This window comes from Pan troglodytes, chromosome 2 (assembly GCF_028858775.2).
Source record: "Pan troglodytes isolate AG18354 chromosome 2, NHGRI_mPanTro3-v2.0_pri, whole genome shotgun sequence".
Lineage (NCBI taxonomy): Eukaryota > Metazoa > Chordata > Mammalia > Primates > Hominidae > Pan > Pan troglodytes.
The window spans coordinates 132,373,234-132,495,450 of NC_086015.1; the positions used below are offsets into that span (position 1 = coordinate 132,373,234).

General features: G+C 45.0%; 2 protein-coding genes across 6 annotated transcripts; both read right to left on the reverse strand.

Moving 5' to 3' along the window:
* Positions 1 to 214: 214 nt before the first annotated feature.
* On the reverse strand, positions 215 to 33,058 carry ISY1 (ISY1 splicing factor homolog). Of its 2 annotated transcripts, none has more exons than XM_516736.9 (11): positions 32,015 to 33,058; positions 30,206 to 30,228; positions 29,562 to 29,613; positions 27,910 to 27,975; positions 27,686 to 27,728; positions 16,816 to 16,928; positions 11,434 to 11,551; positions 5,887 to 6,009; positions 5,129 to 5,250; positions 1,604 to 1,690; positions 215 to 1,242 (listed from the first exon to the last, which is right to left on the reverse strand). In XM_516736.9, the coding sequence occupies exons 1-11, from the start codon at positions 32,015 to 32,017 to the stop codon at positions 1,135 to 1,137; spliced, it is 858 nt and encodes a 285-aa protein (XP_516736.3). In that variant the 5' UTR covers positions 32,018 to 33,058; the 3' UTR covers positions 215 to 1,134. The 2 variants fall into 2 exon arrangements, with proteins under 2 accessions (XP_516736.3, XP_009444696.1); XM_009446421.5 differs by having other exon boundaries at positions 5,883 to 6,009; positions 32,015 to 32,395.
* A 7,464-nt stretch (positions 33,059 to 40,522) lies between these two features.
* Positions 40,523 to 55,471, reverse strand: CNBP (CCHC-type zinc finger nucleic acid binding protein). 4 transcript variants are annotated; one of them, XM_009446391.4, is made up of 5 exons: positions 55,320 to 55,471; positions 42,674 to 42,811; positions 42,486 to 42,578; positions 42,119 to 42,317; positions 40,523 to 41,609 (listed from the first exon to the last, which is right to left on the reverse strand). In XM_009446391.4, exons 2-5 carry the CDS (start codon positions 42,795 to 42,797, stop codon positions 41,492 to 41,494), a joined length of 534 nt encoding a protein of 177 aa, XP_009444666.1. In that variant the 5' UTR covers positions 42,798 to 42,811; positions 55,320 to 55,471; the 3' UTR covers positions 40,523 to 41,491.
* Between the last annotated feature and the right edge of the window lie 66,746 nt (positions 55,472 to 122,217).

Genomic DNA, 122,217 nt, shown 5'->3' on the forward strand with positions numbered 1-122,217 from the left:
GGAGCCCTGTCTACAGCTGTGGCCACGGACGCCATGGTGGGTCGGCTCACTCCCACCTAGACTCCTGGGATCTGGTCCTGTCTTTGCCACACTTGGGGCTGGGGCTTCAGGGACTCCCCTGCAGGAAGGCAGTGCCCCTCAGTGACTGGTCACATCCTAATGCCACTGTCACCTCAGAGCTGTCGGCCCAGGGAACAAGCTGAAGACATGGAGGTTTCCCTTTCTTATAAAAATCTTTAATAAAAATAGGTTTCTGCAGAACAGGTTATAAAACAGGAATAGCAAACTCAAATTCCTGCCACCCAGGCAGGAGCGAGTGGAGCAGGTGGAGGGGGGCTAACGGAGAGCCCAGAGCAGCAACCAACACAGAGGGACCTGGTCATTGACTTGTGGGTTGCGTGCTCAGGGCTGACATACCATCTTTTTTTTTTTTTTTTTTTTGGGGGGGGACAGAGTCTCACTCTGTCACCAGGCTGGAGTGCAATGGCACGATCTTGGCTCACTTCAACCTCCACCTCTCGGGTTCAAGTGATTCTCCTGCCTCAGCCTCCCAAGCAGCTGGGACTACAGGTGCATGCCAGTACGCCCAGCTAATTTTTTTGTATTTTTAGTAGACATGGGGTTTCACCATGTTGACCAGGATGGTCTCCATCTCTTGACCTCGTGACCCGCCCGCCTCGGCCTCCCAAAGTGCTGGGGTTACAGGCGTGAGCCACTGCGCCTGGCCACATCATCTCATTTTTCAAGAGATGTGTCTTTTAGAAAATTTGCATTTTTTAAAATTATACTTTGGTCTGCAAAAAATTGCATTTTTAAATGTTTGCCACTAATTGATTCTTCTCCCCTCAAAGTCGCAGTGCAAGTCAAAATAAGACACAGGCAGCCAGTTCGCAACCTGTTGTATACACTCCACAATAAAAATAAATGGATCCACACAGTAGCAAAATATGTGTACAAAACCTACCAGGAAGACCAGCGACAGACCCCTACCCTCCGGTCAACATGAGACAAGGAGAGGGAAGGAAGGCTGAGAATGGGGCAGGAGCCCTTGCAGCATCAGCCTGTGTCTGCAGCCCTGGGTCCTGAGGTACCACTGGGGGATGGAAGAACTCCAAGGAGAGCCCCAGCTGGGTCCTAATACCCCAGGAGCCTTCTGGCTTCTTCACTTTGGGCCTGCAGGGTCTCGCTTGCATACTTCTGGAGGAGTTCCATTTTCTTCCTTCGCACCAGTGCCTCCTCAATCTGTGGAAATTAAGAGTGCAGGGCTCACTCCTCAGCAAAGCCCCTCAACACCTGCCAGACCCAGCCAGGAGGAAGTCCCCGCGGGAGAAGTCCATCAAGGAGTCTGATTTAAATACGCAGAATAGTCTCCAAGAGTCCTAACTCCCTCCCATTGGAAACATTTGAACGATAGAATGGCCTAGAGCAGAGGGTCCTGCCCTTTTTGGACCCCACACCCTGAACACAATGACAGGTGTCATGTGGTCAGGACCCTGAGCTGCCCTGATGGGTAGGAAGGACAACGAAAACCCACTACAGTGCTCTGTGCAGTCTGCTTTAGAGAAGCCCCTGGCGCCCAGGCAGCTCTTAGCTGTGGTCCTACCTCTTGCTGCGAGGGAACAGGGACGTGAGCAATGAACTTCTGCTGGCTGTCGTCCCCTCCTTTCTCCTGGCTGCCTTCCTCGTCCGACTACAAACAGAACAAGCGAAAGTCCATCAGTAGGCGCCCAGCTAGATAAATGCTGGCAACTCTATAAAACACACTACTCTGCAACTATTTAAAAGAAAAAAAAACTAAGAAAGTTCTATACTTATAGAAAGACACTTGACCCACAAGATTAAGTAAAAAAAGCCATAGAACACGGTGTATATTATGCTACCTTTTGTCTAAGGAGGAAATAAGAATAGAAATTACTGACGGCAGTGAGACCAAGGTAGATGAGGGACAGGGTGAGGAAAGAGAATCTTTGTGGAATATCTTTATATTCTTTTTCACTTTTGAACCTTGTGAATGTATCACTATTTTAAAAAATGTAAATGTAAAAGAATGTACCATGCATAGAAAAATAATCAACTCAGAGGTTGCCTATGAGTCAATACAAATTTCTAATAACAAAGAAAACACCATGGACTTGGAAAGAGAGAAGGGGTCTTGTGGCGAGTCAGGAGTCCACTGTTTGCTGGGCTCTGCCAGACACCGTGCACGACCCATTCCCTGACTGGCTCCCAGTGGGGATGGCTTCAAAAGCCTCTTGAGGAACCTCTCATCCACTGCTGGCACTTGGAGAAACTGGTTGTATCTAACACTAAACACATACCTACCCTGATCTGGTGGTTCCACTCCTCAGCATGTACTCAAGAGAAACACTGCACGGGAACAAGAAAACTCCCAGCAACCCTATCTGCCAAAACCCCAAGCTGGACACAACACAAATACCCACAAACATTAGACACAAAAGAGTACACACGACTCACATATGTAAAGTTCAGACACAAGTGAAATATATGGGTCACGAGAGGTCAGGAGGGTGACCCCTGAGGCAGTAGTGAGCTTCTGGCGCTGTGGTCCTGTTCTGTTTCTTCACTGGTATTTGCATGTGTGTGTGTGTTCACCCTGTGAAAATCCAGTGACCTACACATTTAGCAGGTGTGTACTTTTCTGTATATGGAACAACACTCAGCAGTGAAAAGGAATGAACTATTGAACTCAACAACCAGAGGGATGGCAAGGGCATCATGTTGAGTGTCAAGGCCATCGTGAAAGGTGACTCACAGCATGATCCCATTTATAAAACATTCTGAAATGACAAAATCAGAGATGGAGAACAGGTTAGGGTTCAGCTAGGAGAAGAGATGGTGAGGACAGGGAGGTGTGAACTGTGTAGGGGTGGCACCAGGGATCTTTGTAGTAAGGGGACAGTTCCCAGGCTGGAGTGCAGTGGTGCAATCACAGCTCACTGTAATCTGAACCCCCTGAGCTCAAGCAATTCTCACACCTCAGCCTCCTGAGTAGCTGGGACTATAGGCATGTCCAACCACACCTAGCTAATTGTTTTTATTTTTGGTAGAAACAGGGCCTCATTGTGTTGCCAGACTGGTCTTGAACTCCTGAGTTCAAGCAATCCTCCCACCTCAGCCTCCCAAAGTATTAGGATTACAGGTGTGACCACCACCCCCGGCCAGTTCTGTATCTGGATTGTCATGATGGCCACATGGATCTCCACACATGGAGACAAATGACACAGAACTCCACACACTCATTATGCCAATGTCAACCTCCCAGTTTTACTACTGTGCTAGAACTACATGAGATACAACCACTGGGGGGAACTGGGTGAAGCATATACAAGATCTCTCTGTACTCTTTGCAACTTCCTGTATCTCTATAATTATTTGAAAAGAAAAAAAAATTCTGCTGTGGGTTTCCACTGCTCTTCCCCACAACGCCAGCTCCCCATCAGCCTCCACTCACACCCAGCACCCACTCTCTGCACTCCAGCACACGGGGCTGTCCTTTGTCTCTCACACTCATCACAGGATCTCTCAGCACATGATGCGCCCCTGCTGGGAGCCCTCTCTCCTCATCTCCTCCTTCCTTGGTTAAGTTCGCTGGATCATCCTAATCTCAGCTGAGGGGTTAGCTTCCCAGCAGAGCGTCTGCAGGCTGTCCCTGCACCAGGCTCTATTGAGGGACTGTTGCTCACTGTCTCTCTTACTGGACTGCCTCCCCCTGGACTATGAGCTACACTCCAAGCCTCTGTACCACCATGCCCCTGCACCTGGAATGGGGCTGGCTCACAGGAGCCATGAATTAAACACCTGCTGAGAGAGCAAATGAATATTTGTACCTAGAGGAAATCCTCCTAAGGCATGTTGCCATCCTGCTTCAGACCTGCACTGAACCCCAGTGCTGGCCCAGCTGGACATGAGCAGGAACCTCAGGCCTGTTATATCCCATGTGACATTAAGTCACTAAACCTGAGCCTGCTTCTTCACCAGTGATGTCTCAGCAAGCTCCTCATGTGGAACCTGAGCCATCATCCATGTGTGGGTGATCCCCTCCCTTCTCTCAGTCCAGCAAATCAGATCCACCTAGACCTGTGCAGGCAGCAAGGACTCCAAATATAGGGCCCCGCAGAAGAGCTCTGCCTGGGAGGCAGAGATTTCAAATGTTGAGTTTTCCTTGTTTCAGAATACCTCCTTTAATGGAGTAAAGTTTTGGTAATGTTTCATAGAAAAAATAAAAGGTGTAGCACAGACAGATATGTCAAGATTACTTACATGGTGGCTATAATAAAAAGTAATAACTAAGATATATAATGAGTATTTCCTATAAATCAGAAAATATGCAAAAGATCAGAAAATATGCAAAAGGTCTGAAAATATGCAAAGATTCCCCAACCATGGCCTCTAAGAAAGTTTCTTCTCTGCTCTGCGTTTCTTTCCATGTGTAAGACGGGGGTGTTAGGGCTGGGAGCAATGGTTCACGCCTGTCATCCCAGCACTTTGGGAGGCCAAGGCAGGTGGATCACGAGGTCAGGAGTTCGAGACCAGCCTGGCCAATATGGTGAAACCCCGTCTCTACTAAAAATACAAAAATTAGCCAGGCGTGGTGGCACTCGCCTGCAGTCCCAGCTACTTGGGAGGTTGAGGCAGAAGAATTGCTTGAACCCGGGAGGCAGAGGTTGCAGTGAGCCAAGATTGTGCCACTGCACTCCAGCCTGGGCAACAGAGCCAGATTCCGTCTCAAAAAAAATAAAAAAGATGGGGGTGTTAGACTACAGAAGAGCAACTGCCACTGACACGTGAACAGAAGTGATGAGGTCATGGGCTAAAGCTCATGGCTTCCTCTGTGTTTATCAGTCTAATTCTAGTGTATGCAGAAGGGCCTGTCTTTAAGAAGGAAAGAAGGAAGCCCTGGTGTAAAGCACGGCCAGCAGGGCACTCTCATGGCTGCTGCCTCCTGAAACCCTCCTGTAATCTCGCAAGTGTTTTCACAGCCATCCTGCAGGTGAGCAAGCTGGGCTGTGAACCCTGACTCTGTATTTGGGAGCCAAGCTTCCTCCCTGCCACACTTCATGGCTTGGAGCAGATGGCAGTGAGTGCCAGAGGGGGCCAACCCCAATACCTCCTCCTCGGTGACTGCATAGATGTTGATCTCTTCCTCCTCTTCCTCCTCCTCTTCCTTTTCTCCTCTTGCCAGCCGAGCCTCTCTCTCTGCTTTCCACTTTTCCACTAACTCGACTCTGACTGAACACAAGAGAGGGTAGGTGCTATTTATTTGTCTCTAAATGAGCTTTCAACACTATGCAGGGAAAGGCCAACACTATGCAGGGAAAGTCTAGACATCCCCTCTAGAAAGGGACACCCTTCATTCTGCCCCCGTGGGTGGAAATGGATGTGAGGCATGGTAGTCCTACAATAACTCTGGCCTTCAGTCACTACAAAGCAGCTTTTTATGGAACATTCCCAAATCCTCCCCACTTCCACAACCTGAGTGGATTCCCAACATGTCCACATGAAAACAGAGAAGGCAGGGGCAGAGCATGCTAGAAAGCAGCTCCAGCTCCAGACCACTTGCTTCCAAAGTCCTGGCCTGATGTGTCACATGGGCACTGGTATTAGCACGAATCCACATGGTGACCTCCTAGCAGACAGGGACCAGTCAGACGTGGCTCTCATGGCTTCCCCAACCTGTTACCTCTGGCCCACACAGCTTTGACTGCCTCACAGGGGTCAGGGAATTAGCAGACCATCACGCCTGAAGATCATTAGCAACAAAGAAAACCCCCTTCTGGCATAAAGCACTATTGAAAATCCTGTTTTCAAAGTAGACAACAGAAAACAGATGCCATCTATTATGAAATAAAATGCCCAGAGACCTACGTTTCTTTTCATATTCCTGTTCCAAAGGCACAATAACACCATCATCTTCATCTAGGTAACCATAGTACTCAAAATCGATTGCCTTCATGAGCTCAGCACGTGTCTTTCTGGGAGGAGGAAGAGCTATAAGAAACAGAAATGGAGCTGAGTTTCCAAGTCATAATCACACTCCAGCGAAGCTGTCTCCTGATGCAACGCTATACACACACGTGGCACGTATGTTCATGAAAATACCAGGTGGGCGCAGTGGCTCATGCCTGTAATCCTAGCGCTTTGGGAGGCCCAGACAGGTGGCTCACGAGGTCAGGAGTTCGAGACCAGCCTGACCAACATGGTGAAACCTCGTCTCTACTAAAAATACAAAAATTAGCTGGGCGTGGTGGTGCGCACCTGTAATCCCAGCTACTCAGGCTGTGGCAGGAGAATCGCTTGAACCTAGGAGGCAGAGTTTGCAGTGAGCCGAGATCACGCCACTGCACTCCAGCCTGGGCGACAAAACAAGACTCCATCACACAGAAAAAGAAAATACCATGGATAGACACTTTTCTATACTATTCATGGAATTATTTAAGTGGTAGAGCCCTTTTTAAAATCAGTACTTGGACCCATTAGTCCGTTTAAAAGCAATCTACCTAAGTAAAAAACAAAACCAGGCCGGGTGTGGTGACTCATGCCTGTAATCCCAGCACTTTGGGAGGCCGAGGCGAGAGAATCACGAGGTCAGCAGTTCAAGACCAGCGTGGCCAACATAGTGAAACCCCATCTCTACTAAAAATACAAAAATTAGCCAGGCATGGTGGTGGGGGCCCCTGTAATCCCAGCTACTCCAGAGGCTGAGGCAGGAGAATCGCCTGAACCCAGGGGACAGAGGTTGCAGTGAGCCAAGACTGCACCACTGCACTCCAGCCTGGGCGACAGAGCGAGACTCCATCTCAAAAAAAAAAAACAAAAACCAAACACGAGATAGCAAAAAGCTTCATGTACAGAAATATGCATCACAGTATTATTTATATAATAGAGAAAACTTGGGAATAACCTAGGATTGTAAATTGCAGAATATGTATGGGATGGGATATCCTGCAGCCCCTGTAATGCTATTTCACAAAGTATTTTAATAACACAGGAACTGTCATAATGTTTAATGAAAAAGCATCACAGGAAACATACGTAAATAAAAAAGACAAAAGAAACTAGAAACAAACAAAAAAGATACATGAGAAAGCCCTAAAGAAGATATTTTCAGACTAGGACTACAATCCAGAATATTTAAGTAATTCTTTTTTTTTTTTTTGAGATGGAATTTCGCTCTTGTCCAGGCTGGAGTGCAATGGCATGATCTTGGCTCACTGCAACCTCTGCATCCTGGGTTCAAGCGATTCTCCTGCCTCAGCCTCCCGAGTAGCTGGGATTACAAGCACCCGCCACCACACCCAGCTAATTTTTGTATTTTTAGTAGAGATGGGGTTTCACCATGTTGGCCAGGCAAGTCTCGAACTCCTGACCTCAGGTGATCCACCCGCTTAGGCTTCCCAAAGTGCTAAGATTATAGGTGTGAGCCACTGCACCCGGCTAAGTAATTATTAAAAATGAAAAACAAAATGACAACCAACCAGATTGGTCAAAGAATAAAAGCTGGCCAGGCGCAGTGACTCATGCCTGTAATCCCAGCATGTTTTTTTTTTTTTTTTTTTTTTTGAGACGGAGTCTCGCTCTTGTTGCTCAGGCTGGAGTGCAATGGCGCAATCTCAGCTCACCGCAACCTCCGCCTCCTGGGTTCAAGCAATTCTCCTGCCTCAGCCTCCTGAGTAGCTGGGATTACAGGCACGCACCACCACGCCCGGCTAATTTTGTATTTTCTTCTTCTTCTTTTTTTTTTTTTTTTAAAGACAGAGCCTCGCTCTGTCACCCAGGCTGGAGTGCAATGGCGTGATCTCAGCTCACTGCAAGCTCCACCTCCTGGGTTCACGCCATTCTCCTGCCTTAGTCTCCCGAGTAGCTGGGATTATAGGCACCTGCCACCATGCCCAGCTAATTTTGTATTTTCTTCTTTTTTTTTTATTTTTTATTTTTTAATTTTATTTTTTTAGACAGAGCCTCGCTCTGTTGCCCAGGCTGGAGTGCAATGGCGCAATCTCAGTTCACTGCAAGCTCCGCCTCCTGGGTTCATGCCATTCTCCTGCCTCAGCCTCCCAAGTAGCTGGGATTACAGGTGCCCGCCACCATGCCCAGCTAATTTTTTGTATTTTTTTTAGCAGAGACGGGGTTTCACCATGTTAGCCAGGATGGTCTTGATCTCCTGACCTTGTGATCCGCCCGCCTCAGCCTCCCAAAGTGCTGGGATTACAGGCATGAGCCAACGCACCTGGCCTAAAAAAATAAAAAAATTTTTAAGGCCGGAAAGGAACATACCAAACAGATAATAATGGTTATCAGTTACCTCTAGGAGGGGCACTGGGATGAGTGTAGAGGTAAGAGGACTTTAACTCTATCTGTGCTATTTGAATTATAACCAGTAAAATTCACTTATGCATTTTCTTTCTAAAACAAAAATCTTTTCAATAGATGACAAAAAAGGAAAAATAAAATTAAAAACCCAAAAATCTATCACTGGAATAAGCAAAAATGTATTTAGAAAAATGTAAATGCAAAAAACCTAACATATAGAGCATAATCACAATATAGGAGCCACCCCAATACAACCCTTTAGAAACTGGAAGGAACAGCCAGGCGAGGTGGCTCACTCCTGTAATCCTAGCGCTTTGGGAGGCCGAGGTGGGCAGATCATGACATCAAGCGTTTTAGACCGGCCGGGAGCAGTGGGGTGTTATCCCAGCATTTTGGGAGGCCGAGGCGGGCGGATCACGAGGTCAGGAGATAGAGACCATCCTGGCTAACACGGTGAAACCCCGTCTCTACTAAAAAAATACAAAAACTTTGCTGGGCGTGGTGGCGGGCGCCTATAGTCCCAGCTACTCGGGAGGCTGAGGCAGGAGAATGGCGTAAACCCGGGAGGCAGAGCTTACAGCAGTGTGCCGAAATCGCATCACTGCACTCCAGCCTGGGCAACACAGCAAGACTCCGCGTCAAAAAAAAAAAAAAAAAAAAAAAGCTCGAGACCACCCTGGCCAACATAGGGAAACCCTGTCTCCACTAAAAATACAAATTAGTACTGGGCACAGTGGCTCACGCCTGTAATCCCAGCATTTTGGGAGACCAAGGCGGGCGAATCACAAGGTCAGGAGATTGAGACCATCCTGGTTAACATGGTGAAACCCCGTCTCTACTAAAAAAAACACAAAAACTTTGCCGGGCATGGTGGCGGGCGCCTATAGTACCAGCTACTCAGGAGCCTGAGGCAGGAGAATGGCGTGAACCTGGGAGGCAGAGCTTGCAGCAGTAAGCCGAGATTGCGTCACTGTACTCCAGCCTGGGCAACAGAGCAAAACTCCATCTCAAAAAAAAAGAGCTCGAGACCACCCTGGCACCAACACAGTGAAACCCTGTCTCTACTAAAAATACAAATTAGTACTGGTCACGGTGGCTCAAGCCTGTAATCCCAGCACTTTGGGAAGCTGAGGCAGGTGGATCACGAGGTCAGGAGATCGAGACCATCCTGGCTAACACGGTGAAATCCCGTCTCTACTAAAAATACAAAAAAAAAAAAAATTAGCTGGGCATGGTGGCAGATGCCTGTAGTCCCAGCTACTCAGGAGGCTGAGGCAGGAGAATGGTGTGAACCCGGGAGGTGGAGCTTGCAGTGAGCCAAGATTGGGCCACTGTACTCCAGCCTTGGTGACACAGCGAGACTCCATCTCAAAAAAAAAAAAAAGATACAAATTAGCTGGGCATGGTGGCATGCGCCTGTAGTCCCAGCTACTTGGGAGGCTGAGGCAGGAGAATTACTTGAACCCGGGAGGCAGAGGTTGCAGTGAGCCGAGATTGCACAACTACACTCCAGCCTGCGCAACAGAGCAAGACTCCATCTCAAAAAAAAAAAAGAAAGAAAGAAAGAAAGAAACTGGAGGGAACAATGCCCTAATGTATTAACAATCATCACATATGAGGTGTGAAAATGTGAGTGGTTTTTTTCTGATTTTCTGTATTTTATAACTTCTTTTTTTTTGTTTGAGATGGAGTCCTGCTCTGCTGCCCAGGCTGGAGCGCAGTGGGACGATCTCGGCTCACTGCAACCTCTGCCTCCCAGGTTCAAGTGATTCTCCTGCCTCAGCCTCCTGAGTAGCTGGGATTACAGGTGCCTGCCATATGCCCAGCTAATTTTTTTTGTATTTTTAGTAGAGAGACGGTTTCACCATGTTGGCCAGGCTGGTCTCGAACTCCTGACCTTGTGATTCTCCCGCCTCAGGCTCCCAAAGTGCTGGGATTACAGGCATGAGCCACTGCGCCTGGCTATAACTCCTCTGTAGTAAAAAATATATTCCTTCATAATTAATGGCACAATATTTAAACTCTGAATTATTTTTAAGGGATGGTAGTGGCCTATGCAAAACTAGTTGTGGAATAATGAATTTTAAAATAAGCAGCGTTTAATAAAAATAGAACTATATTTTTTTAAAAATAGAAAAGCCAACTAGAAGGAGATATAACAAAATGCTAATAATGGTGAAAATACTGGCATCATTCTTCTCTGCCTCTCATACTTTTTCCTATGAAGTGTTGACTACCTTTCTAAAACACAAAATCAAAACCGACTAAAACTCCAGACTAACAGTTTCAAATTATATTCAGGAGGTTTGGCTGAAAGGAGGAGGAAAGGTGGGTGTGCCCTATTTGGATTCACACAAAGTAGCTCCACTTTTCTCCTTTTTTTTTTTTTGAGATGGAGTTTCGCTCTTGCTGTCCAGGCTGGAGTGCAATGGCATGATCTCGGCTCACTGCAACCTCCACCCCTCAGATTCAAGCAATTCTCCTGTCTCAGTCTCCTGAGTAGCTGGGAGTACAGGCATGCACCACCATGCCCAGCTAATTCTGTATGTTTAGTGGAGACGGGGTTTCTCCATATTGGTCAAGCTGGTCTCTAACTCCCTATCTCAGGTGATCCGCCCACCTCAGCCTCCCAAAGTGCTGGGATTACAGGCATGAGCCACAGTGCTGGGCCTCACTTTTCTCCATTTTTACATGTTAGGGTTTGGCCCAAGATTGTATTTGTTCTTTGGTTATCATTTGTTCAACTAATAAGTAACTGAAACATGACCTGATTCAATGAACTTCAGAGCCTGCCCCAATCATTCTGGGAAACTTCAAATAGGGAAACTCCTTGTCCAGACTGACAGATTAGCACCTGCCAAAGGCAGAATCCTGCACCAGCCAATCCTGGGCACACTTTCCAGCCCCAATTGTATGGCATGGGCCTATGATTCTATCCCAGTTCTTAAGAATTCTCAGTTAAAATCTGGGAACAATAATTCCTACACTATAAGGCTGTTATGCAACTAAGAAAAAAAAGTAAGAGCAGTTAGCATATAGCATATCTACTCTTATGATTATTACCAATGAAAGGCTAAAACTGTCACAAACTTAGTTACTTACGTTCTTTTTCAAACAGCTCTCTAACACCAGGCAAATCTTTTGCTGCTCCAAAGTACTTGTAACCTCGGTTTCCTGGGACTTCTTTTCCTTCATGATCCAGCATTTTAGGGCCAACTTTCTTATTGGGAAGAAAAAAAGAGAAAATGGATCTGTTAGTTAGTTAGTTAGTTATTATTTATTTATTTATTTGAGGCGGAGTCTCGCTCTGTTGCCCATTTATTTATTTGAGGTGGAGTCTCGCTCTGTTGCCCAGGCTGGAGTGCAGTAGCACAATCTCACTGCAACCTCCACCTCCTGGGTTCAAGTGATTCTCCTGCCTCAGCCTCCTGAGTAGCTGGGATTACAGGTGCGTGCCACCACACCTGGCTAATTTTTGTATTTTTAGTAGAGACGGGGTTTCACCATGTTGGTCAGGATGGTCTTGAACTCCTGACCTCATGATCCGCCCACCTCGGCCTCCCAAAGTGCTGGGATTACAGGCGTGAGCCACTGCGCCTGGCAGATCTGATCTTTAAACCCACTATTTCCATGTTTGCAAATATATTTTAAGATAATAGCTGGATGCAGTGGCTCACACCTGTAATCCTAGCACTTTGGGAGGCCAAGGTAGGCGATCACTTCAGCTTAGGAGTTCAAGACCAGCCTGGGCAACATGGCAAAACCCTGTCTCTACTAAATATACAAAAATTAGCTGGGTGTGGTGAGACACGCCTGTAATCCCAGCTACTCAGGAGACTGGGGCAGGAAGAATTGCTTGAACCTGGGAGGTGGAGATTGCAGCAAGCCAAGATCGTGCCACTGTACTCCAGCCAGGGCTGGAGTAAATTAAATAAATAAATAAATAAATAAATAAAAAACACTTATGGGCTGGGCACGGTGGCTCACACCTGTAATCCCAGCACTCTGGGACACCAAGGTGGGAAGATCACTTGAGGCCAGGAGTTCACGACCAGCATGGGCAACATGGCAAAACCCTGTCTCTACAAAAAAATGCAAAAATTAGCCAGGCATGGTAACACACACCTATCGTGACACTGCATTCCAGCCTGGGTGACAGAGCAAGACCCTGTCTCAAAAAAAATAAATAAAACTAGGCCGGGCGCAGTGGCTCACGCCTGTAATCTCAGCACTTTGGGAGGCCGAGGCGGGCGGATCACGAGGTCAGGAGATCGAGACCATCCTGGCTAACATGGTGAAACCCCGTCTCTACTATAAATACAAAAAATTAGCTAGGCATGGTGGTGGGCGCCCGTAGTCCCAGCTACTCAGGAGGCTAAGGCAGGAGAACGGCATGAACCTGGGAGGCGGAGCTTGCAGTGAGCTGAGATCACACCACTGCACTCCAGCCTGGGTGAAAGAGCAAGACTCCGTCTCAAAAAAATAAAATAAAATAATTAAAAAATAAATAAATAAATAAATAAATAAAGATAAAAAACACGATGCTAAGTGACAAAACCTTTAAAAAGATTACAAACAACCTATATGACAATTAGTGGAAAACAAATGAAATATATCCAGAAGGTACAACTATATCTATTAAAACTGATGATTTGCTGGGTGCGGTGGCTCACATCTGTAATCCCAGCACTTTGGGAGACCAAGGCGGGAAGATCACCTGAGGTTAGGAGTTCAAGACCAGCCCGGCCAACATGGTAAAATCCCATCTCTACTAAAAATACAAAAATTAGCAGGGTACAGTGGCACACATCTGTAATTCCAGCTACTTGGGAGGCTGGAGCACAAGAATCACTTGAACCTGGGAGGCGGAGGTTAGGGTGAGCTGAGATCGCACGCCACTGCACTCCAGCCTGGACGACAGAGCGAGACTCTGTCTCGAAAAAAAAAAAAAAGACGATTTGACAACTACATGTAGTATGTGACCCCAGATCAGGTCCTGTACTGCAGGGGAAATGCTACCAAGGACATTATTGGGAAAACTGATGAAATGCCACATGGATTCAATTATTGTAGCCAAGTTAAATTTCTTAAACTTGATAGCTCTACCATGGTTACATAAGAGAATATTCTTCTTAGGAAATACACATATATTAAAGGGTAAAGAAGCATGATGTATTGTAACCTACCTTTCAAGTGGTTCACAAAAAATAAATCTCAAGGTACACAAAGAAAGCAAATACGAGCAAAATGTTAAATACTGGTAAATCTGTATAAAGGGTATATAAAAGTTCTCTGTGTATTTTTGCAATGCTCTTTGAGTTAAAAAACATTTTTTTAAATCATACAATTTGGCTGAGCACAGCGGCTCATGTCTGTAATCCCAGTACTTTGGGAGGCTGAGGCAGGATGACTGATTGACTCCAGGAGCTCAAGACCAGCCTGGGCAACATAATGGGGCACCATTTCTACAAAAAATTTAAAATTTAGCTGGGGATGGCCAGGCACGGTAGCTCACGCCTATAATCCCAGCACTTTGGGGAGCCAAGGCAGGTGGATCACCTGAGGTAGGGAGTTCGAGACCAGCCTGGCCAACATGGTGAAACCCTGTCTCTACTAAAAATACAAAAATTAGCTGGGCATGGTGGTGGGCACCTGTAATCCCAGCTATTCTGGAGGCTGAGGCATGAGAATCGCTTGAACCCAGGAGGGGGAGGTTGCAGTGAGTCGAAATCACACTCCTGCACTCCAGCCTGTGTGACAGAGCGAGACTCCGTCGCAAAAAAAAAAAATTAGCTGAGCATGGTGGCACACACCTGTCATCTCAGCTGCTCAGGAGGCTGAGGTAAAAGGATTACTTGCACCTGGAGTCAAGGCTGCAGTGAGCCATGATCGTGCCACTGCACTCCAGCCTGGGGTGACAGAGTAAGATCTTGTCTCAAAAACTAAGAGGCTGGGTGCAGTGGCTCACATCTGTAATTCCAGCAGTTTGGGAGACCAAGGCGGACAGATCACCAGAGGTCAGGAGTTCGAGACCAGCCTGGCCAACATGGTCAAACCCCAACTCTACTAAAATATAAAAATTAGCCAGGTGTGGTGGCGCACACCTATAATCTCAGCTGCTCTGGAGGCTGGGGCACAAGAATTGCTTGAACCCAGGAGGCAGAGGTTGCAGTGAGCCAAGATCGCACCACTGCACTCCAGCCTGGGTGATGAAGCGAGACTCTGTCTCAAAAAAAAAAAAAAAACTAAACTAGAATAAAATAAAACAATATACATATCTATCATGATTATTTATTGACATGAAACTGTATTCCTTATACAGTTTAGAGAATAAAGCACATAGAATATTAATGAATTTCTATAATGTATATACTAATATGTATTTTTTATATCTTATAATTTTTATATTTATATTTTTTCTCTGCACAAAAATATGTACTGTTTATATAATGAAAGCTACCATTTTGAAAAGAAAAACAAAATCCAGAACCAAAATTGTACATACAGTGAGTATGGTTTCAATTATGACATTCATACAAAAACAACAGAAGGAGAAAAAAGATAAAGAGCATATTCAAGTGGCTGCACTTATGTAATGGGATTGTGACTGAGTGTTGTTCTGCTTCTTTGTACTTTTCTGAACTTAGTGGTAATATATTACTTTTATATGTAGAAAATAAAAATAAAATTATTAAGCATTAAAAATCTCTGGAAAAAAATATATAAAAATATTAATAGTGTTGAATTTGGGTGGTGGAACTTAACATTTCACATACGAATTTTTTCATACCTGAGACCACTTTTCTAGGTGGATTAATGAGCTGCTTTTAAGCTGCCTCACAGGAAAAATAAAATCTCCACCACACAACTGCTGAAGAGATCAGGCAAGGGCTCACTCTGGCAGCACATATACTAAAATCGGAATGATACAGAGAAGATTGGCATATAAAAATAAAAAACAACAAAAATAAAATAAATGAAAAGAAAAAAAGAAGTTAGGCAAGACACCCAAGAGAAGTCTCCTAGTGCAGTGCCCGGACACAAAAGGTGCTTCAGAAGTGGGAGTGCCTTTCCTCTTCTGCAGTGGGAAGGCTGAATACTCCATTTGTATGTACTAGGGTAAGAATTATGGTTATGTGTTAGACTTTCACAAGGTGAAAAGATCAACACGTAGAAAAACTGCATGTGTTTCTTATATAACACATTACAGTCCATTGATTACATACTGTTTCCAGTGATCTGAGGTAGGTCTCATCACAAAAGTGTGAACGAATTAGGCTCTGGGGCAGGAGTTTTCAAAACCAAGACCCATTAGTACGTCAAGAAATCAGTTAAGCAGGTCACAAACATCAAATTTTTAAAAACCAAAATAGAACAGAATAAAAAATATACCATACTTATTGTTTTTTTCAGCACCTTTGTGTGCTGGCTTGTGATTGTGTGTGTGTGTGTCTGTGTGTGTTTTACAATGAGCCATGTTCTTAAAAGTTTGAAAGCTATGGTTCTAGAGTATTGCATTTATAGAAGTCCAAAAAAAGGACAGAATGTAGTGTCTCTATGGCTCTCAGATAACAAAGCCAACAAATAGCTGTCTCCAGTTCCTAAGGCACTCAAAGAATGTGAGGAACCATGCTCATTTTATCTTTTTTTTTGAGACAGCATCTTGCTCTGGCACCCAGGCTGAGGTGCAATGGCATGATGACAGCTCACTGCAGCCTCCACCTCCCAGGCTCAAGCCATCCTCCCACCTCATCCTTCTGAGCAGCTGGGACTATAAGCATGTGCTACTATGCCTAGCTGATTTTTAAATATTTTGTAGATTCAGGGTCCCACAACACTGCCCAGGCTGGTCTCAAACTTCTGTGCTCAAGGGCTCATCCTGTCTCAGTCTCCCAAAGTGCTAGGATTACAGGTGTGCGCCACTGCACCCAGTGAAGGACCATAGTCATTTTTTTTTTTTTTTTTGAAGACAGAATCTTACTTTGTCGCCCAGGCTGGAGTGCAGTGGCGATCTTGGCTCACTGCAACCTCCATCTTCCAGGTTCGAGTGATTCTCCTGCCTCAGCCTCCCAAGTAGCTGGGATTACAGGCGTGCACCACCACACACAGCTAATTTTTGTATTTTTAGAAAAGATGGGCTTTTGCCATACTGGCCAGGCTTGACTTGAACTCCTGACCTTAAGTGATCTGCCCGCCTCAGCCTCCCAAAGTGCTGGGATTATAGGAGTGAGCTACCATGCCCGGGCTCATGGTCATTTTAAACACGAGGCTGAGAGATGAAGCAGCTTCCACAAGGCCTTCTGGCTGGTACATACAGATGCCCTGTCTGCTGTGATGCATGTGCTGTGAGGTCTTCCAGCATCATCCTACCCATCCTGTTCATAGCTTTCCTGTATCGAGGGACTACTATGGCAAGAATGGGCTGGGAACTGCTGTGGGTGGAAAACTAGACAAGACCCGCCACTGGGGCTGCCATGTACTCACTCCATAATCAGGACCTCCCAGCTCCTTTATCCGGACCTCCCAGTGTCCTTTCTCCCTTAGCAGCTTGTTAATTTCATCATTCAGGTCACGAATTCGAAATTCACCTAAACCAGCTAGAAAACAAAAAGGTCAACTATCATTCCATAAAAATGAATGTCAACACCTCTAACACGTACACTTAGTATCATATCCTTAAAATGAATGTCAACACCTACAAAGGTATACTACATAAAAATACTCATCTAAATTGATAAGAAAAACCACCCAAATAAATGAAAGGACAAGAATTATAAACAGAGTTCCCACTAGCGTAAGAAAAAAAAAATCCTTGAAAATAACTTCATTCTCATTAGCAACCAAAAAAATATAAACAACCCTGAAACAACCCAGCAGTTCCATTTATAAAACTACTGAAATAACAAGCTCTTAAGAGAGATGGGAAAACAGCAACTAAGGCCAGCAAAGACACAATGAGGCTGGGATACGCACCCAGGGATGGCAGCATTCTATGATGGTTTAGCGTTTTCAGGAAAGCAATGTATTGCTATATGGGAAAAATTTTTGGCAAGGACTATAGGGCTAAGAATTATGCCTAAGGGATTAATTGAAAGGGATGTGCACAACAAATTTCACTGTGGTGCAGCTGGGGCATCACACCACAGCGAAGGTAGGAAAATGGTTAATGAACCCTAATATGTTGAAATGAAACATCATATAACTTTTGAAAGGGACAATTTGCACACAGTGGAGACACAGCAAGGCCTTCATGAGGTAATGCTGGATGACAACAGCAAGTCCAGAAGGGCTCTTACACCTGGGTTACAGCTAAGACTGATGCTCTAGAAGATGGGCATGAGAGGACTTCTAGGGGTGATGGATACTGCTTGTGGAGGTGGTGGCTTTCACGGGTATAAAAATCTGCTGCAACTCATCCAACTCTGCATTAAAAACGGGGGAATTTTATTACATGTAATTCTTGCCTGGATAAAGTCTATTTTTTTAAAAAAGTCAAACAGGCCAGGTGCAGTAGCTCACGCCTGTAATCCCAGCACTCTGGGAAGCAGAAGTGGGTGGACTGCTTGAGCTCAGGAGTTCAAGACTAGCCTGGGCAACATAGTGAAATCCCATCTCCACCAAAAATATGAAAAATTAACTGGGTGTGGTGGCACATGCCTGTGGTTCCAGCTACTTGGGAGACTTAGGTGGGAGAATCGCTTGAGCCCTGGAGGTGGAGACTGCAGTGAGCTGTAATAGCACCACTGCACTCCAGCCTGGGTGACAGAGTGAGACCGCCATTCAAAAAAAAAAAAGTCAAGTAAGAATATATTGTAACTGGGTGCGGTGGCTCACACCTGTAATCCCAGCCTTTAGGGAGGCAGAGGAGGGCAGATCACTTGAGGTCAGGAGTTCGAGACCAGCCTTGGCCAACATGGGGGAGTCCTTGTCTCTACTAAAAATACAAAAATCAGCCAGGAGTGATGGTGCACGCTTGTAATCCCAGCTACTCAGGAAGCTGAGGTAGCAGAATAGCTTGAGCCTGTGAGGCAGAGGTTGCACTGAGCCAAGATCACGCCACTGCACTCCAGCCTGGGTGACAGGGCAAGACTGTCTCACAAAAAATAAAAAAATAAAAAAAAATACATTTTAGAACCTCCCACTCCCACGTTCTGTTCTATTAAGAAAGAAAAAAGACCTGCCACCACCATGGTGAGACTTTCCAGTGCTAAAGACACAGAGAACTCAAGGCAGCCCAATCCTCTGAGGGCCTCAACCAAAGCAAAGGGAGAGGATTCCAGAAGCCTCTCCCAAAGCAAAGCCAAGGCATCTTGGAGAAAACAAGAATCACAAGTTTTATTTTTTTTATTGACTTTCCAAAATCTACATATAAAAACATTACTTTTTGGTACACAATTATGTGAGTTTTCACAAATGCATATAATCATGTAATCATCACCACAATTAAGACACAGAAAAGTTCCATCGCCCCAAAACATTCCCTTATGCATCACTATAGTCAACCCCTCCCCCTACCCAACTTTTGGCCACCAGTAAACACAATTTATTCTGTTCCTATAATTTTGCTTTTCCAGAACATCATATAAATGGGATCATAAATTATGCAGTATTTTGAGTTTTGTTTCTTTCACTCAGCATTAGGCTGAGTTGAAATGTTTTATTTATTTTTGTTTTATTTTTATTCATCCATATGTTTTAATTTTATTTATTTACTTTAATTATTATTTACAGAGATGAGGCCTTACTATGTTGCCCAAGCTGGTCTCCAACTCCTGGACTCAAAGCGATCCTCCCACCTTGGTCTCCCAAAGTGCTGGGGATTACAGGCATAAGCCACAGTGCCTAGCCTATATGTTTGTTTTTACTACTGAGTATTATTTTATTTTATAGACACACCTCAGTTTGTTTATCCATTCACCAGAAGGACCTTTGGGTTGCTTCCAGTTTGGGGGCTACTATAAACATTATGTATGAGTTTTTGTGTAACAGAAAAGTATTACATTTCTCTTGGAGAAATACCTAGGAGTGGAATTGATGGATCATAGGTTAAGTGTATGTTTAACTTTATAAGAAACCACCAAACCCCATTCTAAAGTAATTGTTCCATTTTGCCTCCTCACTAGCAGTGCATGAGAGTTCATTACTTCACATATTCACCAGCACTTGGCATGGTCACTATTTGTGTAAGTCATTCTATTAAGTGTGTAGTATCCCACTGTTGTTTTAATCTGCATTTCCTTTATGACTATTATGTTAAACACATGAAAAGATGCTCATTTGCATCTACATTTTATTTTATTTTATGTTTTGAGACAGAGTCTCGCTCTGTTGCCCAGGCTGGAGTGCAGTGGTACAATCTCAGCTCACTGTGACCTCTGCCTCTCAGGTTCAAGCTATCCTCATGCCTCAGCCTCCCAAGTAGTTGGGATTACAGGCGTGAGCCACCACACCCAGCTAATTTCTGTATTTTTAGTAGAGATGGGATTTTGCCATGTTGGCCAGGCTGGTCTCAAACTCCTGGCCTCAAGTGATCCACCCATCTCGGCCTCCCAAACTGCTAGGATTACAGGTGTGAGCCACCATGCCCACCCTACATATTTTCTTTGGTAAAGTATCTGTTCAAAATTTTACCCACTTCTTAAAACAAATTATATTTTCTAATCGATGAATTTTTAAGAGTTGTCATCCCTTTCTCCATTGAATTGTTTTCATAACTTTGTCAAAAGTCAACTGACCAAACCAGACATAGTGGCTTATGCCTGTAATCCCAATACTTTGGGAGACACAGACAGGAAGACTGCTCAAGTCCAGCCTGGGCAACATAACAAGAGCCCATCTTTACCAAAAACTTAAAAATTAGCCAGGCAGGGCTGGGCACAGTGGCTCACACCTGTAATCCCAGCACTTTGGGAGGCCGAGGCAGGCAGATCACTTGAGGTTGGGAGTTCGAGACCAGTTTGACAAACAAGGGTAAACCCTATCTCTACTAAAAATACAATTAGCTGGGTATGGTGACACATGCATGTAATCCCAGCTACTTGGGAGGCTGAGGCAGGAGAATCACTTGTACCCGGGAGGTGGAGGTGTGGTGAGCTGAGATCACGCCACTGCACTCCAGCCTGGTGACAAGAACAAAACTCCATCTCAAAAAAAAAAAAAAAAAAAAAATTAGCCAGGCATGCTGGGCACAGCAGCTCACGCCTGTAGTCCCAGCACTTTGGGAGGCCAAGATGTGTGGATCAGGAGGTCAAGAGATGGAGACCATCCTGGCTAACACAGTGAAACCCCGTCTCTACTAAAAAAAAAAAAAAAAAAAAAAAAAATATATATATATATATATATATATATATATATATATATATATATATATACAAAAAATCAGCTATGCATGGTGGCACACACTTGTAGTCCCAGCTACTTGGGAGGCTGAGGCAGGCGAATCGCTTAAACCCTGGAGGCAGTGAGCCGAGATCGTACCACTGCACTCCAGCCTGGGCGAAAGAGCAAGACTCCATCTCAAAAAAAAAAAAAAAAGAAAGAAAGAAAGAAAAAAATTAGCCAGGCATGGTGGCATGCGTCTGCAGTCTCAGCTACATGAGAGTTTGAGGCAAAAGGATCACTTGAGCCCAAGAGGTGGACGCTGCAGTGAGCTATGACTGCACCACTGTACTCCAGGCTGGGTGACAGAGAAATGCTCTATCTCCAAAAAAAAAAAAAAGAAAAAGAAAAAGTCAACTGACCATTTATGTGTGGCTCTATTTCTGGACTTCTAATTCTGTTTCTTTGGTCTATGTGCCCTGTCCTTTCACCAATACCACATTATCTGGAAGCTGGAGCTTTCTATTACATCTTGAAATCAGGTGGAATGAATGCTCCAATTTTGTTCCTTTTCAAAATTGTTTTGGCTATTCTAGTTCCTTTGCCTTTCCAATTAAATTTCAGACATAGAATGTCAATGTAAACAAAAAATCCTGTTAGAATTTTGATTGTGATATATTGGAAGAGAGAAAGAATTAACATCTGTACTGTGTTAAGTCTTCCCATACAACAGCACAGTGTATCTCCCCATTCATTCGGGTCTTCTTTGGTTTCTTTAGTCATCGCATCCTAGTTTTCAGCATACAGATCCTGACTGTATTTTGTTAGATTTATACCTAAGTATGGCCAGGCGCGGTGGCTCATGCCTGTAATCCCAGCACTTTGGGAGGCCAAGGCGGGTAGATCACGAGGTCAGGAGATCGAGACCACCCTGGCTAACATGGTGAAACCTCGTCTCTACTAAAAATACAAAAAAAATTAGCCAGACGTGGTGGTGGGCGCCTGTAGCTACTCGGGAGGCTCAGGCAGGAGAATGGCATGAACCCAGGGGGCGGAGCTTGCAGTGAGCTGCACTCCAGCCTGGACGACAGAGCAAGACTCCATCTCAAAAAAATAAATAAAATTAAAATTAAAAAGATTTATACCTAAGTTATTTCTTGTGTTTTGGTGCTTTTGTAAATAGCACTTTAAAAAAATGTTGTATTTCCAGCTGTTCAATGTTAGTATATAAAAATATAATTTTGAAGCTGAGCATGGTGGCTCACACCTGTAATCCCAGCCTTTGGGAGGCTTAAGCAGGCAGATATCACTTGAGCCCAGAAGTTCCAGACCAGCCTCGCCAACATGGTGAAACTCTGTCTCTACTAAAAATACAAAAATCAGCCAGGTGTGGTGGTGGATGCCTGTAGTCCCAGCTACTCGAGAGGCTGAGGCAGAATAGCTTGAACCTGGGAGGCAGAGGGTGCAGTGAGCCGAGACTGGACCACTGCACTCCAGCGTGGGTGACAGAGAAAGACTCTGTCTCAAAAAAAATATATATATATATAAATATATATAAATATATAAAAATATATAAATATAAATATATATATGAATATATATATGGGGGTGTGTGTATATATATAATTCTGTATACTGAACTTCTTTTCTGTGATCTTGATAAATTCACTTATCCATTTTAGAAGTCTTTCTGTAGGTTCCTTGGGATTTTCTACATAGAAAATTATGTAGCATTTTAGGTGGGCGTGGTGGCTCATGCCTGTAATCCCAGCATTTTGGGAGGCAGAGGCGGGTGGATCACCTGAGGTTGGGAGTTCAAGACCAGGCTGGCCAACATGGCAAAACTCTGTCTCTACTAAAAATACAAAAATTGGCCGGGCATGGTGGCACATGCCTGTAGTCCCAGCTACTCAGGAGGCTGAGGCAGGAGAATCGCTTGAACCCAGGGGACAGAGGTTGCAGTGAGCCGAGACTGCACCACTGCACTTCAGCCTGGGTGACAGAGCGAGACTCCATCTCAAAAGAAAGAAAATTATATAGGATTTTCTATGTTACAATAAAAGACAGTTTTACTTATTATTTTCTAATCTTTATGCCTTTTATTTCCTTTTTTTACTTTACCGCACTGGCTAGGATTTCCAGCATCACGCTGAATATAGTGGTGAGAATGGATGTCTTTGCCTCGTTCCTGATCTTAAGAGGAAAGCATTCAATCCTTCACCATTAAATAGTTTATTGGCTACGGGTTTCTTATAAGTACTTTATCAGGGCCAGGTGTGGTGGCTCATGCCTGTAATCCCATCTCTTAGGGAGGCCAAGGTGGGTGGATCACCTGAGGTTGGGAATTCGAGACCAGCCTTGCCAACATAGTAAAACCCTGTCTCTACTGAAAATACAAAAATTAGCTAGGCGTGGTGGCTGGCACCTGTAATCCCAGCTACTCGGGAGGCTGAGGCAGGAGAATCACTTGAACCTGAGAGGCGGAGGTTGCATTGAGCTGAAATTGCACCACGGCACTCCACATGGGTGACAAGAGCAAAACTCCGTCTCAGAAAAAAAAAAGTGCTTTATCAGGGTAAAAGGTTCCCTTTTATTCCCAGTTTGCTGAGTTCTTATCATGAATAAACGTCTAATTTTGTCAAATACTTTTTCTGCATCTACTTAGATCATACAGTTTTTCTTCTTTAGAATGACACAGTGAATTAACTTATTTTTGAATGCTGAATCTACTATGGTTTTCCAGAATAAATCCTCCTTAGTTGTGATGTATTATCCTTTTTATACATTGCTAGGTTTTGTTTTTTTTTTTTGAGACGGAGTCTCGCTCTGTTGCCCAGGCTGGAGTGCAGTGGTGCAATCTCGGCTCACTGCAAGCTCTGCCTCCCGGGTTCCAGCGATTCGCCTGCCTCAGCCTCCCAGGAAGCTGGGACTACAGGCACCTGCCACCACGCCCGGCTAATTTTTTTGTATTTTTAGTAGAGACGGGGTTTCACCGTGTGTTAGCCAGGATGGTTTCGATCTCCTGATCTCACGATCCACCCACCTCGGCCTCCCAAAGTGCTGGAATTACAGGCGTGAGCCACCGCGCCCGGCCATACATTGCTAGGTTTGATATGCTAATGTTTCATTAAAGATTTTTGTCTATATTCATAGGAAATATTGTCAGTAGTTATTTCTCATAATATCTTTTTCTGATTTTAGCATCAGGGTAATGCTGATACTAAAATTCACAAAATGAGTTACAAAGTGTTCCCTCTTCTTCCATTTTCTTGAGGAAACTATGTGGAGTTGGTATTATTTCTTCCTTAAATATTTAGTAGAACTGACCAGTGAAGCCATCTGGGTCTGGAATTTTCTTTTAGAAAGGTATTTAGAAATGAATTCAATTTCTTTCCATCTTTTTTTTTTTTTTTTTGAGATGGACTGTCGCTCTGTCACCCAGGCTGGAGTGCAGTGGCCCAATCTTGGCTCACTGCAACCTCTGCCTCCTGGGTTAAAGTGATTCTCCTGCCTCAGCCTCCCAAGTAGCTAGGATTACACGCATGCGTCACCATGCCTGGCTAATTTTTGTATTTTTCATAGAGACAGGGTTTCACCATGTTGGCCAGCCTGGTCTTGAACTCCTAACCTCAGGTGATCCACCCACCTCCGCTTCCCAAAGTGCTGCAGTTACAGGCGTGAGCCACGGTGCACAGCCCCAATTTCTTTAACAGATATAGGACTACTCAGGTTTACCATTTCTTTTTGAACTGTGTCTCTAAACAGTAGAATTATTGACACTGTAGTTTATTTAGGATAATTATTTGTAGGAGGCTTAGCACATCCCTGGCCTCTACCCACTATGTGCCAGTAGCACCCTTCCAGTTGTAACAATCAAAAATTTCTTCAGGGCTGGGCGCAGTGGCTCACGCCTGTAATCCCAGCACTACGGGAGGGTGAGGTGGGCAGGTCATGAGGTCAGGAGATCGAGACCATCCTGGCTAACATGGTGAAACCCCGTCTCTACTAAAAATACAAAAAAAAATTAGCTGGGCATGGTGGTGGGCGCCTGTAGGCCCAGCTACTCAGGAGGCTGAGGCAGGAGATTCGCTTGAACCTGGGAGGCAGAGGCTGCGGTGAGCCAAGATCATGCCACTGCACTCCAGTCTGGGCAACAGAGCGAGACTCTGTCTCAAAACAAAACAAAACAAAACAAAACAAAACAAAATGAACTATTTCTCGGCCAGGCACTGTGGCTTACACCTGTAATCCTAGCACTTTGGAAGGCCGAGGAGGGTGGATCACCTGAGGTCAGGAATTGAAGACCAGCCTGTTCAACATGGTGAAACCCTGTCTCTACTAAAAAATTACAAAAATTACAAAAATTTGGCCGGGCGCCATGGCTCACGCCTGTAATCCCAGCACTTTGGGAGGCCGAGGCGGGCGGATCACGAGGTCAGGAGATCGAGACCATCCTGGCTAACACAGTGAAACCCCGTCTCTACTAAAAATACAAAAGATTAGCCAGGCGAGGGGGTGGGCACCTGTAGTCCCAGCTACGCGGGAGGCTGAGGCAGGAGAATGGCGTGAACCCCGGGGGGCGGAGCCTGCAGTGAGCTGAGATGGCGCCACTGCACTCCAGCCTGGGTGACAGAGCGAGACTCCGTCTCAAAAAGAAAAAAAAAAAAAAAAAAATTAGCCAGCTATGATGGAAGGTGCCTGTAATCCCAGCTACTCGGGAGGCTGAGGCAGGAGAAATTGCTTGAACCCAGGGAGGTGAACCCAGGGAGAAATTGCTTGAACCCAGTGCAGTGAGCCGAGAACTCGCCACTGCACTCTAGCCTGGGTGACAGAGTGAGACTCCATCTCAAAAAAAAAAAAAAAAAAAAAAAGGACCACTTCTCTTAAGTGAGCTTTGGCAGTTTGTGTCTTGTAAGGAATTGACCTATTTCATCTAAGTTGTCAAATTTATGGGCATAACATTGTCTGTAATATTTCCTTATTATCCTTTTAATGTATATAGATTCTATAGTAATATTCCCAATTTGGTTCCTAATATTCTTAATTTGTGTATATTTTTTCTTGGTCAGTCTGACTAGAAGTTTATCAATTTTATTGATCTTTTTTTTTTTTTTGAGACGGAGTCTCGCTCTGTCTCCCAGGCTGGAGTGCAGTGGCGCGATCTCGGCTCACTGCAAGCTCCACCTCTCGGGTTCACGCCATTCTCCTGCCTCAGCCTCCCAAGTAGCTGGGATTACAGGCGCCTGCCACCACATCCAGCTAATTTTTTGTATTTTTAGTAAAGACGGGGTTTCACCGTGTTAGCCAGGATGGTCTTGATCTCCTGACCTCGTCATCCGCCCGCCTCGGCCTCCCCAAGTGCTGGGATTACAGGCGTGAGCCACCACGCCCGGCAATTTTATTGATCTTTTCAAAGAACCAGCTGTTGGTCTGTTTTCTCTATTCATCTTGTTTTCAATGCTATTGATTTCTTATCTTTACTATTTCCTTCCTTCTGCTTGCTTTGGGTTTAATTTGCTCTTCTTTTCTAATTTCACAGGGTAGAAGCTTAGATCACTGATTTGGAAACTTTCATAATTTTCTATTATTTCAGTGCTATATATGTATTTTTTGTTTGTTTGTTTCTTTGTTTTGAGATGGAGTCCTGGAGTACAGTGGCACGATCTTGGCTCACTACAACCTCCGCCTCCTGGGTTCAAGCGATTCTCCTGCTTCAGCCTCCTGAGTAGCTGGGATTACAGGTGCACGACACCACACCCAGCTAATATTTGTATTTTTAGTAGAGACAGGGTTTCACCATGTTGGCCAGGATAGTCTCTTATCTCCTAACCTCGTGATCCACCCGCCTCGGCCTCCCAAAGTGCTGGGATTACAGGTGTGAGCCACCACACCAGGCCAGTGCTATACATTTTTATCTAAGCACTATATCCCATAAATTTTTTCATCCCCTAAATTTTGACATTACGTTTTCACTCTAATTAAATTCAAAATATCTTCTAATTTCTTTGCTGTTTCCTCTCAGACACATGAATTATTTACAAATATGTTGTTTAATTTCCAAATATTTAGGAATTTTTCAGATATGAATCTGTTGTTATAATCAGAGAAAATACTCTGTGTAATTTCAATTTTTTTTTTTTTTTTGAGATAGAGTTTCACTCTTGTTGCTGAAGCTGGAATGCAATAGTGTGATCTCGGCTCACTGTAACCTCCGCCCATCAGGTTCAAGCAATTCTCCTGCCTCAGCCTCCCAAGTAGCTGGGATTACAAGCATGCGCTACCACGTCCAGCCAATTTTGTATTTTCAGTAGAGATGGGGTTTCTCCATGTTGGTCAGGCTGGTCTCAAACCCCAGACCTTAGGTGATCCTCCCTCCTCGGCCTCCCAAAGTGCTGGGATTACAGGCGTGAGCTACTGCGCCCGGCCTCAAATATTTTAAATTTGCTAACATTTGTTCTGCAGCCCAGAATATGTTTTATTTTGGTGAATGTTCCATGTGCTCTTAAAAAAGACCATGTATTAGGCCGGGCATAGTGGCTCATACCTATAATCCCAGCACTTTGGGAGGCTGAGGCGGGCGAATTGCAAGGTCAGATCAAGACCATCCTGGCTAACATGGTGAAACCCTGTCTCTACTGAAAGTACAAAAAAATTAGCCAGGCGTGGTGGTGGGCACCTGTAGTCCCAGCTATTCGGGAGGCTGAGGCAGCAGAATGGCGTGAACCCAGGAGGCTGAGCTTGCAGTGAGCCGAGATCGCACCACTGCACTCCAGCCTGGGTGACAGAGTGAGACTCTGTCTCAAAAAAAAAAAAAAAAAAAAATGACGTATTCTTTATTGTTAGGTAGTGTTGTGAGATAGAGTATTCTACAACTTTCAACTACATCAAACTGACTGATCGTATTGATTGGCTCTTCTATGTCCTTACTGATTTACTATCTACTTGCTCTATTGATTATTTTGAAAGGAGTATTGAAGTCCTCAAGTCTAATTGTGGATTTGAGAATCAAGTACTTTAAAGGAACAAGTTTGCTTACCATTCTGAATCTGAGCCACTTTTTTAGAGATCTCTCCAATGATCTATTAAAAAAAAAAGTAATACATTTTAATAATTTTTGAATATGTTAGAAAGCACAGAAAAACTATAATTCAAAATTAGTATTTAAAAATACTTAGACTTTTGGTTTAACAGTCATTTAGATAATAAGAAGAAATGAGAGACTTGTTACTTCTACTGAAATCAGATTTACCCAGAACATACCTGTCGTCTCCACTTCTCAGCTTTAGGCAGTTCAGTACATTCTGAGGCCAGAAAGGGTCTTCGTTCCTAAGGAGAAAAAAATAACACATTTCCATTATACTATTTACAAGTTTCAAACAACATTCAGAACTGATTCAGGCCTTAAGCCTAAATCATCTAATGGCCTAAAAACATTTGAAGTTTTCATTCCAGATGATCCTTATCAAGCCTTAAACCTCATTCTACAATCTCTCCTTAGGAAAAACATTGATTGCATTGTATTTAATATTGGAAAGAACTTAACTGTCCTGCAATAGAGAGACAGCCAAACTAGGTTATAGCTATTTCATGGCATATTTATAGTACCTTAAGAAACAATGTCTATCAGTGTTTAAAACAAACATACATAAATATGGGTGTATTCATATACATGTGTGTATATAAAATTTAAAAAAAAATCCAAAGAATGGTATATATTATCTCTAATTTGGGTGAGTCTCTAAGAAATGAAATAATTTACCGGTTTCAGCTTACAGCTGTTCTCCACATCATACTCCAGTCCCTATTCAATATTAGAGCTGGAGTAATAAAGGACCCAGTCATCAGGCTGGGCACGGCGGTTCATCCCTGTAATTCCCACTTTGGGAGGTCAAGGCAGGCAGATTGCCTGAGGCCTGGAGTTTGAGACCAGTCTGGCCAACATGGTGAAACCCCATCTCTACTAAAAATACAAAAAAATTAGCTGGGTGTGGTGATATGTGCCTGTAATTCCAGCTACTCAGGACACTGAGGCAGGGGAATTGCTTGAACCAGGGAGTTGGAGGTTGCAGTGAGCCAAGATCATGCCACTGCACTCCAGCCTGAGCGACAGAGCGTCCATCTCAAAAAAAAAAAAAAAAAAAAGGGCCGGGCCCAGTCATCATAATACAGAAGAAACTGAAAAACAAGCAGCCAGATCCATCACCCTGCCTCAGCTATGGGGAGGTATTGGAATTCAAGCGTACAGACTCTCAAGAGCGTCAGCAGGTACAGATAAGAAATAGGAAATTCTGAAGTTTGAAGTCTGTTGACCTGGAGTGCAGCAGCGCGCTCTCGGTGCACTGCAACCTCTGTCTCCAGGGCTCAAGTGATTCTTCTGCCTCAGCCTCAAGTAGCTGGGATTACAGGTGCCTGCCACCATGCCCAGCTAATTTTTGTATTTTTAGTAGAGATGGGGTTTCACCATGTTAGCCAGGCTGGCCTCAAACTCCTGTCCTCAAGTGATCCACCCCCCTCAGCCTCTCAAAGTGCTGGGATTACAGGCGTGAGTCACTGCACCCTACTTTTTTTTTTTTTTTTTGACAGGTTCTCACTGTGTCACCCAGGCTGGAGTGCAGTGGCATGATCATGGCTCCCTGCAGTGTAAGACTCCTGCATTCAAGTGATTCTCCTGCCTCAGCCTCCCCAGTAGCTGGGACTACAGGCAGGCGCCACCATGCCTGGCTAGGCTAATCTTTGTATTTTTTGTAAAGAAGGGATTTTGCCATGTTGCCCAGACTGGTCTCAAACTCCTAGACTCAAGTGATCCACCCACCTCAGCCTCCCGAAGTATTGGGATTACAGGCATGAGCCACTGCGCCCAGCCTGCATTTATTCTTGATACTTTACAATTCATGAGGAAGATTTACACCAACCTTCACTTTTCCCTCTTCCAGCTGAGCCTGGCGAAATCTTGCTAAGGCCGTCCTACCAGCGATATAAAAGATAAAAGACTCCATTAGATCCTGCTCATACAGACTTCTCATTACCCATGTTCCTGTATGGGGTAGATCTGCTTATGACCATATTTAATGTCATTCATATATATATATTGTAATTAAGAAACCACAGAATAGTTAGGGATTTCCATGTTCTCAGGAGTAGGAATTATGAGGCAATTTGTATTCCTGAACACCCAAGAATCTATTTTACTTACACTACACATAAGGACTGTGAGAAACTCTACTTATCAGACCACTGTGATAAGCAATACATCCAGGTGTTAAAAGACTAACATCATGGTGTTCCCTGGCTGTCACTCTCACAACCCCTGCACCAACCACAGGTGAACAAATGTTCATCCAGTGTTTAAGTTCTGGAAACTGTGAGAAAACACATAAATGGAGAAAACAAATGGGCAAAAACAGGAATGTTTTTGCATATGTAAGAACATAACATATGTAAAGAAAGAAACAGCTTCTCAAAAGGCTCAGATACCAAAAAGAGGAAATACACAAAGAGTTACATGGTGGTTTTTAAGTTACAAAAAATTTACAGCCAAAAACAAGTTGATACTTACATGGCCTTTTCTGCATTTCGGGCCTGGAAAGAGAGAAAAGAGAAGAAAAATGCCCATGTTTAAAATATATTTTTTTCTTGCCATTTACTTTTTAGTGAAAAGTTTTACAAGAATACAATCACAAGCAAACCACTTGAAGTACTATATGAACAACAATAAACAAAAATCAAAAGATGTCCAAATCCTGTGACCAAGGCTGCTCCTCCCTCTACTTAAAATCTTTACTCCTCCACTGACCCTAACACCTTGTATCTGGCTAACTTGCATTATTCTTCCTTCAAATTTTACTTGTGTCATGACCACCCAGAACATTATTCTGTGACCCCTTCTTCCCAGTTAGGCTGGTGTCCTCTATCAAGGATTATACTTACCATGGCATTTAACACCCAGCATCACAATTGCCTGTTCCCTGCCAGTGGTATTTGGGGAAAATAAGTCTGAAGACTGCCTTTCGTAAAGTTTTATGTAAGTTCTGTCACACTAAATGTCAACTCAATTATCCCTGAAACACAGTGTCCAACAGAGAACGAGTTTTCTGGGTTGTAGTCTAGGTAGAAAGAGTCCTGGCTAAGTCAGGGACTTACATTCCCAGTTCTTCCACTTACTATCTGTGAGAAGTAGTCTCTCTATCACTCAGTTTCCCCATCTTTACAATAGAGATCATACCTCATCTTACAGAGCTGTCACGATATCTTCATGAGACAAATACACCAGGCATGCAATTTATAGACACTCAGCAAAATCGAGTTCAATTTAAATCTCTTTTGAGATTCTCCCCTTCAACTGACACAGAAACAAACTTGGCAAATGCTTGGTAAATAGGCAAACACCGCAGTAATTTGGGATATACCTTCTCACAGAAACGGCTACTACTTTTTTTTTTTTTCTTTTGAGACGGAGTCTCGCTCTGTCGCCCAGGCTGGAGTGCAGTGGCGCGATCTCGGCTCACTGCAAACTCCGCCTCCCGGGTTCACGCCACTCTCCTGCCTCAGCCTCCCGCGAAACGGCTACTTCTATTCCACTGGTTTCTCTCTTTTTCTTGGGAGCTTGTGCTCATCAATCTACAATGGCTTCCAATATATCTCTTATAACCTAACCATGACGCCCAGTGTTTCTTATAGGGGCTTCACTTAATGAAAATAATACAGTAGCCAATATTACGTAGTGCCGGTACCAATCATCTTTGTACCGGCACTACGTGTATTCTTAAATTTACACGTCGTAAATGCTTCTTGAAGAAATGAAGAAACCAACAAATGACGCCAGACCACAGAGAGCACACCCTCATAGAACACTTTCTGTCTATGCCATTCATTTATTCAATAGTTATTGGACATCTGCAACGACTCTGTGTCAGACAATAAGGAAAAGACCCTACCCTCGTGATATTTGTATATTATGGAGCAGACTGAGAACGGACATAAATGAAATAATCCCAGAAACATATAGTCACAACTGCTCTTAATCTTCTCTGTGGTATTTAGGGACAAACAGCCGGCCCACACTATGCACCGTAACTCGGAGCGGGACCTAGTGCTTCTCTGTGTCTTAATTTCCCTCAGGTTAACCTAAAGAGCTTCATCGGGATTAAGACACTGTCCAGGACGGTAACGCGGCTCCCGAGTTTCCAGTTTTCCAATTTGTGACAGCTAATGGAGGCAGGAAGAGAATCCCCTCGTTACACCAAGGAACTTGAAGCCCTCAGCACTGCACGTCTGAGCCTCTACCGAATGAGCGCCCCAGGTGGACTGGGCGCCCCCCCGCCCGCCCACCCATCCACTCGCTCCCTCACCCGCCCACCCTACTCACCATGGTGTCGCTAAGGGCGCCGTCCTGGAGCCCTGCGGCCCCTGTCCAAGAAACTCCACAGGCCCAGAAGACGCCGACGCTCACAGGACCTGAAGATTCTAACCACCCACAGACATTGATGTTTTGTCGGAAACGTAGAAGAAAGGGATCGGAGGTGAACGGGAGTACCGGAAGTGCCCAGACGAAGCCGACGCTCACAGGAACTGAAGATTCCAACTACCCACAGACACTGATGTTTTGCCGGAAACGTAAGACAAGGACCGGAACTGAATGGGAGTACCGGAAGTGCCCAGACGAAGCGGACGCTCGCAGGAACTGAGGATTCTAACTGCCCACAGAGCCTTATGTTTTGTCGGAAACGTAAAAGAAAAGGACCGGAAATGAAAGGGAGGACCGGAAGTGAAAGGGAGATCCGGCCGGAGATTGGGAGAGAAAATTCTGCCGCTCCGTCAGGCGGTCTTCCGGTAGCGCCCGCACGCGGCATCATCACACGCAGACGTGTGATCGGGCTTTCGCAGAGGGACTGGCGGTTTTCGGACTCAGCCCTGGCGGCGGGTCTTAGCTCTGGAAACAGGAGTACTAAATGTCTTGCGTTCACTATCGGTACTGCGGGAGCAGGCGGCGCTGGGCGCGGTTATGTGGAAGGCTGAGTGATTGCCGCTACTCTAATCCCACCGGCTTCCTTGGTTCTTCTGTGAGCAAATATCCCCTTTTGGAAATTACTCGACCTCATCTCTGCGACGAGGGATCTACGGCCCCGACAGCTCCCCTAGTGGGAGCTGGAGTGTGCGTCCTGCAGGAGTTGGAGCTGGCCGGGCTTCGTAAACTCCTTCACTTTTCCTTGTCACTTCTTAGGGCCATTTCTAGTTTTTCTGAGCTGGTCTGTTGGAATCGCGGGGCCTTTCTGAGCTGGACGATGCTTGAGGTCATCCTCTTTTAAAATAAAAATTTAAGTTCCAGGCAAAAAGTGCCACTTAGGGGAGGAGGGTGGTTGGAGAAGTGCGGTCACTGTCCTGAGCACATCGCTGGGACCAGAAGATCGTTAGACAAGGACCAGGAAGACAGGAGAGGTCCCTGGTAGGAGACGTTCTGATGGTTACTCCCGCATGGTGTCAGCAATGAGGGGAACTGTGGTGGGGAATTCAGGTAAGGGCCCGCAGCAAATTCGGTTACAGCCGCTTTCCCCTTTCAAGCATGGTGCCTCAGCTGCAGGGACTCCCTCCACCACGGGACCTAACTAGTGATGGGCACCCTAGCAGCAGCCAGGAGGCACAAGCTAAAGAGAGAAGCAGCTGACATGTGGTTGAGGATCAGACAGGACAGGAAAAGTACTTAGAATAGTCACCAGAATCTCATACCTGAAATGTGACAAGTTTTAAGTGGGCATATGGCCACCCACTACAGACCCCATCCTCCCACCTGTCTGGTTTATGATTATGGCCAATGAGAATCGAGTCAAAGGAATGTGTGTCACTTAGATGAAGCCATGACAAAAATATACATCCCTTGCCCTTTTCCTTTCTCTGCTGACTGAGAGGTGTCCATGGGATCAGCCAACCTGAATTCAGAAATGGAAGTATTGTGAAGATGCCAGAGTTCCCCCCTCCCAGCTCTGGAAAACTGAGCTCTGCAAAATGAGAAAAATAAAAACATGTCTTGTTAAGGCCTCTGCATTTGGGGGTCTTTTGTTCAAGCAGCTTCACTTTTACCTTAAATAGCTGATCTGAAACAAGCAGGGTCATTCCTCACTCAGATGAGGCCTTCTCAACATGTCCATACCACCTTTATCCATTACGTCCCTGACTCTAGGATGCAGAGATCACATATTAGCAGGATTCAAGAGGTGTTAGCTATGTTGTCCTAGCATCTGCTCCCCCTACCCACTTATCTCAGTTCCATTTGGGGAGCCCTCTGGTTGTGGGGAAGGGAACTGCATCCCCAGCTTTAAGTATGGATCAAGCGCTAGATTAAGCTAATCCATCCATCCAATCTCCCTAGGCATAGTGATTGGTGGGTTTAAGACCCAAGCTGACCTGGTCAGAATGCGTCTTGAGATCTGCTTGCAATGCTGGAGAAAATAGATCCTGCTGGATGTCAGACAAAAGGCAATACCAACTGTCAGCCACTTTAGAGCTCAGGAGACAAGATTTAGTGTTTGGTGACATCATTGGGTGGATGAGAATAAGGCCTTGCCTCCGGCCCACTTAAATCTTTAGTTATGTGAAGATTTATGTAAAATTGTTTAGGGTTGCAACCAATAAGAGTCAGACCTATCTTGCCAGTCTGCTAAATGGCCTTCCTTTCTCTGCTCACACTGATCTTGCCTTTCTTCATGATGCTCCTTTTGCCTGCAGCACCCCGTCCTTTATCCCCCCTGCCACTTGACTAATCTGACTGGTTGATGCTTACTTACCATTTGAGACAGTTTAAACATCCGGGATTCCAATCCCAACTATGATCTGTCATTGGATCACATCACTAATCCTAAAGCAGCAGTTGTAAACTGGCCAGCAGGCTGGATTTGGCCAACAAAGCTGCTATGATTTACATCGGGTTACAAAAATTAGAAAATCTCACATACAGATGCTAAAGTGAGACAACATTGAGCCTACATTCCTGAACAGCAACCACACAGGTGAAAAAAATCTGGTTTTATTAGTTCATGTATTTTTAGTGGGATAGAATAACACATCAAATTGGGTGAAAGAAACTAATATTAAAAAGGTACTTTCTGGCTTCAGGCAGCACTTTTGCCTAACATTCACATGTATGTCCCCTAGCATCCATGTAAGTGCCTCAAATGTTGTCCTCCACTAAACATGGATTCACTGGAGAGCAGGTATTGCAGGCAGAAAAACAGCCCCCCAAAATGTCCACATCCTAATCTCTGAAACCTGTTGGTACGTTACCTTACATGGCAAAAGGGATTTAGCAGGTGCAGTTAAGAAGCTTGAGATAGGGCCGGGTGCGGTGGTTCATGCCTGTAATCCCAGCACTTTGGGAAGCCAAGGTGGGTGGATCACCTGAGGTCAGGAGTTCAAGACCAGCCTGGCCAACACGGTGAAACCCTGCCTCCACTGAAAATACAAAAATTAGCTGGGCGTGGTGGTGCACACCTGTTAATCCCAGCTACTTGGGAGGCTAAGGTGGGAGAATCACTTGAACGCGGGAGGCGGAGGTTGCAGTGAGCCGAGATAGCACCACTACACTCCACCCTGGGCAACTGAGTGAGATTCCACCTCAAAAAAAAAAAAAAAAAAAAAAAAAAATTAGCCAGGCTTGGTGGTGGGCACCTGTAATCCCAGCTACTAGGGGGGTTGAGGCAGGAGGATTGCATGAACCTGGGAGGCAGAGGTTGCAGTGAACAGAGATTGTGCCACTGCACTCCAGCCTGAGAAACAGGGCAAGACTCTGTCAAAAAAAAAAAAAAAAATGAAGGGAGGGAGGGACGGACAGGCAGACGGACGGAAGGAAAAAAGAAAAGAATGAGCACACGTTAATTCCTGGGAGTCTTGCATTTTAAATGATTTAGAATTCTTCCATTAATTGTTCCTTATAACTGAAGTCTTCCAGGATATCTATCATCCATGGCTCTCAAACCGTAAAAACCACTTAGTACTAGATTAATGGGGAACTTCAAGATGAATGGACAAAACTGAAATCACCGAACCAACTGATTATGATCACCAAAACTAAAACCTGAGATTTTGCACCTCTTGATGATGCAACAGGAAGCACACTGCATCTCCTATGATATATTCTTGTCTAAAAGAAAGAAAAAGAGGTTGGGTGCAGTGGCTCACGCCTGTAATCCCAGCACTCTGGGAGGCCAAAGCAGGCGGATCATTTGAAGTCCGGGGTTCGAGACCAGCCTGGCCAACATGGGGAAACCCTACCTCTACTAAAAATACAAAAGTTAGGTATATTGCTTGAACCTGCGAGGTGGAGGTTGCAGTGAGCCAAGATCACGCTCCCACAGCACTCCAGCCTTGGCGACAGAGCAAGACTCCAACACAAAGGAAAAAAAAAACCAGGCTGCCATGGTGGCAAGGCACCTATAATCCCAGCTACTTGGGAGGCTGAGGCAGGAGAATCACCTGGGAATCAGAGGTTGTAATGAGCCGAGATAGTGCCACTGCACTCCAACCTGGGCAACAGGGCAAGACTCTGTCTCAAAAAAGAAAGAAAAAAAAAAACAGAACCTATGTATATAGGTTTATATATATGTAAAATCAACCTTCTGAATCTACCATTTTACAAAAACCACGGGGGTTAAAAATCATGTGAAACAATATCACAATGATACCAATCAGCCAAATATAGGTCATAGGATCAACCTCAGGTTTTCTTCAGTAAAGACAGGAAACTATTAGAGACTTAGACACTTAAGAGACATTACGAAACACATGTATAGAGAGCATTTGGATCTTGATTCAAAAAACAAATTAGAAAAAATATTTTCATCAAGTGAAGAAAAAAAATTTTTTTTTGAGACGGAGTCTTGTTCTGTGGCCCAGGCTGGAGTGCAGTGGCAGGACCTCGGCTCACTGCAAGCTCCACCTCCCGGGTTCACGCGATTCTCCTGCCTTAGCCTCCCCAGTAGCTGGGACTACAGGTGCCCACCACCACACCCGGCTAATTTTAAATGAAGAAAATTAAACACAGAGTTATGCATGCCACTAAAGAATTACTAGGCTGGACACAGTGGCTCTTGCGTATAATTCCTGCGCTTTAGGAGGCCAAGGCAGGAGGATCACTTCAGGCCAGTAGTTTGAGAGCAGCCCAGGCAACGCAGCAAGACCTCATTTTTTTGGAGGCAGTCTCGTGCTATCCCCCAAGCTAGAGTGCAGTGACACCATCTTGGCTCACTGCAACCTCCACCTCCTGGGTTCAAGTGATTCTTCTGCCTCAGCCTCCTGAGTAGCTGGGATTACAGGCAACTGCCACCATACCCCACTAATTTTTGTATTTTTGGTAGAGATGGGGTTTCGCCATGTTGGCCAGGCTGGTGTTGAACTCCTGACCTCAGGTGATCCGTCCGCCTCAGCCTCCCAGTGCTGGGATTACAAGCGTGAGCCACGGTGCCTGGCTGCAAGACCTCATCTCTACAAAAAATTAAAAAATTAGCCGGGCTTGGTGGCACACGCCCGTAGTCCCAGCTACTATGGAGGCTGAAAGTGGGAGGATCCCTTGAGCCCAGGAGTTGAAGGCTACAGGGAGCTATGGTTGAGCTACTGCACTCCAGCCTGGGTGCCCATAGCAAGACTCTATCAAAAAAAAAAAAAAAAAAAAAAAGGCAAAAACTTTTAAGCTGAACCTAATAATTTAGTCTCCAGACCAGGAAACACAGAGATATAGAAAAACAAGTTAAACGGTACCATAAGAAAACCAGTAAATAGAGGACATTCAAAAAAACTGTTGTAGCCTCCTAACAGTTAAGTTAGGAGAGTAAGACAAACTAAAGAAACCAATTAACCTGGCCGGGCACAGTGGCTCACGCCTGTAATCCCAGCACTTTGGGGGGCTGAGGTGGGCGGATCACTTGAGGTCAGGAGTTAGAGACCAACCTGGCCAACAGTGTGAAACCCTGTCTCTACTAAAAAAAATTAGCTGGGCTTGGTGGCAGGCACCTGTAATCTCAGCTACTCAGGAGGCTGAGGCACGAGAATTGCTTGAACCCAGGAGGCGGACGTTGCAGTGGGCCAAGATCATGCCACTGAGCTCCAGAGCAAGACTCCTTCTCAAAATAAGAAAAAGAAACACATTAACCTAATGCAACTCATAAATGCTGACTGGATCCTGGTTTAGAAAACATAGCTACATAACACTTCTTAGACACAATTATGCTATTTGAATATAGTATTAGATATCAGATACTAAGGAATGTTTAGATACATTAAGTATGATAATGGTACTGTGGTAATGAGAACATCTTATAAGATGCATGATAAAGTGATGTCACGTCTATAACTTACTTTCAAACTATTGTTAACTCTAGATCGAGAACACATGGGGGGTTCATTGTACTCTTTTTTTTTTTTTGAGACGGAGTCTGTCTGTTCCCCAGAATGGAGTGCAATGGCGCCAATCTTGGCTCACTGCAACCTCTGCCTCCTGGTTCGAGGTATTCTCCTGCCTCAGCCTCCTGAGTAGCTGAGAATCAAGGCATGTGACACCACACCTGGCTAATTTTTGCATTTTCAGTAGAGACAGGGTTTCCCCATGGTCAGCCAGGCTGGTCTCGAACTCCTGACCTCATGATCCACCCGTCTTGGCTTCCCAAAGTGCTGGGATCACAGGAATAAGCCACCACGCCCAGTGTGACTCCTTTTAGTTAGCCGGATTTCTCTGTAAAATGCACATTTTCATGTTGCATTTGCTTTCCAGTCATCAAGGTCAATGCAAATAAATTTTATCTTATAAAGGAACACTTTGTAGTCTCCTGTGAATAGGTCCTTAATTATGCTGTTTCAAAAGGTCTCAAAAGGAAACTAAAGTACTACAAATTCAGCACAAGGAATGGGTGCATGAAGCAAAGGAGTTCTAAATTTTAACCAACCCACTTTTTTTCCCTTCCCAACACACAAAGCTGTGATTAACGCAGGAGAAAGTATTATTAATGAGAACTAAGCTGACCTGAAGAGCCATAACAACATATCCCATTTGCTATGTTTTAGGTTTTCCTACATGAGGCCCAGAATTTGGGGGGAAATAACTCCATGTGCACACCAGCCCCCAAACCTCATTTAACAGTGATGCCTTCAAAAATAAATCTTTCCCCCAACCTAACAGTGATGCCTTCGAAAAAAAGTCTTTCCTTATGCTGTTTCATACATATGGTAGAAAATAAAATTGTCAAGATATTTATTGTGTTAACATGTGAGACATACAATTTGCTCAGTAAAAATAGAACATGAAAAAATATTATAAGCTTATATTCATAAAGAAATGGGTATGTTATTACCTCTTTTTCTTGCTTGCTCAGGACTATTAATTTGACAAGGTTGGAATGTGCACAGCACAGCTGAGACACCACCATTTTAACACTGAATCACTATACCATGAACTGACAGAACCCTGCATGAAGGATGAAAAACTCATACCCAAAGTCAAGAATCACACAGCAGCATGGAGGGGGAAAATGAACTATATGATGCTAACTGCATTTAATTTCGAAGTGGGGGGAAACAGGGCATGGGGAGTGAATAATGGTTGAAGTTCCAGGCTCTCACTGTACATCCTTAAGTAAATTAAGTTTAACTCATCTATTAAAAAGTGAGTTAAAACAGATGAGTTTTAAGGTCCATCTCAACTCTAAATGAGATACTAGCAAAAACAAGGAATCCACCACTTCAGATCCTTATGAAACCCAGGAAAAGGTGGGGCACAGTGGCTCACCTGAGGGCAACAGTTGGAGACCAGCCTGACCAACACAGTGAAACCCCATCTCTACTAAAAATAACAAAAATTAGCTGGGTGTGGTGGCGGACACCTGTAATCCCAGCTATTTGGGAGGCTGAGGCAGGAGAATTACTTGAACGGGGTGTGGGGGTGGGGGGTGGAGGTTGCAGTGAGCTGAGATTGCACCATTGCACTCTAGCCTGGGCAACAGAGCGAGACTGTCTCAAAAAAAAAAAAAAAAAAGGCTCAGGAAAAACACAAAACACTAAAACAGCAATGGTATTAAAACTGTTCAGAATCGGCCGGACACGGTGGCTCGCACCTGTAACACTAGCACTTTGGGGGGCGGGGCAGGTGGATCACCTGAGGTCAGGAGTTGGAGACCAGCCCGACCAACATGATGAAACCCAGTCTCTACTAAAAATACAAAAAATAGGCCAGGCGCGGTGGCTCACGCCTGTAATCCCAGCACTTTGGGAGGCCAAGGCGGGCGGATCACGAGGTCAGGAGATTGAGACCATCCTGGCTAACACCGTGAAACCCCGTCTCTACTAAAAATACAAAAAAAAAAAATTAGCCGGGCGCGGTGGCGGGTACCTGTAGCCCCAGCTACTCAGGAGGCTGAGGCAGGAGAATTGTGCGAACCCAGGAGGCAGAGCTTGCAGTGAGCCGAGATCGCACCACTACACTCCAGCCTGGGCGACAGAGCGACACTCCGTCTCAAAAAAAAAAAAAATAAATAAAATAAAAATACAAAAAATTAGCGGGGGGTGGTGGCGGGTGCCTGTAATCCCAGCTACTCAGGAGGCTGAGGCAGGAGAATTGCTTGAACCCGGGAGGTGGAGGTTGCAGTGAGCCAAGATAACGTCACTGCACTCCAGCCTGGGCGACAAGAGTGAGACTCCGTCTCCAAAACAAAACAAAACCACCACCACCAAAAAACCTGTTCAGACTGAACACAGAACTCAAGGGCATTATTATAATAGATTACAAAGTGAATTTTCTATAGCTTTGCAAACGTATCTAAATCCCATACATCCTTTTAACAGCAATTTTCATTATTGAAGACATGACTTAAGTACAAAAAGAAAAGTCCAAACTGTCAGCTTTCAGTCCTCCACATTCCCCTCTTTAATATGGTATTTTGCACTATATACATTAATGAAAATTTGAAACAAACAAAAAGAACTTTAGTCAAACTCCCCTTCCTCCTCCAGCTTTATTGGAATAGTTTAAAATTACATTTCTATTTTCTAGGACTTCAGTTGCTCTTTCCATCTGACTTTTAAAAACTGATTACAGCAAATGAAACACAGTTGTCTAAGTGATATAGTATACAAAAATAACATCTTGATTTCTGTGAAAATGCATTTCTCTGCAATTCCTGAATAGCTCCAAATTATGCTAACTCTGAGCATTGATGTTTACTCTGGGTTTTAGATTTAGTCTTTGAAAATAATGTGTTCTAAACCTTTGCCATCACTATCTATGTGTCCAACATCAACACTGTGATGAAGTTGTTCCTGTTTAGGCTTTTATTCCGATTTCTCTCGAACAGCCATTAACACGCATGTTTATCTTTTTGTTTACTCCCACTCAACTGTATGTTCTATGTAGGGCCTGATACAGATGTTACTTGATGTTATTTAATAGCTACTGAGGTCAGACAATCCAAGACCATCATTATACTAAAATTAAAGTTATTTATGGAAGTTCATAGACACTTCCAGAATTGGTTTTACCTCCTACATGGGAACATGTTCAAGGAACCCAGGACGGGCTTACTGGTCTGACTCAACTCTTCCCATTCATCAATCCCTATTCACCAGTGGCACGGAAAGGGGGTTCTTTAACAAAGCATTATACATAACACCTCTACCAAACTAAACATAAACTTTTTTTGTAGTTAAATGCAGAAAGTCGGTTTTTTTCCACCCCTTTCCTCCTTTTACACGGCAAGTAAAGCTCACTGGCCTGGGAGTTGCCTCTATCTGCCAACCTTTGGCCAGTGAAGAGGATTCAGAGAAAATAATACAACCATCAATCAGAAAAAGGAGGGGCGACAAAGGAAAATAATTAGGCTGTAGCCTCAATTGTGCATTCCCGTGCAAGGTGCCCTGACTCGCCACAGCGGTAACAGTTGACTTCACTTGTCTTGCTGCAGTTGATGGCTACATGACCAGTTTCACCACACCTAAAAAAGAAATTAAAAGTTTTCACAATGGGCCTCAGAAAAAAACTGTCTACCAAAGCAACAGTCACCATGCAGAACAAAACGCCTGATCTTTGTTTTCATGCAATTAACCCCTAAGGTTTCACAGATATGTACACAACAACATTTATCAAATTATACACTTACATGTCACAAACAGGCAAAGATTTCTGGTTACATGATAAAAGATTTATGTATATTACAGAGCTTTCTATGAAAGTCTCTGGAAGTTTCAAATTATAACACTCTTACTTTTATATATTAAAAAAGTCCAGTTGTGAAAACTGCCCAGGTACCATAAGCCACAGGATATCAGGGCAGAATACAGAATTATATACAGATAGACTGCCAGTTACATATGCTGAAAATTCGTCTTATCTGGTCACAACTAAGTTTCACTGAATTTACTAAGGCCCTTCCATTTATAGCTAATTCATCTCTGGAAGAATCTCTGCAATGAGTTTTCTTCTAACAACATTCTGACACCTTACCTATAGCACTTCACTTTGGTGCAGTCTTTTTGAATGTGTCCGAATTCTCCACAAGAATAGCACTTCTGCTCATCTGCATGGTCGCAGTCACGAGCCAGATGGCCTGGTTTGCCACAGTTGTAGCAGCATTGCTCTCGCTCTCTCTTGGGCTCCTTGCAGTCCTTGGCAATGTGGCCACCTCTACCGCAGTTATAGCAGGCTTCAACAATAAGGAAAAGAAACAGGCCAAGACTATAAAACCTTTACAAAGTGTTACGTTTTAAATTATACAATACAAAACCTCAAAGGTGGAAATGCTATACACAGTTGCATGTGCTCACCTCTCCAGGCTCTAGAGGGGTATGAAAAGGAAGTGTTAAATACTTACCATCTTCCTGAAGATCACAATCCTTGGCAAGATGACCAGACTCACCACAGCGATAACAGATGTCTGGAAGAGATGAGGAAACAAACTGGAAACCTGTTTTGAGCAAAAACAAAGAATTCGGCTAGTCAGACCAGTCTTGATACTAACAAATACTGAAGTACTTCAAATTTTTCTATTCGACAAAATACCTCTATCCGAGGTAAAACCACCTCTGCCACGGCTTCTCATTCCACGACCACGGCCTCCACCAGTAGGACATTCCCGGGCCCAGTGGCCAGATCGTCCACACTTGAAGCACTCATTGCTGCTCATGGCTGCAGTCAGATCTTTGAAATATTAAAAGTAACAGCATTAAACCACTGAAAGTTCTTTTAACTTTTATTCTCTATTAAATGTATTTTTGGAAAATTATTCTGGGGAAAAAAGCTAGCTAATATATTGGTTAAAAAAATAGCTGGGCATGGTGGCTCACGCCAGTAATCCCAGCACTTTGGGAGGCCGAGGTGGGTGGATCATGAGATCGAGACCATCTTGGCTAACATGGTGAAACCCCGTCTCTACGAAAAATACAAAAAATTAGCCAGGTGAAGTGGTGGGCGCCTGTAATCCCAGCTACTTGGGAGGCTGAGGCAGGAGAATGGTGTGAACCCAGGAGGCGGAGCTTACAGTGAGCTGAGATGGTGCCACTGTACTCCAGCCTGGGCAACATTGAGACTCTGTCTCAAAAAAATAAAATAATCACACAACTACATGCTTGGGTATTATAGACTTATTATAATATACACCTTGATAGAAGTGATGGAATTTACAGGGTTAGGGTCAATGAAAATCCATTACGAGAAATAATTGGTAGTGGCTGGGCACGGTGGCTCATGCCTGTAATCCTAGCACTTTGGGAGGCTGAAGCGGGTGGACCATCTGAGGTCAGGAGTTTGAGACCAGTCTGGCCAACATGGCGAAACCCCGTCTCTACTAAAAATACAAAAAACAGCCGGGCATGGCGGCATGCGCCTGTAATCCCAGCTACTCAGGAGGCTGAGGCAGAAGAATCGCTTGAACCCGGGGGGTGGAGGTTGCAGTGAGCCGAGATCATACCACTGCACTCCAGCCTAGGGGACAAAGTGAGACAGACAGGCAGGCAGGCAGGCAGGCAGGCAGGCAGGCAGACACACACAAACACACACACACACACACACACACACACACACACACACACACACACACACTGGCAGTAATACTCATTCACTCATTCCAGGTCCAACTTAATGGACACATTTGCATGGTTATAAGGCCTATATAAGCTTTATTTTGGGCAAATAGAAGTCATTTATTTACTCACATCAAAAAATTGGAATAACCCAAACCAATGAGCTGTAAAATGGATTCTCGGAGTGAGGAGTCAGTGAAGGAAAATACTCTCTTAAACTTAGCACCTGACGTAGTACCTAGTTATACCGCAGCACTTGCCTGGTGACTGAGATATTCCTTAGAACAGATATGTTAAAACAAATGCAAGATACAAATCTTATCTCTAGATGGTACAAGTACAGTAGGCCCTCTATATCCATGGGTTCTGCATCCATGGCTTCAACCAACCTTGGAATAAAAATATTCAGTGGAAAAAAGTTGCATCTGTATTGAACATGCAGACTTTTCTTGCCATTATTCCCTAAACAATACAATGTTAACAACTACTTATTCAGCATTTACATTGTGTTAGGTATTATAAGTAATCTAAAGATGATTTTAAAGTATATGGGAAGATGTGCAAAGGTTGTAATGCAAGTAACTACACTATTTTATATTGGGAACTTGAGCATAGGAGGATTTTGGTATTTGAGGGAGTTCGTGGAACCACTTCACAGATACCAAGAGATGACTGTATAATAAAAATAGTAGGAAAACGACCATGAGTTACACCAAAGCGCTAATAATAGCACCTACAGCACTGGCAACATTTGTGTTTTGTTTTCTTTTATTCTCCCCTTTCCAAATGTTTCTGTAATGTAATTTTACATTTTAAACAATGCTACTTAGAATTTCATAATAAACTCCTTTAATTGGTTATCATTTTAAAATAAAAATAAAACTCCCACTAAAGCAAATGGATTTTGTACTTATGTAACAATCTAAAAATAAATTGAGGCTATTCTTAAAATAGAATGAAATGGAATGGAACAGAATGAAAACAATGCAACTATATTTTCACACTTCCATATCTAAATATTTTTACCCTTAATTCCATTGTCAAACAATGGCACACAAAGTCGTATTTTAAATATCCTCTCAAACCTAAGCACAGGCACCATCATCTAGAAAAACATATTTCCAACTGAGTAAAACTTGAGTGGATAATCGAATTAGCTAACCTAACCACAGTGCCAAAGACCCAAAACGCAGTCCGAAAAATGGCAAGGTTCTCCACTTTCAGTAACTGTTTAATCATTAACTTGTGGACAAATTTAGTGACTTAAAATTACGCTGAAGTTGAGTTTCAAAAAGTTCCCATTGTCAAATATACAAAAGAAAATAACACAATACTCACTTACCCCAACTCTGTGTAATCTGATTTAGGATAAATTCTTAGAGAAGTCTTTCTACTAACTCTTGCCACTTGCCTATGAACATATTACCAAAAAAATTATTTGGCTATGAGTTACTGGTGCTTTCAGATGTACAAAACATTTCTAGTCAGAAGAAACAGCCAGTGAAGGATATTAAAAACAGATTTTTACAGAATTTGAAATAGTATCTGCTTTGTAATCATTCTTTTAACTGTACTAGTATTAGCATCCTAAATTATGTGAAGTATTTGCTGGTTTCCACCACAGAAGAGTCAGAATTAAAAAAAAAAAAAAAAAAAAACGAATGGCGGGCAGGGCACGGTGGCTCACACCTGTAATCCCAGCACTTTGGGAGGCCGAGGAGGATGGTTCACCTGAGGTTGGGAGTTCGAGACCAGCCTCACCAACAAGGAGAAACCCCGTCTCTACTAAAAATGCAAAATTAGCCAGGCTTGGTGGCTCATGCCTATAATCCCAGCTACTCAGGAGGCAGAGGCAGGATAATCTCTTGAACCCGGGAGGTGGAGGTTGTTGCAAGCCAAGCAATTGCACTCCAACCTGGGTTACAAGAGTGAAACTCCATCTCAAAAAAAAAAAAAAAAAGGCATATAAAATGGTCAAAGAAAAAAAGCTGCTTATGGCACCACTTCCTCCCCATCTTCATTTTGTATCTTCTCCAGTTTAGTCAGATCAGCTTGAGCTCATTTAACTATTGATCTCAAGGAATTATTTGCACATAAATGATTACTTTTACAGTGTAATCCAGACAATCTGCAAGGCCTGAATATCTTATAATTTAATATTTAAACAAGATACATCTCTTTTAGAAAATACAAAACAAGGATGGGCACAGTGGCTCACACCTGTAATCCCAGCACTTTGGGACGCCAAGGCAGGAGGATCACCTGAGGTCAGGAGTTGGACATCAGCCTGACCAACACAGTGAAACTCCATCTCTACTAAAAACACAAAATTAGGGCAGGCGTGGTGGCTCACGCCTGTAATCTCAGCACTTTGGGAGGCAGGTAGATCATGAGGTCAGGAAATCAAGACCATCCTGGCCAACATAGTGAAACCCCAAATCTACTAAAATGAAAAAATTACCCAGGCGTGGTGGTAACGCGCCTGTAGTCCTAGCTACTCGAGAGGCTGAGGCAGGAGAATCGCTTGAACCTGGGAGGTGGACGTTGCAGTGAGCTGAGACTGGGCCACCACACTCCAGCCTGGGTGACAGAGCAAGACTCCGTCTTCAAAGAAAGAAAGAAAGAAAAAAAACTATTCTGTAAAACAGATATGCATCTCAGTGGCAAAGGCAGAACTTTACACACTAGAATATAACAGAAGTTTTAGATGTTTTGCTTTTTTTTTTTTTGAGACAGTCTCGCTCTGTCACCAGGCTGGAGTGCGGTGGCGCCATCTTGGCTCACTGCAACCTTCACCTCCTGGGTTCAAGCGATTCCCCTGCCTCAGCCTCCCACATAGCTGGGACTACAGGCGTGCACCACCACGCCCAGGTAATTTTTTGTATTTTAGTAGAGACGGGGTTTCACCATGTTGGCCAGGATGGTCTCGATCTCCTGACCTAGTGATCCACCCGCCTTGGCCTCCCAAAGTGTTGGGATTACAGGCGTGAGCCACTGCACCCAGCCTGTTTTGCCATTTTTAGTCACACATAATTTTGTTTACTAGAGTAAATTAATGCTACTAAAGAAAAGAAAACACTAAGTCTTAAAAGGGAAGAAAAACATTAATAGCCTTCAAATGTCATCAACATGACACGTGATTTTAAAAGAGGTCTTTGAGTGGCCTTAGGTACTGTGTATGCAATCTGCCCTCTCCTCCCTTTGGCTAACCCTATCGCAGTGAATCAGGTGGTCTACAGTTTCACTGGTAACTGGTCCCTTGTGATAGACTTGTCTCTTTAATAACATTATTAAACTAACCACTTTCCACAATGTTTTAGACTCACACTACTTATATTAGGCAGCAGGTCCCCATCCTAGCACTCATCTCATATGAACATTATTTAGTTTAAAGGTCTTTACAGAATTCCATGATACTCCTTAGGAAATCTAAGGTAAGGTAAGACAGCTGAGAATCATGGCTCCATGAGTCTGTCTCATTGCCTATGACTGCTCCTGGCTGGAATTTCACTGCACTGTCCTGGTCTCCCCTGCTCCTTTTCCACCTGTCACAACTTTTTCCAACCTTCACGGGCCAACTCAAATGCCAACTCTATAAAAGAATCTGACTACATCTCCCAGCCTGGAACTACCCTTCCTATTAAGTCCCAAGACACTTTGTTAATATCTGTCTAATGGCAGTACCATATTGCCTTGTATCATATTCCTTGAAGGTAGAGACCAAGTAATTCACCTTTGAATCATCGAACACCCCATATAGTTATCCTTTTAGTAGCCATTATGTAACTCGGTATTTTAATTCTAGGGGGGCAGGTGTCTTTAGCAATTTGGTGAAACTAACTGACCCAATCCAATCTAATCAAGTACGAACAACAAAGCACCTAAATTATTGCTATCAGTCACAAGAGTTACTGCACCATTAATTTAAAGTAATGATGTATTCTCAATTTTGTACTCACTAAGGACTGACTACAGTCACTCTCTGAAACTCTCAGCTTTCTGAAATCATAGGTAAGATTCTGCCCAGATGAATTCAGGATCCACAACTTTCAGCTTCTGACAGGGATTAGGGCCAACCACTCAAAGGACATTCCCAATGTAATTTTTTTTTAAATCCAGTAACAGAAGTATCTTCTACTTGTAAATGTTATTTTGAGGATTCCAATCTATAATAAAGCAAATACTAGAAAATATCAAAGGAAGAAAGCTGCTGAATCATAAAACCATGAAAATTAGATTTTTTTCAGATTATCTAACACAATCCCCACGTGTGGCTGAGAAATTTACACCCAAGACAACTAAAAAAGCCAGCAACCAGGCCAGAACCTCTAATTTGTCATCCAGGTTCTATTAGTCCAAGAATTCATAATCAATTGGATTTCAGTACTATTTTATGCAAGCTACAAGACATACATGCTAACTTCAATAAAAACCAAAATACTGTTTTTCACTTTTGTCAGGCAGCAGGAAAACACTTAAGTTTCTTCCTTTTGCTAAAAACCACTAATATAAGGCACCACTTACTGAAGGTTCCTTGGGTTTGTGTTTTCTCTGGAAAAAATTTTTCGTGAAACCTGCTGTATGTATACTGCACTGATGTAGCCTGCCTGACACTGTAAGAGATTTTGGAACCATACTCAACCTGGGTTAATCACTTAACCCAGTTTAACTACTTGCTGTGTTACCTCAAAAACATCTGACTATCCATCTCTGTCTTATTTGTAAAAGGGAAATAATAAAACTGATGTGTGGTAAGAATTGTTACCTTGTGCTTAATAGATATTCAATTTAAAAACCAAAGTTTTGGTCTTCTGAGTACATATTCCTTCCACTTTCGCCAATTACCTTGGATTGCTTACAGAGAGTAGACAGAACTCAGTCCAATGTCTATTACATAGCAGGTTTAGAGTGAGGCTAACTGCTTATACTTGTTTCCCACCTTACAGTCTATTTCCTGAATGGAATGGAGAAGAGATTAAGAGGAGAAACACCGGTGATTTCCAAATCAGTTCACATTTTCAACCACCAGACATCAAGATATTTGTCCTAAGTTTCAATTTTTGTGTATCAAATGTTTATGACACAAACCACTTTAAAGGGTGGTAGGAGCACACGGCATGTCAGGCAAGAGAAGAAATGACTAAGACAGTCAAGATGAGGTCTGGGCCGGGCGGGGTGGCCCACACCTCTAATCCCAGCATTTTGGGAGGCCGAGGCAGATGGATCACCTGAGGTCAGGAGTTTGAGACCAGCTGGCCAACATGGTGAAACCCTGTCTCTACTAAAAATACAAAAATTAGCTGGACATGGTGGTGCATGCCTGTAATCCCAGCTACTCAGGAGGCTGAGGCACAAGAATTGCTTGAACCCAGGAGGCAGAGGTTGCAGTGAGCCAAGATCGCACCACTGCACTCCAGCCTGGGCAACAGAGCAAGACTCTGTCTCAAAAAAAAAAAAAAAAAAAAAAGATAAGGTCTGACAAGACTTAAGATTCACTGTGAGGAGCCATGTATGCTAAACTAAGAGGTGTAACTATTTTACACATTTTGAACTTATCTTGGAATTAAAGAAACCACAAATGGTTAGTATATTAATTTGTCTTCCTTAATGTCAGTACTTGTACCATACTATTGATACTAAAAACAAATATAGTAAACTACTAAAATCTAACAGTATGTGGTCAAGACTAACAACTAGGGTTCTAATAAATAGAATGTTCATAACTCTGTCCTAGAAAATACATTTAAAATAAAGTAGCAACAGGCAAGTTGGAGATAAAAATGACACTAGCAAAGTAGGGTATGATTCTGGCTATCTTTATTACTTTATATGGTTTTCTAACACAGCTGTACACATTCACATTTGTATATATGCTTACTTTTCGCAAGCTCAGGGTTATCCCTGACTCATTCATGTTGTTCACTTAACTGCATTTAGACCATACTGGAGCTTTTGCCCTCTGAATGTATATAAGTATGCACATTATTATGCTCCGTTAAGTCAGTTTACTGTCCCAACATGGTACTGAAACACTTCAGATTTTTTTTTTTTTTTTGAGACGGAGTCTTGCTGTCGCCCAGGCTGGAGTGCAGTGGCACGATCTCGGCTCACTGCAAGCTCCACCTCCTTCTAACACAGCTGTGTTAGAAAACCATATAAAGTAATAAAGATAGCCAGAATCATACCCTACTTTGCTAGTGTCATTTTTATCTCCAACTTGCCTGTTGCTACTTTATTTTAAAAGTATTTTCTAGGACAGAGTTATGAACATTCTATTTATTAGAACCCTAGTTGTTAGTCTTGACCACATAGGTTCACCCCATTCTCCTGCCTCAACCTCTCGAGTAGCTGGGACTGCAGGTGCCCACCACGACGCCTGGCTACTTTTTTTTTGTATTTTTAGTAGAGACGGGGGTTTCACCATGTTAGCCAGGATGGCCCAGATTCTTTTAATAAAAACGAACTATGGGGGCCGGGTGTGCTGGCTCACACCTGTAATCCCAGCACTTTGGGAGGCAGAGGTGGGTGGATCACCGGAGGTCGGGAGCTCAGGACCAGCCTGACCAACATGGAGAAATCCCGTCTCTACTAAAAACACAAAATTGGCCGGGTGTGGTGGCGCGTGCCTGTAGTTCCAAATACTCAGGAGGCTGAGGCCGGAGAATCGCTTGAACCCGGGAGGCAGAGGTTGCGGTGAGCCGAGATCACGCCATCGCACTCCAGCCTGGGCAACAAGAGCGAAACTCCACCTCAAAGGAAAAAAAAAAGAAAAAAAAAGCAATGAAAGGAAGCAATATACTTTCTGTATTACCTGCATTCCAGCCAGAATAATGGAAAACAGAGTACTTACTCGGGAGCAATTCTGTATTTTTATCCTGGTTCCTGAACTTACTGCTTGACCTTGGTTAATTACATCCATTTCCGCCTGCCCTGATTACTTCTTGAAGAGTTTTAACAGCTGGATATCTATGAGTCAGTCATTAGTAAACATATCTATAATCTTACAACCTCACGAGTTATGTATTCTTGCTCCATTTTAATGACAAACTAAACATCTGACACTGGCCAGGGGCAATGGCTCATGCCTGTAATCCCAGCACTTTGGGAGGCCAAGGCGGGCGGATCACAAGGTCAGGAGATCAAGACCATCCTGGCTAACACGGTGAAACCCCATCTCTACTAAAAATATAAAAAATTAGCCGGGCATGGTGGCAGGCGCCTGTAGTCCCAGCTACTCGGGAGGCTGAGGCAGGAGAATGGCATGAACCTCGGAGGTGGAGGTTGCCTGGGCGACAGTGTGAGACTCCGTCTCAAAAAAATAAATTAAAAAATCTGACACCAAGTGACCTACCCAAAGCCACACAGCTAGAAAGTACTACAATCAGAATTTCAAGAGTCTGGCTCTCAATCCTCTGCAAAGGCTTTTGTTAAGAATTGAGGCCGGGCACAGTGGCTCATGCCTGTAATCCCAGCACTTTGGGAGGCTGAGGAGGGAAGATCACTTGAGGTCGGCAGCATGGCCAACATAGTGACACCCCATCTCTACTAAATATACAAAAATTAACTGGGCGTGGTGGTGCATGCCTATAATCTCAGCTATTCAGGAAACTGAGGCAAGAGAATCGCTTGAACCCAGGAGGTGGAGGCTGCAGTGAGCCGAGATCATGCCATTTGCACTCCAGTGTGGGTGACAAAGCGAGACTCTCCAAAAAAAACTAAAAAAACAAAAATTAGCCGGGTGTGGTGGCACACGTCTATAGTCCCAGCTACTCAGGAGGCTGAGGCAGGAGAATGGCTTAAACCCAGGAGGCAGAGGTTGCAGTGAGCTGAGATCCTGCCATTGCACTCCCACCTGGGTGACAGAGCAAGACTTTGTCTCCAAAAAAAAAAAGAAAAGGAAAAAAAAAGTTAAGTGGTAAAGTACACAAAAATGCTATCGTAATATATGACAAAAATGCTATTGTGTAATATTTTTAAGGTAGGGAATTATACCAATTCAATCTCTACTTCAAAATATTACATAAAGGTATTACTACTATATATCTAGTAACTAAGAAAAAAAAGCCACACACATTTGAATTGTAATGCTGTAAGTATTCATTCTGTATTTCTCTTTAGATAAAAATCAAAGTAAAACTAATACTGATAGCTTTTTAAAAGATCTACAGTCATAATAATTTTGAATTCATTCACACAGCTTTCTTGAATCTTAAAAGATATTTTCTTTAACTTCATGGCAGAACTTAGGAGTCTCACCAAACACAACACTGGCAACTTGCTTCACTAGTTAACACCTCATTTGTATTTATGGAGCCATTCCAGGTGATCACTGTAGCACTCTCATATTCCTAATTAACAAAATCCTTCTAATTACAACTTAAAATTTGGTGGCCTCAAGTTCTCACTTTATTATCTCAGTAGTTTTAAACATGAAATGCTGCATAGCTTACTGCAATCACTCAATGGCATTCCCTTGCTTGCTGCAGCATCTGACACTGCCAGAACAGGAGTTCTATTAAGTGAGACAGTAAGGAAAGAGCGTTCTCCACATAGCAGGCCAGGATGCCTTGGCATCATTCTTCTGGCTCTCTACTTAGGAGGCTAGGAAGAGAAAAAGGAACCAATCTTTTTTTTTTTTTTAATTTTTCATCCCTTCAAGCAAAAAAAAGCAGAATCTCTCTGTGGTCAAATCTTCAGCCAATAGACAAATCATTCCAATTAGTCCAATGGTGGTTTCACTGCTTTTAGGCACCAGTTTGGTACTATCCCATATACATGCCACATATTTTTATTGAACTTTAAAAGACAAGTAGAATTGTTGGCAAGGCACGGTGGCTCAGGCCTGCAATCCCACCACTTTGGGAGGCTGAGGCGGGTGAATTACCTGAGGTCAGGAGATCAAGACCAGCCTGGCCAACATGGTGAAACCCCGTCTCTACAAAAAATACAAAAATTAGCCGGGCGTGGTGGCACATGCCTGTAATCCCAGCTACTTGGGAGGCTGAGGCAGGAGAATTGCTTGAGCCCGGGAGATGGAGGCTGCAGTGAGCCGAGACTGTGCCACTGCATTCCAGCCTGGCCGACAGAGAAAGACTCTGTCTCAAAAAAAAAAAAAAAAAAAAAAAAAAAAAAGACAAGTAGAATTGTCATAAATCATGTAACAAAACACATTTATACTTTAAAAAAGACATCTCCCTGCCTGTTCCAGATGTTCAAATGCCAGTTTAAGAAAAACCTGGCCAGGCGCGGTGGCTCCTGCCTGTAATCCTAGCACTTTGAGAGGCCGAGGGAGTCGGATCACAAGGGCAGGAGTTCAAGACCAGCCTGGCCAACATGGTGAAACCCCGTCTGTGCTAAAATACAAAAACTAGCTGGGTGTGGCGGCGGGCGCCTGTAATCCCAGCTACTTCGGAGGCTGAGGCAGGAGAATCGCTTAATCCGGGAGGCGGAGGTCGCAGTGAGCCGAGATCGCGCCAGTGCACTCCAGCTTGGGCGACAGAGTGAGACTCCGTCTCAAAAAAAAAAAAGAAAAGAAAAAGAAAAACCCCTGGTCTTTCAAAATATTTTACAGACTGCACCATCTGAAATACATTACCTCTCCTGTTACCAATATGAAAAAAAAGAGGACCTTTGGTTCCTCAGAAAAACACAAACTGTTATTTTTTTAAAGAAAAACTTATCAAGAGATGAAATCGGAAAAACTTAAGTCTTTAATTCTGCCCTTGGGAATGTAATAAATTATTCCTTTTATATTCCAATACACAAAGAACTCTTGTAGACAAGAATCAGGCTCAACAAACTAAAAACAGCATGTACCTAGGATCCTGGCAGTTTACAGGTGTTTGATTATCCTTAACCAGAGTAACTCATTAGAAGCATTTAAAACTATTTAGGAGGGGGGAGGGGGAAGCCCAGGAGATAAGGACTACATCTCTTATCTTTTTGAAACCCTCAAAGCTCTACACTCCAGTTATACTGCTTGAGCAAACAAATAACATAAAATTGCTAATTTAAATTGGAATGGAAATAGTAACTGGTTACGTTTCACTCCAAAATTGGGTCAAACAATAGGAAAGGGGGAAAAATCTACTTTTAAAAATGTAACTTAAAAGCAAGATGGGGATATTCATTAGACCTCCTTCACTTTGAAAAAGACAAAAAACAAATTCAGTTTTGGCTTATCTTACCTCTTCTGAGTCCTTCTGAATAATGCCTGAAACACACTAGCTAAAATCACAGACGATTACTGAGCAATGTTCTCTTTTTACAAGACCCCCCAAGACCAGAAACAGTCACTTCCTTTGGAAGTGCCCTGTGGCTGAGGCCATGTGGTTAACATGTGGGAACAAGCACAAGCCTTACCCATAATAAAATCAACACCTAAACCCAAATGTGGACCATTATGCCATTCTAAAACAGGTTCTCACGATATGGAAAAATCTAGATGGAGGGGAGCTAGTTGAATTTCGTGTCTCGTTTGTAATTACATCTGTTTCATTAATTCAAGAAATGATGCAGACTACCGCCCGCTGCTGTGGTTTTGGAGGTTTGACAAATTCGTGTTTTTTCTGGTAATGGCGCTTTTAAAGGATCCCAGCAACTTAAATAGTGTTGACTCAGGGAATGTGAGCCCCATCAGCCCCTTTTGGAATGGTAATGTAACACAAGCAACTTAGTATTTAAATGACGATAAAAATTCAAGAATCGGAAAACTATCAAGGATAGGGAGTATAAACTCTAAAGGCTCCCAAGTCTTCCAGCAGAGTCTCGCCACTCCAAACACAAAGGCTTCTTCAGGAACCCTTTGTTGTTGTTGTTGTTTTAAGACGGAGTCTCTCTCTCTTGCCCATGCTGGAGTGTAGTGGCGCGATCTCGGCTCACCACAACCTCGGCCTCCCGGGTTCACGCGATTCTCCTGTCCAGCCTCCCGAGCTGCTGGGACTACATGCGCCCGCCACCATGCCCGGCTAATTTTTTTTTTAGTACAGACAAGGTTTCACCATATTGGTCAGGCTGGTCTCGAACTCCTGACCTCGTGATCCGCCCGCCTGGGACTCTGAAAGTGCTGGGATTACAGGCGTGAGCCACCGCGCCCGGCCTAAGAACCCTTTTCTAAGGCCCCCAAAACCCTTGGCACATGGCCCGCCAGGCGCACGACCCCAGCACATGGCCCGCACGACTATAGCCACCCCATCCCCCCTTCATCCGCAGCCGGGAGCCTTTCCCCACCACACGGACTCCTTCCAGTGAGTTCCCGCCAAATCCACCCTCGGTCCCTCATTCCGCGACCCTCGAAGCGTCAGGGCCTCGGCCCCAAGGGCGCACGGGCGGGCCTCCTCTGCCCTAAGCCTGCGGCCTGGGGTGCGGCCGTGGCGCCGAAAGACCCGCATGCTTGGCGACCCAGCTTTCCAGGACGAAGAAAGGACAGAAGTGTCGTCCGACAGCGGTGCGCCAGAAACCCGGGTCCGAGGCGGCGGCAGCAGCCGAGCTTCCCGCCTGACGCAGCAGCGGCGCAGGCCAAAGTGCGGCCGCCATCGCCACCTCGCCGCTCCCTACCCTCTCTGTCCGCCACAGACCCGACCCGCACTGCGGCTCCGTCAGCGCCGGGCCCCTCCCCCAGCCCTCACCTTCCGCGTCGCAGCGGGCCCGCAGCGGCGGAGACTCGGACGCAGGCCTGGGGAAGACGGCTCGCAAGGTAGAGGCTGTTTATTTTGAGGGTCCTTGCCTGCGCCACACGCGGGTCTGCACACGGCCCCACATACGCCGCTGCGCACGGCTCTCCTCCGCCTCGCCCACGCGGCCAATCAGCGCGCGGGGTTCGGCAGTCCAATCAGAGCCGCCCGCGGGAGGGCCGCCCACTAGAGCGCGGCGCGGAGCGGGTGTTTCTGCGCGCAGCGTCTTTTCCCGCCGTGCCCTGCGCGCGGCCTTTCACGCCGGGATCCGGGTCCCGGTGCTTCTCGGTCCATTCCCAGCTGGGCCCGGGCCCGGCCAGACTGGGTGGAAATCTGGCTGACCTTGGTGGTCTGTCTTGGCCAGCTGGAGCAAAGGGATGCCAGGGGACGGGTCTCGGTGCAGTGACTGCCATTAGCTTGGGGCCGCAGAAAGTTTCTCCCCTTTCTCGGGCTCCTGCCAGGCCCTTGGCTTTCAGAGACAGGCCCGATTTCTAGATAACATTTAAGTTTGCAGAAAAGGGGATGCCAGGTCACGGTGGTCACGGCTGTGGGATGCAGCCTCTGAGATTTGTATTAATTTTTGTGAGCCGGGGAAAGGCCTTGCTGCTTTCTCCGCCAGGACTGATGTGTCTTCCCAAAATGAAAGTGCCTGGTAAGGGCGAGGGGCCTCCCTGGGAAGGTCATGAGCATGTAAGGTAATGGGTCCTAGACTGTGACTTTTAGCACGTTTATGAGTGACATCCCCCGGGAGGGCCAGGATAACCATTTGACCTGGTCTGTCATATTCAGGAATAGACTTCAGTTTAGTTGTGGTATTTTCTCCAAAAGAGATTTGTGTATATAGCCCTAGATAGTCTTGTCAAGATTAAACCCAGTTTAAACTGTTAACTATAAAATATTTTAGAATTTTGTCTCATTCTAGAATGGCTTTATTCGAAACAAAAAAAAAAAAAAAAAGGAAGAGTCCCAAGTTTCGTCTCAGTGAAACCTCCCAGTTCAATACTATGATTTATTTTTCTTTTTTTCTTTTCTTTTCTTTTTTTTTTTTTTTTTTAAGAGTAGGGTCTTGCTCTGTCGCTGGGTTTACAGGCATGAGCCACCAATTTTTGAAATCATGTTCGTGAGAAGGCAGAGCACATGTGTTGAGAGTCAGACTTTAAACCTGGGTTCAAATCATTAGTGCTTAATCATTGTAAAGCAGTTAGGAGGTTGCGTTCAACATAGCAATTATCAAAGAATGAATGTATAACTTTAAGGACCAATGATATTTTAAACTTTTTTTTTTTTTTTTTTTTTTTTTGAGAACGGAGTCTCACTCCGTTGCCCAGGCTGGAGTGCAATGGCACGATCTCAGCTCACTGCAACCTCCGCCTCCTGGATTCAAGTGATTCTCCTGCCTCAGCCTCCCCAGTAGCTGGGATTACAGGCATGCGCCACCACGCCCGGCTAATTTTGTATTTTTAGTAGAGGTGGGGTTTCTCCATGTTGGTCAGGCTGGTCTCAAACTCCCGACCTCAGGTGATCCGCCCACCCAAAGTGGTGATCGGCCTCCCAAAGCACTGGGATTACAGGCATGAGCCACCGCGCCTGGCCGAACTTTTTAAATTTATTTATTACTATTTTTTGAGACAGGGTCTCCCTCTGTTGCCCAGGCTGGAGTGCTGTCTCAGCTCACTGCAACCTCCGCCTCCCATGTTTGACCAATTCTGCCTCAGCCTCCTGAGTAGCTGGGACTGCAGGCGCCCACAACCACGCCTGGCTAATTTTTGTATTTTTAGTAGAGATGGGGTTTCATCATGTTGGCCAGGCTGGTCTTGAACTCCTGGCCTCAAGCGGTGCTAGGCCAAAGTGCTAGGATTACAGGTGTGAGCCACTGCACCCAGTGCTCCCAAAGTGCTAGGATTACAGGTGTGAGCCACTGCACTCAGCCTTAAACATTTTTTTAGTTAAAGCAACCTAAGGTAAAATTTTTTAACCAAATTTAACCGATTCCCAATCAGATTGAATAAATGCCTAGCAGCTTATGTGTTGTGCTAAAACACGATATATTATCTGCCAATAAAAAACAGTATTTTGTATTTATATAGTTTTATTACCAAGAAGCTTACTCAGCTTTATAGATTTCCCCTCTGTAATCTGATTAACCTTCATAGTATCTTGAAGTAATGTATAGTGTAGCAATCAGACACTTAGGTAGTGACTTCGTGAGCTCTGACAATGAGTCAATATAATGCAAGAGGCTATGTATGAAGTCCAACCTGGGTGCGTCCACACCACACCAAGAGGACAAGTTAAAATTACCATACGGCCAAAAATTAATATTTTCTGACTTATTTTTGTTTACCATTCCAACCATAGTACTGTATAAAATGTTTGCTATTCATTATAGACCCAGGAATGGAATATTCCTAATATTAAAACAAAAATTTTAACAGCTATAGAAAATGAAAGTGAGTGTGAGATAGAGATACTGGACATAATGTTCTATAGGTTTTAAAAGACTTCAGTAGAAGAAATGGAAACAATGTCTTTACTTCTTGGCAGTGGAGTAGTAACAGCTAATGGCTCTTTCTACCTGGCATGCAGCTTCCTGTAATGACTATTATTAATAGAGCCAGGCTGATCGTGAGGCACCAGAAAAGGTGTATGGTGGAATTTAACTACAATGGCTTGTATTGCCTGGATATACCCTTTGGTATGCCTATTTTACTAGAGATGTTTGAAAATAGGAAAAAGCTCACTCAAAAGATAAGCTGCCAGTGAGACTTGAAGAGGCTCCCATTACATTCCTCTTCCCTGGAGATGTTTTATTCCCCTCCTCTCCTCCAGTGTTCAGTCTCATGCTCAGCATTGCAAGGGTTACAAAGGTGACTACTTAAGACACAGAGTTTGCCCTTGAAGAACTTGCAGGATAACAAGGGCCATAAGAGTATTAAGTGTCGGCCGGGTTCGGTGGCTCACGCCTGTAATCTAGCACTTTGGGAGGCCGAGGCGGGCAGATCACGAGGTCAGCTGATCAAGACCATCCTGGCTAACACGGTGAAATCCTGTCTGTACTAAAAATACAAAAAATTAGCTGGTCGTTGTGGCGGGGACCTGTAGTCCAAGCTACTCGAGAGGTTGAGGCAGGAGAATCGTTTGAACCTGAGAGGCAGAGCTTGCAGTGAGCCGAGATCACGCCACTGCACTCCAGCCTGGGTGACGGAGCAAGACTCAGTCTCAAAAAAAGAAAAGAAAAAAAAACAACTTCCCAGCACTTGGGAGGCCAAGGTAGGTGGATCACCTGAGGTCAGGAGTTTGAGAGCAGCCTGGGCAACATAGTGAAAACTTGTCTCTACTAATAACACAAAAATTAGCCGAGTGTGGTGGTGGGCACCTGTAATCCCAGCTACTCGGGAAGCTGAGGCAGGAGAATCGCTTGCACCTGGGAGCAAGAGATTGGGCCACTGCACTCCAGCCTGCACAACAGAGGGAGACTCTGTCTCAAAAAAAAAAAAAAGTCCGGGCACGGTGGATCACGCCTATAATCCCAGCACTTTGGGGGGCTGAGGCAGATGGGTCATGAGGTCAGGAGATCGAGACCATCCTGGCTAACAAGGTGAAATCCCGTCTCTACTAAAAATACAAAAAATTAGCATTAAGTATCCTGAGAGAAGACCAGATAAAATGCTATGATTCAGCATTATTCCTAAAATGGGTACCAGTTGAGCAATACCTGCCAACTCTTAATTTCTGCTTAAATGCCCAACTGCATAGTACATGCTATTAAATTGAGGGGATAGGTGATATCATGTAAACCCATGTCTTGTCCCTGCCAGCAAGGAAATTGTGCTCTGTGACTTGACTTGGAAAGTATGTAACTAAGACTGAGGAGAATAAATTGATGTTTTCACCTCTCGTATTTGCTTCTGAAGCAGAAAGTTTACTAAGCTAAATCCTGAACTAGGAATTAGTAATACTAGTAATAGCTAATTGTTAATATATATACAGCTCTTATAACAGTTTCTGGCATAATTACTATACAAATATTATTTCTTATTCTTATTGGGTGCTTACTGTATGCCAGGCAATGTTTTTAACCTCTTTATGAGTTTTCACAAACCCCCTAGAAGTACTTGTATTATCCCCATGAAGAAACAGGTCGAGAGAGTTTAAGTAATCTGCTCAAGGTCAGAAAGTGAACAAATGACAGGTCAGGCTTCAAACACAGACAGCCCATGTGCTTGAACAGTGCTACTGGCCTCCCAGTACTTACTGAGGCCTACTCCTGTAAAATTCTATTGACTCCCTAAAGTGATGGTGTAGGGAATGCTAACTGATGGTAAAGAAAATATGAAACACTGACAAATCATTTAGTGAGCATTTCATTAGTTAGTTGGCTTCCTCTTCTGTGACCTTGAATTGAAACTCTACTGCAAACTAACTGGTTAGAGAAAAATTTTATTTGCAAATAGTTTTAAAAGTTTGAAGGTAGGCCGGGCGCAGTGGCTCACGCCTGTAATCCCAGCACTTTGGGAGGCTGAGGCGGGCGGATCACAAGGTCAGGAGATCGAGACCATCCTGGCTAACAAGGTGAAACCCCGTCTCTACTAAAAATACAAAAAATTACCCGCGTGGTGGCAGGTGCCTGTAGTCCCAGCTACTCGGGAGGCTGAGGCAGGAGAACGGCGTGAACCTGGGAGGTGGAGCTTGCAGCGAGCTGAGGCTGTGCAGCTGCACTCCAGCCTGGGCGACAGAGTGAGACTCCGTCTCAAAAAAAAGTTTGAAAGTAAAACCACCCATTTTTTTTCTTTTTCTTTGTATAAAGTAAAGGAATAAAGAAGGGCTACTCCATAAGCAGAGCAGCCTCTTTTTTTCCTTAAAAGAAAAATAGCTGGCCAGGTGCAGTGGCTCATGCCTGTAATTCCAACTCTTTGAGAGGCTGCGGCAGGTGGATTGCCTGAGCTCGGGAGTTTCAGACCAGCCTCGGCAACATAGTGAAACCCTGTCTCTACCAAAAATACAGAAAATTAGCCAGACGTAGTGGCACCTGCCTGCAGTCCCAGCTACTCGGGAAGCTGAGGTGGGAGAATCACCTGAGCCCAGGATGGAGGTTACAGTGAGCCCAGATAGCACCACTGAACTCCAAACTGGGTGACAGAGTGAGAGTCCATCTCAAAAAAAAAAAAAAAAGAAGCTGCATTAATTTTTTTAAAAAGTAATTTTATATTAAGTTTCTACATAATTTAATTAAACTTGGAACTAAACAATGGATATCAAAATAATGAGGTTTTTTTTGGTATGGTTTATTTATTTATTTTATTGAGATGTAGTCTTGCTCTGTTACCCAGGCTGGAGTGCACTGGTGCAACCTCGGCTCACTGCAACCTCTGCTGCCTGCTAAAGTGATTCTCCTGCCTTAGCCTCCTGAGTAGCTGGGATTACAGGCGCCCACCACCACACCTGGCTAACTTTTTGTTTTTTTGAGACAAGGTCTCGCATTGTTGCCCAGGCTGGAGTGCAATGACACGATCTTGGCTCACTGCAACCTCCACCTCCCGGGTTCAAGCGATTCTCCTGCCTCAGCCTCCCGAGTATCTGGGATTACAGGCATGCGCCACCACCCCCATATAATTTTTTTCTTTTTCTATTTCTTTTTTTTTTTTTTTTTTTTTTTGAGAAGGAGTCTCACTCACTCTCTTGCCTGGCTGGAGTGCAGTGGCGCCATCTCGACTCCCTGCAACCTCCGACTCCCTGATTCAAGCAGTTGTCCTGCCTCAGCCTCCCTCCAAGTAGCTGGGATTACAGGCACGTGCCATCACGCCCACCTAATTTTTGTATTTTTAGTAGAGATGGGGTTTCACCATGTAGGTTTTTGTATTTTAGTAGAGACAGGGTTTCACTATGTTGGCCAGGCTGGTCTCAAACTCCTGATCTCAGGTGATCTGCCCACCCCGGCCTCCCAAAGTGCTGGGATTACAGGCGTAAGACACCGCATCCGGCCATAATTTTTGTATTTTTAGTAAAGACAGGGTTTCACCATGTTGGCCAGGCTGGTCTTAAACTCCTGACCTCAGGTGATCCATCCTCCTCCACCTTCCAAAGTGCTGGGATTATAGGCGTAAGACACCGCGCCCAGCCTCATTTAACTCCTAACAAAAGCCTCTGTGGTCTGGCGCTGATGACTCACACACACAAAAAAAGGAAATCCTGATTCTAGTACTTTCTAGCCATTTGTCTAGAGTTGGAGACCAGCCTGGCCAACATGGGGAAACCCCGTCTCTATTAAAAATACAAAAATTAGCCGGGTGTGGCTGGCACCTGTAATCCCAGCTACTCAGGAGGCTGAGGCAGGAGAATCAGAGCAGGAGGTTGCAGTGAGCTGAGATCGCTCCATTGCACTCCAGCCTGGGAGACAAGAGTGAGACTCCATCTCAAAAATAGTAATAATAATAATAATAACAAATTTGTAAAGATTAAGTTGAAAAAGAACTACTATATAATTGAGTGAATTAGAAGCTAAGATCCAGAAAAGTATTTAGTCTAATCTCAGATATTTAGCCTAATCCATTCATTTTAAATGAAAAAGGAGACTTACAGAGTTGCAAAGAGTTCCTACAAATCCCAAAAAGAGCAAATGTTTTGAACGTGATCTAAACTAGGGTGCCAGCCACATCTCATAAGGGGCTTAATGCCTGATTAATGCAATTAATTGCAGTGATGATAAGAAAAGGAGAGCCTAGGTTTTAATACTACCCATTTGTTCATTGAGTCTCTAGCCCCTTTCTTTAAAAATTAACACAAATGGCCATTCTAGTTTATAAATTAGTCACTCGTGAGTTTGGCAAGGATGAATCAATAAATATGTCAGTAGTTTTCAATCTTGAGAAATGTGCTCAGACCTCAATTTATGAAATATTAACTTAGACTCTAAATTTTTATACTATAAAAATATCTTTCATGGCCGGGCACGGTGGCTCACGCCTGTAATCCCAGCACTTTAGGAGGCCGAGGTGGGCGGATCACGAGGTCAGGAGATTCAGACCATCCTGGCTAACACGGTGAAACCCTGTCTCTACTAAAAATACAAAAAATTAGCCGGGCGTGGTGGCGGGCGCCTGTAGTCCCAGCTACTCAGGAGGCTGAGGCAGGAGAATGGCGTGAACCCAGGAGGCGGAGTTTGCAGTGAGCCGAGATCGTGCCATTGCACTCCAGCCTGGGCGACAGAGTGAGACTCCATCTAAATATATATATATATATATCTTTCAATTATTAATTGTAACTACAAAAGAAAACATTTGCGTTTATACTTGGCCAAAGAATGGCTTTTAGATAATTAAAATATTGCAGATATAGTTAACGTTCCCTTCAACCACCCTCACCCCAAGTCCTACTTATTTTCCTTCCTCCCAATAGCATAAAAATGGTATAAACTGGGCACAGGTATGTGCCTGTAGTCCCAGCTACTCAGAAGGCTGAGGTGGAAGGACCCTTGAACTCAGGAGTTTAAGAGCAGCTTGGGCAACATAGCAAGACCCTGTCTCAAAAAAATTAAGTATATCGTTCTAGTCCATTTTAAAATATTATTTTTAAGATTTTATTTATTTATTTATTTATTTTGAGATGGAGTCCTGCTCTGTTGCCCAGGCTGGAGTGCAATGGTGCCATCTTGGCTCAATGCAACCTCTGCCTTCTGGGTTCAAGTGATTCTCCTGCCTCAGCCTCCCAAGTAGCTGGGATTACAGGTGCACACCACCACGCCCAGCTAATTTTTGTAGTTTTAGTAGAGATGGGGTTTCACCTTGTTGGTCAGGCTGGGCTTGAACTCCTGACCTCAGGTGATCCACCTGCCTTGGCCTCCCAAAGTGCTGTCATTACAGGCCTGACCCACCATGCCCAGCCTTAAATATTATTTTTTAAAAAGTATGGCTTCCCTAGGCGCACTGCTTTTAGAGTACCCCTGCTCCACAAGGAGCAGTTAAAAAATGTGTGTATACATTAACATATGTATGTGTATGTGTATACATGTGATATATATTCCAAACCATACATGCACCCTTAACATTTTTACATAAATAATATTGTGTCTATTTGCTTGTGTTCCTGTACAAGAATGTAAGATATGTGAAGCAGAGACTTTATCTTGCTTTGTCTGTTTTCTGCTGTACTGCTAGCTCCTAGAACAGCTCCTGACACATGGTAAGCACCCAAGTATTTGTTGAATAAGTAAATAACAATCCGTAACTTGCTTTTTAAATTTGATATTGTGTCTCTAAGATCTATCTGCGTGTGTGTGTGTATATATATATATATGTTCATTCTCATCTAGTTCATTACTTTATGCTGCTTTATATTATAAATAAACTATGTTCTATTTGTTCATTCACCTATTAGAGGATATTTACATTATTTTCACTCCTTTGCTATCATAAACCCTTACATGCAAATTTGCAAATTTTTTCAGGCCCATGCAGAATCATTTCTCTAGAGTATATATGCCCCAGAAGGTGAATGTTGAGCAATGAAGGGTGATATTTTAAATTTCACTGGTTGCTTGTCATATTACTCTCAAAAGTGGCCATAGCTAATTATACTCTCAGTAGCAGTGGATGAAGGCTTCATGTTTCTTACACCCTTGCCAGAACTTTATACTGTGAGATTTTAAAATTTGTTTGCCAATCTCATGGGTGAAACATGGTGTCTCTTTTTATTTAAATTTTTATTCAGGCTGGGCGCAGTGGCTCATGCCTGTAATCCCACCACTTTGGGAGGCCAAAGCGAGTGGATCACGAGGTCAGGAGATTGAGACCATCCTGGCCAACGTGGCGAAACCCCATCTCTACTAAAAATACAAAAAATTAGCTGGGCATGGTGGGGAGCACCTGTAGTCCCAGCTACTCAGGAGGCTGAGGCAGGAGAATCGCTTGAACCTGGGAGCGGAGGTTGCAGTGAGCCAAGATTGTGCCACTGCACTCCACCCTGAGCGAGACTCTGTCTCAAAAAAAAAAAAAAAAGATTTTATTCAGATAACTGTAGATTTCATATGTAGTCGAAAGAAATACTACGGAGAACTTGCATACCGTTAACCCAGATCCTACTAATGATAATACTTTGCAAAAGTATAGTCACAACCAGAATATCAAAATTGGCACAGTCCACCAATTTTGTACAAGTTTCCCTAGTTTTACTCAGACTCATTTTATGTGTGTGTGAATGCATTTAATTATATATAATTTTATGTCATATGTAGGTCCATGTATCCACCTCCACACTCAAGATACAGAACAGTTAAAACACAAGGATCTTCCTGTCGTGCAAAATCTCAGCTCACTGCAACCTCCACCTCCTGGGTTCAAGCGATTCTTGTGCCTCAGCCTCCCAAGTAGCTGTGACTACAGGGATGCATCACCACACCTGGCTAATTTTTGTATTTTTAGTAAAGACGGGGTTTTACCATGTTGGCCAGGCTGGTCTGGAACTCCTGGCCTCAAGTGATCAGCCTGCCTCGACCTCCCAAAGTACTGGGATTACTGGTGTGAGCCACTGCACCTGGCCTCCCCCTTCTTTTTAACCTCTGTTCTTCATTTGCAAGATTTTATCCTTTCAGGCTGGGCAAGGTGGCTCATGCCTGTAATCCTGGCACTTTGGGAGGCTAAGGCAGGCAGATCACTTGAGGTCAGGAGTTCGAAACCAGCCTGGCCAACATGGTGAAACCGCGTCTCTACTAAAAAAAAAAGAAAAAAAAAGAAATACAAAAAATTAGACCAGGCGCGGTGGCTCACGCCTGTAATCCCAGCACTTTGGGAGGCCAAGGCAGGCAGATCACGAGGTCAGGAGTTCGAGACCAGCCTGGCCAATGTGGTGAAACCCCGTCTCAACTAAAAATACAAAAATTAGCCAGGTGCAGTGGCGCGTGCCTGTAGTCCCAGATACTAGGGAGGCTGAGGCAGGAGAATTGCTTGAACCCAGGAGGTGGAGGTTACAGTGAGCCGAGATTGCACCACTGCACTCCAGCCTGGATGACAGGGAGAGACTCCATCTAAAAAAAATTAGCCAGGCGTGGTGGTGGGCACCTGTAATCCCAGCTACTTGGGATGCTGAGGCAGGAGAATCGCTTGAACCCAGGAGGCAGAGGTTTCAGTGAGCTGATATCGCACCACTGCACCCCTGCCTGGGTGATAGAGCAAGACTTCATCTCAAAAAAAAAAAAGATTTTATCCTTTCAAAAATGTTGTATTCAATATTGTGTGTGGAAACTTAAAAAGAAAAAAAAATTAAACAAAATGTTGTATAAAAGGAACCATGTAGTATGTAACCGTTAGAGATTGGCTTTTTTCACTCAGCATATTCAGCATCTAAGTTGTTGCATGTATCAGTAATCCAAGGCCGGGCACAGTGGCTCACACCTTTAATCCTAGCACTTTGGGAGGCCGAGGCAGGCGGATCACTGAGGCCAGGAGTTTGAGACTAGCCTGGACAACATGGTGAAACCCTGTCTCTACTAAAAATACAAGAAGTAGGCCGGGCGCGGTGGCTCACGCCTATAATCCCAGCACTTTGGGAGGCAGAGGTGGGTGGATTACGGGGTCAGGAGTTCAAGACCAGGCTGGCCAAGATGGTGAAACCGCCGTCTCTACTAAAAATATAAAAATTAGCTGGGCGTGGTGGCACACGCCTATAATCCCAGCTACTTGGGAAGCTAAGGCAAAGAACTGCTTAAACCTGGGAGGCGGAGGTTTCAGTGAGCTGAGATTGCACTACTGCACTCCAGCCTGGGTGACAGAGCGAGACTCCATCTCAAAAAATATATATATACAAAAATTAGCTGGACATGATGGTGCATGCCTATAGTCCCAGCTACTTGGAAGGCTGAGGCAGGCGCATTGCTTGAACCTAGGAGGCAGAGGTTGCAGTGAGCCAAGACTGCACCAGTGCACTCTAGCCTGGGTGATAGAGCGAGACTCCATCTCAAAAAATATATATATACAAAAATTAGCTGGACATGATGGTGCATGCCTATAGTCCCAGCTACTTGGAAGGCTGAGGCAGGCGCATTGCTTGAACCTAGGAGGCAGAGGTTGCAGTGAGCCAAGACTGCACCAGTGCACTGTAGCCTGGGTGATAGAGCGAGACTCCATCTCAAAAAAAAAACCAAGAAAAACAAAAAAAAATCCCTTTTATTGTTGGTATTCTATGGTATGGATGGACCACAGTCTGTTCAACCATCACTCATTGAAGGACGTATGTTTATTTCCAAGTTTAGGCTATTACAAATAAAGCTGCTGTTAACATTTATGTATAGGTTTTTTGTGCGAACATTAATTTCCATTTGGTGTCTCATTTTTTTCAATTAGCGTTTCCCAGATTACCAGTGGGGTTAAATATCTCTTCATATATTTGTAGACTATTCAGGTTTCTTCTTTGCTATTTTGCTTATTTCTTCTGTAGGGTTGTCTTTTTCTTACTACTTTGTAAGAGTTCTTTTTTTTTTTAAGACGGAGTTTTGTGCAATCTCGGCTCACTGCAGCCTCCGCCTCCCAGGTTCAAGCGATTCTCCTGCCTCAGCCTCCTGAGTATCTGGGATTACAGGCATGCACTACCATGCCCGGCTAATTTTGTATTTTTAGTGGAGACGGGGTTTCTCCATGTTGGTCAGGCTGGTCTTGAACTCCTGACCTCAGGTGATCCACCTGCCTCAGCCTCCCAAAGTGTTGGGATTACAGGCGTGAGCCACCGTGCCCAGCCTAAAAGTTCTTTATATGTTCTGCATAGCAATCTTTTGTCAGTTACATGAAATTATTTGTGTTGACATTTTGGTGGTCATTGTTTCTCAACGTGCTGTAAAATTTAGGAATAGATGAATGATTTCTGAAACTTGAATTTGGATCACTGATGAAGTGACCAAGGGGTTTCATTTGGGGCTGCCCACCTTGTGGAGCTTTGGGCCGGCTGCACCTTACATGTAGCAGTGTTTTCTTTGCATCCTTGCATGCCAGCGATACACTTTAATTGGTGGCACGTTAGGTTCTAGGCGCACCATATCAAAACATCTACCTGCTTGAGGGCAGATGTCACGAGCACAGATCCTTTGCGTCGTTTTTTTGGAACATTCAGATACGTTTATTGCATTGTAAAACCAGCCGTGTTTTCTGGCATTTTGACCAGCCCTCGGAAACTGCTGACATCATGATGTACTCCTTGCCTGGTGTTTCCATTTTCCCCAGCACTGCAGCTAGAATTTAGAATCCTGACTCACCCTTCAGCCAGCCACAGAGAATGCTGATTATTCTGGTACAGTCAGTGCTCACGAAGTGACTTTGCAAGGGGAAATAGCTTTTGGACATGTCAAAGCCAGTGCAATTTCAGATAATAGCCCAGCTTTTCTTTTCTAACTTTCTCATCTGCTCAGATGCTGCTGCTTTCTCCCCTGATGGGAAGTGGAAGCCATGATTCTGCAGTCCTGGCCATAAAGCTGTGAATTGTACTAGCTGGCACAGCCAGTACTGCCCTACTGAGTTCAGTGAACTGTCCTTCTGATCTACACTGAGAGAGCCTGGCTGTGGTGCAATGCTCACAGTGAAGCCGTCTGCATAGCTGAGCTAACAATTCAAACTTCAGCTCTCATTTCAATAAATTACCTTATAAAACACTCACTGACCAAGATTACCTTGAGTAGCTTATTTATATGAATTTTGCAGTTACCCCAAATTAGCCATGGAGAAACTGATATACAATGTTTCTTATAATTTCCCCTCAAACCATAGCAAAAACATGAAGGGAAGTACTAGGATTTCTGGGAATATGGAATTTATATCTATGCCCCACAAACAATGTTAAAGAAAACGGGCTTTGGATATTTTCAAAGGCCTGTGGTGAGGATTAAATAAGGCATAATATATGAAAATGTTTTGTGAATTCCAAAATGTTTTACCAAGATAAAAGATTTTTAAAATCAGTTTCTGTCAGTTTCATACATCCAATCATGAAATCAAGTCTACACTGATTTATTACATATAAGGAAATATTTTTGACATGTGAATAGGCAATCATAGAATTTCTATTGTATTCGAATAATGATTGAAAGTAATTTTCTTTTTGAGATTTTGACTTCCCCATTTGAGGTAATATTCTCAAGGGACTAAATGTTACTGATGTTGAAGATTTATCCCAAATGAGGTTTGCTTTGGGTGACAGAATTCAAAGCTAGCTCTGAACAAAACTGAAATGGTGGCTAATACGATCCTTTCTGTGCCTCCCTTTTCTTTCCTTTTGGATACTTGAAATACACAGCTAGTTTCCTTGGGACATCCTAGGGCAGTCAGGGTCATTTCCTTCTCTCTCCAAGACTGACCTGCCACAATCCATCAGGGACTATGATTTTGTTGTAAATATTTAGAAAGATGGTGCACAACAATAGATTTGGCAAAAACTGAGCTGATGGCATGCAAGTGTAGCCAAGTGTGGGAATCCATACTTGGAATAATCTAAAGGAATGTTTAACGGTGGTAAAAGAGAAGTGCAGGAGGTGAGGCAGCATTTTCAGGGCCTCTCCCCTAATGAAATATTGGCATCTTACAGGCTTGAGGGTCACTTGTCGGATGATTTGTGTGCTAATTCTGTTGGAAGAGAAGATTCTCAAGAAATACACTATTGCCATTAAAAGTAAAACACAAGATTGTTTCCTCCCTTGAATATAGCAAGAACTCTGTAGAGTAATCAATGCTTTGGCTAGATATCCTTGAGAATTAATGTTTTTTAGAATGCAGGGAGAAGAAAAGAGGACAGAAACAAGTTTCTGCTTCATATTCCTTCTGTGTGGTGTTAGAGCAGAAGAACCCTAGGGAGTGCAGGGCTGGGGCCTGGGACATGTGAACGTCTGCACATTGGCAGTTCAGCAAGCTTTTCCTGTTGGCCTGCTATTCCCAGGAGACTGTCTATAGGGCTGCTTGGCAGCAGGTGAGGAAGGTGTGTATGTCTGAAAAATTCAGGATAGACACAGGCAACATCCCAAGTTTTGAACAACAATCCAACTGTGTGTGTGTGTGTGTGTATGCACCCGCACGTTCACAGCTGCACACAGCACCTTGCACTTGCTTTATTAATAGAAAACTGGAAGAATGATGCAGCAGGATTAAGCCCCAGGGTATTGACTGGGACTCGGGGAGACCTAAGGCACAACTAAAGGGTGGAATTTTTCTTTAATTTCTGTCTCTTTTTTCACATCTCCCTTTCCCCTTCCTTCCTGTTACCTTTCCAGTACTCATAGGTTGTGGTCTCAGCTGAATAAGAACCAGTAAATAACTTCCCATTGAGAAGTTAGGGGACATTGGCCAAGGTCTTAGCATTTCCAGGGTTTCTTCCAAGGGTCTTTCTTGAAGGCCACATTAAATCTCTTGTGGTAGATTTCCTAGAGAAGCCAAGGAGCAGTCTCCTTGAGTTTCCTCACATCAGACCTATAGACCCTTACTCACTTTCTCCTAATACCTACTTTGATATATTTCTTTTTTTCTTTTTTCTTTTTGAGACAGGGTCTCACTTTATCACCCAGGCTGGAGTGGTGCAGTGGCACGATCTTGACTCACTGCAACCTCTACCTCCTGGGTTTAAGTAATTCTCCTGCCTCAGCCTCCCAAGTAGCTGGAATTACAGGCACCCACAACCATGCCCAGCTAATTTTGTTGTTGTTGTTGTTTTGAGACAGAGTTTCGCTCTGTCGCCCAAGCTGGAATGCAGTGGCGTGATCACAGCTCACTGCAACCTCTGCCTCCCAGGTTCAAGTGATTCTTCTGCCTCAGCCTCCTGAGTAGCTGGGACTACAGGTGCCCGCCACCACGCCTGGCTAATTTTTGTACTTTTAGTAGAGGCAGGGTTTCACCATGTTGGCCAGGCTGGTCTCGAACTCCTGACCTCAAGTGATCCGCCCGCCTCGGCCTCCCAAAGTGCTGGGATTACGGGAGTGAGCCCCTGTGCCAAGCAATATATTTCTATGTGAAGGAGAATACACTGGGTTGTTACACAAGGGCATAAAAGGTGAAATTATATCTTAGGATTCACAGTAGAGAGGAAAAAAAGCTAACTCTGCCAACTAAAATCATAGAAGGTCTTGAAAACAAATCTCATCATTTCATGAAAACAAATCTCATCATTTCATTATATGTTTCTAAATTGCAGGCTGGGTGCAGTGGCTCACGCCTGTAATCCCAGCACTTTGGGAGGCTGAGGTAAGATCACTTGAGGCCAGGAGTTTTGAGACTAGACTGGGCAACAAAGTGAGACCCCTGTCTCTACAAAAAAATTAAAAAATAAAAATTAGCCGAGTGTGGTGGCACATACCTAGAGTAATCTAGCCTGGGTGACAGAGCAAGACTCTGTCCCTAAAATAAAATAAATTAAGAGCAGACTCTACAGGCCCAGAGTAGACAAGGTCCTGGTATCTAATAGCGTACTTGGCACATGGGCCTTCAATGAACTATTTTTTTTTTTTTTTTAGATGGAGTCTTGCTCTGTTGCCCAGGCTGGAGCACAGTAGCGCGATCTCGGCTCACTAGAAGCTCCGCCTCCCGGGTTCACGCCATTCTCCTGCCTCAGCCTCCCGAGTAGCTGGGACTACAGGCACCCGCCACCACACCTGGCTAATTTTTTTTTTCAGTGGAGACGGCATTTCACCGTGTTAGCCAGGATTGTTTCGATCTCCTGACCTCGTGATCCACCCACCTTGGCCTCCCAAAGTGCTGGATTACAGACGTGAGCCACCGCGCCCAGCCAATGAACTATTATTGAATGAATACCTCATTTTCCCTCTTGGCATCACACCTGAGATTGCCTGATTTGAACGTTGTCCTCAGAGCCAGCATTTATTACATTGCATTTGAGAGTCACTAAGACAAGGCATTTTCCACAGGCTTTTCCTGTTTTTTAAGTACCTTCCAACCTTGATTTGCTGATAACAGCAGTTGGCTTGTATTTTATGCTGGCCTTTGCAATGATACAGCAAATGGAATCTGGAATCTCCGGAATCGATGTCAATATGAATAGTTTCTAAATGGAACTGCCATACAATGAGGAAGTTATCACTTACACATAAGAGGTCTGTGACTTTGGAATCACGTATATATAAGAAGTACTTTTTACACTGTAATGTGCTACTCGAATGTTTTGTTGTTATTATTATATCAGAAAACAACCCACAGGACCTTGTAAATAATAATGATTCCAGTCACCTTCATCCTATGTGACAAAGCAATGGTTCTCAACATTTTTGGTCAGTTAATCACTTTGGCAAAATATCTCAAAACTTCATATCTCAATTACCCATACTACTCAGTCCAAGAGTTTTGCCAGAATAAATAGGAAGAGTAGAGCTACTTTTAATTTCTGGTTTCCATTAGCCTTCTGCTGGGAAAGAGAAAAGAGATAGAGTAGAAAAGAGTTTCAAGTACAAGGGTCTATGACCTCCAAAGTCAACAATGTTGAGATTCTTGATGGTGAAGCAACAAGACAAGAAGCCAGGCTAAACATTGGCGACCCAGAAAAGGAGATAGAAAGGCCAGAGAATGCAAGACCTGCCACCCCGTGCCTGCTTTCACCTCCTCATCTGTACTTGCTGGTGTTTCTTTTTTTTTTTTTTTTTTTTTTGAGACGGAGTCTCGCACTGTCGCCCAGGCTGAAGTGCACTGGTGTGATCTCGGCTCACTGCAAGCTCCGCCTCCCGGGTTCACGCCATTCTCCTGCCTCAGGCTCCCGAGTAGCTGGGACTACAGGCATGAGTCACCACGCCTGGCTAATTTTTGTACTTTTAATAGAGGCAGGGTTTCACCATGTTGGCCAGGCTGGTCTCGAACTCCTGACCTCAAGTGATCCGCCCGCCTCGGCCTCCCAAAGTGCTGGGATTACAGGCATGAGCCACTGTGCCCGGCCACTTGCTGGTGATTCTGAAGGATCTGTCCTTTGCGGTGTCCCTCCTTGCTCTCCGGAATCTTCGTTTCACCTCCCATATAAGATGAAAGGAGCCAACTAAGCTCACTTCAGGGCAGCTGGTCATTGCCTTTAGGGAACATGAGATTAGCGTTGCCAGATATCTGACTTTTTGGCAGAAGTTAAAATTCTTGATATTTTTGAGAATCTTCTAATTTTCAACTGTTGGCAACTTATTTAAAAGATTGTTCTGGCCAAATGAAACCCATTAGCAGGATGGATTTTGCCCACAGACCGCTGGTGACTGATGACACATTTTCAAGCTTTACCCCTCACGTCTTTCTCTCTCGCTCTTTTTTTTTTTTTTTTTTTTTTTTTGAGATGGAGTTTCACTCTTGTTGCTCAGGCTGGAGTGCAATGGCACAATCTCGGGTCACTGCAACCTCCGCCTCCCAGGATCAAGCAATTCTCCTGCCTCAGCCTCCCAAATAGCTGGGATTACAGGCATGTGCCACTACGCCCAGCTAATTTTGTATTTTTTTTTTTTAGTAGAGATGGGGTTTCACCATGTTGGCCAGGCTGGTTTCTAACTCCTGACCTCAGATAATCCACCCACTTTGGCCTCCCAAAGTGCTGGGATTACAGGTGTGAGCCACCACACCCAGCCCTCACCTCCTTTTTCAATTTGGGACTTGTATCTTTACTTAAAATTTGGATAGATTAAACCGGGCATTTCCACACACTGTTCAAATACAACTCATTTAAACTACAATGTACTTTACCAAACATACAAACAAGCAAACAAAACCAGCTTATCATTTTAAAGTCTGTGTCAGCCACCACTCATCTGTTAGTCCAGATTAGAAGCCTTGGAGTCATCTGTGGTCCTTCTCTCTACTTTGTCTCTCACCTGCAATTCCTTCCTTAAGCACCAAATGCCAGGTATTATGCTAAACACTGAGGATACAAAGCTTAGCTGGTGGTGGTGGTGGGTGCTTGTACTCCCAGCTTACTTAGGAGGCCAAGGCAGGAGGATTGCTTGAGCCCAACAGGTCAAGTCTGCAGTGACCCATGATCGTGCCACTGCACTCCAGCCTGGACAACAGAGTGAAACCCTGTCTCTAAAAAGTAAAATATAAAAATAAAACTAAAGTTGAAAAGACAGCCCAGGCCAGGCTCTGCAGGTGTTAATGTCTATGGGTAGAAGGCAACAAGTATTTACAAAACAATATTTACCAAGTATTATAACAGACATATACAAAATGCCACATGATCTTGTTTAATCCACACAATAATCTTGTGAAATAGTGTCTTTTTAATAACAGCTTTATTGAGATATAATTGACATAGCATAAAAGCCACCCTTTTAAAATGTACAATTCAGTAGGTTTTAGTACATTCATAGTGCCATGACATCAAATTAGTTGTTATCACTAATTCCAGAACATTGGGTTTTTAAAAAATTTTGATAGAGATAAAGTTTCACTGTGTTGCTCAGGCTGGTCTCAAACTCCTGAGTAAAGTGATGCAAAGTGCCTTGGACTCCCAAAGTGCTGAGATTACAGGTGTGAGCCATGGTACCCAGCCCAGAACATTGTTTTGAGCAGTTTTAAGTTCATAACAAAATTGAGCAGAAAGTACAGAGTTCCCATTCATTCCCTGCCCCCACACATGCATAAACAAGGATCAGCATCCCCACTAGAGTGATAGATTTGTTACAATCAATGAACTTTCACTGATTCATCATTACCCCCCAAAGTTCATAATTTACATTAGGGTTCACTCTTGGTGCCATACATTATATGGGTTTGGACAAAAGTATAACGATACGTATCCACCTTTGTAGTATCATACAGAGTAGTTGTCACTGCCCCCAAAATCTCTGTGCTCTGCCTATTCATCACTCTCTCCTAATCCTTGGCAACCTGAACTTCTCCGTATTTTGCCTTTCCAGACTGTTATGTACAGTATTTGGAATCACACAGTATGTAGCCTTTTCAGATTGGCATCTTTCACTTAGTGATATGCATTTATGGGTCCTCCATGTCTTTTCATGGCTTGATAGTTCATTTTTTAGTGCTGAATGCTATTCCATTGTCTGAATGTACTACAGTTTATCCATTCACCTGCTGAAGGACATCTTGGTGGCTTCCAAGTTTTGACAATCATGAATAAAGCTGGTATAAGCATCTGTGTGCAGGTTTTTTGTGGACATATTTTCCGTTCATTTGGTTAAATAACCACAAAGCAAATTGCTGGTTCATATGGTAGGAGTATATTTAATTTTTGTAAGAAACTGCCAAATTGTCTTCCAAAGTGTCTGTACCATTTGCCCTTCCCCTGAGCAATGAATGAGAGTTCCTGTTGCTCAACATCCTTGTCAGCATTTGATATTGTCAGTGTTTTAGATTTTGGCCATTCTAATAGATGTGTAATACTATCTCATTTTTGTTTTAATTTGCAATTCCCTAAGGGCATACGATATATAGTTTGGATATTTGTCGCCACTCAAATCTCATGTTGAAATGTAATCCCTAATGTTGGAGGTGGGGCCTGGTGGAGGGGTTTGGGTCATGGGGCAGATCCCTCATGGCTTGGTGCTGTCCTTGCAATGGTGAGTGAGTTATCATGAGATTGGTTGTTTAAGCGTATGGCACCTTCCCCCCTACACTGTCTTGCTCCTGCCTTCACCATGTGATGATGTGCCTGCTCCTGCTTCACCTTCCATCATGAGTGAAAGCTCCCCGAGGCCTCCCCAGAAGCAGATAAGATAGATGCTGGTGCTATGCTTGTACAGCCTACAGAACTGTGAGAAATTAAACCTCTTTTCTCAATAAAATACCCAGTCTCAGGTATTTCTTTTCTTTTTTTTTTTTTTTGAGATGGAGTCTCACTCTGTCGTCCAGGCTGGAGTGTGGTGGCGCAACGTTGGCTCACTGCAACCTCCACCTCCCAGGGTCAAGTGATTCTCCTGCCTCAGCCTCCCAAGTAGCTGGGATTACAGGTGCATGCCACCATGCCCAGCTAATTTTTGTATTATTAATAAAGACGGGGTTTCACCATGTTGGCCAGGCTGGTTTTGAACTTCTGGCCTCAAGTGATCCTCCTATGTTGACCTCCCAAACTGCTGGGATTATAGGTGTGAGCCACCATGCCCAGCCTGGCTACTTTTAAGTTTCCATTTCTCTCCAGCAATAACTAATCTTTTAATTCATTATGTCTGTTGTAACCTTTAACATATTGATAATAGTTGCTTTATATTTAAATTTTTGTTAATTTATTTAGAGATGGGATCTTGCTCTGTTGCCCAGGCTGGAATGCAGTGGTACAATCATGGCTCACTACAGCCTTAAACTCCAGGAGTCAGGTAATCTTCCTGCCTCAGCCTCCTGAGTAGTTGGGACTACAGGCAGGAGCCACTGTGCCCAGAGTGTCCTCATACCTTAAATACACAATTTCTGTTGCTTACAGTCCAATAACCATTACTGAGTGCTATAGAAATACCAAAAAAGCATACATTTTGAAAACAGTCAGAACAGGGTTTGAATCAGGACTTTATCTTGGAGCAAGTCCTTCAACCTCTGTGAGCTCAGTTTTCTTGTCTCCAAAACATAGATCATCTTCACATGACTTTGTGAGGCTTAAATGAAATGAGATTGCATATGTAAAAGTGCCCAGCTCGAGCCTAGTATTTACTGGCCACTGAATAATTATTAGTTTCATTCCCCCTGTACCTATATTATACAAAAAACAAAAGAGGCATTAAAATAGACATCATATTTCTTCATGTGAAAAGCTGTTTTATACGGTTTTATACACAGTTTGAATAGGTAGGAATAATATACAAATTCTGATCAAAATCATAAAATAAAGCTAGGAAATTTTAATTAGTTGAAACTTTAGAAAAACTAATTAAATAAACTAAATAACTGAATAAATTTAAAATTAAAAAGTAGATATTACCTGAATTTTGGTATGTAAATGAACGTAAAAAACATATAGCCCAAATCACATTAGCAAAAATTCTGTTTCTGCATCAGCCCTGAACCTGCATTTGCTTATAAGTAACATGGTAATTTAACAGGATTCATTTAATTCTTGGCTCCTACTAAAGAGACACTGTCCCTGCCCACAGGCTACACTCCAATAGAGAAGAATACGGAACCAAATGCAGTAGAACTCTGGCAAATGATGCAATAATTCATTCTTCAGTTAATAGGGTTGCAAAAAAAAAGTACACTCAGCAAACATTTATTGAGAACCTACTGTGTGACAGGCATGTTCCAGGCACTGCAGATGACACAGAGGATCATCTGGCTTATGGAGTTGTTGTTGTTGTTGTTGTTGTTTTTGACACAGGGTCTCTCTCTGTTGCCCAGACTGGAGTGCAGTGTCATGATCTCGGCTCACTGCAACCTCTGCCTCCCAAGCTCAAATGATCCTCCCACCTCAGCCTCCCCAGTAGCTGGGACCACAGGTGTGAGTCCCAGCTAATTTCTGTATTTTTTGTAAAGATAGGGTCTCCCTATGTTGCCCAGGCTGGTCTCGAACTCCTGGCTTCAAGCAATCCACCCACCTTGGCCTCCCAAAATGCTGAGATGATAGGTGTGAGCCACTGTGCCCAGCCTTATGGAGTTTACTTTACCAGGGCTGTGTTTAGAGAGAGCTTTGCCAAAACATAAATACACAAACACTGCCAACGGGAGAATGCCACGTAGTGAGGTAAGCAAACAATAGCAACAACAAAGTTCTCCCGCTCTCAGCCAAGAAAAGCCCAACTCTATGCCTTAGCAGAATGACCAAGTAACACTGTCCTGGGCCTTCAGGGTCACCAGAGAACAGGCCAAACTACGACTGCTTCAGCCTACAAATGACAAGATCCTACCATACAAGCAGAGTATTCTATGACGCCAGGACACGCTAAAGCCATGTGGGCCTCTGTGGTCTAGGTTTGCCTCTCCCCGCAGCCACACGGGCTGTGGAGAGTTTTCGGGAGTTTCCTGCCTTCATGCCCTGCACATACTCTGCCTGGACCACTCTTGTGCTTGCCCTTCCTGCCAACTCCCAGGTGAACCACGCATCCTTGGGTCGCAGTCTTTGCAGGCAGTGACCCACACACCCTCAGGAGGAGATGCCCTGGCAGAGCCCCGCCCCCACTCCATCAGGTATGCTATGTACTGGGCTGAAAGGTTCTACAGAAACACATGGGGGCTTCCCCACCAGGATGGCTGCTCCTAGGACAGGACGGGGTCACAAGTATTTTCTGTCTCCCCAGTGCTGGCCTAGAGTAGGTGCTTACAGCCATTTGTTAAATTGAAAGGGACAAGTGTACAAAGGCAGGCTGAGCCCGTCATCAGCCTGGCTACATTGTGTACGTGGCAGAATGATGGCCCTGGATACTGACCCCCTGTGCCCACTGCATCTGACACCGAGTCTGACTTAGAACTTTAATCTGGAAGGATTTTTTTTTTAAATTTCTAAGTCTCCACCTCACCACTTTTTTTTTTTTTTGAGACCAAGTCTCACTTTGTTGCCCAGGCTGGAGTGCAGTGGCATGATCTCAGCTCACTGCAACCTCCACCTCCTGGGTTCAAGCAATTCTCCTGCCTCAGCCTCCTGAGTAGCTGGGACTACAGGCATGTACCACCATGCCCAACTAATTTTTGTGTTTTTGTAAAGAAAGGGTTTCACCATGTTGGCCAGGCTTGTCTTAAACTCCTGACCTCAAGTGATCCCCCAGCCTGAGCCTCCCTAAGTGCTAGGATTACAGACGTGAGCCACTGTGCCCTGCCCACCTCACTACATTTTAAGTTGATTTTTTTAAAAGGGTCAGTGTTCATTAAAGGAAGACTAAACAGATTTCTGGTTGTTTTTGTTGTTGTTGTTTTAGAGACAGGGTCTCCCTCTGTTGCCCAGGCTGGAGTGCAGTGGCACAATCCTAGCTCACTGAAACCTTGAACTCTTGGGTTCAAGCGATTCTCCCATCTCAGCTTCCCAAGTGGCTAGGACTACAGGTATATACCACCATGCTTGGCTAGCAGATTTCTGTTTTACAAGCCAAGGCCTTCTGCAGCTTTGGAGTGGATTCTCTATTTGAATGTTTTATTGTGGTAAAATATACATAATGGCCGGGCGCGGTGGCTCACGCTTGTAATCCCAGCACTTTAGGAGGCTGAGGTGGGCGGATCACGAGGTCAGGAGATCGAGACCAAGGTGAAACCCCGTCTCTACTGAAAATACAAAAAAATTAGCCGGGCGTGGTGGCAGGCACCTGTAGTCCCAGCTACTCGGAGAGGCTGAGGCAGGAGAATGGTGTGAACCCGTGAGGCGGAGCTTGCAGTAAGCAGAGATGGCGCCAATGCACTCCAGCCTGGGCGACAGAGTGAGACTCCATCTCAAAAAAAAAAAAAATATATATATATCTATACACACACACATACATATACATGTATATACGTATATATATGTGTGTGTGTGTGTATATACATATACACATAACATAAAATTTACCACTTTAAGTGAAGAGTCCAGTGGCACTAAGTACATTCACATTGTTGGGCAACCATCACCACCATCCATCTCAGAACTTTTTTGTCTTCCTCAACTGAAACTCTGTCCCCATGAAACACTAACTCCCCATTTTCCCTTCCCCCACCCCCTAGCAACTGTCATTCTGCCTTCTGTCTTTATGAATTTGACTACTCTAGGGCCCTCATGTAAGTAGAACCATACAGTATTTTCCTTTTGTGACTGGCTTATTCACTTAGCATGATGTCCTCAAGGTTCACCCATGTTGTAGCTCATGCTCAGAATTTATTTCCCTTTTAAGTCTCTAGTTGAATTCTTATCCCTTCATTTCGCTTCAAATTAAAACAACACAAGTCAGCCCTGATTTTGCAAACAAATGTGCCAAAGTGACATAAAGGCACGATGCAGCCTGAGAGGCCTGTCCACGCTGGCTGCCAGCCACTGTCTCCAGAGGCTGCCTTTGCAAGGATGGTCACTTGGATAAGGGGCTTGAAGCTCTCCCTATTGATGGTGGCTGAGAAGTAGCAGAACGTTAAGTTTTCTTTGCCAAAACAGAATCTAAATTGTGCTGAATCAGAGCAACTATAAACATTCTTTGCTTTTAAATATTTTACTTTATCCAGCAGGCTTTCAGATAATCAGCTTGTGTTCTGGAACTGTCTTTCTGAGAAATAAACACAAATGAGTTGGCAGAGTCCACGTACAAAATATCTCAGGCTGTCCCAGCCTAGGACAAGCCAAGTAAATATAAATCATGGATTTTATAGCATTATATAAATCTTTATAAAAGGAATGCATTAATTGATTCAAGAACATTTGTAGTCTATATGAAACTAGCAATACATAAAATATTTTATGTTTTTTTCTTATACTTTAATATTCTACTATATATATATATATATATATTTTTTTTTTTTTTTTTTTTTTTTTTGAGATGGAGTCTCTCTCTGTTGCCCAGGCTGGATGGAGTGCAGTGGCGTGATCTCGGCTCACTGCAACCTCCGCCTTCTGGGTTCAGGCAATTATCCTGCCTCAGCCTCCCAAGTAGTTGGGACTGCAGGCGTCTGTCACCACGCTTAGCTTTTTTTTTTTTTTTTTTTGAGACGGAGTCTCCCTCTGTCACCCAGGCTGGAGTGCAGTGGTGCGACCTCGGCTCACTGCAACCTCCACCTCCCGGGTCCAAACGATTCTCCTGCCTCAGCCTCCCGAGTAGCTGGGACTACAGGCGCATGCCACCACGCCTGGCCAATTTTTGTATTTTTGGTAGAGACAGGGTTCCTCCATGTTGGCCAGGCTGGTCTCAAACTCCTGACCTCAGGTGATCTGCCCGCCTTGGCCTCCCAAAGTGTTGGGATTACAGGTGTGAGCCACCGTGCCTGGCCAGCTAATTTTTGTTTTTATTTTTATTTTATTTTATTTTATTTATTTATTTTTTTGAGACGGAGTCTCACTCTGTTGCCAGACTGGAGTGCAGTGGCACGATCTCGGCTCACTGCAACCTCTGCCTCCCGGTTCAAGCAATTCTCCTGCCTCAGCCTCCCAAGTAGGTGGGACTACAGGCGCACGCCACCATGCCTGGCTAATTTTATTTTTTTATTTTTTTATTTTAGTAGAAACAGGGTTTCACCATGTTGCCCAGGCTGGTCTCGAACTCCTGAGATCAGGCAATCTGCCCGCCTCGGCCTCCCAAAATGTTAGGATTACAGGTGTAAGCCACTGTGCCCAGCCTATTTTATTTTCTTTGAGATGGAATTTCGCTCTTGTCACCCAGCCTGGAGTGCATTGGCGCGATCTCTGCTCACCGCAACCTCTGCCTCCCGGGTTCAGGCAATTCTCCTGCCTCAGCCTCCCAAATAGCTGGTACTACAGGCATCCGCCACCATGCCTAGCTAAGCTTCGTTTTTATTTTTATTTTATTTTATTTTATTTTGAGACAGAATTTCACTCTTGTCACCCAGGCTAGAGTGCAATGGCACGATCTCCGTTCACTGCAACCTCCACTTCCTGGGTTCAAGCTATTCTCTTGCCTCAGCCTCCTGAGTAGCTGGGATTACAGGCACCCGTCATCACGTCTGGCTAATTTTTGTATTTTTAGTAGAGACTTGAATTCCTGACCTCAAGTAATTGCCCACCTCAGCCTCCCAAAGTGCTGGGATTACAGGTGTGAACCACCGCACCCAGCCCTCCTATATAGATATATTTCATATAATATTTTCTAAGTACAGTAATTTTATCACCTCTTCTAGTCGTCAGTTAATCAAACCGAAGTCAAAGAAATAACTGCTGGTGTCTCTAGAAAACAATCCAACCAGGCCAGGTGCAGTGGCTAATGCCTGTAATCCCAACACTTTGGGAGGCCGAGGCAGGTGGATCACTTGAGGTCAGGAGTTTGAGACCAGCCTGGCCAATATGGTGAAACCCCGTCTCTACTAAATTTACAAAAGTTAGCTGGGCGTGGTGGTGGGTGCCTGTAATCCCAGCTACTCGAGAGGCTGAAGCAGGAGAATCGCTTGAACCTGGGAGGCAGAGGTTGCAGTGAGCCGAGATCATACCACTGCCCTCCAGCCTGGGCGACAGAGCGAGACTCTGTCTCAAAAACAAAACAGAACAAAACAAAAAGTTAAACATAGACTTACCATATGACCCAGCAATTCTACTCCTAGGTGTATACCCCAAAGAATTAAACACAGGGACACAAACACCAATGGTCATTGAAGCATTAGCATTGTTCACAACAGCCAAAAGGCAGAAACAACTCATGTTCATCAATAGATGAACAGGTACACAAAACACGGTATATACTCTTCAATGGAAGATTACTTGGCCTTAAAATGGAATGAAAATAGGAAATAACAAGTGGTGGCAAGAATGTGGACGAATTGGAACCCTCATGCATTGCTGGTGGGTCTCTCTGGAAAACAGTTTGATGAGTCCTTAAAAATTTAAACCAAACCGCCATATGATCCAGCAATTTCATTTCTATGTATATATTGCAAGGAATCAAAAGCAAGGATTTTAACGGTTTTGTGTATACCAGTCATCATACCAGCATCATTTACAATAGCTGAAAGGCAGAAGTAACCCAAACATCCAACAATGGATTAATGGATAAACAAAATGCAGAACGGAGTATTATTGCACACACAATGAGATATTATCCAGCCTTGAAAAGGAATGAGATTCTGACACATGCTGCAACAGGGGTAAACTTTGAGAAATGAATGCTAAGTGAAATAAACCAACTACATATGGACAAATGAGATTTCACTTATATGAGGTATGCGGAATAGTCTAATTCCTTGAGACAGAAAGTACTGGTTGCCAGTGGCTGGGGTGAGAAAGAATGGGGAGTTAGTGTTTAATGAGTACAGAGTATCAGTTTGGGAAGATGAAAAATTCCGGAAATGGAGAGTTGTGATGGCTGACAACAATGTGAATGCACTTAATGCCACTGAATTTTACATATAAAAATGGTTAAAATGATAAATTCTAAGTTATGTATGTTTTACCACAATAAAAACAAACAAAAGCATGATATTGGCTGGCTGTGGTGGCTCACACTTGTAATCCCAGCACTTTGGAAGGCCGAGGTGGGCGGATCAGAGGTCAGGAGACCGAGACCATCCTGGCCAACATGGTGAAACCCCATCTCTACTAAAAATACAAAAATTAGCCGAGCGTGGTGGTGGGCGTCTGTAGTCCCAGCTACTCAGGAGGCTGAGGCAGGAGAATCACTTGGACCCAGGAGGCAGAGGCTGCAGTGAGCCAAGATTGCGCCACTGCACTCCAGCCTGGGCGACAGAGCTAGACTCTGTCTCAAAAAAAAAAAAAAAAAAAAAAGCATGATATATTCAGCCCCACCAAAAACCAAAAGGAATGAAATTCTGATACATGGTAGGTACAACACGGATGAATCTTTTTTCTTTTTTTTTTTTTTGGCTGGAGTGCAGTAGCACGATCTCGGCTCACTGCACGCTCCGCCTCCCGGGTTCACGCCATTCTCCTGCCTCAGCCTCCCGAGTAGCTGGGACTACAGGCGCCCACCACGCCTGGCTACTTTTTTTGTATTTTTAGTAGAGACAGGGTTTCACCGTGTTAGCCGGGATGGTCTCGATCTCCTGAGCTTGTGATCCGCCCGCCTCGGCCTCCCAAAGTGCTGGGATTACAGGCGTGAGCCACCGCGCCCAGCCAACATGGATGAATCTTAAAAACATTTCTAGGTTAAATGTGCCAGGCACAAAAGGACAAATATTATATGATTCCAGTTATAAGAAACATCTGTAATAGGCAAAATCCAGGGAATTTGAGGCTGCAGTGAACTATGATGGCACCACTGCATTCCAGCCTGGGTAGTCGACTAAGCAAGACCCTGTCTTAAAAAAATAAATAAAAGGGGACAAATTCATAGAGACAGAAAGTGGGAGTTATTGCTTAATGGGTACAGAGTTTCTGTTTGTGGTGATGGAGAAGTTTTGGAAATAGTTATCAGTGATAGTTGCACAATAATATAATTAATGTCACTGAATTTCTGCCTAAAAATGATTAAAATGGCAAATTTTGTTATATACATTTGGCCACCAAAATAAGAAAGAAAACAAACCAACCAGCCCTTCAGTGGCTCTGTAGCTTTGCAGAATGAAAACTCCACAGCCCCATGACTGGCAGGGAGGCCCCATGCTGGCTCCGCTCAGCCTCTGCAGCCCTCTCTTCCCACCAGTTGCCTCCTCGGATCCTTCCGGTGCAGCTTCTAGGCTGCTCTTGGCCTGAGTCCAAAGCCGACTGGCCCTGCTCCATGAAGTCTTCCCAGGTTCCCGTTCTAAGAGCCTTTCTCCCTCTTGTGAGTAACCAGGCACTCCTGCACCACCCACTACCCCACCCTGACCCTCCTAACCCTCAGCTCTGAGTCACCTGGGCTTGCCCAGGGCTTTCTGCTCAGTCATCATAAGGACCAGGAGAGGAAGCCAAGCAGGTGGAGGCAGGGCTGGCCATGGCCAGGCCTTAGGACTAGAGTTGCATTAGTCAGGAAGGTGGCAGAACTTAGCGTCTCTGCCTCCAGTTCATTGGTGGCCCTGGAAGAGTCCCTGTCTCCCTCTGAGTCTGCTTTCTCTTCTGCAAAATGAGAGACTGGACTGGGATTGCAAGGGTGTTTTTCACTCCAGGTTTTTTATTTGTTTGTTTGTTTTTGAGACAGATTCTCTCTCTGTTGCCCAGGCTGGAGTGCAGTGGCGTGATCTTGGCTCACTGCAACCTCCATCTCCCTGGTTCAAACAATTCCCCTGCCTCAGCCTCCTGAGTAGCTGGGATTACAGGCACATGCCACCACCCCCGGCTAATTTTTTTGTATTTTTGGTAGAGACGAGATTTCACCATGTTGGCCAAACTGGTCTCGAACTCCTGACCTCAGGCAATCCGCCCTCCTTGGCTCCCAAAGTGCTGGGATTACAGGTGTGAGCCACTGCGCCTGGCCCATTCCAGGGTTTTGTGACTAAAATTGGGTAGCAAAGAACTGCAGGGTAGAGGTAACCTTCTTCAGAGGAGAAAGCCTTCCTGAAATGTTCAGTTGACAATTTTATTCTTATTGGGGCAGTCTTTAAAGTTTCTTGAGAGAAAAATAGAAACAAAATCTTTTTTTTTTTTTTTTTGAGACAGTCTCTTTGAGTCACCCAGGCTGGAGTGCAAATGGCATGATCATGGCTCATTGCTGCCTCAACCTCCCAGGAAGACCAGATCTTCCAGCTTCAGCTACCTGAGTAGCTGGGACCACAGGTGTGCACCACCACGCCTGGGTAATTTTTTTTTTTTCTTTTTGATAGGGGGCAGTCTCACTATGTTGCCCAGGCTAGTCTGAACTCCTGGATTCAAGAAATCCTCCTGCCTTGGCTTCCCAAAGTGCTGGGATTATAGACGTGAGCCACTGCATTCAGCTGAAAAAAATCTTCAACTCACCGAAATTAAGAGTTTCGATATTGACTTAGTCAAGAATTTTAGTGTTTGTTACGTTATTAGGATTTCCACAAAATAAATTACCCAAAGGAAAATGATGGTTATTCTTGTTGGCCTTAGCTCATCAATGTAAGTCTAGGACTTTTAGTAGAATCTGGATATTAGCAACACATAGTTAAATGCAGAAGCAACTGCTAGGCCTGGTGGCATGCACCTGTAGTCCCAGCTACTTGGAAGGCTGAGGCATGAGGACCACTTGAGACCAGGACTTTGAATCTGTCCTGGGCAATGTAGCGAAACTACATGTCAATTTTTTAAAATTTTATAAGCAACTAAAAGGAGGTGGTGAAACAGGTAGGATCATGGAATACTATACAGCAGGGAAAACAAACTAAGCACAACTGCCTGCAACAACATGAATGAGTCTCACAATCATACACGCTATATGACTCCCTTTATAAAACATTTAGAAATGGGTAAATATAATCAATGATGTTTTTCCTGATTTCAATTTGGGTTAACACTTTAGTTTTTTGTTTTGTTTTGTTTTTTGAGACAACGTCTCGCTCAGTCGCCCAGGCTGGAGTGCAGTGGTGCGATCTCGGCTCACTGCAACCTCTGCCTCCCAGGTTCAGGTGATTCTCCTGCCTCAGCCTCCTGAGTAGCTGGGATTACAGGCACATGCCACAATGCCCTGCTAATTTTTGTATTTTTAGTAGAGACAGGGTCTCACCATGTTGGCCAGGCTGGTCTCAAACTTCTGAGCTCAGGTGATCCACCCACCTTGGCCTCCCAAAGTGCTGGGATTACAGGCAGGAGCCACCACACCTGGCCAACACTTTGGTATTTAAAATACAATATGAAGCTGGGCACTGTGGCTCACACCTGTAATCTCAGCACTTTGGGAGGCCAAGGTGGAAAGATCGTTTGAGCCCAGGAGGTGGAGGCTGCAATGAGCTGTGATTGCACCATTATATTCCAGTCTGGATTACACAACTGACACCCTGTCTCTAAAAAAAATAATAAAATGAAATATAATATATAACTGGACAAATATTTAAGATATGATTTTATTTATTTATTTTGAGATGTGTTCTGGTTGTGTTGCCCAGGCTGGGGTATAGTGGTGTGACCATAGCACAATGCAGCCTCGAGCTCCTGGGGTCAAGCTATCTTCCCACCTAGGCCTCTTGAGTAGCTGGGACTACAGGTGCAAACCACTACACCCAGCTATTTTTTTTTTAATTTTATTGTTTTGTGGAGATGGGGGTCTCCATATGTTGCCCAGGCTGGCCTCAAATTCCTGGCCTCACGTGATCCACCTGCCTTGGCCTCCCAAAGTGTTGAGATTACAGGTGTGAGCCACTGTGCCTGGCCTGGATTTTTTAATAATCTTGAAAAAGAACAAACAACCTAAATGTTTAAAGATAAGGAATTGGTTTGTGTGTGTGTGTGTGTATATATATAAACTATATAATGTATATGAAATCTTGATTAATACATATATCAGTATATAAATATATCAATACATATCAGATATATCATATATAAGTAATATATAACATAAATAATATTTAAACACATTTATAGTATGTAAATGTATGTTTATTTATACATATGCCAGTATATCAGAACAATGAAATGCTCTACAGCCATTTAAAATTTTGGAGAAAAATATTTAAAAATACTTAATTTACTAGACCTGTATTAAGCGCTTTATAGACATTATTTTATTTAATCCTGACAATACTCCTTGTGATTAAGATACTTGTATTTTTGGCTGGGCATGGTGGCTCACGCCTGTAATCCCAGCACTTTGGGAGGCTGAGGTGGGCGGATTGCTGGAGGTCAGGAGTTTGAGACCAGTCTGGCCAACGTGGTGAAACCCCATCTCTACTAAAAAAAATCCACAAAAATTAGCTGGGCATGATGGAGTGCGCCTGTAATCCCAGCTACTCGGGAGGCAGGGGAATTGCTTGAACCAGGGAGGTGGAGGTTGCAATGAGCCGAGATCGCGCCACTGCACTCAAGCCTGGGAGACAGAGCGAAGACTCCGTCTCAAAAAAAGATACTTATATTTTTATCTTTGTAGATGACAACACTGAAGCATGGGGAAAGTAACCTACTCGAGACCATCTAATTAATCATTTCTGGGCAAACTCAGAAATATGTCCACTAGTATGTGTTTATGTGAAAAATAAGGTATGCGACACTATGCATAGTATTATCTCAATTTTATTGCTGTATTTTTTGTTTTAATTTTTTCTTTTTTCTTGAGATGGAGTCTCATTCTGTAGCCCGGGCTGGAGTGCAGTGGCATGATCTCAGCTCAGTGCAATCTCCGCCTCCCAGGCTTAAGCGATTCTTCTGCCTCAGCCTCCCAAGCAGCTGGGATTACAGGCGCCTGCCACCATGCCCAGCTAATTTTTGTATTTTTAGTAGAGAAGGGATTTCACCATGTTGCCCAGGCTGGTCTCGAACTCCTGACCTCTTATGATCCGCCTGCCTCAGCCTCCCAAAGTGCTGGGATCACAGGCGTAAACCACTGCGCCTGGCCTGTTGTGATGTTTTATATGCACAGATACATATTTTGAAAAAGTTAAAATAGGATGGGTGCGGTGGCTCACGCCTGTAATCCAAGCACTTTGGGAGGCCAAGACGGGCAAATCACCTGAGGTCAGGAATTCGAGACCAGCCTGACCAACATAGAGAAACTTCATCTCTACTAAAAATACGAAATTAGCTGGGTGTGGGGGCGCGTGCCTGTAATCCCAGCTACTCGGGTGGCTGAGGCAGAAGAATCGCTTGAACCTGGGAACCAGAGGTTGCGGTGAGCAGAGATCATGCCATTGCACTCCAGCCTGGGCAACAAGAGCAAAACCGTGTCTCAAAAAACCAAAAAAACAGACAAAAAAATCACAACAAATGCATGAATACATAGATGTGTCTAACCTCAAAAAACTGTTAGCTAGCGGAATTATGAGAAATTATGATTTTCTTCCTGTTCATTTATGCATGTAGAGTGGGTTGTTATATGAACTGTGACCTAGGTCTCAGTTCTGGGCACATTATCAATTCCAACATATGGGGGCTGCCCTACATGACCCAATGAGGGTCAACATATCTTTTATCGCTATCAGTATACTAGGACTGCCTACTTACATATTCATAAAATCTACATCAGAGCAAGGGGTGCACTTGTCATATCTGGGACTGGCAGTATTTGAACTGCAGATTTACTAATTTGCAGGCAGCCAATCAGAGCAACTTATGTGAGGCAACACCCCCAAGGAAATCAATCTCGGAAAGCCATTCCCCGCTCCAGAGTGCAAGAGCCCTGAGCTGAGGGGCTGGGTGCGGTGGCTAATGCCTGTAATCCCTGCACTCTGGGAGGCCGAGGAGGGTGGATCACGAAGTCAGGAGATCGAGACAATCCTGGCTAACACAGTGAAACCCTGTCTCTACTAAAAATACAAAAAATTAGCTGGGCATGGTGACGGGCGCCTGCAGTCCTGGCTACTCAGGAGGCTGAGGTAGGAGAATGGCATGAACCTGGGAGATGGAGCTTGCAGTGAGCCGAGATCATGCCACTGCACTCCAGCCTGGGTGACAGAGTGAGACTCCGTCTCCAAAAAAAAAAAAAAAAAAAAAAATAGAGCCCTGAGCTTGTGGAGCTTGGTGGCATTTGCGCCCACCACAGCAGGAGTGGCATGCAGTCTCTCCACTGTCCTAACCCTTGAAGGTGGAGAGTCTCTGGCTGAGGGTTCTGGCCCTCCCCGTGATGAGGGAGCTCTTGTTCTGGATCCACTCCACAGGAAAGGAGCACCTTGGCAGCCGCAGGGAGGGAGCATCCCTAATGCGAAGTGAAGGGACCCACCTAGAAGTGAAGGGACTGTCTGGCCCTATCCTGCAGCGATATGCCTGTGTGTGCTGTTGTTTTCACAGGAAACTTGGCTAGATCAGATACTTTTATATTGAACAATGTTTTGTTATGTTGAATAATTTTATAAGAAGTATAAGTAGTTGTTAAAGTTGCCTCTGTTTCCACATCATTAGATCAAAGCCAGTGGAGTGACTGTAACTCACCACACTAAATAACTTTGACAATGTCTACCTTTTTTTTTCTTTCCTTTTTTTTTTTTTAATTAAGAGATGGGGGTCTTGGCCGGGCATGGTGGCCCACGCCTGTAATCCCAGCACTTTGGGAGGCCGAGGCAGGTGGATCACAAGGTCAGGAGATCGAGACCATCCTGACTAACGCAGTGAAACCCCGTCTCTACTAAAAATACAAAAAAATTATCCAGGCGTGGTGGCGGGTGCCTGTAGTCCCAGCTATTCGGGAGGTTGAGGCAGGAAGATGGTGTGAACCCAGGAGGCGGAGCTTGCAGTGAGCCGAGATGGCGCCACTGCACGCCAGCCTGGGTGGCAGAGTGAGACTCCGTCTCAAAAAAAAAAAAAAAAGAGAGATGGGGGTCTCAGCTAGGCCTGGTGGCTCATGCCCGTAATACCAGCACTTTGGGTTGCCAAGGTGGGCGGATTGCTTGAGGCCAGGAGTTTTGAGACCAGCCTAGTCAACATGGTGAAACCCTGTCTCTACTAAAAATACAAAAATTAGCTGGTGTGGTGGTGTGAACCTGTAGTCCCAGCTACTCTGGAGGCTGAGGCAGGATAATTGATTGAACCCAGGAGGCGACTGAACCCAGGTGGTTGCAGTGAGCCCAGATGCGCCACTGAACTCCAGCCTGGGTGACAAAGCCAGACTCTGTCTCAAAAACACAAAAAGACAGAGAGAGATGGGGGTCTCACCATATTGCCCAGGCTGGAATGGTTATCTACAGGCGCTATCATGGCTCACTGCAGCCTCAAACTCCTGGGCTCGAGCCATCCTCCTGCCTCAGCTTCCCAAGTACCTGGGACTATAGGCATGTGCCACCACACCCGGGCATGACTTATAAAGTTCTTTTTTTTCAAATCCAAAATATGTTCACTTAGTTTGTGTCCCATGCCCCTCAACTTGGGGCTCTTCCAGTGCTGCTTCCATCTGAAGGAGCGTCCTTCCAGGAGCCTCACTTTCCCTCCTGTGGGCTGGCAGACAACAGTGGAGCAGCCAACACACAAAACTACAATTGGTGCATGGCCAGAGGCCGTAGTGGCTTTCCAGCATCCTGGCGTTTCACATCTATGAGGGAGGAATTGGGACTCTGCGCTAAGGACTTCTTGTGTTTCCTTACCTCTTTTTCTGCAGAAGGATGAGGGAGCTCCTCTTTGAGAGTCATTTTCTCCTGGGGAGGGCGTCAGTGCCAGAAAGTTTGACTTGTAAAGTTTTTGTTTGTTTGTTTTGTTTTATTTGAGACAGAATTTCGTTCTTGTTGCCCAGGCTGGAATGCAATGACACAATCTCGGCTCACTGCAACCTCCGCCTCCCAGGTTCAAACGATTATCCTGCCTCAGCCTCCCGAGTAGCTGAGATTACAGGCATGCGCCACCAAGCCCAGCTAATTTTTGTATATTTAGTAGAGACGGGATTTCTTGATGTTGGTCAGGCTGGGCTCGAACTCCCGATCTCAGGTGATCCGTCCGCCTTGGCCTCGCGAAATGCTAGGATTACAGGCGTGAGCCACCGCGCCCGGCCCTGACTTGTAAAGTTTTTAAGGGACAAATCAGTCCTGAATAGCCGCAGACACCACAGTGGCCAAAAATTGTTTCAAAACCTGATGTTTCTCTGAGATCCAGACACATCCTTTTCTTCCATCCCAGCTGCCTCTGCTAGGAACCCAGTTTCTTTTCTACCCTGAGCCAGGGGCAGCAGTGGGTTCGTTCTTTCTCTTTCTTTCTTCCTTCCTTCCTTCCTTCCTTCCTTCCTTCCTTCCTTCCTTTCCCTTTCTTTCTTCCTTTCCCTTTCTTTCTTTCCCTTTCTTCCTTTCCTTTCCTTTCTTTTTTTTTTTTTTTTGAGTCTCCTGTCGCCCATGCTGGAGTGCAGTGGCATGATCTCCGCTCTCAGCAGCCTCCACCTCCCGGGTTCAAGCAATTCTCCCTGCCTCAGCCTCTGAGTAGCTGGGATTACAGGCACCCACCACCATGCCCGGCTGATTTTTGGGTCTTTGTTTGTTTGTTTGTTTTTGTTTGAAGCGAAGTCTCGCTCTTGTATCCAGGTTGGAGTGCAATGGCACGATCTTGGCTCACTGCAACTTCCGCATCCTGGATTCAAGCGATTCTCCTGCCTCAACTTCTCGAGTAGCTGGGATTACAGGTGCCTGCCACCACGCCCAGCTAATTTTTGTATTTTTAATAGAGACGGGGTTTTGTCAGGCCTCTGAGCCCAAGCTAAGCCATCATATCCCCAGTGACCTGCACGTATACATCCAGATGTCCTGAAGCAACTGAAGATCCACAGAAGTGAAAATAGCTTAACCGATGACATTCCACCATTGTGATTTGTTTCTGCCCCACCCTAACTGATCAATGTTCTTTATAATCTCCTCCACCCTTAAGAAGTTTCTTTGTAATTCTCCCTACCTTTGAGAATGTACTTTGTGAGATCCACCCCCTGCCCCCAAAACATTGCTCTTAACTCCACCGCCTATCCCAAAACCTATAAGAACTAATGATAATCCCACTGCCCTGTGCTAACTCCTTTTTCTGACTCAACCCGCCTGCACCCAGGTGAAATAAACAGCCATGTTGCTCACACAGAGCCTGTTTGGTGGTCTCTTCACCCGGACACATGAGACAGGTTTCACCATGTTGGCCAGGCTGGTCTCGAACTCCTGACAGGTGATCCGCCCACCTTGGCCTCCCAAAGTGTTGAGATTACAGGTGTGAGCCACCGCACCTGCCCTAATTTTTGTGTTTTTTATTAGAGACAGGATTTCGCCATGTTGGCCAGGCGGGTCTTGAACTCCTGACCTCAGGCAATCCACCCGCCTTGGCCTCCCAAAGTGCTGGGATTACAGGCGTGAGCGACCGTGCCCAGCCAGCAGTGGGTTCCAAGCACACTTGGGGTTGATGTGGTCAACCCTTGAAACTCTAGGTCTATTATAAATGTCATTTTATACTGAACTATGAAATCTTTGCTGATGTTAGGCTGGTATTTCTTTACATTACTGTCTTTAAATTACATGTCTATTCAAAACCCAGTGCCTTCCTTACTCCTGGGAAATTATTGAAAGTAATTAATTGAATAAGTAGAAAAAGGCATGTGCACAAAGATGTTTCAATTAAAAATGAAAAATAGGCCAGGTGCGGTGGCTCACGCCTGTAATCCCAGCACTTGGGGAGGCCAAGGCGGGTGGATCACGAGGTCAGGAGATTGAGACCATCCTGGCTAACATGGTGGAAACCCGGCCTCCACCAAAAATACAAAAATTAGCTGGGCGTGGTGGCCCATGCCTGTAATCCTAGCTACTCGGGAGGCTGAGGCAGGAGAATCACTGGAACCCGGGAGGTGGAGGGTACAGTGAGCCGAGATTGCACCACTGCACTCCAGCCTGGGTGACAGAGCAAGACTCCATCTCAAAAAAAAAAAAAAAATAGAACAACCTAAATATACAAGAGAAGACTACTATTAATTAATTTATGGGCCATCCACTGGATGGGATATTATGTAGCCATTAATACTTATAATTTTGGCCAGGTGCGGTGGCTCACGCCTGTAATCCCAGCACTTTGGGAGGCCGAGGCGGGCAGATCACGAGGTCAGGAGATCGAGACCATCCTGGCTAACATGGTGAAATCCCGTCTCTACTAAAAATGCAAACAAAATTAGCCGGGCGTGGTGGCGGTCGGCGCCTGTAGTCCCAGCTACTCAGGAGGCTGAGGCAGGAGAATGCCGTGAACCCGAAAGGTGGAGCTTGCAGTGAGCCGAGATCGCGCCACTGCACTCCAGCCTGGGCGACAGAGCGAGACTCCGTCTCAAGAAAAAAAAAAAAAGTACTTATAATTTTGAGAATTGCAACAAATGGGAAATATTTACATCTTACTTTTTTTTGAGACAGGGTCTCACTCTGTCATCCAGACTGGAGTGTGGTGGTATGACCATAGCTTACTGCAACCTTGAAATCCTGGGCTCCCACGACCCTCTCACCTCAGCCTCCTGAGTATCTGGGACTATAGGTACAAGCCCCAAGCCTCAGCATTTTTTTTTTTTTTTTGAGACGGAGTCTCGCGCTGTCTCCCAGGCTTGAGTGCAGTGGCGCCATCTCAGCTCACTGCAACCTCTGCCTTCCGGGTTCACGCCATTCTTCTGCCTCAGCCTCCTGAGCAGCTGGGACTACAGGCACCCACCACCATGCCCGGCTAATTTTTTTTGTATTTTTAGTAGAGATGGGGTTTCACCGTGTTGGCCAAGATGGTCTCCATCTCCTGACCTTGTGATCTGCCCGCCTTGGCCTCCCAAAGTGCTGGGATTACAGGCGTGAGCCACCGCGCCTGGCCTTTTTTTTTTTTTTAGAGACAAGGTCTCACTTGAGCCCAAGCTGGTCTTGAAGTCCTGGGCTGAAGTGATCCTCTGGCCTTCAGCCTCCCAAAGCACTGGGATTACAGGCGTGAGCCACTGCATCTGGCCACTTATATCTTAAAAGAAAAAACAACACAAAAGAAATAAAATGCATGATGCTTATCAGGGAATCCAGAAGCTATGGAAGCAAGCAAAGATATTCATATTTGACTACTTAAAATGTTTAAAGTTTTGTGACAAAAGATACTATGAAGTCAAACGAACAAAGCATAGAGCAGAAAAAAAGTTGGCCGGGCGTGGTGGCTCACGCCTGTAATCCCAGCACTTTGGGAGGCCAACGCGGGCGGATCACGAGGTCAGGAGATCAAGACCATCCTGGCTAACAGGGTGAAACCCGGTCTCTACTAAAAATACAAAAAAATTAGTAGGGCGTGGTGGCGGGCACCTGTAGTCTCAGCTGCTCAGGAGACTGAGGCAGGAGAATGGCGTGAACCCGGAAGGTGGAGCTTGCAGTGAGCTGAGATCGAGCCACTGCACTCCAGCCTAGGCGCCAGGGCAAGACTCTGTCTCAAAAAAAAAAAAAAGTTATAATACCTACAATAAATGTTAATATTGTTAGCATATCAAGAGTTTCTACAAATTAAAATCCAATAGAAAACTGGGTAAATAATATGTACAGATAATTCATAAAAGGAAATCCAAGAAACACAACCTTAGTCATCAAGGAAATGCAAATTCAGGTAATAATGAGATGGTAATATTCTTTTGTGAGATTGGCATAAATTTAAAAGCTAAATAAAATCCAGTACTTGCAAAGATTCAGGGAAAAAAAACCCAGCACTTTGAGAGGCTTAGGCAGGCGGATTACCTGAGGTCAGGAGTTTGAGACCAGCCTGGGCAACATGGTGAAACCCCCTGTTTCTACTAAAAATACAAAAAAATTAGCCGGGCTTGGTGGCTTGTGCCTGTAATCCCATCTACTCAGGAGGCTTACTTTGAGACTCCATCTCAAAAAAAAAGATTCAGAGAAAATGAAACTCCCATTCATTGCTGGTAGGAATATGACTTGCTATAACCTTTTGTGTGTGTGTGTGCTGGAGTCGCCTGGCTAATTTTTTGTATTTTTAGTAGAGACAGGGTTTCACCATGTTGGCCAGGATGGTCTCGATCTCCTGACCTCGTGATCCGCCCACGTCAGCCTCCCAAAGTGCTGGGATTACAGGCGTGAGCCACTGCGCCCGGCCTTTTTTTTTTTTTTTTTTTTTAAGCAAGTTGCCAAGAAATGTACATAGTCCATAGTCTCCTTTTTTTTTTTTTTTTTGGAGACAGAGTGTTGCTCTGTCGCCTAGGCTGGAGTGCAGTGGCACAATCTTGACTCACTGCAACCTCTGCCTCCTGGGTTCAACCGATCTCCTGCCTAAGCCTCCCGAGTAGCTGGGATTACTGGCGCACACTACCATGCCCAGATAATTTTTGTATTTTTTAGTAGAGAGGGGGTTTCACTATGTTGGTCAGGCTAGTCTCAAACTCCTGACCTGGAGCAATCCACCTGCCTCAGCCTCCCGAAGTGCTGGGATTGCAGGCCTGAGCCACAGCTCCCAGCCCCAGTTTTGTTTTAAGAAAAGGGTTTGTAGGCCACATGTAGTGGCTCATGCCTGTGATTCCAACACTCGTGGAGGCCAAGGTGGGCAGATTACTTGAGCTCAGGAGCTTGAGACCAACCTGGGCAACATGACGAAACACCGACTCTACAAAAAAATACAAAAAGTAGCCGGGTACAGTGGTGCAGATCTATAGTCCCAGCTACTTGGGAGCCTGAGGTTGGAGGATCTCTTGAGCCCAGGTAGAGGCTGCAATAAGCCAAGATCATGCCACTACACTTTAGCTTAGGCACCAGAGTGAGATCCTGTCTCAAAAAAATGGGGAAGTTTGGATATTGTTCATATAGGAAAGATGGAGAAGAAAAGATTTGGGATTATACACTTCATGTTGTTAATATTTATTACTTTAGGGGATGAAATTAGGGTAAGGTGGGGCAGATATAATTTTTCTTTCACGTAATGTTGGATTTTGTGTGTAACAAATAAACATAAATTACTTTTGTAATTCTTTCAATTCTTAAAGAAAATTTAAGGAAAAAATGACAAAGACTATAAGGAAATACTAATTTTTTATTTTTATTTTTATTTTTATTTTTTTTTTATTGATCATTCTTGGGTGTTTCTCGCAGAGGGGGATTTGGCAGGGTCACAAGACAATAGTGGAGGGAAGGTCAGCAGATAAACAAGTGAACAAAGTTCTCTGGTTTTCCTAGGCAGAGGACCCTGCGGCCTTCCGCAGTGTTTGTGTCCCTGGGTACTTGAGATTAGGGAGTGGTGATGACTCTTAACGAACATGCTGCCTTCAAGCATCTGTTTAACAAAGCACATCTTGCACCGCCCTTAATCCATTCAACCCTGAGTGGATACAGCACATGTTTCAGAGAGCACAGGGTTGGGGGTAAGGTCACAGATCAACAGGATCCCAAGGCAGAAGAATTTTTCTTAGTACAGAACAAAATGAAAAGTCTCCCATGTCTACCTCTTTCTACACAGACACGGCAACCATCCGATTTCTCAATCTTTTCCCCACCTTTCCCCCCTTTCTATTCCACAAAACCGCCATTGTCTTCATGGCCCGTTCTCAATGAGCTGTTGAGTACACCTCCCAGATGGGGTGGTGGCCGGGCAGAGGAGCCCCTCACTTCCCAGTAGGGGCGGCCGGGCAGAGGCGCCCCTCACCTCCCAGATGGGGCAGCTGGCCGGGCGGGGGGCTGACCCCCCCACCTCCCTCCCAGACAGAGCGGCTGGCCGGGCAGAGGGGCTCCTCACTTCCCAGTAGGGGCGGCCGGGCAGAGGCGCCCCTCACCTCCCGGACAGGGCGGCTGGCCGGGCGGGGGGCTGATCCCCCCACCTCCCTCCCGGACGGGGCGGCTGGCCAGGCGGGGGGGCTGATCCCCCCACCTCCCTCCCGGACGGGGCGGCTGGCCGGGCGGGGGGCTGACCCCCCCACCTCCCTCCCGGATGGAGCGGTTGGCCAGGCAGAGGGGCTCCTCACTTCCCAGTAGGGGCGGCCGGGCAGAGGCGCCCCTCACCTCCCGGACAGGGCAGATGGCCGGGCGGGGGGCTGACCCCCCCACCTCCCTCCCGGACGAGGAGGGAGGACGCTCCTCACTTCTCAGACGGGGTGGCTGCTGGGCGGAGGGGCTCCTCACTTCTCAGACGGGGCGGTTGCCAGGCAGAGGGTCTCCTCACTTCTCAGACGGGGCGGCCGGACAGAGACGCTCCTCACATCCCGGACGGGGCGGCAGGGCAGAGGTGCTCCCCACATCTCAGACGATGGGCGGCCGGGCAGAGACGCTCCTCACTTCCCAGATGTGATGGCGGCCGGGAAGAGGTGCTCCTCACTTCCTAGATGGGATGGCGGCCGGGCAGAGACGCTCCTCACTTTCCAGACTGGGCAGCCAGGCAGAGGGGCTCCTCACATCCCAGACGATGGGCAGTCAGGCGGAGACGCTCCTCACTTCCCAGACGGGGTGGCTGCCAGGCAGAGGCTGCAATCTCGGCACTTAGGGAGGCCAAGGCAGGCGGCTGGGAGGTGGTTGTAGCGAGCCGAGATCACGCCACTGCACTCCAGCCTGGGCGCCATTGAGCACTGAGTTAACGAGACTCCGTCTGCAATCCCGGCACCTCGGGAGGCCGAGGCTGGCAGATCACTCGCGGTTAGGAGCTGGAGACCAGCCCGGCCGACACCCTAATTTTTTAATAATATAAAATGACAACAAAAATATTAAATTGAATTCCTGCTTTATTCACAACTGTAAAAATAAAATATCCATGTGAATAGGACTGGTAAAGAGAACTTAAAAGTTTTTTAGGGTTTTTTAGAGTGCTAGGAAGTATGTAATCTTTTTTATTTTAGTTTTTTTCTTTACCACTTACAAGCTAGGATATAGTCTTTTTAAAATAAATACTTGTGAATACTTGTGGGGAATAACCATAATAGTTTTATTATGTAAAAGATGCAAACTATGGATACAGTGGACAAAGTGTAGATATAAAATGCAAAAATTAGGCCAGTCATGGTGGCTCACACCTGTAATCCCAGCATTTTGTGAGGCCAAAGTGGGCAGATCACAAGGTCTCTAAGAGACGGAGACCATCCTGGCCAACATGGTGAAATGCCGTCTCTACTAAAAATACAAAAATTAGCTGGGCTTGGTGGCACGTGCCTGTAGTCCCAGCTACTCAGGAGACTGAGGCAAGAGAATCCGGGAAGCAGAGGTTGCAGTGAGCCAAGATCGTGCCATTGCCCTCCAGCCTGGTGACACAGCGAGACTCCGTCTCAAAAAAAAAAAAAAAAAAAAAAAGAATAAAAGAAAATGCAAAAATTGGCTGAGCATGGTGGCTCACGCCTATAATCCCAGCACTTTGGAGACCGAGGGGGATGGATTGCTTGAGCTCATGAGTTGGAGACCAGCTTGGGCAACATGGCAAAACCCCATCTCTACAAAAAAAAAAAAAAAATACAAAAAATTAGCTGGGCATGGTGGCAGGTGCCTGTAGTCCCAGCTACTCAGGAGGTTGAGGTGGGAGGATGACTTGAGGCCAGGAGGTGGAGGTTGCAGTGAGCCGAGATCACACCACTGCACTTCAGCCTGGGCAATAGATCCAAACCTTGTTTCCAAAAAAAAAAAAAAAAAAGCTGTTAAGTAAGGATGACAGGCTTATGAATTTTTTTTTTTCAATTTCCTCAAACTTTATGTAATATTGCACTGCCTTTAGAATAAAAAGTAACTCCTACCCCATAAAAAGCTAGGTTTCCTTTTTTGGAATTTATTACAGAAGAGAAGACAGAACAGAAATTTGTATCCTGCTGCAATTACAGTGTTATCAAACTATAGTCCTATATGGATGAGGACTGAAGGAGGAATGCTGAGACTGTTGAGGGTTTTAAAATTTTTATTTCCTTTCCTGTTATGTTCCAAAAAGATACACATCAAGAATGGGAGGAACGAACTTTTAATTTATTTTCTCAGTTTCCGGATGCTCTATCTTCTTTTTCAAATTATAAAAATTCTCTTTTTTAAATACAAGCTGACTGGGTTGTCCCTGAAACACATTAGCTCAAGCTTCTGACCTTTGGAAAGCAAATCAGAGACTATGTTGCGAAAGAATTGTAATCAGCCTCGGTGACTGTGAGAGTTATTTAGGACACAGCCTCTTGCTCAGTTACAGCACCAGCCTAGGGCCAGCAGGGCACTGGGACATGCTGGCAGCCACTGCATACTGGGCACCGGAAGGAGGATCTGCAGCAAGCTGGGACGTGGAAGGAAGCCACAGGACTTCCTCTGCAAGCTCTGCCAAGCCAAACGAGTATTATCTGACCTCGAGTTTGTTTTTGCCATGGCTAAACACGGACTGCAAGTTGAACGTAATCCAAGCAGATCATTTCCCTGCAATTTTAAAAAGCAACGTAAATCCTAGACTTGACATGGTTCAAATCAGCTGGAGCAGGGCATCTCAGGGAGTGAGAGAGACTTGGGCTACTTCTAATTTTGTTTATTGATATGAAGAAATAGTAAATACAAGTTAAAAATTTTGGTATGCTGTATTTTATTTATGATTGCTTTTAGAGACAGGGTCTCAGTCTGTCTCCTGGGCTGGAGTGCAGTGGCACAATCATAGCTCACTGCAGCCTTGAACTTCTGGGCTCAAGCAATCCTCCTTCAGCCTCCCAAAGTGCTGGGATTATAGGTGTGAGCCACCATGCCTGGCCAGGTAAACTTATTTTAAAATAGTAATATACATTTTTTTAAACCTTTAGTCACCTTTTCAAGTAAAGCACCTCTACATTTAAAACAATGGAGTTAGCCAGTCATGGTGGCTCATGCGTATAATCCCAATTTTAGGTAGGCTGAGGCGGGAGGATCAGTTGAAGCCAGGAGTTCAAGACCAGCCTTGGCAACAAAGTGATACCCCATTTCTACAAAAATTGTTTTTTTAAAAAAGTTAGCTAGGCACAGTGGTGTATGCCTGTAGTCCCAGCTACTGGGGAGGCTGAGGTAGGGGGATCACTTGAGCCTATGAGCTGAGATCATACTACTGCACTCCAGTCTAGGTGACAGAATGAGACCCTGTCTTTTTTTTTTTTTTTGAGACGGGGTCTTGGTCTGTCGCCAGGCTGGAGTGCAGTGGCGCAGTCTTGGCTCACTGCAACCTCTGCCTCCTGGGTTCAAGCGATTCTCCTGCCTCAGCCTCCCAAGTAGCTGGGATTACAGGCACGTGCCACCATGCCCGACTAATTTTTGTATTTTTAGTAGAGATGGGGTTTCACCATGTTGGCCAGGCTGGTCTTGAACTCCTGACCTCATGATCCGCCCACCTCAGCCTCCCAAAGTGCTGGGATTACAGGCATGAGCCACCGTGCCCGGCCTGAGACCCTGTCTTAAAAACAACAACAACAAAAACCCCACAAAATACAATGGAGTCCATTGTTAATTTGAAAAAGTATAGTAAACACACAGAAACATTTTATATATATCCTATCACGCATAGTGTATTTCAGATGTTATGGTTGGATAAAGAAAGACAAATTCAAGGTAATATGATAAGCATCTTCTTTTAGTCCTGCCAGCGTGTCTCTGACTCATGCACACCCTTGTATGGAGAGGAAGCTCTTGGAGAGTGTGCAGCCTGGCCACCCGCCCATGACATGCCCTGCTGTGGGAAAGCCAGAGCAGGGAGTGGATAGAGCTTGTGACTTGGAATCAAAAGACTCAGGGCGGAATTGCAGCTCTGCCATTTCTTGTGTCAACTCTAAGCCTGTATCATCCACTGTAAGATGGAGATAGTAATAAAACCTTCTTCGCAGAGTTGTGGGGAAGATTCACCAAGATTAACACATAGGAAAGCCCACAGCACACTTTAGCATGTAGGTTGCCCAAATGTTTGCTCCCTTTGACTGTCTCTTCCTGGCTGGATGTGAGGATTATGTTGGATGGTGTACGTGAAAACAAATGTTAGTTATAATTAGAAATGGGTAACAGGGTCCTGAATCTAATTCAAGACAACACATCTGATTGTGTATATGTTGTGTCAGAGTGTCTGCAACAGGATGTTAGTCCTCCAATGCTACAATATTTTTTAACCTCCTTCTGAGCCCCTCCCTGTCTGGCAGTCCCTAGACCTAGCTAGCTTCTCAGAATAGGTTCTGGAAATGCAGAGAACATTCAGGAGGCAGGCTCACGGCCTGAAAAATAAGGGTTGCAGCTCCTGACTCAACTAATGCTTCAAGGCAGCGTCCAAAGGTCCAACAAGACAACTCACTGCATGCTCCCTCACACCTTGTCGGCAGGCTGGAGTGCAGTGGCGCGATCTCCGCTCACTGCAAGCTCCGCCTCCTGGGTTCACGCCATTCTCCTGCCTCAGCCTCCCGAGTAGCTGGGACTACAGGCGCCCGCCACCACGCCCGGCTAATTTTTTGTATTTTTAGTAGAGAGGTTTCACCGTGTTAGCCAGGATGGTCTCGATCTCCTGACCTCATGATTCACCCACCTCACCCTCCCAAAGTGCTGGGATTACAGGCGTGAGCCACCGTGCCTGGCCTTCCCTCTAAGATTCGGAGGTAATTTCAATTCTCCTACATCACCACTATAGCATTGTCACACTGAGGAAAATTAACTATATTTAGACAGAATCTTTGAACAAGGGTTTTGGGAAAGGAGATAACTGAGATATCTGAAATCACAAGAAATTCAGCCAGGGTGCTAGGACAAATGTAGGGTGTGGGAAGGAAAGGGCTTTGTGCTTCTTGAAGGCCAGGACAAATGCTTGAAGTTAGCATCATTCAAAGGTGTGCTTAAAGCCATCTGTGGGAGACCTCAGCTGCCTGGATCTTGAGTACGTGTGATTAACTGCCTTGTGTATTAGCAACCCCTGGGAAGATCCCACTGATGAACAGGGTGAAATGACATGAAAAACAGACATGAATAAGCCTTTGAGAGATGAAACAAACTAAACCCACAGGTCATCCTAGCAAGCAAGGGGAAAAAGAAAAGATTCAGTGCAGACAATTTCTGCTGTGAATGAACCCAGGTCTTCCCAGGGGGAGAAATGGGTGGGGGCGATTTGATTGAGGAAGGAAATGAGGCTCCAGGCAGGAGGAAATTCTTTTTTTTTTTTTTTTGAGACAGAGTCTTGCTCTCTGTCATCCAGGCTGGAGTACAATGGCTCGATCTGGGCTCACTGCAACCTACGCCTCCTGGGTTCAAGCAATTCTTCTGCCTCAGCCTCCCGAGTAGCTGGGACTACAGACATGCGCCACCACGCCCGGCGAATTTTTGTATTTTTAGTAGAGACAGAGTTTCACTATATTGGCCAGGCTGGTCTCAAACTCGTGACCTTGTGATCTGCCCACCTTGGCCTCCCAAAGTGCTGGGATTAGGCGTGAGCTACTGTGCCCGGCCTAATTTTTGTATTTTTAGTAGAGACAGCGTTTTCCCATGTTGGCCAGGCTGGTCTCGAACTCCTGACCTCAAGTGATCCGCCCAGCTTGGTCTCCCAAAGTGCTGGGATTACAGGCGTGAGCCACCGCGCCGCTGGCAGGAGAAAATCCTTTACTGTGTTAAGTTAGTAAAGAATGTGCTTCATGAATACCCTACTCTTCCCACCTGTAGCTCTGGCTACAGGGGGTCCTTCCTGCCCTGGAAGGTTTTCACAGGACATTCTGTGCATTCTATGACTGAGTGAAGCCCACAGCTCTCCTTCTTTTCCTCCAGCCCTCTTGCTCCATTTCCATTCCCAACAGACTGTTTTTCTTTATCAGAGTCCCTGAATTTCCTCACCCATAAAACTGAGATGGTGGTGTCTGCTTGCAGGGCAGTTCTCATACAGGACTGTGTGGGATGGCAATGGTGGTTGTGCCTGGCACGGTGTCAGGCACAGTGGAAAAGGCCCTAAGTGAATGTTGTGTGATAATTTCCTAGGAGTCCTCACTCTTGTGGACACTGCATTCCCAGGCTCCCTTGCCAATTGTCTTAGGCCGGGGCCAGCCGCTGGGAGATGCATGTGGGAGACTGGTGGCTTGGGGGAGGGAGAAACCAGGGTATTTCTCCCTTTCTCCCTCTGCCTGGGGTGGGACGGCAACTAATTCTCCTCTGAATACTGGTTCCCAGTAGGACAGCCCCTCTCTGTGTGGCGGCAGTGCCCACCAGGTGGCCCTCATCACGACCTTGGTTCCCACAGATGGCTCCAGCCGCTGGGCTCCACTTCCACCTCTATCCTAGAGGCAAGAGAGGCTTCCTGTCCTTCCTGTTGCTGATCTCCCAGTTCCCTCCCCACTTCCTGCTTGGTTTCCCAGCTCCTCCATTCCTGTGTAATAAGTCCTTGTACTGAATTCTGTCTGCTTCTGCCTGGGCTGTGGCTGATACACACGGTAATTGTTCAGACTAAGCTATGCAGTAAAGAGGTGACTCAGCAGGCTTGCGACGCTCAAACCCTGCACATCCCAAAGACCGGCTCCTGGAAGATAACCTATAAACAGTTGAAATATCCTGCCTGATGGAGTGGCTTTGCATACCTGGGGCCTTGGGCCCTGCCAGATACTTGTGCTAAAAATGTGCTTCGGGGTGAATGTCCGTTTCTGTTTGCTTGGGGTCTTGGGCCACACTGAGTTTGACGTGGTTGCAGGGTCATGCTGGAGACTAAGATCAAGCAGGTTGGTGCTCCATGGCCGTGTGACTGACCCTCAATAAAAAACCTGCACACTGAGGCTTGGGTGAGCTTCCCTGTTGTCAACACTCCCTGCAGGCTGCCACGCATCCTTACGGGAGAATGAAGCACGGTCCCTACAACTCTTCCGGTAAGGCCACATGGAAACTCGCACCTGCTCTCTCCCAGATTCTGCCCTAAACACGTTTTCCTGTGCTGATTTTAATCTGTATCCTTTTGCTGTAATAAACTATAACCATGAGTATAGCAGCTTTTCTGAGTTCTATGAGTCCCCCTAGCAAATTACTGAACTTGGGACCCCCCCACCCCACACACCAGTTAAAAAGGACACTTTTTGGGCCTGGCGCGGTGGCTCACGCCTGTAATCCCAGCACTCTGGGAGGCCGAGGCGGGCGGATCACAAGGTCAGGAGATGGATACCATCCTGGCTAATAAAGTAAAACCCCGTCTCTACTAAAAATACAAAAAATTAGCCGGGCGTGGTGGTGGGTGCCTGTAGTCCCAGCTACTCCGGAGGCTGAGGCAGGAGAGTGGCGTGAACTCGGGAGACGGAGCTTGCAGTGAGTCGAGATTGTGCCACTGCACTCCAGCCTGGGCAACAGAGCAAGACTCTGTCTCAAAAAAAAAAAAAAAGGACGCTTTTTCTTTTACAGACAAAATGTCGAGAGTCCCCGGAACTTAAGTAACTTTCCTGAACTGAATGCAGGTTCTTGAATTTAAAGCCCTGTCTCTTGCTGCCCTGCCCACTGACTCTCACAAGGATAGGGCAGGCAGTGAGAATGTGGAAGCAGAAAGACCACATGACTGACAGTTTAAAGTATAGTCATGTGTCACTTAACGGTGGGGATATGTTCCGAGAAATGCCTCCTTAGGCAATTCTGTTGTGTGCACATCACAGAGTACACTTACACAAACCTAGATGGAAGAGCCTACTGCACACCTAGGCTGAATGGGACCAGCCTGGCCAACATGTTGAAACCTCAACTCTACTAAAAATACAAAAATTAGCCAGGCTTGGTGGCGTGTGCCTGTAATCTCAGCTACTTGGGAGGCTGAGGCAGGAGAATCACTTGAACCTGGGTGGTGGAGGTTGCAGTGAGCCGAGATCACCCCACTGCACTCCAGCCTGGGCGACAGAGCAAGACTGACTCAATTTAAAAAAAAAAAGATAAAAATGGTGCATCTCTATAGGGCGTTTACCATGCCTGGAGCTTGTGGGACTGGAAGTTGCTCTGGTGAGTCATTGAGTGAGTGGTGAGTGAATGTGAAGGTCGAGGGCATGACTATGCCCTATGGCAGACTTCATAAACGTTGTATACTTAGGCTGCACAAATTTATAAAAGATATTTTTCTTTCTTCAATAGCAAATTATGCTTAGCTTATTATAACTTTTTTACTTTATAAACTTTTAAATGTTTTTAATTTTTTGACTCTTTAGACACTTAGCTTAAGACAAACACATTGTACAGCTGTACAAAATTATTTTCTTTTCCTTCTTTTTTTTGGAGACATGGGGTCTCCCTATGTTGCCCAATTTATTTATGTCCTTATTCTTTTTTTTTTTTTTTTTTTGAGACAGAGTCTTGCTCTGTCGCCCAGGCTGGAGTGCAGCGGCTCAATCTCGGCTCACTGCAATCTCCACCTCCTGGGTTCACACCATTCTCCTGCCTCAGCCTCCCGAGTAGCTGGGACTACAGGCGACCGCCACCATGCCCAAGATTGAGCCACTGCATTCCAGCCTGGGCAACTCCATCTTAAAAACAACAAAAAAAGTAAATACATACACCAGTAACAATTGTTTATTGTCACTACCAAGTATTATGTACTGTACTTTTCTATGACTGGCAGCACAGTAGGTGTGTTTACACTAGTATCACCACAAAAACATGAGTAATGCATTGCACTATGACTTTAAGACAGCTACAGCATCACTAGGTGGTGGGAATTTTTCAGCGCCATTGTAATCTTGTGGGCCACTGTTGCATATGCGATCCATCATTGATCAAAATGTTGTTACATGGCTCATGACTGTAGGTGGCTATTAAGGCTCCTTCTGGCTGCAACGGCCTATAAACCCGGCAGTCAATAAGCACTTGTTGAACTCTTAGACTGAGCAATTAATTGCTCACCAGGGGTGCCTGGAGGTTTGTGTGCACAAGGCCATCCAGGCTGCAGAGTGGAGGGAAGACTGGAGAGGGGTAGAGGGGGTGGAGGCTGCTTCAGGAGCCCAGGGAGGCAGACTGGGACCAGGGTGGCACAGGGTGGGAGGGTCAGGATGGATCCTAGTGACCGTGCAGGAAATGGGCTACGGAACACCTCTCCTGGGAAGCTTGTTCCCCCAACCTGGTGCTGGCCGAGGTTTATCCATTTCAATCAATGATGTTGGCTTATTAAAGCCGGGAACAGAGGTGTCACCTTGGATCCCTCCCGCTGTCTTGCTTTACCCACCCATGTCAATTCTACTTCCAGATAGATCTGACAAGGGTCCTCTTTCCTCCCTCTCCACCCTGCTCCACCTTAGTCCAAACCATTTGCCACTTTTCGTCTTTGCACTGGTCGATCTCCCCGCCTTCTCATTCCTCAGGTTTCATCTGCTACGTGGCCTCCTAACAGAAGGCTTCTCTGCCCATCCCCATGACAGGAGGTCCTCTCTTGATCTCTGTCACAGCTTCCTCTTTTACCCCTTATGAGTTTGCTTACTTTCTCTAATAATACCTAGCATTTATTGAGCACCTACTGTGAGCCCGATGCAGTTCTAAGCACATTGCATTATAGTAACCCATTTAGTGCTCATTTACCCAACTCTGTTGTATAAATTTTTTTTTTTGAGATGGAGTGTTGCTCTGTTGCCCAGGCTGGAGTGCAGTGGTGCGATCTCGGCTCACTAAAACCTCTGCCTCCCAGGTTCACACCATTCTCTTGCCTCAGCCTCCCAAGTAGCTGGGACTACAGGCACCCACCAACATGCCTGGCTAATTTTTTTGTATTTTTAGTAGAGACAGTTTCACCGTGTTAGCCAGGATGGTCTTGATCTCCTGACCTCGTGATCCACCCGCCTCGGCCTCCCAAAGTGCTGGGATTATAGGCTTGAGCCACCGCGCCTGGCCTCCCTATTTAAAAATTTAAAAAATTTCTCTATTTAAAGTTAATTCCAAAGCTAAGGAAACTGGTTTAAAACTATCACCTCAGCTAGACTGTGGCCATTATGCGGGTAGAGATTTTGCCTGACTTGTTTATTTTTATTATATATATATATATATACATTTTTTTTTTAGAAGGCGTCTTACTCTGTTGCTCAGGTTGGAGTGCAGTGGCACGATCTCGGCTCAACTGCAACCTCTGCCTGCTGGGTTCAAGCAATTTTCCTGTCTCAGCCTCCCGAGTAGCCGGGACTACAGGCGCATGCCACTATGCCTGGCTAATTTTTATATTTTTAGTAGAGATGGGGTTTTGCCATGTTGGCCAGGCTGGTCTCGAACTCCTGACCTCAGGTGATCCACCCACCTCAACCTCCCAAAATGCTGGGAATACAGGCATGAGGCTCTGCACACAGGCTTGTTTCTGGTTTTATTTTTGTTTAATTTTTTTAAAGGAATCACTTCCTGGCTGGGAATTGAACCCAGACTGCTGCAGTGAAAGAGCATAATGTTAGCTACTGGCCCACAGCATAAGACTCCCGGTCCTGTTTGTTGCTCATCCCCAGACACGCAGCCTGGTCTACAGGAAGAATTCTATGTATATTTGCTGAAAAGACAAAGAAGGATGTGGATGAATTGGATGTGGAGAATGAGAGGAAAGAAAATGTCAAGGATGGCTCTAATTTCTGGCTTATGCAACTGAGTGGTGCCATTGAGAGAGGTGAGCTGGTCTGCAGGGACTTGGAACAGGTTGATGAGTCTGGTTAGGGAAACGTGGAGTTAGGAAATCAGTTCCTATGTTGTGCTGTGTTGGGAGCTCTGGGCTGGGTGGTGGATCTAGATTTAGGTGTCATCAGCACACCAGTGGTAGGTTGGTTGAAAGTGATTGAGATCACCCAGGGAAGCTTGCTGAGTGAGAAGAGGAAGCCTAGGGCTGAGCCGTAAGCAAATGCCAACATCCAATGGGCAGCAGGAAGGACCCTGCAAAACAGTGTGAGATGCAGCAGGCAAAAAAGGGAAGTGAGCAACCAGGGCAGGTGACCTCCGGAAGCCGAGGAAAAGAGAAGAGGGTACCATGTGGTACTTGTAAGCATCACAGGGCTGGAGCAAGCTTTTTTTTTTTTTTTTTTTCCTTCTCTTTGGTCTGCATCATCTTGGCATGCACAATTTCTTTTTTTTTTTTTTTTTTTTTTTTGAGACGGAGTCTTGCGCTGTCGCCCAGGCTGGAGTGCAGTGGCATGATCTCAGCTCACTGCAACCTCTGCCTCCTGGCTTCAAGCAATTCTCCTGCCTCAGCCTCCTGAGTAGCTGGGATTGCAGGTGCATGCCACCACGCCCAGCTAATTTTTTTGTATTTTTAGTAGAGACAGGGTTTCACCATGTTAGCCAGGATGTTCTCCATCTCCTGACCTTGTGATCTGCCTGCCTCGGCCTCCAAAGTGCTGGGATTACAGGCATGAGCCACCACACATGGCCGCAATTATTATTATTATTATTTTTGAGACAGAGTTTCGCTCTGTCGCCCAGGTTGGAGTACAGTGGAGCTGTCTTGGCTCACTGCAACCTCTGCCTGTCAGGTTCAAGCGATTCTCCTGCCTCAATCTCCCGAGTAGCTGGGACTACAGGCATGCGCCACCACGCCTGGCTAATTTTTGTATTTTGAGTGCAGACAAGGTTTCACCATGTTGGTCAGGCTGTTCTCTGAACTCCTGACCTCAAGTGATATGCCTGCCTTGGCCTCCCAAAGTGCTGGAATTATATGTGTGAGCCACCATGCCTGGCCCGCATGCACAATATTTTAAAACATGTTGAGTCTGTTGCCAAAAATTTAAAAACCAGAGTATTTCTTTTGAAATCTCCATTTCCAGTTTCTCTGGAAAAATCTCAAGATTGGCCATTCTGGGCCTGAATTCCTGCATACCAACAGCCAGGTGCAGTGACTCACAGCCGTCCCGTTACCTGAGGTGTGCACTCTCCTATTTGCCTCAGTCCCTACCTCTCTCTATCGTATCCCTGCCACCAGAGGCCTAACAGATATTATTCACCATCTCTCTTGCATTACTGCTTTTCTTCTAGTAAAGTTAAGAGAAGGGAGAGGACTTCTTAAGTTTATGTTACTGTTGAAAGTGAGAAAATGGTACACCCCTATAGTCCCAGCTACTACAGAGGAGGATCCTTGAGCCTGGGGGTTGGAGGCTGCTGTGCCCTATGATAGTGCCTGTTAATAGCACTCCAGCCTGGGCAACATAGCAAGATCTTGATTCTTAAAAAAGAGACAGAAAAAAAATAAAGTGGGAAAATAAAAGATAGACAGAGACAGTAAGTATCTCTTGAAAAACAGGAGGAAGCATATTTCTTTGTCATTGTTGTTGTTGTTGTTTGAGATAGGGTCTTTGTCACCCAGGCTGGAGTGCAGTGGGGTGATGACGGCTCACTGTACTCTCGACCTTCCAGGCTCAGATGATCGTCCTACCTCAGCCTCTCAAAAAGCGTATTTCTTAATGAATATGAATAATACTTCTATATTTTACTCACTTGCCTTCTCTGCTTAAGATAGTTCTTTTTTTTTTTAAAAGCTTATAAATAACACAAATTTATTTCTCACAGTTCTAGAGGTTGGAAGTCCACAGATTCACTGTCTGGTGAGGGTCTGTTTCCTGGTTTGTAGATGGTATCTTCTTGCTGGGTCCTCACACGGTGGAAAGGCTGAGAGATTTCCAGTGATCTCTGCCTCCTGGGGTTTATGGCCTGTGTCAACTCCTCCCTTTGAAAGTGGGCTGGACCTAGTGACTTTATTCTACCCAATAGACCATGACTAAAGGTGATGGGATGCTCCTTTGTAATAAGGTTACCAAAAATTATTACTTCCCTCTGCCAGCAGACTCTCTCTCTTGCCTTCTTGGTTGGCACACTGGGGAGAAGCGAGCTGCAGCGTTGGAGAGGCCCATGTGGCAAGGGACTGAGAGCAGCCTCTGGCCAACAGCCGGTAAGCAACCAGTGAGCAACCGAGGCCCTCAGTCCCACAGCACGTGAGGAACTGAGTCCTGCCAATGATCATGTGATACTGAAGGAGGGTCTTTCTTCAGCTGATCCTACAGATGAGAATCTAGCCCTTGTGCTGCCTCATGAGAGACCCTGGAGCAGAGGCCCCAGCTGAGCTATGCCTGGATTCCTACCCACAGAAACTGGAAGACAATAAAAGTGTCGTTTGTGTTTTTTTTATTCTGGTAAAAATCATATAACATGAAATTTTTCCATTCTAACCATTAAAAACATGTCTTTTTGTGTGTGTGAGACAGGGTTTTGTTCTGTCACCCAGGCTAGAGTGCAGTGGTGCAATCTCGACTCACTGCAACCTCTGCCTTTCAGGCTCTAGTGATCCTCCCACCTGGTCAGCCTCCCAAGTAGCTGGGACTACAGGCGCGCACCACCACGCCCAGCTAGTTTTTGTTTGTATTTGTAGTAGATATGGGGTTTTGCCATTTTGCCTAGGCTGGTCTCGAACTCCTGGGCTCAAGCGATCCACCCTCAAAGTGCTGGGATTACAGGCATGAGCCACTGTGCCCAGCCTTATTTTAAAAAAATTTTTTAAATTTTTTTATAGAGAGGGGTCTCAATATGTTGCCCAAGCTGGTCTCAAACTCCTGGCCTCAAGCCATGTTCTCAATTTGGCTTCCTAAAGTGCTGGGATTACAGGTGTGAGCCACCATTTCTTTTTTTTTTTTTTTTTTTTTTTTTGAGACGGAGTCTCACTCTGTCGCCCAGGCTGGAGTGCAGTAGCACCATCTCGGCTCACTGCAAGCTCCGCCTCCCAGGTTCACGTGGTTCTCCTGCCTCAGCCTCCTGAGTAGCTGGGACTACAGGCGCCTGCCACCATGCCCGGCTAATTTTTTGTATTTTTAGTAGAGACGGGGTTTCACCGTGTTAGCCAGGATGGTCTCAATCTCCTGACCTCGTGATCTGCCCGCCTCAGCCTCCCAAAGTGCTGAGATTACAGGCGTGAGCCACCACGCCTGGCCCATGCCTGGCCATTTCTAACCATTTCTTTTTGTTTATTTGAGACAGCATCTCACTCTGTCACCCAGGCTGGAGTGCAATGGCAATATATCGGCTCACTGCAACCTCCACCTCCCGGGTTCAAGCGATTCTCCTGCCTCAGCCGCCTGAGTAGCTGGGACTACAGGCGCATGCCACCACGCCTGGCTAATTTTTTGTATTTTTAGTAGAGACGGGGTTTCACCGTGTTAGCCAGGATGGTCTTGATCTCCTGACCTCGTGATCTGCCGCCTTGGCCTCCCAAAGTGCTGGGATTACAGGCGTAAGCAACTGTGCCTGGCCCATTTCTAACCATTTCTAAGAGTACACTTAGGCCACACATGGGGACTCATGCCTGTAATCCCAGCACTTTGGGAGGCGAAAGCAAACGGATTGCTTGAGCCCAGGAGTTCAAGACCAGACTGGGCAATATAGCAAAACCTTGTTTCTACAAAAAAAAAACAAAAAACAAAAAACGAAAATTAGCTTCACATGGCGACCCAAACCTATAGTCCCAGCTACTTGGGAGTCTGAGGTGGAAGGATCACTTAGGCCCAGAGGCAGAGGTTGCAGTGAGCCGAGATCATGCCACTGCACTCCAACCTGGGTGACCAGAGTGAACTTTGTCTCAAAAAAAAGTACACTTCAGCAGCATTAGCTATGTTCACATTGTGGTATAAGAGATCTTAGAACTTTTTCATCTTGCAAACTGAAAGTATATACTCATCAACAATTTCCATTTCCCTCCCTAAGCCCCTGGCAACTACCATTCTGCTGTTTCTTTGAGTGTGACTACTTTAGGTACTCAAATAAATGGAATCATACAGTACTTGTCTTTTTTTTTTTGAAATGGAGTCTCGCTCTGTCGCCCAGGCTGGAGTGCAGTGGCACGGTCTTGGCTCACTGCACTCCGCCTCCTGGGTTCACGACATTCTCCTGCCTCAGCCTCCCGAGTAGCTGGGACTACAGGCACCCACAACCACGCATGGCAAATTTTTGTATTTTTTTTTTTTTTTTAGTAGAGATGGGGTTTCACCGTGTTAGCCGGGATGGTCTCTATCTCCTGACCTTGTGATCCGCCCACCTCGGCCTCCCAAAGTGCTGGGATTACAGGCATGAGCTACTGCGCCTGCCCGTATTTGTCTTTTTATGGCTGGCTTATTTACTTAACATAACATCCTCAAGTTTCATCCATATTGCAGTACGTGAATGATTTCCTTCTTTTTAAGGCTAAATAATATTCCATCATATGCCATATTTTTCTTATCTGTGTATCCTTCAATGGACACTTGTGTTGCTTCCACATTTTGGCTATTGTGAATAATGTGGCAATGAATGTGAGTATGCAAATATTCTCATTGACATCCTGCTTTCCATTCTTTTGGGTATATATCCACAAGTGGGATTGCTGAATTACATTATAATCCAATGTTTAATTTTTTTAGGAGCTGCCCTACAATTTTCCACAGCAGTTGTACCATTTTATATACCCTTCAACAGTGTAAAGGGAAGGCCAGGTATGGTGGCTCACGCCTGTAATCCCAGCACTTTGGGGGGCCGAGGCGGGTGGATCACCTGAGGTCAGGAGTTCAAGACCAGCTTGGCCAACACGGTGAAACACCGTCTCTACTAAAATACAAAAATTAGCCAGGCATGGTGGTGGGCACCTGTAATCCCAGCTACTCGGGAGGCTGAAGCATGAGAATCGCTTGAACCCAGGAGGTGGAGGTTGCAGTAAGCTGAGATTGCGCCATTGCACTCCAGCCTGGACAACAGAGTGAGACTGTCTCAAACAAAACAAAACAAAGCAAAACAAAACAAAACAGTGTAAAGGGTTCCAATGTCTCTACATCCTCACTAACAATTGCTATCTTCTGTTTTTTTGGTAGCGGCCATCCTAATGGGCACAAGGTAGCATCTTGTTAAATGTGCAGGGATTTTTGTAGGGTTTATTTGTGTGTGTGTTTTTTTTGAGGCAGGGTCTGTCTGTCTCCCAGGCTGGAGTGCAGTTGTACAATCATAGCTCACTGCAGTCTCTACCTTCTGGGCTCAAGCAGTCCTCCTGCCTCAGCTTCTCAAGTAGTTGGGACCACAGGCGTGCACCACCCTGCTCAGTAATTTTTTACATTTTTTGTGTATAGATGGGGTCTCACTATATTGCCCTACCTGCTCTCAAATTCCTGGTGTCAAGCGATTCTCCCTCTCATCTTGTCCCCACAAGCGCTGGGATTACAGGCGTGAGCAACCACACCCAGCCCCAGCTTTCTCTTTGTGATGACTCTGGGGGAACTTTGTTTCACTTCTCTTGCTCAACCTTTCAGCAACATTTGAAACCAATGACCACTCCCTTCTTGGAATTCACCAAAGGAAATGGTATGTTACTTATCTATTGCTACTTAAAAATGATCTCAAAACTTAGCTGCTTAAAACAACACATGGTTGGGCACAGTGGCTCATGTCTGTAATCCCAGCATTTTCAGGGGCCAAGGTGGGATGATTAATTGAGCCCAGGAATTTGTGACCAGCCTGGGCAACATAGCAAGACCCCATCTCTACAAAAAATACAAAAATTAGCCGGGTATGGTGGTGTGCGCCTGTGGTCCCAGCTACTCGGAAGGCTGGGGTGGGAGGGTCGCTTGAGCCTAGGAGTTTGAGGTTGCAGTGAAACATGATTGAGTCACTGCACTCCAGCCTGGGTGACAGATCCAGACCTTGTCTCAGTAACTAAATAAATAAGATAAAATAAAAAAGAGAAGGCTAGGGACATTGGGCAGAGCAGATCCTAGTGGAGAAGTGGGGGTAGTGGCTGGCCTAGAAGACAAGAGGCAAAGACAGGGAGTGAGTAAGGGCCACTCTTTTTAAGGAGCCATCTCTAGATTTTTATGGGTTGTCTATATTCTTTCCTGCGAAGGAGAGAGAAATGAGGAGTAGGAGATGGTGAGAGAGAGGGTTTTGTTTTCTTTTTATTTTTACGTTGGGAAAGAAACACCTCTGGCAGGGCACGGACCACAGCCCAGGCTGGATGGCTCCGGAGCTTGCACGTTACCCAGGATGCACTGCTGGCTTGCCTAGTTCTGAAGTAAAATAATGACTAATATAAACCAGCAATATCCTGATATTTTTTCCTGATGACTACTTTGAGTCTTTTTTTTGGAGTAAATATCAAATATTTAATTATTTCAGGTATTCTCCCTCCCTTCCTTGCTCTCTCGTCTTGGTGCCCCTGCTTGACTGGGGTGCAAATACTTGTTTACTGTGTCTCTTGGGCAATCCAGCTCTGTGCTCTTCCTCCCCTACCCACCAACTCCTGTTTAGGGCTCTTCCAGCCAAGCTCACATATAGTAGGTCCCCAGTGACATGTGTTGCATGAGAAAACAGTCATCCAATGGCTGCACTTCTTGGGGACTTCTAAGCTCAAGGCCCTTCCCAAATTGCTCCATAAACACCCTTCAGGGAGCTGATGGAATGGGATCGGGGCAAGGCGTAGCGAAATGGGCAGTCCTTGCACAACAAATGCACGTTGCTTTATTCACACGAAGTGATTTGTGTACACTCCATGATATCAGGGAGATTTTAGCTATTATGGAAAGGCAGACTTGTTCCAGGAGATTTTGACTACAAAATGTTATGGACCCAGGTACAACCCAATGTTTACCGTGCCCATGTATGATGGTTTGAACAAGGAAGTGCCACTGAGGGGTTGGGGTGGGGGGTGTAGGCCTGGAAGACCTCATCATAGACACTCCCTTTTGGTTTTTTGGACTGTCATTATTCTCAGTCTGCTGGTGGGTGGAGATGTTCCAAACCCTTCCTATTCATTGTCACCAGCTCCTGGTGAGTCACTAATAGCTATTCCACCACACCAGCCCTCCGGTCCTCCTGGAGGGTGGGGAGAGCTTGCAGACGGCTGCTTTTCCTACTCTACAGTGGCAGGAAAGCTGGCTCTTAGGAACCTGGAGGCTTTGCTGCAGGCCTCTTCAGCTTACAGTCACACACTCAGAAGAGCAGGATGGTGTTAATTTGCTTCAGAACTTAGGATCCATAAGAAGCTGGGTAGGTAGAGTGCCCTCAGATCCCCAGACCAGGGCTCTTTCAACTTTATCACATGAAAAGAAACTCAACCATTTGCACACAGATATTGATTAGATTGATTAGGCTTTAGATGTTACATTATGTTTTTCTTCTTAGTAAACCCTTAAGTGATCAATGTAAAGTGATCTGGGTTTTTTTTTTTTAGAAACAGGGTCTTATTTTGTCATTCAGGTTGGAGTGCAGCAGCAGGATCACAGTTTACTGCAGCCTTGAATTACTGTGCTCAAGTGGTCCTCCCACCTCAGCCTCCCAAGTAGGTGGGACTACAGGCACATGCCACCACACTTGGCTAATTTTTAAAATTTTTGTATGAATGGGTTCTTGCCATCTTGCCTAGGCTGGTCTTGAACTCCTGGGCTCAAGCGATCCTCCTGCCTTGGCCCCCCAAAGTGCTGGGATTATAGGCATGAGCCACTGCAACCAGCCTGGAATTTCTTTCTTTCTTTCTTTTTTTTTTTTTTTGAGATTGAGTCTCGCTCTGTTGCCCAGGCTGGAGTGCAGTGGTGCGATCTCGGCTCACTGCAAGCTCTGCCTCCCGGGTTCACACCATTCTCCTGCCTCAGTCTCCTGAGTAGCTGGGACTACAGGCACCCGCCACCATGCCCAGCTAATTTTTTTGTATTTTTAGTAGAAACAGGGTTTCACCGTGTTCGCCAGGATGGTCTCCATCTCCTGACCTCGTGATCTGCCCGCCTTGGCCTCCCAAAGTGCTGGGATTACAGGCGTGAGCCACCGTGCCCGGCCCCAGCCTGGAATTTCTTATTGCAGAAAAAGAACAAACCTGGAGTTGCTCAGACCAGGGGGCTGGAATCTTGGTTCTGGTATTCATTCATTTAACTGATATGTACTGAGTACCTATTTTGTGCCATGCCCTGTGGATATGGCAGACAAGGAACTTACATTCCAAAGGTAAACAGAAGATGATAAAAAACAAACGCTGACTTTGGGAGGACAAGGCGGGTGGATCGCCTGAGGTCGGGAGTTTGAGACCAGCCTGACCAACATGGAGAAACCCCGTCTCTACTAAAATTAGCTGGGCATGGTGGTGGCGCATGCCTGTAATCCCAGCTACTTGGGAAGCTGAGGCAGAATTGCTTCAACCTGGGAGGCGGAGGTTGTGGTGAGCTGAGATCGCACCATTGCACTCCAGCCTGGGCAACAAGAGAGAAACTCTGACTCAAAATAATAATAATAATAATAATAACAATTATTATTATTATTATTATTAGCGGAGCATGATGGAGCATGCCTGTAATCCTGGGGAGGCTGAGGCATGAGACTCTCTTGAACCCGGGAGGTAGAGGTTGCAGTGAGCCGAGACTGGGCCACTGCACTCCAGCCTGGGCGACAGAATGAGACACCATCTCAAAAACAAACAAACAAACAAAAAACAAGTGCAGTTAATTTTATGTGTCAACTTGACTGGGAGTCAGATGCCTAGATATTTGATCAAACATTATTCAGGGCAGGGCATGGTGGCTCATGCCTGCAATCTCAGTGTTTTGGGATGCCAAGGCAGGAGGATGGCTTGAGGCCAGGAGTTCAAGACCATCCTGGGCAACATAACAAAATCCTATCTTTACAAAAAAATGGAAGAAAAAAACATTAGCCAGGTGTGGTGGCATGCAACTGTGGTCCTAGCTACTTTGGAGGCTGAGGTGTGACGATTGCCTGAGCCCAGGAAGTTGAAGTTGCAGTGAGCCATGATACTGCCACATGGACGGCACTTTAGCCTGGGTGACAGAACTAGACCCTGTCTCTAAACACACACACACGTGTGTGCACAATGACAACAACAAAACCACACACACATTATTCTGGATATTTGTGTGAGGGTGTTTTTGGATGAGACAAACATTGAAATCAGTGGACTGAGTAAAGCAAACTGGACTTCTGTAACATGGGTGGGCTTCATCCAGTCAGTTTCAGAGAAGTATCATGGTTGTCCAATAAACAGATAAAAGATTTTCAGCTTCTGGAAAAGCAAATTAGGCCCTAGTGAGATACCATTTAGATCCACTAGATCGGCAAAAAGTGAGTTTAATCATACCAAATTGGAGTGGATGTGGATCCATGGTGGGAGTATGATTGGTGGAAACGCTTTGGAAAACAATTGTTCATCCTGTAAAGTTGAACAGCCTAGGCATTTCCCCTCCTTGGTGTGTATCCAAGAGGCAATCCTGCATATATGCATCAGAACACAGGCACAAGAACATTCATAGCAGCATTTTTTTAGTAATTAAAAAAACTAGAAACAATGTAAATGCTCAGCAAGAAGAAAATTGGTAAGAACATTGTGGTATATTCGCCCTAGAATATTATATAGTAGTGAAAAAGATAATGGTGATTACATCAAGTCCTAGAATACTACCTATGGTATGATACCATTTTTATAAAGCTCAAAAACTACTAAACTCATTGTTTAAGTGTGTCTATATATGTATTTTTTTCCCAAAAGGGAGGGAGACAATATGTTAAAATTTCAAGATGGTAGAGTTACTCTGGGGTGGGCAGGGCATGATGGCATAGGGGAGAAGCTCTGGTTATTGGTAACGTTCCGGATTGGCATTTGGGAGGTGAGTTCGTGGGTGTTCATGGCATCATTATGGTCTAAAACTTACACATGTTGACATATATTCCTTCGTTTGAATGAAGTATAAATAAAAAATGTACAAAGGAAAAAAGAAATGGCTGATTTTCTGCTTGTTACTTTGCTGCATGTTCCTAAAGCTCCCTCCCTCCAAAATATATGTTTTTTTCCTGATAAGAGAAAAATGAAATACATTAAGTAATCTCTTTTTTTTTTTTTTTTTTTTTTTTTGAGACGGAGTCTCACTATGTCACCTAGGCTGGAGTGCAATGGCGTGATCTTGGCTTACTGCAACTTCCGCCTCCCAGGTTCTAGCAATTCTCCTGCCTCAGCCTCCTGAGTAGCTGAGACTATAGGCGTGCACCACCATGGCCAGTTAATTTTTGTATTTTTAGTAGAGAGAGGGTTTCACTATGTTGGCCAGGCTGGTCTCGAACTCCTGACTGCAGGTGACTTCTTGCCTTGGCCTCTCAAAGTGCTGGGATTACAGGCTTGAGCCACTGCACCTGGCCTATATTAAGTAATCTTGGAAATGCCTCTTGCTAAATTCAGGAATCATTACCAGTAGAATTGTGTTAGCATGCTCAGAGAAATGGTGTAATAGATTGGGCTTGGTGGCTCATGCCTGTAATCCCAACACTTTGGGAGGCTGAGGGGGGAGGATCACGTGAGCCCAAGAGTTTGATACCAGCCTGGGCAACATGGTGAGACCCTGTCTCTATTTTATTATTTTTATTTTTATTTATTTCTTTTTTTTTTTTTTGAGACGGAGTTTCTCTCTGGTCACCCAGGCTGGAGTGCAATGGCACAATCTCCACTCACTGCAACCTCTACCGCCCGGGTTCAAGCGATTCTCCTGCCTCAGCCTCCCGAGTAGCTGAGATCACAGGCGCTCACCACCATGCCTGGCTAAGTTTTGTATTTTTAGTAGAGACGGGGTTTTACCATGTTGGCCAGGCTGGTCTCAAACTCCTGACCTCATGTGATCCACCTGCCTCAGCCCCTCAAAGTGCTGGGATACAGGTGTGAGCCACCGTGCCCGGCCCGTCTCCATTGTTTTTTTTTTTTTTTTTTTGAGACAGAGTCTCACTCTGTCACCCAGGTTGGAGTGCAGTGGTGCGATCTCCACTCACTGCAACCTCCGCCTCCTGGGTTGAAGTGATTCTCCGGTCTCAGCCTCCCGAGTAGCTGGGATTATAGGCGTGCACCACCATGCCTAGCTAATTTTTTTATTTTTAGTAGAGATGGGGTTTCACCATGTTGGTCAGCCTGGTCTCGAACTCCTAACCTCAGGTGATCCGTCTGCCCTGGTCTTCCAAAGTGCTGGGATTACAGGCATGAGCCACTGCACCCAGGCCCCTGTCTCTATTTTTAAAAATAAATAAATAAGGCTGGGAGTGGTGGCTGACGCCTGTAATCCCAGCACTTTCCGAGTCAGAGGCGGGCAGATCACAAGGTCAAGAGGTCAAGACCCCTGGCCAACCAACATGGTGAAACCCTGTCTCTACTAAAAATACAAAAATTAGCTGGGTGTGGTGGTGCACGCCTGTAGTCCCAGCTACTCGGGAGGCTGAGGCAGGAGAATCGCTTGAACCCAGGAAGGTGCGGGTTGCAGTGAACTGAGATCGTGGTACTGCACTCCAGCCCGGGCGACAGAGTGAGACTCCGTCTCAAAAATAAATAAATAAAACATAATAAAAATAAATAAATACATACATACATAAAAAGGGTAAAAAGAAAAATGGCATAAGGAAAACATGTTTATGAAGCTGATGGGACCCCCCGGGTTGTCTAATAACCGTGTGTCCAGGTCAAACCTTGATTTCACCCCGAGCTCTCCTTTTAGTTGATGGCTTGTGATTCAGGGTAAGTAGCAGTCTGTGGAAACCCAGGAAACTGGTTTGATTCCCAGCTGTGTCATTCAGTTGGCATGTGTCCTTCATCAATGTACATAATGTCTGAGATTCAGGTTTGTGCCAGTGAAGTCAGCATGATGTTTACTTTGAACTTTCATTAGGTGGGCTCAGGATAAAATACATGAAGTGCTTCTCGCCTGGTGAGTCCTTGATAAATGCTAGCACTTGTATTGTGGTCCTCCTGCCCCAATAATGATCACACCTTAGCACAATGTTGCCCTTCACAGTTTGCAAAGGCGGGGGCGCTTATATTCATGATCTCATCCTAAAAAAGTCTAATTTTTGTTAACAACAGCTCATATGTATAGAGTACTTGCTATTTTTACAAGTATTATGTAACAGTGGGTGCTCAACAAATGCCGAATGAGTGAGGGCATAGTTTCAAAAGTGGGTGTGGGTGGACAAGAAAACAGGTGACTTACTGGAAAACTCATTTTATGAGGCTGGAAGCTGCCTCTAAAGCAAGGGTAGTCCTGAGTCTCCCTGTTATATTGAAGGGATGCTCAGGTTAGTCCCCGGACTCTGAAACTGCCCTGGGTCACCCTAGTGGACAGACAGGACCTGGCATGGGGGCTTCAAGCCTCTTCCAGCTGTGCTGTCGCTAAAAAACTAGAGGTAAAATTAGGGAGTTGGTGCCACCTAGAGGGCAAGAGAGTGCATCTCAGAAGAGGGCTGGGGAAATCCTTAGAATATGGAAGGTGGTGGTGGATAAAAAGTATCATAAAAATAATCTCTATTGGCCTGGCATGGTGGCTCATGCCTGTAATCCCAACACTTTGGGAGGCCGAGGCGGGAGGATCACTTGAGGTCAGGAGTTCAAGACCAGCCTGGCCAACATGGTGAAACCCCGTCTCCACCAAAAATACAAAAATTAGCTGAGTCTGGTGGTACACGCCTGTAGTCCCAGCTACTAGGGAGGCTGAGGCATGAGAATCGCTTGAACCTGGGAGGCAGAGGTTGCAGTGAGCTGAGATTGCACCACTGCACTCCAGCCTGGGTGACAGAGCTACACTCTGTCTAAAAAAAAAAAAAAAAAAAAAAAAGAAGAAGGGGTCTAGACTTAAATAACTCATACAACTCTAAATAAAAAGATAAAATAATTTTAAAACGAGCAAGGGATATGAACAGCTATTTTTTCAAAGAAGATGTACAAATGACCAATAAGCACATGAAAAGATGCTCAACATCAGTAGCCATCAGGAAAGTGTAAATTGAAACCTCTTCACACCCACTAGCATGGCTATAATCAAAAAGACAGTAACAAGTGTTGACAAGGATGTGAAGAAATTGAAACCTCCATACACTGCTGGTGGGAATGTAAAATGGCGCAGTTGCTTTGGAAAAGCAGTTAGACAGTTCTCAAAAAGTTAAACATAGTTACCATATGACCTAGTAATACCACTCTTAGGTATAGACCCAAGAGAAGTTAAAACATAGGGTTGCACAAAAGCTTGTACATTAATGTTCACAGCATTCACAGCTTTGTTCACAAGAGCTAGACTGGAAACAACCCAAATGTCCATCAACTGATTAAGAAACAAAATATGGTAAATCCATAAAATGGAATATTATCCAGCTACAAAAGGAATGAAGTACTGATTCATGCTATAACATGTCTTGAAAACATGCTAAATGAAAGAAGCAAAACACACAAAAGACTACATAGCATATGATTCTGTTTATATGAAATATCCAGAACATGCAAATCTATAGACAGAAAGTAGATTAGTGGTTGCCAGGGGCTGGGCAGATGGGCAAATGGAAAGTGACTGCTAATGAATAGCTTTCTTTTTGGGATGATGAAAACTTTCTCCAATTAGTGCGGACAGGTACATAAACTTTTTTTAATATACTAAAACCCACTGAATTGTACACCTATTTATATATGCATGTGTGTGTGTGTGTGTATATATATATATATGTATATACACTTTTTTTTTTTTGAGACAGAGTCTCGCCCGTCACCCAGGCTGGAGTGCAATGGCACGATCTTGGCTCAGGGCAACCTCCACCTCCAGGGTTCAAGCAATTCTCCTGCCTCAGCCTCCCGAGTAGCTGGGATTACAGGCATCTGCCGCCATGCCCAGTGAATTTTTATATTTTTAGTAGAGACGGGGTTTCACCATGTTGGTCAGGTTGGTCTCAAACTCTTGACCTCAGGTGATTCACCCTCCTCAGCCTCCCGAGTGCTGGGATTATAGGCATGAGCCACCTCGCCTGGCCACCCCTATGTATTTTTTGAGACAGGGTCTTCCTCTGTTGCCCACGCTGGAAGTACAGTGGCATGATCATGGCTCACTGCAGCCTTGACCTCCCAGGCTTAAGCGATCCTCCCATCTCAGACTCCTGGAGTAGCTGAGACAAGATAAAAATCAGTTTAGTCCTCAGATGTACCATAACTTCCTTAATCATCCCTTTATTGATAGACATTTAGGGTGTTTACAATTATTTTGCTGCAAACTGCTGCAGCAGGCAACTTCATTTTCTTTTTTCTTTTTTTTGAGACAGTTTCGCTTTTGTTGCCCAGACTCCAGGCTGGAGTGCAATGGCGTGATCTCAGCTCGCTGCAGCCTCCGCCTCCCAGGTTCAAATGATTCTCCTGCCTCAGCCTCCCAAGTAGCTGGGATTACAGGTATGCACCACCACGCCAGGCTAATTTTTTTTTTTTTTTTGTATTTAGTAGAGACGGGGTTTCACCATGTTGGTCAGGCTGCTCTCAAACTCCTGACCTCAGGTGATCCACCTGCCTCAGCCTTCCAAAGTGCTGGGATTACAGGCTTGAGACACTGCGCCCGGCCTCATTTTCTTCTTTTGAACAATTTCCTCCTGATTAGGGGTGGGGTTACTGATCAGACATTTTGAACATCTTTCTGACTCTTGACAGTTTTGCATGTCACAAGATCTGTTGTTCTTGGCCCTAGCCTCTGCAAAGCCAGACCCTAAGGGCTGGCCCCTCTGACATCTCCCTTCCTCCAGCTTTGCGGTCACCCTTTTCACCTGGGGCCTCTGCCTCAGCCCCCTGCCTCTCCTCTCCACAGCCCACTCCTCCTGCCCACAGGACTGCGGGCTTCCCCTCCCCAGGCAAGCTGGGGCCGTGTCGCAGCGCTTGGCCATCACGACTTTGCCGTTGCCAATGCAATCTGGCTCACTGGCATGCACTGTGCTTACCTTAGCCTCAGGGTGTCCTGCATAGGTCCCCAGGAAGATAAACCCTGGGTGATGTGTCATTTTCCCCTTTCCGTTCCTTCCCACGCCCTTCCCCCACCTCCCCGCGTAGGCAGCGCATCTAGTTGGCACTCCATAAATATCCAAAGTATTTGCAAAATAACGTTGAAGTTCTATGCTGTTTAGTTAGATCTCTTAAGGTTGATAATGTACAAGGCAATTTGCATCAGGAGCAGACGAGATAGGGCCCGGCAGATATAAATTAAAAATGCAATTGCACGCATTCATTCAACGAGAACTCACTGGGCAACTACTATGTGCCAACATTA

Bases quoted from the DNA above. Each gene is read 5' to 3' on its own strand.
- ISY1 (XM_516736.9), bottom strand. The intron at 29,614-30,205 runs GTAAGTATCAAC...TATCGCTGGTAG, and splicing joins CGAAATGCAGAAAAGGCCAT to GACGGCCTTAGCAAGATTTC. The intron at 5,251-5,886 runs GTAGGTCTCTGG...TCTTGTGTTCAG, and splicing joins ACAGGAATATGAAAAGAAAC to TCAGAGTCGAGTTAGTGGAA.
- CNBP (XM_016939937.4), bottom strand. From the start codon at position 42,797: ATGAGCAGCAATGAGTGCTTCAAGTGTGGACGATCTGGCCACTGGGCC. The intron at 42,579-42,673 runs GTATTTTGTCGA...TGCTCAAAACAG, and splicing joins TGGTTTTACCTCGGATAGAG to GTTTCCAGTTTGTTTCCTCA. The intron at 42,321-42,485 runs GTAAGTATTTAA...TCCTTATTGTTG, and splicing joins TTGTGATCTTCAGGAAGATG to AAGCCTGCTATAACTGCGGT.